Genomic DNA, 110,288 nt, shown 5'->3' with positions numbered 1-110,288 from the left:
GAAGGCTTTAAATCATGATTTGCGGATTTCAGTAACTCAGACAGAGGCTGTGGGTCTATTACAGGAGTGGATGGGTGAGGTTCTGTGCCCTGCAATGTGCAGGAGGTCAGCCTAGACGATCACAATGGTCCATTCTGACCTTAAAGTCTATGAGTCTGAGAACTCCATGCAATATTCATGATGTGGGCATACCATGGATTTATATAAAGGCATTATGATATTTTCTGTCTTATCCATCCCTTTCCTAATGATTCCTAACATTCTGTTAGCTGTTTTGACTGCTGCTGTACATTGAGTGGATGTTTTCAGAGAACTATCCATAATGACTTCAAGATCTCTTTCTTGGGTGATAACAGCTAATTTCAACCCCATCATTTTGTAGGTATAGTTGGGATTATGTTTTCCAGTGTACACTACTTTGCATTTATCTACATTGAATTTCATCTGCCATTTTGGTGCCCAGTCTCCCAATTTTGTGGGATCCCTTTGCAATCCTTCTCAGTTTGCATCAGATTTAACTATCTTAAGGAATTTTGTATCATCTGCAACCTTTACCAACTCACTATTTATTCCCTTTTTCCAGATCATTTATGAACATGTTGAATAGGATGTTTCAGTACAGATCCTTGGGGAACACCACTATTTACCTCTCTCCATTCCGAAAACCGACCATTTATTCCTACCCTTTGTTTCCTGTCTTTTAACCAGACATTGATCCATGAGAGGACCTTCCTTCTTATCTCATGACTTCTTACTTTGCTTAAGAGCCTTTGGTGAGGGACCTTGTCAAAAGCTTTCTGAAAATCTAAGTACATTATATCCGCTGGATCACCCTTGTCCACATGTTTGTTGACCCCCTCAAAGAATTCTAACAGATTGGTGAGGCATGATTTCCCTTTACAAAAGCCACATTGACTCTTCTATAAATTGTGTTCATCTGTGTGTGGAGCACCAGCTGTGGTCCTGGTATACATGTCCCATTGGTAGATGACTCGCTGCACTCTCCATTCAGTTTCCAGAATAGCCCCTAGATAGAGCTCACTTGAATTGTCTACTTTTGTGGTGACAAAAGCCTGGGATTTTCAGCTGATTGATTTTAAGGATTAAATTTGTAGTGAGAGAGAGAGAGAAAGAGAAGATTCTGCCATCAGGTCTAAGAGCAAGGTGTGTGGTTAGAGGTGGGCAGCAAGAGGTTCTCTGATTGCACAGCTCACTTGGATCATGATCTCTATGATATTTGCTTGAATTATAAATGGGGCATGTGGCATATGATTGAGATAAGTGAGGTGGTGAACTCAACACTTACCAGAAGGGATTTGTTTTTTCTAACAACCTTGAAGCATACAGTAAACTTCTACCTTCTACTGTAAGGGGGAAAAATAGATTTGACAAATGGGAAACTAGACAACTCTGGTTCTGATTTATGTACTGCTTTCAAAGGCGGCAACAAGGACACCACCCTGGGAGTTGAAGATCTGAGTTCAGTTCCCTGCTCTGCCACTCACCAGATGTGTGACTGTGGGCAAGTTTAGTTTCACCGTGCCTCTGTTTCCTCTTTATCAGGCATTAAAGGTACACTTTCTATGGGAGATGCTTTGGAAATCTCTGGATAAAACAGATATTGAAAAATTAGTGAGCTCAGAAGAGAGCTATCTTACTTTACTAAAGGAGCTCAATCTGCTTATCTTATTAAAGAGAATATCTGGTGCTAGATGGCTCTTTCACCCATCAGACCAAAGTGTCACAAGATCCAGTTGCTGGGAGTTGAATGTGAAACAAGATGAAAATTTCTAAAGGAGAGTCTCCAACCAGCTTGCTAATAGGGGGTGATAAATTCTCCATTGCGTGGAGTTTTTAAATCAACACTAAAAGAAAAGGAGTACTTGTGGCACCTTAGAGACTAACAAATTTATTTGAGCATAAGCTTTCGTGAGCTACAGCTCACTTCATCGGATGCAGTCTCTAAGGTGCCACAAGTACTCCTTTTCTTTTTGCGAATACAGACTAACACAGCTGCTACTCTGAAATAAATCAACACTGTATGACTTTCTACTAGTACAACCACAGAGCTAGATACAGGCTATAGATTTCCTGTATTAGAAAAGACTAGATGATCAGAATGGACCTTTCTGGTCTTAAAGTATCTGAATCTAAAGTGCTTTTATCAGAGCTAAATAGTGCTTAGGCTTGTGATGGCTGAGAACATCCTGATGACTAACTTATGTCTGCTACAAACTTGTCCTTCCACCTGTTTCTTCACCGTGTCCTGTCTAAATCTTAGCTTGTGAACTCTCTGGGGCGGGGGCTGTCTCTGTGGCTTGTTTGTTGTCTGTTATAATGGGGTCCTGATCCCCCATGGGACCTTAGATGCTATTGCAATAGAAATAATTATCATTAAGTCTTCATTGCATAGATGGGGAATGGAGGTCCGGAGAGGCTAAGTGACTTCGCCAAAATCTCACAAGAAGTCTGTGGCAGGCTGAGTCCTGGTGTGCTCTAATCACTAGATTATCCTTTCTCTGTAGCTTTGCCATCTAAACTACATGCTATTTCTACTCCCTGACCAGACGATTGAGCCTCCTTAACCAGAAGAATAATGGATAACAAACTCCAGGTACAAATTTTCAGATCTGTACTTACGTTCATAAACCTTTTGGTGGATCACCAACAGCAGTCTGAATAATATTATCCCCCCAAATCACTGAGAAACATTACTAGATTCCTTCCCTCTCCCCCACTAATGTATGGCCACCTCTGATAATTATGAAATTACTCAAGAAAATGAACTAATCCATTGCCAATCCCCTGTGTTGTGGTGTAAAGCCTAGAAGATAAAGGCTTTGCATCATAAAAGGACAATAAAGTAATAAACATTGGCAGAGAGATATTTGCTAACACTGGCAACTTTCTGATAACCAGAAGATTGCAAAGCTTGAAGGTTCAGAATTCAAAAGTCGAAATCTCACTTTAAACCAGGGTCTGTGTATGTAAATGCCTTGGCGGGAGAGAAGCTGGGAAAGTGTTGGGTGCCTGTTAGAATGTGCAGGGCTGTCACAACGATTAAACGACTCCCTTGCACTGTGTGCAGTTCCCTGGGGGGAAGATCTCCTTGAATTGCTTGACTCTGTCAATTAGGCTATTAATGCAAATGATCAAATTCTAAAGGCAGCCAAATTCTTCTGGCCTCCCTGACTGTCCCTGCCCCCACCTAATCAAGACAGTCTGGCCCTCCATCTGCCTGATATGAATGGTCTGGAGCTGGTTAGGAATCTCCTGACTGAACAATCTTTCAGCGGAAAATAACAATTTGTTGAAACCGAAATGTTTTGTGGAAGCACATTGGTTTTGATGAACTTCCAAGACTGTCCTAGGGCTTCCAGTGATTGCAGCTCTGGGGAACTCCTGCTGGATGGACTGCCTCAGAGACAGGACTCCAGAGCTCTTAAGCTCCCTGTCCATGCACCAAGAGTGATGTGGAGTTGGGGACCCTTGGAGTTTGGGTTCCCAGACTCAACTTCTTTAAGCAAAACATTATTTGGAAACAAAGTGTTTGGGGCTGGCCGGGGTTTAGTGGGAAACTGAGAAATTTCTGTTTCGTTTCAAAAAGGAGCAATCTTTTTTCAGAATTTTGGAATTTCCCACAGAATGGAAATTCCGACTTTCAGTCAGCTCTAGGCTGGTCCTTCCCTCTGTGCACAAGAGGTAGGAACATTTCTTCTCACCTCATCCCATACGCCCCGAGGCTGGGCCCAACTGCAGTTGCAGTCGCTGCATTTCCCCTGTATGGAAGTGTCGTTCCTGCTGCTGGGGAATGTGGGCGGGATGGAGGTGAGGCCATGAGACACACCTTGCACTTGGCGCCCTGCGCGGAGTAGCATAGGGTGAACTGTGCTATCCTGAGGCACAGTGCAACCCGGAGCTCCTACTATGGGCTTTATAGGCTTATGTTATGGGCTTGACGTCATAGACGCCGACTCCGTGGGTGCTCTGGGGCTGGAGCACCCACGGGGAAAAATTAGTGAGTGGTCTGCACCCACTGGCAGCCAAGCTCCCCTCCCTGTACCCCCCACCCCACCTCCTCCTCATCTGCCTCCTCCCCTGAGTGCGCCACGTCTCCTCTCCTCCACCTACCTCCCAGCGCTTGCCACTGCCAAACAGCTGTAGCATGCTCCGAGAGGGATGGGGGAGGAGTGGGAACTTGGCACACTCAGGGGAGGAGGCGGGGAAGAGGCAGGGCCGGGACGGGGATTTGGAGAAGGAGTTGGAATAGGGGCAGGGAGGGGGCAGAGTTGGGGCGGAGACTTTGGGGAAGGGGTTGGAATAGGGGCAGGGAGGGGGCAGAATTGGGGCGGGGACTTTGGGGAAGGGGTTGGAATGTGGGCTGGAGGGGGCGGGGCAGGGGTGGAGTTGGGGAGGGCCGGGGACAGAGAGGGGTTGAGCACTCACCAACGCCAGTAGAAGTTGGCACCTATGCTTGACGTGGGTGAAATTCTATGGCCTTAGTTCTGCAGATCAGATTAGATGAACATAATGGTTCCTTCTGGCCTTAAAATCTATGCCTGAGGCAGCTCTGCACCGCTTCCAATGAAAGGCAGTAACGAAGCTTTTGGTGAGTATGATACAGTAAAAGTTGTGTTATCTGGCACTTTACCAACTGGGAAGCTCTAGAAACTGGCATTTAGGGAGGGGGTGCAGCACATGGGCTCTGGGAGAGAGTTTGGGTGCGGGAGGGGGCTTAGGACAGGGGGTTGAGGTGCAGGAGAGGTTTCAGGATGCTGGATCTGGGCGGCGCTCACCTCAGGTGGCTGCCCGCAAGAGGTAACATGTCCCTGTTGCTCCTAGACGGAGGCATGGCCAGGCCGCTCTGCGCGCTGCCTCTGCCTGCAGGTGTCGCCCCTGCAGCTCCCATTGGCTGCGGTCCCCAGCCAATGGAAGCTGTGGGGGCAGTGCTTGGGGCAGGGTGGGGGCAGCGCATGGAGCCCCCATGGCCATTCCTCCACCTAGGAGCAGTGGGGACATGTTGCCACTTGTAGGGAGCCGCCTGAGGTGAGTGCCACGCAGATCCAGCACCCAAAACCCCTCCCACGCCACAACCCCCTGCCCCAAGCCCCCTCCCCATCCAAACTCCCTCTCTCTTAGTTAACCGGAATTTTTGACTTACTGGCACGCCCCATTCCCCCAACATGCCAGATAACAAAGCTGTTACTGTATATGGAGTCCACTGTCATGGCTTGAAGATCTGCAGTACTGGGGAGAGGAGGGCAGAAGGCTACGGTGTGAGTCATGCAGGGTTAGTGGCCCAGAACTTGGCCTCAGTGTGCCATTAGTTCCTCATCGATTTCAATGGTGAGTTCATGATAAAAACTAATGTCATGATACAGCCCTTGGAAAGCAGGAATTATGACCATGCTCAATGCATGGCCTTATGGAGGGGTCTGTCTGTCTGCACTGTGCCCAGAAGAGTGATGATTAAATAGCCTGAGATCAAATAGCTCTTTAAAGTGCATAGCTGAAATGCTGCGTGGTAAGTTAAAAGGTAACCCAGGGGTCATTTCTGCCAGGCAAATGAAAATGTCCTGTCATGAGAGCAGAAGCAAATCCCACGTTATTTATGGCTACTTGAAAACTTCAAATTAATTCCCTTGTAATGGACAAGAATGAAATTAGAAAGCTACTCACCGGATACATGCCATGTAGTCACAGAGTAATTACACGAATACTTGAATGCTGCTATAGCTCCTTAAATATGTTGCCAAACAGCAGTGACAGTGTTCCCATTAAAACAGTCCTAAAGATCGCAGAACACATTCATTTTAACTGGGATGCAGTTAAACTGCTACATTTATTTGCATTACAGTAGGGCCTGAGGCCCCAGGTGAGACAGAGGGATTATGTGTGTGGGTGCTGTACTAATGCATAATAACAGGTGCTACAGGTAACACTTTGCAGAGAACAGTTTGTTCCATTAATTTTGCCCCTTTCTTTGTTTGCAAATTATCAGCACTTTTAATTTGTACATCAGTAAAACCTGTTCAGTGACTGGTTTATGTTGGCTTATTTCAGCCTAGCTTTTTGCTTGCAAGTTAGTTGCTGCAGAAGTTGCACTGGGTATTCCTTAGAGGCCTGATTCGGAGAGGTGAGGAGCACCTCCCCAGAGCTGTCGAGAGCTCTCTTTTGGGCTAAACTCTTGACCTTAATTATATCTTGTGAGTTCCACTGGTTAGCAAAGTGCTATGTGGCTTTAAATCTCTATCAGTTTTAACCTTTTTGCCTTTCATTATCATTGACCATTCGCTGCAGTGGAGTGTACTAGCATATTACGGCTGCAGAGGGGAGTCTCTGGGGCCATGCCTGGGTTTTGCTGCAAAGACCCAGGCAGGCAGCCACTGCATGAGAGGAAGGTGGTTGGTGTTCTGAGAAGACCCTGGGCTGCTCCTTCTTTCTATAGCTCTAGACTGGAGTTTTGCAATGTGGGTGGGGCTTCCCCCTCCCATAGCCAATCAGAAAGAGTTCTGAGAAAGGGGACAGGATGCGAACCACCTTCCTTCTCTCAGAACATGGCAGAGGCGGGGCTAGGGAGGGAGGGGCCAGTGCTGGTCCCTCCCCGACAGAGGGAAGGTTCAACCTGCTCCTCTTGCCTTAGCCCAACAGGAACACCTGGGGAAAAGAAACCCCGCAAAGGGAGTGTTTTGAAATCTGTTATCTCAGGGCTTTGCTCTCTGGGAGAGGCTGCCTCTCTGTGGGGAAAAAACCTCTACAGGATTATGGAGCGCCAAAAGTTCTTTTAATGAGACTTTGCTGAGCAAAGCTATTGGAGAATGGCAGCCTACCCCATCCCTTCCTCACCGTAAATAGCTGTGCCCCTCTGTATTGCTTTCCACTGGTGCAGAGCAATTGCACTGAGCAGCGATAGTCATAAGGAATTCAAAGGGTGACCTTCCTTCTATCATTGATCTGTCACTTCCTGCACAGAAAGAAAAGGAGTACCCGTGGCACCTTAGAGACTAACAAATTTATTAGAGCATAAGCTTTCGTGAGCTACAGCTCACTTCATCGGATGCATTACACAGAGACACCTTGTATAAATCTCTGCCTGCTGCAGCTCATGAAAGGATGCTGTCAAGCGGCCGCTTCTGCAGCTCCCACAGCGCTTCTGCCTCACACAAGGGCGCCGTTAGAAACTAGGTGCAAACATTCATCTCTAGCAGTCATCAGATTGTTTTTAAAGACTAGAGAGAAATAAAAAGGCTGCCATCGCAACTGAGGGGGATGGTTTTTGTTTTGTTTTAAACCAGATTAGGTTTAAAACACAGGCAAAACTCTGGCCTTGGAAACACACGGGGAGCAAAAGATATTGGAGTCATGCTCTCTGGTTGGAGGCACAGCACATCCCACAGTGTCCTTAATGTTATTCGAAAAAGGAGCAGTAATGAAAAATTGAAATACTCTGTTGCAATAGGGTTGAAAGAGAAACGGAGTCCTTTAACCTCATTGAAACAGCCGTATGTAACCACACTCTGAATGTGTAACTAAAGCTAAGTGTAATGTGGTGTGCATTAATTAAACAGTTCTTTTTTAAATAGAAAATGCCTTAAACTGGGACTAATTAGTTTCTTACAGGGTGATAAAAAACATTATTTTACTCGATAAAAACCATTTCTGGTGAATAGAAGACATCTCTGCTTTCCAGAGTACCAACTGTATTCATCAAGTTCTTGGCAGTTGCAGCAGTAATTTGGAGGAGACAAGGGATCATGGTATTGGCTCATCTGAGGAAGATCAACCACAGCAGATGAACAATTCAATGCGCATGTTCCTAGAGATTTTTGACACGTTGGAACTCAAAATTAACAGAGGAAAAAGACCCCATACTGTTACTGATCCAAAGCCTAGCAGGGTGATCCTAAGCCTAGCAGAGATCAGTAAGAGCTTATTTATCATAGACTGGAAATAAGGCATTCGTACCAGAAATAAGGTGTACATTTTTGACAGTGAGAGTAATTAACTATTAGAACAGTTTATCAAGGTTCATGGTGGATTCTCCATCACTGACCATTTTAAAATCAAGATGGGATGTTTTTCTAAAAGCTCTTGTCTCGGAATTATTTTGGGGAAGTTCTATGGCTTATGCTATACAGGAGGTTAGACTAGATGATCACAACGGTCCCTTCTGGCCTTGGAATCTATGAAATGGGTGCAGTATAATATCAGAGCATCTTTACCAATGTGCAATAAATTAATAGGCAAAGGTGGAAGGATGGGCTTGTTTGGGAGTCAGAAGATTTGGGTTCAATTTCTGGCTTCAACACTGGTTTCCTATGTGACATTGGGCAAGTCGCTTATAATATCTGTGCTTCCATTTCCCTACCTGTAAAAGGGATGGCAATACATTTCCTCAGAGAGGTGGTGGGAGGCTAAATCACTAATGTCTGAGGCTCCAAGATACCACGGTGACGAAAGTCAAAAAAAGCTCTATAAAAAAAGACTCCAACTGACTTTCAAAAGAGCCTCAGGGAAACTCCTACTGAAATTCCAGCTCAGTCCAATTTCTTTCCTGCGCCCCCAGGACAGTTCTGGTTGCAATATCTATCCTCTGTGTTTTCCTTCTCTTCTCTGCTAGGTTGAGAAAGCTTCTCCTTCGAGGAGGAGATGGTTTGATGGGATAACATGATTTTGGCAATTAATTGATTTTTAACTATTCATGGTAAATAGGCCCAATGGCCTGTGATGGGATGTTAGATGGGGTGGGATCCGAGTTACTACAGAAAATCCTTTCCTGGATATCTGGCTGGTGAATCTTGCCCACATGCTCAGTGTTCAGCTGATCACCATATTTGGGGTCGGGAAGGAATTTTCCTCCAGGGCAGACTGGAAGAGGCCCTGGGGGTTTTTCACCTTCCTCTGCAGCATGGGGCATGGGTCACTGGCTGGAGGATTCTTTGCACCTTGAAGTCTTTAAACCGTGATTTGAGGTCTTCAATAGCTCAGACATAGGTGAGAGGTTTATTGCAGGAGTGGGTGGGTGAGATTCGGTGGCCTGCATTGTGCAGGAGGTCAGACTAGATGATCATAATGGTCCCTTCTGACCTTAATGTCTATGAGAGCACAAAGGAGGGATCTGAGAAGTAAACTTCCCAGAATAATGATTCTGGGCATGGGGAGGACACCCTGGATCAGCTCGCGCTGGATTGCCCACTGTACTGATCTCTCAGTGTTTTATTTAGTGTATTGTCAACACCCCAGGGCTGGTGCCTCAGTAACAGCTCCTGGCAAATTGCTGCAAATACACCCTGGTATTTAAATTCCTCCTATTCTAGGGAGATCCCACCTATTTGACATGCATGGCCACACACCCCACTCACCTTTAAATAAGGCTGCGAGTTTGTCATGAAGGTCGCAGAAGTCACGGATTCCGTCACTTTCTGCGACCTCTGTGAAATTCCGCAGCTGCAGCAGCCAGTGTGGCTGGCCCCGGGGACTATCTGTACAGTAGCTGGTGTGGCTGGCCCCAGGGACTGCCTGAGCAGCAGTCCCAGGGTGGCTGGACTAACAGCTGGAGCGTGTTCCCAGGGCAGCTGCTGCTTGGCAGCCCCGGGCAGCTGGTCCCAGGAACCACCTGAGCAGTGGCCGGTGCAGCTGGACTTGGGGGGCCCCCGGGAAGCTAAGATTTAGTCAGGGGTGTTTATAGTAAAAGTCATGGGCCATGAGTTTTGGTTTATTGCCCGTGACCTGTCCATGAGTTTTACTAAAAATACCCATGACTAAATCTTAGCCTTACTGTGACACTGCACCCCGTATTCGTCACAGTGATATTATTATGATATCAGAATGGCATAATTATGATGTATTTTATGCAAGATAGGTCATGTGAGATATCATTGGAAAGGTTATAATGTACTGAATATGATTATCCTATTTGTATGCATGTATCATTTTTATATGTTGAATAAGACTGGTCTCCTTCCCCTCCCTTGCCAGCTAGGCATGAGCAGCTCTGTGACATGAAGACTTGGCTTTGGTAGTGAGGAATGGTCAGCATTGAGCTATGCAACATTTAGCTGTTCCTGGGATTTCTTGAGAATTAATGCACAGTACATCAACCAATCAGATGTCACCAGTCCTCCTTCAGTCTTCCATTCAGTGACTACATTCATCTGTTTGCTATTAAATAATACATTCATGGATATGCTTTCTTTCATCTGAAGAGCTCCAAGTGCATGACAAGTCAGCATACATTTATTATGTCCATTTTAAGGATGGGGAAACTGAGGCACAGGCGAAGTCACCTTGATATTATGACAGTGGGTGTATCCTAGAAATGCCCTAGAAAAACAGGGAAGTACCTGAGGTCACACAAAAAATCAGTGACAGTCTTGAATAAAACTCAGGTCCTCCCAGTCCTCTGCTTTATCCACTAGACCATGCTGTGTTCTACATGTGTTGTAAAAACCTAACCCTATCTATCTTGGGACTTATATTGCCTCTATTACCATAATATCTGAGCAGCTCATGATTTGTTAATGTATTTATCACAGAACCCACGTGAGGTAGGAAAATGCTATTATATCCCTATTTTACAGATGGGGAACTGGGGACACAGAGACTAAATGACTAAAGTCATACAAAAAGTCTGTATCAGAGCCAGGAATTAAACCAAAGTCTCCCTAGTCTAGGACTTGGGTTCAAGTCTCTGCTTCACAAACCACTGGACCATCGTTCCTCTCTTCACCATCCAAATCCATAGCAACCTTCCCATTGGCTTCAGTCGGTGCAGCACTAGGTCCTAATAGGTAGGAGACAGAGCTAAAGGTAAAGAGTGAAATCCTGGCCTCTTTGAAGTCAGTTGGAATCAGATGATTTACATAGCACAATTGTTTCCGCTGTTGGTATTTTCCCATCATTACACAACCATCTGCATGAGATAAAAGCTCTTCCTGTATACTGTCACTACTGCTGCTATTTAAACATATGGCATTTTATTTATTTAACCCTCTGTCCTTTATGAGTGAGGTTTAGAGCCAGCAAATCAATTCAACTGATTGGTGCTAATGTGCTTTACTTGCAGAAAAAGATTACATTATTTTCTGTAGCTTATTTCTGAAAATGAATCAGCAGCTACGTTTCGGGGGGGGGGGGGGTTAACTGCAAAAACAAACAGCCTTTACCAAAGGAATTATGATATTGTCTCATTATGGAGCTTATTACAGCCTCTTGCTCTAACTGGTGTCTGCAAAGCAGGGAATTTATACCATCCTCTGTCTGCAAATACTGTACTGTATGTGGTGGTGCCACATCTCATGTAGAATAAGGCTAGCTGTATATGACAAAGCATTTTATTTCTCCTTTTTTTTAAAAAAAGACCTATTAAGAAGTAGAGTGAAATGATGCTAGCTGTACACATGTAAGATGTAAGTATCTACAGATATTTTAAAGCTTCTTTCAAATATTGTAGCAAAATTATTTGTATTAAAGTAACGTCTGGTGTCTCCAAATGAGGTCAAAGCCCCATTGTGTGAGGTGCTGGACAAATACATAGTGAGACACAGTCCCTGACCCGAAGACTTTGCAGTCTAAATAGATGAAGGATGGGAGGGGTGAAAAGATATATGATTTGATCAAGATCAGTGTCAGGAGTGGAGGTAGAACAAAGGGTTCTTAACTCCCAGTCTAGTAACCTATCTCTGTTATACTTAAAGCAATTAATCACACCAATAGCTTTTAAGGCAACAAATATGAAACAACAGAGCAATAATACCAGTGCACAATACAAGAGCAGTCGAGGATCATCTAGCCCTCTGACTACTATCCAATGCTACTCCTCCAGATGGGCATTAAAGATACTGTGAGGTATGACTCTGAGCAGATCAGAAGTGACTACCAGGATCTGGGAGTAAGGAGGAAAGAGTTGGGAGTGCAAGTCGTGTTCTCTTTGATCCTTCCAGTCAAGGTAGGGGCCCAGCCAGAGACAGATGCATCCTGGAGGCGAATGGCTGGCTGCGGAGATGGTGTCACCAGGAGGGCTTTGGCTTCCTTGACCATGGGATGCTGTTCTGGGAAGAAAGAATGCTGAGCAGAGATGGGTCCACCTCATGAAGAAGGCTTTAAATTAGGTTCAGTGGAGGCAGGAAACAAAAGCCCACAGGTAAATCAAAAACATGGAGACTTAGGAGAAGTGTTGGACTCTGTGGAGAGCATGGGCTGTGATAGCAGGGATAAAGGAGAGACAAGAGAAACATGGGGTGGGGGGGAAATCAAATCAGTATCTTAGATGCATATTAATGCAAGAAGTATGGGGAATAAATAGGAAGAACTAGAAATACTAGTGAATAATTACAAGTATGACACAGCTGGCATCACAGAGACTTGGTGGGTTAATACCCATGACTAGAATATTGGTATAGAAGGGTACAGCTTGCTCAGGAAGGACAGGCTCGGAAAAAAGAGAGCATGTGTTGCCTTGTATATGAAAGATGTATATACTTGGATTGAATCTGAGATGGAAATTAGAAACAGGCTTGTTGAAAGTCTCTGAGTAAGTATAAAAGGGTTAAAAAAAACAAGGGCGATGTCATGGTAGGGATTTACTACAGACCTGCCTAACCAGGAAGAAGGGGTGGATGTGGCTCTTAAAAAAAAAAAACTAACAAAATCATCCAAAGCACAGGACTTCAACTCCTCAGACATCTGCTGGGAAAATACAACACGGCCCAGATTATCCAACAAGTTCTTGGAATGCATTGGAGGCAATTTTTTATTTCAGAAGGTGGAGAAAGCTACTAGGGGAGAGGCTGTTCTAGATTTGATTTTGACAAATAGGGAGGAACTGGTTGAGAATTTGAAAGTGGAAGGCAGCTTGTGTGAAAGTGATCATGAAATGATAGAGTTCATTATTCTAAGGAATGTTGGGAGGGAAAACAGCAGAATAAAGACAGTAGATTTCAAGAAGGCAGACTTTAGCAAACTCAGGGAATTGGTAGGTAAGATCCCATGGGAAGCAAGTCTAAGGGGAAAAACAGTTTGAGACAGTTGGCAGTTTTTCAAAGAGACATTATTAAGGGCCCAAGAGCAAACAACCCCACTGTGTAGGAAAGATAGGAAGTATGACAAGGGACCACCCTGGCTTAACCAGGAGATCTTCAATAATCTGCAAATCAAAAAATATGTTTCCTACATAATGTGGAAACTAGGTCAAATTACAAAGGATGAATATAAACAAACAACACAAGCATGCTAGGAGAAAATTAGACAGGCCAAGGTACAAAATGAGATTAAAGTAGTTAGAGACATGCAGGGTAACAAGACAACATTCTATAAATGCATTAGAAGAAAGAAGAAACCAAGGACAGGGTGGGCCCATTATTCAGTGAGGGGTGGGAAACAATAACAGAAAATGTGGAAATGGCAGAAATGTGAAATGACTTTTTTGTTTCAGTTTTCACCAAAAAGGTTAGTAGTGCTTGGACATCTAACATAGTGAATGCCAGTGAAAATGAGGTAAGATCAGAGGCTAAAATAGGGAAAGAACAAGTTAAAAATTACTTAGAGAAGTTAGGTGTCTTCACGTCACCAGGGCCTGATGAAATACATCCTATTAGTTTGTGATCCATTATGACCCCCAGATCCCTTTCCACAGTACTCCTTCCTAGGCAGTCATTTCCCATTTTGTATGTATGCAAAGTATTAAGGGAGACTATGCTAGGCTGGGGAAGACACTTAAGGAAATCGAGGCTCAGGTGATCTTTAGTGGGATTCTGCCTGTTCCTAGAGAAGGGCAACAAAGGTGTGACAAGATTATGACTGTCAACAGATGGCTTAGGCAGTGGTGCTATAAAGAGGGCTTTGGGATGTATGGCCACTGGGAGGCATTCATGGACAGAGGACAGTTCTCTCGGGATGGACTTCATCTCAGTAGGGAAGGAAATAGACTTCTAGGATGGAGGCTGGCACAACTGATAAAGAGAGCTTTAAACTAGGAATTTGGGAGAGAGGGTTGGGGGATGTCCAGGTAATCTCCACACCAGATTTTAGCATTGAGAGGGAAGAAGATGAAGTAAGAAAGGATACAGCCGTGGGTAGGAGAATGTATATAAGGAGCGAGGGCAGTGTGGATACCAGTCTAATAGGTTATACTGGCTGTAGAATGACTGTGCCTAATAGGGTACAAAATGTGAGCGAGGCCAAACAGCAAAAATTAAGATGTTTGTACACCAATGCGAGGAGCCTAGGTAACAAAATGGAGGAACTAGAGCTACTGGTGCAGGAAGTGAAACCAGATATTATAGGGATAACAGAAACATGGTGGAATAGCAGTCATGACTGGACTACAGGTATTGAAGGGTATGTGCTGTTTAGGAAAGACAGAAATAAAGGTAAAGGTGGTGGAGTAGCATTGTATATCAATGATGAGGTAGAATGTAAAGAAATAAGAAGCGATGCAATGGATAAGACAGAGTCTGTCTGGGCAAAAATTACACTGGGGAAGATAACTCGTAAAGCCTCTCCTACAATAGTGCTTGGGGTGTGCTATAGACCGCCAGGATCTAATTTGGATATGGACAGAGCCCTTTTTAATGTTTTTAATAAAGTAAATACTAATGGAAACTGCGTGATCATGGGAGACTTTAACTTCCCAGATATAGACTGGAGGACCAGTGCTAGTAATAATAATAGAGCTCAGATTTTCCTAGATGCGATAGCTGATGGATTCCTTCATCAAGTAGTTGCTGAACCGACTAGAGGGGGTGCCATTTTAGATTTGCTTTTGGTGAGTAGTGAGGACCTCATAGAAGAAATGGTTGTAGGGGATAATCTTGGTTCAAGTGATCATGAGCTAATTCAGTTCAAACTGAACGGAAGGATTAACAAAAATAAATCTGCAACTAGGGTTTTTGATTTCAAAAGGGCTGACTTTCAAAAATTAAGGAAATTAGTTAAGGAAGTGGATTGGAATGAAGAACTTATGGATCTAAAGGTAGAGGAGGCCTGGGATTACTTTAAATCAAAGCTGCAGAAGCTATCGGAAGCCTGTATCCCAAGAAAGGGGAAAAAATTCGTAGGCAGGAGTTGTAGACCAAGCTGGATGAGCAAGAATTTGTTAGTCTCTAAGGTGCCACAAGTACTCTTTTTCTTTTTGCGAATACAGACTAACATGGCTGCTACTCTGAAACCTGTCATCTTAGAGAGGTGATTAAGAAGAAGCAGAAAGCATACAGGGAGTGGAAGATGGGAGGGATCAGCAAGGAAAGCCACCTTATTGAGGTCAGAACATGTAGGGATAAAGTGAGACAGGCTAAAAGTCGAGTCGAGTTGGACCTTGCAAAGGGAATTAAAACCAATAGTAAAAGGTTCTATAGCCATATAAATAAGAAGAAAACAAAGAAAGAAGAAGTGGGACCGCTAAACACTGAGGATGCAGTGAAAGTTAAGGATAATCTAGGCATGGCCCAATATCTAACCAAATACTTTGCCTCAGTCTTTAATAAGGCTAAAGAGGATCTTAGGGATAATGGTAGTATGACAAATGGGAATGAGGATATGGAGGTAGATATTACCATATCTGAGGTAGAAGCGAAACTCAAACAGCTTAATGGGACTAAATTGGGGGGCCCAGATAATCTTCATCCAAGAATATTATAGGAATTGGCACCTGAAATTGCAAGCCCATTAGCAAGAATTTTTAACGAATCTGTAAACTCAGGAGTTGTACCGAATGATTGGAGAATTGCTAATATAGTTCCTATTTTTAAGAAAGGGAAAAAAAAGTGATCTGGGTAACTACAGGCCAGTTAGTTTGACATCTGTAGTATGCAAGGCCCTGGAAAAAATTTTGAAGGAGAAATTAATTAAGGACATTGAAGTCAATGGTAAATGGGACAAAATACAACATGGTTTTACAAAAGGTAGATCGTGCCAAACCAACCTGATCTCCTTCTTTGAGAAAGTAACAGATTTTTTAGACAAAGAAAACGCAGTGGATCTAATTTACCTAGATTTCAGTAAGGCGTTTGATACCATGCCACATGGGGAATTATTAGTTAAATTGGAAAAGATGGGGATCAATATGAACATCAAAAGGTGGATAAGGAACTGGTTAAAGGGGAGACTACAATGGGTCCTATTGAAAGGCGAACTGTCAGGCTGGAGGGAGGTTACCAGTGGAGTTCCTCAGGGATCAATTTTGGGACCAATCTTATTTAATCTTTTTATTACTGACCTCGTCACAAAAAGTGGGAGTGTGCTAATAAAGTTTGCAGATGATACAAAGCTGGGAGGTATTGCCAATTCAGAGAAGGATTGGGATATTATACAGGAGGATCTGGATGACCTTGTAAACTGGAGTAATAGTAATAGGATGAAATTTAATAGTGAGAAGTGTAAGGTTATGCATTTAGGGATTAATAACAAGAATTTTAGTTATAAGCTGGGGACGCATCAATTAGAAGTAACGGAAGAGGATAAGGACCTTGGAGTATTGGTTGATCATAGGATGACTATGAGCTGCCAATGTGATATGGCTGTGAAAAAAGCTAATGCGGTTGTGGGATGCATCAGGAGAGGCATTTCCAGTAGGGATAAGGAGGTTTTAGTACCATTATACAAGGCACTAGTGAGACCTCACCTAGAATACTGTGTGCAGTTCTGGTCTCCCATGTTTAAAAAGGATGAATTCAAACTGGAGCAGGTACAGAGAAGGGCTACTAGGATGATCCGAGGAATGGAAAACTTGTCTTATGAAAGGAGACTTAAGGAGCTTGGCTTGTTTAGCCTAACTAAAAGAAGGTTGAGGGGAGATATGATTGCTCTCTATAAATATATCAGAGGGATAAATACAGGAGAGAGAGAGGAATTATTTAATCTCAGCACCAATGTGGACACAAGAACAAATGGGTATAAACTGGCCACCAGGAAGTTTAGACTTGAAATTAGACGAAGGTTTCTAACCATCAGAGGAGTGAAGTTTTGGAATAGCCTTCCAAGGGAAGCAGTAGGGACAAAAGATCTATCTGGCTTTAAGATTCTACTTGATAAGTTTATGGAGGAGATGGTATGATGGGATAATGGGATTTTGGTAAGTAATTGATCTTTAAATATTCAGGGTAAACAGGCCTAATCCCCTGAGATGGGATATTAGATGGATAGGATCTGAGTTACCCAGGATAGAATTTTCTGTAGTATCTGGCTGGTGAATCTTGCCCATATGCTCAGGGTTTAGCTAATCGCCATATTTGGGGTCGGGAAGGAATTTTCCTCCAGGGCAGATTGGAAGAGGCCTTGGAGGTTTGTCGTAGGAGTGGGTGGGTGAGATTCTGTGGCCTGCGTTGTGCAGGAGGTCGGACTAGATGATCAGAATGGTCCCTTCTGACCGTAGTATCTATGAATCCTAGAACACTCAAGGAGCTGGCTGAGGAGATATCCGAGCCAATAGTGATTATTTTCAAAAAGTCATGGAAGATGGGAGAGATTCCAAAGGACTGGAAAAGGGGAAATATAGTGCCAAACAATAAAAAGGGAAATAAGGACAACCCAGGGCAATTACAGACCAGTCATCTTAACTTCAGTACCTGGAAAGATAATGGAGCCAATAATCAAGCAATCATTTTACAAACATCTACAAGAGTGATAAGTAACAGTCAGCATGGATTTGTCAAGAACAAATTGCATCAAACTGACCCAATAGCTTTCTCTGACAGGGTAACAAGCCTTGTGGATGGGGGGAAGCAGTAGATGTGGTTTTGATATTGTCTCGCATGACCTTCTCATAAACAATCTAGGAAAATACAGCCTAGATAGAGCTATTATAAGGTGGGTGGATAACTGGTTGGAAAACGATTCCCAGAGAGTTGTTGCCAGTGGTTCACATTCAAGCTGGAAGGGAATATCAAGTGGGGTCCTGCAGGGATCAGTTCTGGGTCTGGTTCTGTTCAATATCTTCATCAATGATTTAGATAATGGCATAGAGAGTACATTTATAAAGTTTGTAGACAATACCGAACTGGGAGGGGTTGGAAGTTCTTTGGAGGATAGGATTAAAATTAAAAATGGTCTGGACAAACTAAAGAAATGGTCTGAAGTAAATAGGACAAAATTCAATCAGGACAAATGTAAAGTATTCCACTTAGGAAGGAACAATCAGTTGTACACATACAAAATGGGAAATGACTGCCTAGGAAGGAGTACTGCAGAAAGAATCTGGGGGTCATAATGGATCACAAGCTAAATATGAGTCAACAATGTAACACTGTTGCAAAAAAAGCAAACATCCTTCTGGGATGTATTAGCAGGAGTGTTGTAAAGAAAATATGAGAAGAAATTCTTCCACTCTACTCCAAGCTGATTAGGCCTCAACTGGAGTATTGTGTCCAGTTCTGGGCACCACATTTCAGGAAAGATATGAACAAATTGGAGAAAGTCCAGAGAAGAGCAACAAAAATTATTAAAGGTCTAGAAAACATGACCTCTGAGGGAAGATTGAAAAAAATTAGTATGTTTAGTCTGGACAAGAGAAGACTGAGGGGGCACACAACAGTTTTCAAGTACATAGAAAGTTTTTATAAGGAGGAGAATGAAAATTTGTTCTGAGGATAGGACAAGTAGCAATGGGCTTAAATTGCAGCAAGGGCGGTTTAGGTAGGACAGTTGGAAAAACTTCCTAAGTGTCAGGGTAGTTAAGCACTGGAATAAATTGCCTAAGGAGGTTGTAGAATCTCTGTCACTGGAAGTTTTTAAGAGCAGATTAGACAAATACATGTCAGGGATGGCCTAGCCATTATTTAGTCCTGCCATGAGTGCAGGGGACTGGACTAGATGACCTCTCAAGGTCCCTTCCATTCCTACACTTCTATGATTTTATGTGTGCGCATATGTATGTGGGATTTCCAAGAATAGCAGTTCTCAGACCACTATTGGTTTTATGTTGGAATACTTGATTGTAGCAGGGCTCAGATAAATTGAATTATTTGTCTGCCTATAAGTATTTTTTTAAAAAACATCCTAGAAGTTCAAACAGCAGGATTTTTTTTCCAGAGACCCTTGTGACTTTACTGTTTGCTCTGAGATATTAAGTGGCATTTTCTTGACTTGTGATCATTGGTGGTACCATCAGAACTAATATTATCTGGTACCTACTATTGTACCTTTGCAGAAAGCAAAGCACGCTAGAGATTAGAGTGGGAGATTGGGTAGCAGGGGCTTTGGGTTCTGGTTCTCGCTCTGCCACTATGTTTACTGTGTGGTCTCACACACATCAACTTTTGTCTCTGTGCCTGTTTCTACATCTATAAAACAGGAGTAACACAGCCACCTCTATAAAATGTGGTGGGAGCTGGGTACAAAGCGCTATGCTTGTGCAGAGTATATCCAAATATCAGGATTTACCTCCTGCTCTCTCCATGAATACTCTTCCCTGACGACCTCACCTTCCCTGGTCTGTTGTCTTTCTGATGTGTTTCCCATCTAATTTCAAATTAAAAGGTACTGTCTGCCCTGGGGCTCTTGTCTTGACAATCCCTGCTTCAAGTACAAAACTTAGCTCAGCCTTAACTACAGCACTGCTTTTATCTGGCTGTAATGGGCCAGGCAATATGTCTCTAGCTATTATTTTTAAAAGCCATAATAAAAGAGATACACGTATCAGACCCAGGTAGTGGAGACCTGTGGCTTGTTTGCAATTATCTTGATTGCAGTATGAGAGAGGGTGAAAAACCTCCTATTTCATTCATAGCAAAGAGGAAACTCCTTTCTCGCCCCCTTTTAAATAGTGCTTTATATAAAAGCAGAAACAGGGCAGTCACTGTAGATAAAGGGACAGCTGTTGGATTTATAAACACACATCTGTTTAAACCAGTCATGTAAATTTACATAAGGGGAGGATTAAGGCCCAGATCTTTAAAGGTATTTATGTGCCTATCCCCCTTTGAAATAAATGGTAGTTAGGTATCTAAGTACCTTGGAGTATCTGGGGCTATATTGCAAATGTCTGTAAATTACTTTGAGATTGTAGGATTGAAAGTACTATAGTAGCGCAAAGTATTGTTAGCATTACTATTAATAATACAAACAAATAGCAGCTGAAGCTACTTTTTGCTGCAGCCCCACAAATTTCAGACACTTATCTGGGAACAGAGTAGCAGCCGTGTTAGTCTGTATTCACAAAAAGAAAAGGAGGACTTGTGGCACCTTAGAGACTAACAAATTTATTAGAGCATAAGCTTTCGTGAGCTACAGCTCACTTCATCGGATGCATTTGGTGGAAAAAACAGAGGAGAGATTTATATACACACACACAGAGAACATGAAACAATAGGTTTATCATACACACTGTAAGGAGAAAAGGAGTACTTGTGGCACCTTAGAGACTAACAAATTTATTAGAGCATAAGCTTTCGTGAGCTACAGCTCACTTCATCGGATGCATTTGGTGGAAAAAACAGAGGAGAGATTTATATACACACACACAGAGAACATGAAACAATGGGTTTATCATACACACTGTAAGGAGAGTGATCACTTAAGATAAGCCATCACCAACAGCAGGGGGGGGAAGGAGGAAAACCTTTCATGGTGACAAGCAAGGTAGGCTAATTCCAGCAGTTAACAAGAATATCAGAGGAATAGTGGGGGGTGGGGTGGGGGAGGGAGAAATACCATGGGGAAATAGTTTTACTTTGTGTAATGACTCATCCATTCCCAGTCTCTATTCAAGCCTAAGTTAATTGTATCCAGTTTGCAAATTAATTCCAATTCAGCAGTCTCTCGTTGGAGTCTGTTTTTGAAGCTTTTTTGTTGAAGTATAGCCACTCTTAGGTCTGTGATCGAGTGACCAGAGAGATTGAAGTGTTCTCCAACTGGTTTTTGAATGTTATAATTCTTGACGTCTGATTTGTGTCCATTCATTCTTTTACGTAGAGACTGTCCAGTTTGGCCAATGTACATGGCAGAGGGGCATTGCTGGCACATGATGGCATATATCACATTGGTAGATGCGCAGGTGAACGAGCCTCTGATAGTGTGGCTGATGTGATTAGGCCCTATGATGGTGTCCCCTGAATACATATGTGGACAGAGTTGGCAACGGGCTTTGTTGCAAGGATAGGTTCCTGGGTTAGTGGTTCTGTTGTGTGGTGTGTGGTTGCTGGTGAGTATTTGCTTCAGATTGGGGGGCTGTCTGTAAGCAAGGACTGGTCTGTCTCCCAAGATCTGTGAGAGTGATGGGTCGTCCTTCAGGATAGGTTGTAGACCCTTGATGATGCGTTGGAGAGGTTTTAGTTGGGGGCTGAAGGTGATGGCTAGTGGCGTTCTGTTGTTTTCTTTGTTGGGCCTGTCCTGTAGTAGGTGACTTCTGGGTACTCTTCTGGCTCTGTCAATCTGTTTCTTCACTTCAGCAGGTGGGTATTGTAGTTGTAGGAATGCATGATAGAGATCTTGTAGGTGTTTGTCTCTGTCTGAGGGGTTGGAGCAAATGCGGTTATATCGTAGCGCTTGGCTGTAGACAATGGATCGAGTGGTATGATCTGGATGAAAGCTAGAGGCATGTAGGTAGGAATAGCGGTCAGTAGGTTTCCGATATAGGGTGGTGTTTATGTGACCATCGCTTATTAGCACCGTAGTGTCCAGGAAGTGGATCTCTTGTGTGGACTGGTCCAGGCTGAGGTTGATGGTGGGATGGAAATTGTTGAAATTATGGTGGAATTCCTCAAGAGCTTCTTTTCCATGGACTTTACAAAAACTAGACAAGCCATTTACAAAACACACTTTGCTTCTCTACAAAAGAAAAAGGACACTAAGCTATCTAAACTACTATATGCCACAAGGGGCCACAACAATGGTTCCCGTAACCCACCCAGCAATATTGTTAATCTATCCAACTATACTCTTAGCCCAGCAGAAGAATCTGTCCTATCTCGGGGCCTCTCCTTTTGGCCCTCCACCCCCACGAACATGATACAGTTCTGTGGTGACCTAGAATCCTATTTTCGACGTCTCAGACTCAAGGAATATTTCCAACACACCTCTGACCAACATATTAACCCACAGAGACCTTCCTGCCAACACTACAAAAAGAAGGATTCTGGGTGGACTCCTCCTGAAGGTCGAAACAGCAGCCTGGATTTCTACATAGACTGCTTCCGCCGACGTGCACGAGCTGAAATTGTGGAAAAGCAGCATCGCTTACCCCATAACCTCAGCCATGCAGAACACAGTGCCATCCACAGCCTCAGAAACAACTCTGACATCATAATCAAAAAGGCTGACAAAGGAGGTGCTGTCATCATCATGAATAGGTCGGAGTATGAACAAGAGGCTACTAGGCAGCTCTCCAACACCACTTTCTACAAGCCATTACCCTCTGATCCCACTGAGAGTTACCAAAAGAAACTACAGCATTTGCTCAAGAAACTCCCTGAAAAAGCACAAGAACAAATCCGCACAGACACACTCCTGGAGTCCCGACCTGGGGTATTCTATCTGCTACCCAAGATCCATAAACCTGGAAATCCTGGACGCCCCATCATCTCAGGCATTGGCACCCTGACAGCAGGATTGTCTGGCTATGTAGACTCCCTCCTCAGGCCCTTCGTTACCAGCACTCCCAGCTATCTTCGAGACACCACTGACTTCCTGAGGAAACTACAGTCCATTGGTGATCTTCCTAAAAACACCATCCTAGCCACTATGGATGTAGAAGCCTCTACACCAACATTCCACACAAAGATGGACTACAAGCCGTCAGGAACAGTATCCCCGATACTGTCACGGCTAACCTGGTGGCTGAACTTTGTGACTTTGTCCTGACCCATAACTATTTCACATTTGGTGACAATGTATACCTTCAAATCAGCGGCACTGCGATGGGTACCCGCATGGCCCCACAGTATGCCAACATTTTTATGGCTGACTTAGAACAACGCTTCCTCAGCTCTCGTCCCCTAATGCCCCTACTTTACTTGAGCTACATTTATGACATCTTCATCATCTGGACCCATGGAAAAGAAGCCCTTGAGGAATTCCACCATGATTTCAACAATTTCCATCCCACCATCAACCTCAGCCTGGACCAGTCCACACAAGAGATCCACTTCCTGGACACTACGGTGCTAATAAGCGATGGTCACATAAACACCACCCTATATCGGAAACCTACTGACCGCTATTCCTACCTACATGCCTCTAGCTTTCATCCAGATCATACCACTCGATCCATTGTCTACAGTCAAGCGCTACGATATAACCGCATTTGCTCCAACCCCTCAGACAGAGACAAACACCTACAAGATCTCTATCATGCATTCCTACAACTACAATACCCACCTGCTGAAGTGAAGAAACAGATTGACAGAGCCAGAAGAGTACCCAGAAGTCACCTACTACAGGACAGGCCCAACAAAGAAAACAACAGAACGCCACTAGCCATCACCTTCAGCCCCCAACTAAAACCTCTCCAACGCATCATCAAGGGTCTACAACCTATCCTGAAGGACGACCCATCACTCTCACAGATCTTGGGAGACAGACCAGTCCTTGCTTACAGACAGCCCCCCAATCTGAAGCAAATACTCACCAGCAACCACACACCACACAACAGAACCACTAACCCAGGAACCTATCCTTGCAACAAAGCCCGTTGCCAACTCTGTCCACATATGTATTCAGGGGACACCATCATAGGGCCTAATCACATCAGCCACACTATCAGAGGCTCGTTCACCTGCGCATCTACCAATGTGATATATGCCATCATGTGCCAGCAATGCCCCTCTGCCATGTACATTGGCCAAACTGGACAGTCTCTACGTAAAAGAATGAATGGACACAAATCAGACGTCAAGAATTATAACATTCAAAAACCAGTTGGAGAACACTTCAATCTCTCTGGTCACTCGATCACAGACCTAAGAGTGGCTATACTTCAACAAAAAAGCTTCAAAAACAGACTCCAACGAGAGACTGCTGAATTGGAATTAATTTGCAAACTGGATACAATTAACTTAGGCTTGAATAGAGACTGGGAATGGATGAGTCATTACACAAAGTAAAACTATTTCCCCGTGGTATTTCTCCCCCCCCCACCCCCCACTATTCCTCTGATATTCTTGTTAACTGCTGGAATTAGCCTACCTTGCTTGTCACCATGAAAGGTTTTCCTCCTTTCCCCCCCCTGCTGCTGGTGATGGCTTATCTTAAGTGATCACTCTCCTTACACTCGAATGCATCCGATGAAGTGAGCTGTAGCTCACGAAAGCTTATGCTCTAATAAATTTGTTAGTCTCTAAGGTGCCACAAGTACTCCTTTTCTTCTTATCTGGGAAGAATCATTTTCTTATCATATTTTGCTCATTACTTGCAAGAAACTCGGATGAACCCAGCTCTTTTTCTCCCCCATTGTATATTTCTTGGAATTATTTACCCAGCAGGGACTATTAAAACGATAGAGGGGACAGTATTACAGACCAAGGCCCCCAAGCTGCCAAGGTTTACCCCACTTGTGTGTATGCTTATTTGTGTGTTTAGCTCAGGGGTTAAATACCCACCGGCTCAAAACTGTGGCATAACAAGATTTGGTGTGATAGAAGTAGCCCAAAGTGAGAGGTGCCTGTAAAAGCAGGGAGGAGACTGAATGAGGGTGAGGTGAAGGAAGAGGCAGCAGAGAAGCAGACTCCCTAAGGGCAACAGAACTTGAGCCATCAAGGGAAGGAGCAATGAGTCAGCACCAATTGAAGGGGAGGGGGGAACCTTTTCCCTCTTGATTAATCTCCCATTCTCGTCCCCTACAAAGGATCTGTTTCAGAGCAGCAGCCGTGTTAGTCTGTATTCGCAAAAAGCAAAGCAGTACTTGTGGCACCTTAGAGACTAACCGATGAAGTGAGCTGTAGCTCACGAAAGCTTATGCTCTAATAAATTTGTTAGTCTCTAAGGTGCCACAAGTCCTGGTTTTCTTTTTACAAAGGATCTGAGTTGGGTGTGGTGGGGCTTTGGGCGTTGTTGGTTTGTTTGTTTTTTTACTCTTGTCTAGACAGTGTTTGCTTTAAGGTGGCGCTGTGATCAGGGTAGGTTTGTTGTGATTTTTTTTCCCCCCTCCCCATGAGGGGAACCATTTTGATCGCTGAAATCCACACCTAGAAATAGGCCACTGGAACAATCTCCCCAGCAGGCAGGTGGCTCTAGCCATTTGGACGGCCTGAAAAGACCCGAGGCTTTAATAGCTGGTGATCCTCCTTCTCTCTCCCCCTCCCCGCCCCGCAGCCTGGTTCTTGAACGGGGCCTGCCGGGGTGGATTAAAGCGGATTAATTCATTGTTTGCGGCTTCATTCTCTGCGCGGCTCTGCTGCATGGAGGCGGGCCTCTGTCCAAAGCTTTTTAGTACTGAAAATGGGTGGGACCAGCACGTCTCCCTGCCGCTGTCCAGCCACACAACACGCTCTTCCGAGCAGGGCTCCCCTCCCTTCCGCCCCAGGGGTCAGGGAGGGGAGAGTTAACAGGGCTCCCAGCCCACTCCGCAGGCGCTGACGGAGGCAGGTGATCTCTCGGCATCCCCCCCTTCTTCAGCATCCTTCGCTGCGCGGCGCTGCTGACAGCGGGGCTGGGTGGGGCCTTTTTCTCTGCAGCCGCAGCGGCGGCGATGCTCCGGTCTCCGCTCAGATGATGGCTCTGGGGCGGCTGCTCCTCCAGCCGCGGCCGTGAGAGCCGCAGCGGCGCCAGCCTGGGAGAGACGCGGTGCGGGGGGGAGGCAGGAGCCTGCAGCCGGGCTCTTCTCCGCGATGCACCGGGGCTGAACCCCGACCGGGCTGCCGCGCGCCTGCGGGGCGGGGGGGGGGGCGGGGGAAGGGGGGGTTGCACTTGCCTGAAGTCGCCAAGGACTCGGGGGGAATCCGCGGCTTTGACCGACCATTGCTTGCGGGGCAGCATTGCCTTTGCCTTGCGTTTGGGCTGGGCTCTGCCAGAGTCCTCGCCCTTTGCAATTGGTGCAGAGCCTTCCGCTTGCAGCTAGGGACTGTGACTCTCCGGCTTGGCACCGGTTTCCCCTCCTCCCGCCGAGGTGCTGCGTGCCCCGCCGCAGCTCGAATTGCCCCCCGCCCCGCCCTTTGCAATTCGTAGAGATCCCCCCTCGGTCTCGAACTGGCACCGAATTCCCTTTTCCTGCCCCTCGGCCGGGGGCTGTTGCTGGAGGGGGAGTGACGGAGCGAGTGGATTACTTTGCTGTGTTCTTTGCAGGGTGTGCGGGGAGAGGCCAGGCTGTCTGGGAGGGGGAGAGGTCGCCATGGCTTGGCCCTGCATCACCCGGGCGTGCTGCATCGCCCGCTTCTGGAACCAGCTGGACAAGGCGGACATCGCGGTCCCTTTGGTCTTCACCAAATACTCCGAGGCCACCGAGAACCCCACGGCCCAGGTGGGTTTGCAGCAGCAGCAGCCACGCCCTTCCTCTGCCATCGAGACCCAGCCCTCCATCCTTGGCGGCGACCTGGATGCAGTTGCCAGGGCGACTGCGGCAGGGGGGGACCACAAGGCAGGGCCGGGGCAGCAGCCGCTGGCCGACTCGGTGATGCGCCAGGACTACAAGCACTGGAAGGCGCAGCGGCCGGAGCCCAGCTGCAAACCCAAGAGCGAGTACCAGCCCTCGGAAACCCCCTTTGAGAAGGAGAGCCAGTACCAGAAGGATTTCCGAGCCTGGCCCATCCCCAAGAGAGGGGACCACCCCTGGATCCCCAAGCCAGCCCCGTCCCTTGGGCCAGCCCTGGACAAGGGCCCCCAGGAGAAACCTCCCGGCCAGGAGAAGAGGAGGACGCTGCAGCCAGGGCAGGAGAAGAAGGGGGAGGAGGCAGAGCAAAGGGCAAAGGAGGAGCAGCCCAAGGCGGCCAGGGCTGAGGAAGGGCAGAAGAAGAGGGTCCAGGTGGTCGAGGATGGGGGGCAGCAGCAGCCCGGGCTCTCAGCGTCCCAGGAGCCGGCCAAAGGGCGAGCAGCGGTGGATGCCCTCAACAGGCAGATCAGGGAGGAATCGGCAGCCGGGGTGAGCAGCTCCTACAGGTGAGAGGCGGATACATCACCCCCCTACCCAGCACCCCCATCTTCTGTGCACCTCTGCCCAGTAGCTAGTGTCTCTGGGCTACCCCCAACCCACATCCACCTGCCCAAAACCCCTCCGCCAAGCTTTCTGTGTCTGCCCAGTGCCCTGCCCCAACCCCACCCACCTGCCCAACACCCCTCCTCCATCCTCTGTGTCCTCTCTGTTGAGGGGAAGCCAGGAAAATCTCCTGCCGTTCTCCCCTAACCTCACCCCAGATATACTGTATCTCCCTGTGGTGTGCGTGACCATTTCCTACTAGCTAAACACAATAAAAATCACTGGGTCTGCAGCTTCAAGAACTTTCTAGGGGCTCCTCCCACCAGTGCAGTCTCAACAATAAATCACCCTTTCATTTCCACCTCCCCTTTGTTTGTAACTGTATGTGTTCACATGCTGGGCTAATAAGCCTGCTGGCCACTTTTGCACTACATCTGCAAGCCGTTATGAACGAGTGAGGCTTTGGGCTGGAGGCTTCATAGGAGCCCAGGATAAAATCAACTGGGCTAAAGCATGGACTGTGAGCTGAAGGCAACTTGTGGAGTTTAAAGCCTGCACTGTGCCTTTAATCCAAAGGTGCCTCTTGCAGAGGCTACAGGTGGGAGCATGCATTGGTCCAGATTTATAAGAGCAGGAGGTGGCTGGGATGAAAACAGACCTCCACAATGGGATTCATTTATGCAGATTAGGTGTGTCCTCCAGGATCCTGCGGTTGGTGGGTGGGGCAAAGTTTTGTCACTGTCCTGTTAAATGCATTTGATTGAAGTAGCTTGCTGGCTGCTGGGGGAATCACACGTTCCAGTATGTATAAGCCGCAGATTTTCCCCAGCACTTATGAAGTAACCTCTCTCCTTGGTTTTATCTCTCTTTTGATTCTCAGAAGGCAATTGATACCTGATTTCACATGAAAATGGCCTCCCTGTGGTTCAGAATGAAATGTAGCTGCTATAAGGTGTTTGTTTCTGGTTGAAGAAGTATGTATTATAAATGAAAAACAAACTGTAACAAAGAGGTGGCAGGCTGGAAGTATACACACATTGTCTAGGCCCAACTGGAGTTTTGATTTCCTTTTGAAATCAGAGCTTTTCCTTGATGCTGCTTTCTAGATCTTTCCATGCCAGAGGAAACTAGGGTTCTATAGTCCTGAGAGCAGAACTGTTGGTTTTTTGGTGACAAAATAAATTTTGCAATTCCTTTGTCTCCTCAACCCCCATTAGGGGGTGTTTCCAGCAAAGCGAATGTGACTAATTAGCCCATCTCATGGATTCTGCAGATGACATATGTCACATAGCAACATGAGAAACAATTCATATGAATCTAAAATGTATACATAATTTAGCTCCTCCATTTTTCTGCTTGCAGTGGGGGGGAAAGGCACAGTTGGCATTCAGCTTGAAAATCATGGACGTGGTAGATTTTTCCTTCTTCTGAACTAAGGCTAAAAATTATGGGCCTGATTCTTCATTGCCCTGCATCTTGGCAGCCATCTATCCATGTGCAAAGTGTACTCCTGTGGGAATTCTGCGCCAAAAAAAAAAATTCTGCATATTTTATTTGTCAAAATAACACCTTATAATCACACCCATTTCAATTATTTTGGTAATTTATTTCAAAGTACCTGTCAGCAAGTATACCTGTAACAATACAGACAATTAAAAAAGATTCAGGAAATGTTTTTGATAAATAGATTCTTTACTAGGCATATTAATACAGAACTTTAAATTATAATTAATTTAAACTACAAAACGGAACCCTATTTCCAGCACCCCATATAAGCAGTGCAAAAGCTTGGGGAAGTCAGGGATAATGGAGGAGGTGAGGGAGAGGGAAGTAATTGCTGGGAAGGAGACTGGGAGTGAACTTGAACAGTTGTTGGGTGTGGGTGGAAGAAGAATGCAACAGTTTTTTTTGGAAGAGGAGGGATTGTTAGAGAATTGGGGAGCCTCCCCCATGCAGACCCTGGCTGACCCCTAGTCTCTCCCATTCAGTCAGGCACATCTGCTCCTGTCCCCATGTGTCCCTGCACTCCCACTCAACCACCCATCTCCCCCCATCCCCAGGTGTCCTTGCACCCCCACTCAGCTGCCCCTCCCATCCCCATGTGGTCCTGCACTCCCACTCCCATTCAGCCCTCACCCCAGTCTGTCCCCCCATAGCCATTCTGAACCCCAGTCTGTGTCATGCCCCAGCATTCCCATATGCCCTGCTCTGTCTGTCCCCTCCCCCCCCAAAAAAACAACCCAGGCCTCTTCACCTGGCCCCGAGGGTAGGGCACTGTGAGGAAAGCAGGCTCTCCTCCTCCCTCTCCGCATCTGGCTGCTCTGGCCTGTGAGCCAGCTGCACTCTGTTCTGACACCACAACAGTATCTGGGGGTGAAAGGCGTATCTGCAGCGCCTCTCCATCAGCATATATTTTCTGCAGAGAAAAATAATCTGCCCGGGACATGAACTCTGCACATGCGAAGTGGCACAGAATTCCCCCAGGAGTAAAAGTGGTGTCAAACAGTGCCACTCTTAGCTGACAGTGTTTTCACCCTCACTTTGCACTAGTGTAAATGATACACCGCAATGAAGAACCCTGGTGTGTATATACGAGCCTCATTCTGATTTAACATTCGTATAAAGCAGCAGTGACACCTTTCAAAGTCAATGGAGCTGTACTAGTGTGAGAGCAGAATGGGCCCTAAGATTCTGATATGAACATGCCACTTGCAAATTAGCTCACCCTTGTGAACAAAATTTTAACCTAAAAAGTTTAAATAGAAAAAATGATATTTGAAATGTCTGTTTATGGCTAGTATTTGCAAAAGTCAGAAATTAATGTGTATCTGTCACATCTCTGTAGGAAATGTCTGAGAATTAAACAGGTTTTTTTGGTGGGGGGGGTTAGTAAGAGCCCTCTGATTTGTTTTTGATTTGAGACGGATATTGGATTGAATCAGGGCTCCAGTTGTTATTGGCTGTTGTCAAAGCTCTGCATGTGACACTAGGGACCTTTATATTGTGAAATATCTAGTAGGAAGCTTGAAGGACAAAGGAACTACGGTATTTGGCCAAGATTTGCCAAAATGACTAGTGGTTTGGGGTGGCTCAATATTTAAGGGGGCTCATCTGGAGGTGCCCTAAAGGGGTTTGATTTTTCAGAAAGTGCTGAGCACCTGCCATCTAAAAACCAGGCTTCTTTAAGATGCTCCCAACAATCACTAGTCCCTTTTAATTATGGATTTTCTTGACACTATTTTTTAGTTTGAGTCAAACAGAAATAGCTTTTGTTCCTTGCTTGTTTTTTAATGGCAGGAATAAAAGGTAAACGGTGCCGTTGAATCATGTGAGAACTGACATGATAAAGTGCCGTACTCTATTCTACCACATCGAGTAAGTGGATATTTAGATTATTTACATACACAGAATCACAGTCCTGGTGCACTGGTAATGCAACTGATTGTAGCATCTTTAAATTGGATCAGTCAGTATTTTGATGCCATGACTAATTCTGAGGATGCAGTGGATATAATGTAATAGGTCTGATCAGGTCAATTCTGTTTGGTATGCTTAATAAAGGGCAGGTTTATGTCTATTCTCTGAGGCTACTGAAAGGGTAGGATGGATGACCTCCTTCGCCCCCCTCTCTCCATGCACCCATACAGGGAGCAGACGTAATTTAGTTGATTGCACTCCCTTTGGCAGGAGGGGTTGCCCAGTGCTAACACAAGTGATCACCACTGCAAATGGAGCTAGTCATGGCCCCATCTTCACACTAGCTAGCGCCAGGAGGCATCACTGGGATAGCACGAACTATACCTTTCCTACAGGTGAAGTAACTTCTGAAAGTGATTGTACTTCCCCCTCGTTCTTCTAAAGGCATCATGCCTGCTCCTGCTTTGTGCAGGGATAATGCCTCTCGCTGCTACCCTGCAGTTGGTGCATCCTCTTGAACACAGGTCCAGATCCTTGAGCCATAGTAGAGTCCTACCTTTGGAAATAAAAAATGCTAAAAGCTTCTTCTGAGCTTGTTTGTTGTCATCTGTCATATGAGCCTGTAGCGGGGCACTCACCCTGCTCCTGGCGGAAAAGGTAGGCTGATTGGGGAAATGGCCACAGCTGTGGCCAAACCCAGCCAGGCCACAGCTGGCCCTGATGTAAGGGCTAAGGGAGGAGCTGGGTTAGTCTCACTCCAGCCTTGGAATGGGAAGGACTTAGCTGCCTGGGAGCACAGGGTACCTGAAGTAGAGCAGTGCTGGGGAAGGGCAAGAGGAGCTGGGGTGCTCTAGCCTGGCAACTCCCCAGCCTGAGGCCTTGGTAAAGGCCTATGGAGGTACTGGGGCTGCAGAGGTGCAGCCTGGGGATAGGCAGAGACAGCTGGTCCAACCCCCCTTGCCAGTGATGAGTGGCCATTACAGACTGCAGTTTGCCCAGAGAAAGGGGGTTAGATGATGATGATTGGCAGTTGCCACTGAGGGAAGGTGGGCTTAGAGGGTTGGGGGTTCCCCTGAGAGCAGAGACCCAGAGTGTGGGGGTATTGCTGTGGGCAGAACCCCAAGGGAAAGGGGCACCGGCATCCAGGAGGGACACAGGGCCTGAGGCAAGAGAGACACCAGTCGGCAGGAGGTGCTCTGAGTGCTGGAATCAAGCTAATTCCTGGATGACGGGCAGGAGGTGCTGCAGCTGTGAGTCTACAATCTGCTACAAAGCCTATTGTTTGGTGTTTTGCAAAGTGAATCTTTAGCAGTAGACTCCTAATTCCTTTGTCAGTCTGGGTGTCCAGCACATGATATATAGGCTCTATCTTTAGCCCTGGAGGTGTTGGAATCAATGCTGACTGAAGGGCCTCAGCGCCTGGCAGGATTGAGCCTTAAATCTGCAGTGTATTATCCCTTTTTTGGTATCTCTTCTTCCCCCCAGTATTCCTTTTCTTTGTGCTCTCATTTTAATCCTGTTAGTCCTTGGAGTGTGTCACAGGAGGGGAATGGGCTATAAAATGGTATCTCTCTTTTATAACGAAGTGATGCTTGCGCTAGTTGCCAGATCATTTCTAGTTCTATGTTTAATATGGAGATATTTAAGAGTTATTCATTGGTTAGAAAATGCCAAATTCTAGAAATCCTTTTAATTATTGAAAAGCGTTCTGCACATAAGCAGCACTCTGCGTGTAGTCTCTCGGACGCTTACGTTTCCTCCTCCCCGCCAAGACCTCAAATAAAAGAGAGAGTGTGCCAGAGACTAAGGGCATAGTTTGCAAACTTGAATGCCAGAAGTTTAGGCAGCTCATATATGGTAAGGCACATACTGTAAATATCTGTTTTGGGCACCAAACTGCTCATTTAGGCACTTAGGACTTAATGGCATATGAATTTCCCTACACAGGTGTGTGAATTTCACCCGTCCATGATGCAACCAGCTGGATAAGTACATAAAATCTGGCTTTAGGTGCCTGCCCTCTGGTGCTTACATTTGAAAATTTGACTCCGTGTGCTCTTTAAACATCATGTTGTGTCTGATGCAAAAGCCACTTTTCACTTGCACAAGTGTAGAAATTAATGGAATTTCTGAGCTACTATGTTTCATGTTTATTAAAAAAAATCAGGTAAATCACTGTGTCTGAAAAGCATTTTTAAAATGAGCTGCTGGGCCTTAAGGCATTAAGGAAATATTGCTGGCTGAATTCCAATCACCTGAATTTAAGGAGTTAGTCTCTAATCCTGCCGGTGCAAGGCTCTCTTGGCCCCCAGTGACATCAGCACAGAACTTTGCTCAGCATCTTTCAGTATTAGGCCCAAAAAAGCAAACTGTAGGCAGAGAAGGGAGGGGCTGGGTGGACACAGATCTGTAACAGCTGAGCAGAGGTGCTTGGGGGCATTGTGCTTGCTAGGGCAGATAAAGATGAAATGGCACCTTCCTTGTACCACTGGATAGCCAATGGCACAAGGACTGACCACACCTTCAATCCAGTTGACTATGCCTCCTTTGGACCAAGTAGCAGCAACAGCCCCTTCTCCATCAATGCCTAAAGAGTGCTAGGGGCACTGTTTATGCCTGGAGTCTGCATGGGTGTAATGGGGAGGGAAGTGGCTTCCTGTTTTTTCTTTCCATCCTCCTCCAGCAAAGCCAAGTAGGGGCAGCCAGAGGCCAGACCCTCAGCTCAACGTAATATTATTAACCTATTGCTTCAGGGCAGCAAGGACGTTTCATATTGGTGCCTGTCCCCCTTGCCCTTAGCTGCACTGATGCACAAGTGGAGGCTGGCAGCCAATATTCAGAGAACAGATGACCTGGGAGATTTCCTTACAGTCCTTGGTGCCGCTGAAGATCAGCGTAATGTGATGCTTTAAGGCCATAAAACCGGTCTCCAGCCGAAAGCAAATGATATTCTGGTTGCAGGGATGCAGTGGGAATAGGGCCTGATTCTGCACTGCTTTCTCAAACAAAACTCCCCCAGCTCTCAGTGGGGATTTCACCAGGATCAACCCTATGAAGATGACTCGCTATTCAGGGGTCTGCTAGAGGGGGTTCATGAGAGCTGGTCATGAAAATTCTGACACCTAATTAAAGCGAGGTTTGGGGCCTGAATTCCCAGCCCATGTTGGAGTCACTCCCCGCTCCCTCCCCCCACGATATGGCTAGATAATCATTTCTGCCAGCTTTGACTTACTCACAAAAATAGCTCCGAACTTGCAAATGGACAAGACTGAATCAACAGGTAGATATACAAGACAAATCAATGTAGAGGATGCTCCCCATTAGCCCTACAACATCTTCATTCAGGGGCATGTGCAGTAATTTAACTTTGACCCCTTTTGGGGGGGCATGTTCTGTGCCCCCCTCTCCTGGCTCCAGCCGGAGCTCGCTCTCCCCTCCCTCCCTCTCTCTCCACCCCCACTCTGGCTGGAGCTCGCTCTCTTCCCTGCAGCTCTGGGGAGGACTGGAGAGTTCTGTGCCCCCCGATGAAACTGGGTGGCCTATGCCCCTGCTTGCCCTTCTGTGCACATCCCTTCACCCCATCCTTCCCTTACAGGGCTCATCTACATAGGCGGAAAGGGGGCTCTCTACATTGTGTTAGCTGAGTTGATGTAGCTCACCATTGAAAAGCTCTCTTAATACCCCATTCTCTTTTGCTGTGTAGACAAGCTCATAATTACTCATGCAAACACTGAGATTGAGAGCTCTTTGGAGCCAGGACTGGCTTTTTGTTCTGTGTTTGTACAGCACCTCGCACAATGGACTGAGCCTCCCAGAGGCTATGGAAATACAGGCAATAAATAATATTCCTCTGTATTAGGGTAGCACCTAGGACCCCTAGCTCTGGACCAGGGCCCTGTTGTGCTGGGTGCTGTACAAACCACACATGCCAGCTGTACAAACCTCACAAAAGGGGAAATTTTGCTTATCTCACTCCCATGTGCTGCTCCACTGGCTTCAAGGGGACTGCACACATTGGCAGAGGGAGCGTGATTTGACTCAGACATTGTCTGCACTAAATGGATACCAGTAATCTGTTGTACATGTGCATATCTGAGATTGTCTCTTCTGTCTACGGGCTCCTCTGTAGTGTCGGAGCATCTCACCCTCATGCTTAGATTTTATTCTCACAATGCCCCTGTGAAGCAGGAAAGTACTTTTTTTTTTTTTTTTTTTAATACATATGGGGAAGTGAGGCACAGTGTAGGATAAGACGCATGTCCAAAGGAGTCTGCCCACACAGGGAGTCTATGGCTTGGCAAGGAGTTCCCCATCCCAGCCCCTTTGTACCCTCAGACAGCCCTAATGGGGCAGCTGGGGATTTCAGAGGCATAGAGAATATTCAGGCAGTGTAACACTCCCAGCTCCCCACTACACATAAGGACCATCTTGCACTCTGATCTCCAGCTCTATAATGGCCAGAAAGGCCACTGATTCATTAGGATAACTGCAATCACATCATCTGAGTACTGGCCACCAAAAATCCATCCAAACTCAATAGCCTGGTGGAGAACATACAAGGACCACTTGATAAACACACAAGAAGAGAAGTGTATCAACAACTCTACTGAATACTTGCATCAATCCCCCGAGGAGAACCTTCCACTGTCAGCATTGAGGAAGTAAAAGAAAGACTTGCTGCGATTTTAAAAAAAAAAAAAAAAAAAAAAAAAAAAAAAAAGGGGACGGCTGCAGGGCCTGATGGTATTCCACCAGAATTCCTCCACCATCTGGTCCCAAAAGGACTCCAATGGCTAGCAACATTGTACTCCGCTACCTTAAGGACAGCATGGATCTCTGAAATATGGCATGAGGCAATGGAAATTGCCATTCCAAAGCCTGGAAAGCCCCCTGATGAAGCAGGAAGCTATAGGCCATTTTCTATACTATATATGACCTATAAACTTTTTGAACGTATCATCCTCAGAAGAATATGCCCTTTTACTGAGCCAATTATCCCTGTCAAATAGGCAGGCTTCTGGCCAAAACAAGTTGTTGTGACCAAGTTCTGGTGCTCACAACTTGCATTGAGGCTGGCTATCAAAAAAACCTAAAGATTGGCACAGTATTTGTTGACCTGTCATCGGCACATGATACTGTCTGGATTAAGGGCCTGATGCTGAAACTTGCTATAATTATACCTTGCTACCAAACACTTCACCTGCTGTGGACCATGCTGAGTAACAGACGCCTATGGGTGTACCTGGCTAATAAGACCAGCTCATCCCGTATCAGAAACAACAGGTTACCACAAGGCTCTGTATTTGTAAAAACCCTTTTTAATATTTACATAAGTGACATGTCTCCAACTAAATCATGAAAATTTGGGTATGCAGATGATCTTGCCAAGCTTCAAACCTCTCTAACACTGAGAGAGCGTTATCTGAGGACCTCCAAAATACGGAACAATATTTCTGGAAATGGAGGCTCAAACCAAACCCTGGAAAACAATAGTAAGTGCATTTCATCTTGATGATGAGTGCCAAAAACACACTGAATGTAATATTCACTGATTCAAAATGTGCAACACGATTACATTCCAACATATCTCAGAGTGAAACTTGCACGCACCCTCTCCTTCCATGATCATGTTGAGAAGGTAGCTGCAAAGATTAAAAACAAGAGCCAGCATAATCTAGAAACTAGCAGGTACAACCTGGGGTGCACCAGCATCAGTGCTGTGAATATCTGCAATAGCACTTGTATATTCAAGTATCAGAGGGGTAGCTGTGTTAGTTTGTATCCACAAAAACAACGAGGAGCCCGGTGGCACCTTAAAGACTAACAGATTTATTTGGGCATAAACTTTTGTGAGTAAAAAACCCACTTTGATCTGAAAAAATGGGCTTTTTACCCATGAAAGTTTATGCCCAAATAAATCTGTTAGTCTCTAAGGTGCCACCGGGCTCCTCGTTGTTACTTGTATATTCAGTAGCTGACTGTTGTGCACTTGTATGGAGCCAATGCAGCCACATGCGACTGGTGGATACACCGCATCATTGTATTCAGCTGGGTATCACAGGAATCCTTAAATCGACTCCAACCCCGTGGCTGCCTGTCCTGTCTAACAGCAAGCGAATAGGGCATTTGACTAACTGAACAAAGAAAGACGCCCCGCAGTGGCAAAAGGTAGCCAAACAAAAGCAACCGAGCTGGGTTGACCAGCAAAGGACAGGTACGTGACTGACAGTGTCAGGATCCTACCCTAGTGATCCAGTTTAAAGGGGGATTAGCTTTGTTTTAAAACCAATTGTGATCATCAGCCATGGTTGAATGGAGGGGGAAGTACTCATGTATGATACTCAGTGATTGAACCCATTTTGGGCTTTCTGCTCTGCAGCCTGACAGGGAAAAAACAGGGCTACGTGACTCGTCCAATTATCGGGTGAATGGTCTGGGTGGAAGAAACCAAATTTGTGGTTTTCAGCTGTGTGGAAAGCTCTTGCTGGTGAATGGAGCCCTTTTTTATTCAGTTATCTGGTGTCCTGCAAGAGGATCCAGTAACATTCATACTCTGCTTAATCTCTCTATTGTACATACCTGTATAGCCCCTGTTACCCTAGAAGTTGAGCGTCTCTCAATGCATTTATCCTCACAGCACCCCTGTGAGGTAGGGCAGTGCAGTTATCCGCATTGTACAGATGGGCAACTGAGCCCAGAGAGACCAAGTGACTTACCCAAGGAGGGTTTCAGAGTAGCAGCCGTGTTAGTCTGTATTCGCAAAAAGAAAAAGGAGTACTTGTGGCACCTTAGAGACTAACAAATTTATTAGAGCATAAGCTTTCGTGAGCTACAGCTCACTTCATCGGATGCATTTGGTGGGGAAAAAAATGCATTTCCACCAAATGCATCCGATGAAGTGAGCTGTAGCTCACGAAAGCTTATGCTCTAATAAATTTGTTAGTCTCTAAGGTGCCACAAGTACTCCTTTTTCTTTTTGCCAAGGAGGGTTGTGACAGAGTAGTCAATGTAATGTGCATACAGTTTGGCAGTGGCATCGAGTCATGGAATCATAGCGTTTAAGGCCAGAAGGGACCATCTGATCATCTAGTAAGACCTCCTGTGTATCAACCAAGAGCTGAAATGACACCAAAGTATTACAGCCCACAAGACCTATTGATTAAAGCAGGTGAGAAAGTGGGGAATGTGTTGGGTGAAAAATTTCAAGAAAGAGAGAACATTTTGATTTTATTAATGAAAAATGTTGAAGCAATTTTTTTTAATTTTAATGAAAAAATTCCCTATATTTTGGTGGGCAAAAGCTTGCACTCACTTCATCCCTGTGGGGGAAAAAAGAGTGGGAATTTTCCATCTTTTTTTCAGTAAGGAAAAAATAAGTGATTTGTCCCCCCTCAGCCCAATGAAATTAACATTTTGGAAAAAATTAACTCACTTCAAAAATTTTCACTGAAAAATGAAAAATTTTGAGCAAAATGAAAGGGTGGTGTGTGTGTGAGTGAAAAGTCTCATTTTGGTTGACATGGCCTTTTCCCTCAGAAAAAGTTTTTGTTGGAAAACTTTGGACCAGCATTGTCATGATGTTGATCTCAAACAGTAGATATATTTTGCTAGCATAAAAAAAAACCTGTTGTTTGTTTTTTCGGGGGTGGGGGGTTGGGTTGGAAATCATTGTTAAAAACAGGCTAAACAAGTGGAAGTTCATAAAAGCCACAGAGTAGATGTCAGTGCCTGGCCTCCTCCAGTATACAAGCAACAAATAGAGGGACCTCTTAGGAAATGCTGGGTTAGGCCCTGATAGAGTAGCAAATTCATATTCAGAACTACACTTTATGTTCAGAATTGGGTCTAGAATTCTGTCTCTGACTCTGGAGATAAGATTGAGTTAGTAATACATGCCCTGATAGATCTTACTGTGACTGGATTATGGGTACTTATTGAAACCATTGGACAGTAGGAGTGTCACCTGTTCTGTAAATTAACATTTATGGGACCTATTTCTTTCTACTCTGTTACTGTTGGGTGAATCCAGAGTAATGAAGTCAGCAGTTACTCCTGATATCCACCAATGGTGTCAGGCCTGTTAAACTTAATGGGAATTTCTCCATGGACTTTTATAAGCTTTGGATCAGACCCATAAGGAGCCAGACTGGGCCCATGATATTATTAAAGCAGGGTATATCACAGTATGGGCCAAATTCTGCTCTTGGTTACATTTGTGAAATCCCCTGAAAGCTCTGTGTCACTGAGAGTAGGATTTGGCAGTATTTAAGGAAAGACCAAGCAAAGTTTCCTTCAAGCCATTATGGGCCATGTTGAAAAAACATGTCTGATAGCTTTGGTACTCAGTGGTTATTTTATATGTAAATGAGTGGTAGCATGGATATTATGGCTTTGCTGAAGCCATGGAGAACAGCCAGGTTAAATGGATGAATAATTGTGCATAACCTTCCAGAGACGAACAAAGTGAAAACTGATGCTGAGCCACTGCAGAGAGAGGCTGAAAATGTGGTTGTTGGGGAGGTGAATTCTGCACCCTGGAGTCCAGTTCACTCCTGCCTGTTCTCCTTGTTCTCCCCCTGTTCAGGTAATAGGCAGCACTGTAGTCTGGCTAGTACAGTCTGTGGTGGGGGCTCCCGTCTCAGCTAGGTTCACTTACACCTATCACTGCAGTGACTAGATCTGCATGGGCTGAACGCCAGTGCCATGGCAGAGAACAGTCAATGGGCATGTGGTATAATCCTAGATGCTGAACAGGAACTCTGTCTCCATCAGTCGTGCACAGTCTCAATGGTCCCTCCAGCCTGGGCTCCATAGAGCTGGATTTCCGGCCAGCTCTCTAACCAACCAGGGCTCTGGGGGATGGAGAGGCCAGCTTCTCATCTGCCCATCTCCAGCCAATCAGGGTTCTGTGGATTGGGGGCACCCAACGTATATAACGGGGACAGAATGATTTGGTGCTCCAGTGTTTGCATAGCCCCTTATTCACCGTGGGACCTTGGACTTGTGAGGTGTATGTCCATCTTTTCTTAAACCCATCTATTCCACCTGTTCCAATCACCTCTCTGTCTAGTCCGTTACCCGTACTGATCAACTTCACACAGAAGAACCTCCCACCCCCCTTAATATCAGCAGTGATTTGTTTGTGAAGATTCCCAGACGTGATGGTCTTTGATCCTGTGAGCCTCTGCATGTTTGAATATTTCTTTGTTATTTGTTCAGGGCCTTGGTGCTTTGCAGAACAAAAGTCACAAGGGGCTTACAATCTATTTTAGATCTAATGCAATAAGAGAGCAATAAACAAAGAAGAGGAACAGAGGAAAGGGAGGACGAGTAATAATCGGACATGATGGCTCAGGTCTGTGTGTGTGTGTTTGTATTTTAATGGATTTATTTATTTAAAATTGGTGTTTATAGACTGGGGCCCTGATTCTGGCACAAATTTCAGGTTATCTTTTCCCTCTCTACTCCTTCTCCCTGACTACTTTGCTTTCCTCCCTCTTCTATTCCTGGGATAAAGAAGGCAGCTGTCTGAGGTGAGTTCATGGCTGTAGGACTTGCAGAAGATGTCATTTCATTAATAACCTTGGCACAAAAAGTGGGAGTGTGCTAATAAAATTTGCAGATGACACAAAGGTGGGAGATTTTGCCAATACAGAGGAGGATCAGAATATCATACAAGATCTGGATGACCTTGAAAACTGGCATAAGAGAAATGGGATGAAATTTAATAGTGCAAAGTGCAAGGTTATGCACTTAGGGACTAACAATAGGTCCTGAGCTTATAGCAAAAATTCTTATCTGTTGGAAGCGACAGAGGAGGAGAGAGACCGTGTACTGGATGACTATGAGCCAACAGTGTGACGTGGCCGTGAAAAAGGCTAATGCAGTCCCAGGGTGCATCAGGTGAGGTATTTCCAGTACAGATAAGGTAGTGTTAGTACCATTATACAAAGCACTGGCGAGACTTCATCTGGACTGCTGTGTGCAGTTCTTGTCTCTCATGTTTAAGGAAGATGAATTCAAACTGGAACAGGCGCAGGGTACGGCTACTAGGATGATCCGGGGAATGGAAAACCTACCTAATGAGAGGAGACTCAAAGAGCTTGGTTTGTTTAGCATAACCACACGAAGGCTGAGGGGAGATATCATTGCTGTTCATAAATACATCAGAGTGATAAATATCAGGAAGAGGAATTATTTAAGTTAAGCACCAATGTGGACACAAGAACAAATGGATATAAACTGTCCATCAGCAGGTTTAGGCTTGAAATTAGACGAAGGTTTCTAACCATCATAGGAGTGAAGTTCTGGAACAGCCTTCCAAGGGGGGGAGTAGTGGCAAAAAACCTAACTGGCTTCAAGTCTAAGCTTGATAAGTTTATAGAGGGGATGTTATGATGGGACTGCCTATAATGACATGTAGCCAATCTGCAACTACTATCAGCAAAAATCCCCAACAGCCAGAGATGGGACACTAGATGAGGAGGGCTCTGAGTTACTAGAGAAAAATCTTTCTCAGGTGTCTGCCTAGTGGGTCTTTCCCACATGCTCATGGTCTAACTGATCACCATATTTAGGGTCAGGAAGGAGTTTTCCTCTGGGTCAGATTGGCAGAGACCCTGGGTTTTCTTTTTTGCCTTCCTCTGCAGCATGGGGCACTGGTCTCTTGCAGGTTTAAACTAGGGTAAATGGTGGATTCTCTGTAACTTGAAGTCTTTAAATCATGATTTGAGGACTTCAGTAACTCGGCCAGAGGTTATGGGTCTATTGCAGCAGTGGGTAAGTGGAGTTCTGTGGCCTGCAATGTGCAGGAGGTCAGCCTAGATGATCACAATGGTCCCTTATGGCCTTAAAGTCTATGAGTCTTCCATCTGTGTAGGTGCTTGTGTGACAGCTGCCATTTTGGCTAACACACCAAAGATGCACTGATAGGGTCCCCATGTCTGTAGGATCCAAGGCCTCACAAACACTAGAGAATTTAGTCTCACCATGCCCCTCTGAAGCAGGGAAGGGACGTGAGCTCCATTTTTAAGAGCGATTAAGCGACTTGTCCAGGGTCACACAGTGAGTCTGTAAGAGAAATGGAAACTGAACCCAGATGCCGTGAGTCCCTGTCCAGTGCATTAACCCCAAGACTGGCCACCCTCTTCTTGGGAAGGATTTGAATGAGGGCCTGTGTGATAGCATGGAGAAGTGCATAGGGCCACCATGGCACAAGGCATGAAAACAGAAGTGGGAGAAGGACACAAGATTCATGATGTTCATCTAGTCTGCCCTCTTGCACACGACAGACCAAAGGTTTTAACCACACATTCCTGTACTGAGCCCAACAGCTTGTGTTTGAACTTTTAGAGGGCTCTTTGGAAGGCATGAAGTGGACTACTGGACTGGGCCTCAGGAGATCTGGGTTCTAGTCTCAGCTCTAATGCGTTGTCGAGTCACTTCACTTCTGTTTCCCCTTCTACCCTTTGTCTGTCTTGTCTAGTTAGACTGTAAGATTTCTCTGTGTAGATGCCTAAGACAATGGGGCTCTAATCCTGAGTTGGGTCCTCAAAGTGCTGCTGTAATAACAAAAATAAAGAATGATAATAGTGGCAAGGAGCAGCTAATTTAGAGAGCTGGACTTTCCCTCGCCTTACGCTTACATTTTAGAATGGGTGTTCTATGATTTGTTTATATCATCTAACATCTTCAGATCATGACTTCTGGTTTTCCTATCTCCCTGCCATCAGAACAGGTCTTTGTCTATAAATACTTATACTCTAATCAAGTGCAATGTCTTGCTTTTATTTTCTCCCTAGCTGAAGGTATTCATTATGCTGACTGTCTAATCTCCAGATACACCTGTTAGCCCTCTTTATACCATTTCAGGAATTCAAATACCCCTCCTTGAGCCTGACAACCTAAATGGGAGACAGTGAGTGTGGTTTTAGGAGAGATTTATCTAATGGAACAATTATCTTTCGATTTATAACTTCCTGCGCTTAGTTCACCTTTTATTCACTTCACTATAGTGGGCTCCTAATTTCAGTCCCCAAGCGTTTCTCGTGTCCTCAAGTAGAACATTATCTGAGGTATATTGCTTTCTAATGATACCTACATATATTTATATGGGGCCATTCACCCAGCAGAGTCCCAAAACACTTTGCAAACAGTATATACAGTAGGAATAACTTGGTTGCCAGTTTTCAGAGTAGCAGCCGTGTTAGTCTGTATTCGCAAAAAGAAAAGGAGTACTTGTGGCACCTTAGAGACTAACAAATTTATTAGAGCATAAGCTTTCGTGAGCTACAGCTCACTTCATCGGATGCATCCGATGAAGTGAGCTGTAGCTCACGAAAGCTTATGCTCTAATAAATTTGTTAGTCTCTAAGGTGCCACAAGTACTCCTTTTCTTTTTGGTTGCCAGTGGAAAGCTGCTACCTCCGTGGTGAAACATAGCACACAGCTTGTGCCTGTGAGATGACATAGCCAGGGTGTTTTCTAGTGGGGAAGGGTGGGGAGACATGTTCCAGGGGAAGTGTCCCAGTCCTGAGGAGGATTTTAGGTGGCACGTGTAATTACTGGGGTTGCCATTTGAACAGGACACTGTAGTTTGCATCCCTACCTCTTGCCAAAAATGCCATCTGATCATTTAGGACTATAGATGGTCAGAGCATCTCCAACTACTAAGTGCCTGCTGACATCATGGTGGGCCATAAGGGCCCAATTCTACAACCATTCACTCACAGGAGTGGCTGTCCTACCGAACACAAGGAGCCAGATCCTCAGCTGGCATAAATCAGTGTCACTCCATTGGCTTTGGTGGGGCTACACTGATTTACATTTGTGAAGGATCTGGCCTAAGGACTGCAGCCCCATAGGACTGGGTGTCCTAGCCACCCCATAAAGGGCAATAAGAGGAGGCAGTGGCCCCAAGATCCTCAGCGTTGGCTAGAAGAATTGAATGATCCTAGAGCGGAGCACATAATGTATCCCTGAGTGTGGCAGGGTTTATAGGAGCTGTTCACCAGGCCTCCTGGACCTTCCTTGGGGACAGAACAGATGTGTTCCACACCAGCGAGGGCCAGAGCCTAACACTCAGGACCAAGCCCTGAGCTTGGCAAAGCACTGAGTCAGCACAATAAACTGTCTTTGCATCAGTTGTTCTGAGATGATAAAATGTGGCAAGTTTCAGACAACACCTAATTAGCCCTCACAACGCTGCTGTGAAGCAGAGTCACTAGTGTCCCCATGTCTAGGGTGCTTTGAGAGTCTCAGATGGAAGGTGCTGTGGTGAGGCAAAATGTAATTATTGCTATAGGTGGGGAAACTGAGGCAGGGCTTTCAAATAACTTACCTCAGGTCGTGCATGGGAGTTGGTGATAGAGATTAGCACTTAGATGTTCCAGGCTACCAGTTTTTAAATTCAGACCCTTTGAGCCCACTACTCCTCTTTATTGTATTATAAGAATAAAAGCTTGTCATTGCCGTTTAACACTGCATAGAACTACCTGTCTGTTCGTTGCTGCCAGAAAACTTGTGATTTCTTGTGCTAAACGATTGCCAATCAATCAAATCACAAGCCTGTATCATTTTATCTCTTAACTCTAAAAATATCAGCACAGAGACATGGTGGAGCTGCAAGTTAGATGATCCATTTCAGCATCTGTTACTATGCTACTATCGAGAGCACGGAAAGCTGTGTTGTCTCTTCTGTGTGGACTGTACAAATATAGGGCTGAACTGCAGTGGGACGTCGCATGCATGGCACGGCACGCGCATGCATGGCACTGCAGGATCACCCCTCTAGAATGTTGTTTATCCAGCCAGTCTTGCGGGTGTGTTTGCTGTGAGAATGGCTGGGTATTCTGTTATCAATGACCTTGCAAAGTATTTTGGTTTGCAAATATATATAGAGAGTGAAGAACATTCTTTCCTCACCAGAGGCACTTTTTGGGGAGCAGAGCCATCCTGACTGCAGAGGGCGAGAGACGCTGTGGTGCAACTTCCTGCTGCTCCAGGAGACAGTAGCATGAATGCCCCTCCTGCCAATCACAGCATCTACACAAAAGAGCTAGATCCTCAGCTGGTGTAATTTGACAGAGCTAAATAAATGGAGCTATTCTGATTCACACCAGCTGGGGATCTGGCCAAGAGAGGCAGTCTCCATGGGGCTGTGGAGTGCTAGCAGGTCCATTGAGCCCTGCTCTCATGCTGGTGCAGTGGGTCGCAGCAGGGGAGGAAGATTATTTAGAAATAAAAACATGGTTGATTATCATTTGCTTCTAATGCCATGGAAAGCAGCTTTGTGTCTGAAGAGAGTCTGCTCCCAGTCTGACACCTAAGGAGGGGTGCTGTGCAGAAAAATCACAATATCATTAGTATACACCAGTTTCCTTGTTCTGCCTTCTCCCTGCTTGTAGAGGGAGTCACCCATGCTGGCCCTTATCCTGTAACTCAGGGGTGGCCAATCTTCAGATGTTAATATGCGGCTCCTTACATAGGCACCAACTCCGGGGCTGGAGCTACAGGCGCCAACTTTCCAATGTGCCGGGGGGGTGCTCACTGCTCAACCCCTGGTTCTGCTACAGGTCCTGCCCCCTCCCCTGAGCCTGCAGGGCCCTCGCTTCTCCGCCTCCCCCACAGAGCCTCCTGCACACCACAAAACTACTGATTTGGTGGGGCTGCAGGTGGGTGGGGCTGCGAGCGGGGTGGGGGCTGATGGGGGCGCTGCTGATGTATTACTGTGGCTCTTTGGCAATGTACATTGGTAAATTCTGGCTCCTTCTCAGGCTCAAGTTGGCCACCCCTGCTGTAACCTCTTGCAGATGGGGTAGGTAGTTAAGCCCATTATGGGAATGCTGGTCATGGTGGTTAATAGAGAAAGAGAGTGTGTGGTTGAATATGAGGAATTCTCTGTGATTAATTATTCAGGGAGTGAGTTAGTGCTTTCTTCTGCCCTGTCCATTTTCTTCTCATTCCTTCCCATTAACCAGGCCACAGAGCCTACTGCAATCAGAGGCATGGAGGGGGAAATGGACTGTGAGTTAATCACTTTGGGTGAAGGGCGCACGTTATTTCTAAGCAGATGAGCAGCCTTCCATTATGGTACAGGGAGCAGGGATAGCTAAGCACCTGCAAACATTCTTAAGGCAGGATGCCAAAATGTAGCAGGTGCCACTGTGCATAGATGCTGGCCAGAAAACCTGCACTCAGAAACTCACAGGCCTCAGCAGGTCCTTCAAATACAATCTGCAAGGGGGGAAGACAATGCCCCAGACTCCTTGGTCCCTGACACCAGAAATCCCTTGCCCCAGCCCTGGCTCCTATGCATATTCTTAACATATGAAACCCCTAATGTTGATGCACATAAACCAGTTTATGCTTCATTTAAATTGGTTTAACTTAATTAGGAAATTTGGTCTGAACTCTCCTTTGTTCAGAAATCCAGGGTTTTTTTCCTAGCTTGCTGAAGGTCTCTTGGATATGGCAAACACCACAAATTGCATGGACAGAATGAGTGCTTGTAGATGTGATGTCACATTTCAGTGAACCAGGAATTCTTCACAGGACAGAGAACAGAATGTACAAATTCAGACTATTATGGTTCTTTTACCATGCCCCTCACCATGCTATCTAAACCATACTAAAATCCCTGTGGACCCATTCTGAACTAGTGCCTGCAAACTGCTTAGTGAAGGGACTGAATTCAGAAACCTGGTCTTAAATCCATATCCACTTTTGATATGCATCCCCTGCCCTTGGATACAGTAATACGATAGTCAAGTGCACGTGGGACTTTTCAAAGAAATCTGTGTAGCAGCTCTCTTTGGAAGCATAGGGAGAACTGAAAACACAGCTAGCCCTTCCTTGGTCAGACTTGGGTAGCTCAGGGAAAATAGATGGGGCCGGTGATTTATTTGTGAAAGCCCTGGAATGGGGAGCCACCCAACCTTAAAACTCATACACTGTCCTGTAGATAATGACCCCTCTTCTCATGCCAGCTGTGAGCGTGGTGCCCCACTAATCTAATTCGCCCTGGTGTCAAACCAGAATTGGGTCCAGCGTGTCCTAAACTCTCCTGCAGGCCTGATTCCCCTCTCACTGATGCTGGTGTAAATCAGGAGTGACTCTCTTGTAATCAGTGCAGTTACACTGGGGTAAAACTAGTATAAAAGAAGAATCGGGCCCCAGAGATTGAGGGGCTGATTTCCTGCTGCCTTGAGGACTCATTTGCACCTGGTTAACACCTGACCATTCTGCTCTCAGCACTTCACCCGCCCTTTGTCCAGGTGCAAATGGCTTCCTAAGGGATGTAAGATAATGAGTGAGCAGGGTCATCTGAACTCCCATTCATGTAGTCTGGGAACCTTTGTCCATCCTAGAGAGACTGACAAGTCAGCTGGTGTATTGGGGGTGCCGGGAAGCTTAGAGACTTTTGAATCAGGATTCATAGATACTAAGGTCTGAAGGGACCATTCTGATCATCTAGTCCGACCTCCTGCACAGCGCAGGCCACAGAATCTCACCCACCCACTCCTATGAAAAACCTCACCCATGTCTGAGCTATTGAAGTCCTTAAATCATGGTTTAAAGACTTCAAGGAGCAGAGAAGCCTCCCTCAAGTCAACCATGCCCCATGCTACAGAGGAAGGCGAAAAACCTCCAGGGCCTCTCCAATCTGCCCTGGAGGAAAATTCCTTCCCAACCCCAAATATGGCAATCGGCTAAACCCTGAGCATATGGGGAAGATTCACCAGCCAGATACTACAGAAAATTCTTGATAAAGCACCTGCCACAATTGCCAAGGAAATATCCCTGAAATCCCTATGGACCAATCCTTACGCCTCAAGAGATCTGAGCAGGTCGCATGCAGGGGGGAGCACCCCTGTCATTATAAAGGACTTGGCTATGGTTGCATGAGGCTGCATAGTCAATTGCTGGGAGGCAGCGTAGCAAGCCAGGGATGCCATGTGTCCAGTGGATAAATGAACCCATCTGAGCGAAGCAGCGGAGCTTGTCACAGAGTCTGCAAGTATCTGTGGTAACCGGCCCTGAAGTTTCTGAGTGGGTTTGCTGGCAGGCAGGCAAGCAGCCAAAGGGGCGAGGTGGAACAGTGGAGTGGCCGGAAGGGGAACCACATGCACCGTTTGTGCGGCGTGGCTGCAGGGTGGTAATGTGGAGAGCTGATCATCCATACCGAAAAACCTGCCTGGCCAGCTGCCCAGCTCCCAGCTGTGGACGAGGTCAGAGAGATCAGTGGAACGGTTTGTTACACTAAGGACAGGCAGTGCCCTCTCCCCAACCACTGGCATAAATATACAGAGCACTGAGTAATAAAATACAAGCCACTCCTAATGCACTGTACTGAAGGCAGCGTCAAAACATGTCTACTGCGAACCATGCTCACACGCAGCACCTCTGCAGCGCTTTTCATGGAACTGGGCTTGTCTTTTCTAAAAGTCGCTTTCATTCTCCACGAGTTGCGGGGGTTGGGGGGCTTGTTTTATTTGGAGGCTGCTTTCTTTTGGTCATTAAGGCAGGCTGGGCTTCCCTTCCTCGAACAAATGCCTGAAGCTTTGCTTATGCGCTATGCAGGGCCCCAGGCGGCTCGGGAGGAGGTGGTAGCTGCTGCTACTCGGTAATCTCCATGTGTGGCTCTGTGGCAATCACACGAAAGAGCTGGTGTGGCTGGTCGGTCTGTGACTGGAGCAGGCATGGAGGTGTGGGTTGCAGTCCCAGCCCAGGGATTTGATATTTAATGGGAGGAAACATGAGGCACAGAGGGGGGTGGGACTTCTGGGGGACTTCTTAAGATTTAAGGGGACTGTGTTTCCTGGATAGGAGGGGTTGGGGAAGTTTCCCTACGACACTTCATATGTTTTAAGGTGAGAGGGACCATTAGGTTGGCCAACCTGACCTCTTGTATAGCACAGGCAATAGAATTTCACCCAGTTACCCCTGTTCTGAGCCCAAAATCTTGTGTCTGACTAAAGCATCTCTTCCAGAAAGTCATCCCGTCTTAATTTGAAGACCTCAAGAGATGGAGAATACACCACTTCCCTTGGTAGTCTGTTCCAATGGTTAATCACCCTCACTTGGGGGTAAGAAAGGAGGTTGTCATCTGCAGTGTTGCCAGTTCTCACGATATTTGGTGTTTTTCTTAAAGCCCCAGCTCCGGGACTCAGGTGAGGGCCTCAGTTTTCATTTAAAACAAAAGTCAGTTTACAGCCTCCTGATTGTAGAGAAATGCTTGAAAAGGGGACATGAGGCTCAGAAACTAGAATGCAAAGAAAAAGAACCCCAGATCTATTATTTCTTTAAAAAACAAAAACAAAAAAAAGCATCTAGGCTTTTAAGTCAACCTCAGGATGTGTAGCAGGCTGACTTCTGATTTTTGAACACTTGGGATGGGCAATGCTACATGTGTGGTGATGTGCTCATTAATGCATGGGGAGTTTTGTATTTAACAACTCAATGATTTTCATTTAAATGTGACACAACACAGTGATCAGAACTGTGAGCTGCAGCCAGGCCGTTTGTTTTGTTCCTTCCAGGCCAGAGCTCTGTCTTCAAATCTGGAGGATGGCTCTGCAGCCACACCCCCAAATCCTCACATAACAAATGCATCCTCTTCACACCCACACAGGTGAGGGAGGCTGCTCTCGTGGTTTAACGACGGACATGGAAATCAGGAGACTTGGGTTCTAACCACAGCTCTGTCACTGATTTCTCCGTGGCCTTAGGCAAGTTACCTAGTGCCACATTTACTCTGTGATGCAGGAGGTCAGACCAGACAATTGTCAGCATCCCAACTGGCTGTAAAATCTCTGAATCCTCTTTTATGTCTATGGGCGGAGTTGGTGATGTCCTCTAGGAGTCTCCCAGTGTGAAAGTGACCCATGGAGGAGAAAGGAGTGAGTAGGTGCCTCCAGCAACACAGGATCGGGAGAGCTAATGTATTGGGGGGGGGGGGAATGAGGGATCCCACATGCTGCACAGAAGGAGCACTAGGCAGGGGTTGTCTGCTCTCATAGCCTGACTCTTTGCATAGGCTCAATAGTATGCTGTTAGCAGCAAAGGAGAGCTGTCAGCAGCAGGTTACTGTGATTTTAGATGCAGACTAGCTTACTTTGTTCAAAGCCCCCAAATGCAGCCAAACACATTGCATCCATTCGTGCCTCACCTTCAGTTAATTTCACTGCAGCCCTGGCTGTGATTTGCAGAAGTCGCTATGTTCTGGCCCAGTTCTTGCCCATATAAGTGCTGACTAGTTAGATTCTCTCTCTCTCTCTGTAATCTGGAAATTGCTTGGCACATAGAATCAGTCCCAGTTTGGTGATGTATCCTTGGTCCTCATTGCTGGTAATGAGACAAGGGGAATGTGAAAAGTCCCATTGCCAAAAATGCTGTCGTGGGTATATTTTCAGAGCCCTTACAGCTATAAGTGTATAGATCCAGAGGTATGGGAGAGCAGAAGAAGAGCCACAATGCTGTATTTGCAAGTCTTCAAATATGCCAGGATAGCCAACCTGCCTATGGCTATCGAGTGATGACGGTTAGCCTACCACTAGGGTCAGTTCTAGGTGCTAAAGCCAAGTGCCCAGGGCTTGATCCATTGTCCAATGAAAAGATTGTAATTGACTTGGAGCCTTGCATCTGTCACTAAGCGAGAACAGTTGCTGCTGCCCAGTTAGCGTACTCATTGAGAAAATCCCCCCACTGTCTAGCCTTCACGCACATGGCAAGGACATTTCTCTGTATGCGAAGAGGTCAACACAGCTTCTCATTCTCACAACTCTCTGGAGAAGGAAAAGTGGTTCCTTCCCTTCTATACAGGAAATAATCTACTCAGGAGCCCCCAAAAGGGGCTGACTTCACAGCACTATGTCTGGTGAAGGTTCTGTGCTACTATCCCGACCTGGAACCTATTGCAATTCATAGATTTGAAGGCCAGAATGAACCATCAGATGATCTAGTCTGACTGCCTGCATAGTACAGGATTTCAGGGTTACTCCTGTACGGAGCCCAGTAACTTGTGTTCAGCTAAAGCATATCCTCCAGAAAGGCACCCAGTCTTGGTCTGAAGACTTCAAGGGAGGGAGAATCCATCACTTCCCCTAGTAATTTGTGACATTGCTTAATCTCCTCCCCCCCGCCCCACAGTTAATAATTTGTGTTTGTCTAATTTGGATTAGAAATGTCAGATCTCAATATTTGACTCATTGAGCTACTGCTCGCAAATTACTTTGCAAACCCAGATTTAAAGTCTCTCTAGGCCCTTGATCCAGCGAAACACTTAAGTGCATGTTATCGTTAAACACGTGAATAATGCTATTGACGACACCCTCGGGAGGTCAGTGGGGTCACTCACATACACAAAGTGAAGCAAGTGCTTATGGGTTTTGCTGCATCAGGGCATAGGTCCAAGGTACGTTGTGCGCCAGCTGGAGGCTATAACTTCCCCCACTATATCCCCATTGTTTTGGTCACCTCCTCCATGGCCCAACACGCACACAATCATTCTCTCCATTGATTTCCAGTCGGCGATACTCTTGGTGTTCCTTACCTTCCACCATGCTCCACAAGGAGAGTGTGGATCAAGCAATGGCAGTTGTAATAAAAAGTACTTTGATATAAGTAAGGTCGCTTGTGAGTCAAATGACCTTTATGGCTTTGTTGATCCTTAATCGTTACTCCTCCCCTGACACACACTACCTGTCCCCCCACATTCCTCCAGCCCAGCAGGTGGTCTGAGGTAGTTGTCATCTGACTGGACATCTAGATGCACTCCATAGCGCTTGTTTAACATACATGTTAATTTTTCGGAGCCTTCATGTCTACCACCCCTATGCTCATGGGAGATTTATTGGCCGTAAGTGATGAGGGCCTTGACTGGTGGCCCAAATTTTCAGACGTGACGAGTGATTTGTAATCCCTCTATTTTGGGGTGCCCAGCTTTAAAAAGGCTTGCTTTTCATCAGGCAGGTGCTCAGCTGTTTCTAAGAATCGGGGGGGCTTTAAGCAGTCTTAAGTTGAGCACCCAGAAAAGGAGGCACCCAAAGTCACTGGACGCTTTCAAGCATTTAGGCCAGCCCCTCCAGCAACACAGTGCCTCCCACCCCCAGGCTGGGATATTAGTTCAGTCTGGGGCCACCTACTGAACCTCAGACACCAAAGTGCACAAACAAGCTGCACTTGTTGGGTGTGCAAATGCCAGGTAAGGGCTGCACATAACCAGGTGCACATAAACTTGCAGACCATGCCCCAGCACCCTGCACAACATCCTTGTTGCCCTCTACAGCTAGCAGCAGGGGGCCTATTGAGAGGCCTCAGTGGGATTTTGAGCTGTCAGAAACTTCTGCCCTGCCCCTCTGTCAGTGAGTGCTATAGGCCCAGACCTGTCAGTATGGGCTAGTGAATGTGACACTAAGCTCTAGTACAACATGCAGCTGGAAATACATGCGAATGTGCATTGAAAAACACAAAGGGAAGAGCGCGCACAGCAGATGCATGGAGTTGCTGTATGCAGGAACGTCCACCTTCCCACCTAGAAAGCACAGATGAGACTATGCTGCACCCCAGAAAAGGAAGCAAGCTTACAAAACCCCCAGGTCCATGAGGATCTCTGGGAATCCACTGGAGTCATCCATGTGGCAAGGGCCAGGGGCAGTTGCATTAGCAGTGTGGCCTTGGCCTGCCTTTGTAGCAGCTGCTGCCTCTGGATCTACCCTAAGGGGCAGTCCATATTTTGGGGGGGTTGGGGGGAAGCTGGATGAGTTAACATTAATGAAAAGGCGCTCAATACAAATGCCAAGGAGATCAGTGGAAAAACTCCCACTGGTGTAGAGAGGAGAAGGATGTGAGCCTATGCAGTAGAGGGAAGGACTAGCTCTCTGATTCCTGCTGAGCAAAATAGTCTCTCTTTCGACTGCTTTTGCTGTGGATTGGGGTGTGCCAGTGACTAAGGAAAGACCCAACACTGTCATTTAAGGACCTTCACTTTCACCACCCTCAGTGCTGTTGATTTCTCTCTGATTTGATTGCATTCTTTTAAGTTACATTTTTTTTTTAATATAAACATTTACAAAATGTTACAAACTGTAAATTATTTATGGGAGAGGAAGGCTCGGCTTTCTCCAAGCTTTCTGCTCCATCAGTTGCAATAATTATCAATTTAGGAATGTGTTTAAACCATGCACGGTTTGCTGGAAAGGAATTGTCTTCCTTGCTGTGGTCTCTCAATTAAGTACCCATATAATACACTTGTTCCTAGCAGGTTTTAGTTTGTCAATTAAACTTGGAACAGCTCTAAAGAAATAAGTATTTACTGACCTTGTTTCCAAATGCAGATTATTTACCCCGTGGACCCTGGTGGCTCGGAGGGAGTGTAAATGTATGCAGTATTTACTCACAATAAAAATATATTTATGAAATATCTTTGCAAATAAGTTATAGGTGTTTAATATCTTGGCCATTTTATTATTTTTTAATTCAGTTGTCTAAAAGTTAAGAGCACTGCCATCCAAGCCACATCTCAAAGCCTTTGTGGGTAGCTGTATGATTGCAAAACATCTTTGCAGAACCTGCAATGAGTAGAGTTTACAGAGGTAGGTGAAATGCTGACAAATGCAGGGTGGTGCACATTGCAAGGAGTAAGTGGAAGTATTTTTACACAGTGCTAAATTAACTGTAACCCCTCAGGAACAGGAGAGGAACCTCGTTTGTAGATTTTAAGGCCATATGGAACAGCTGTGATCATCTCAGGAAACATTTTCAGAAGTGATTTAGGCAATTAAGAGCCTAAATGTCATTGAAAGTCAATGGGACTTAGGTGTGTACAACCCAGATTGTCCAATGTACTTAAGTGCCTGCCTTCACTTGATTTCAATGGGACTTAGGCACCTAGTGGTATTTTCAAATGCGCCATAGCAAGACAGGTACCTACATGCATCTTTAGGTGCCCAAATACTTTTGAAAATCTGGCCCTTAGGCACTTACTGACTTTCAGTGAGACATAGGTGCCTCAGTCACTTCTGAACATGGGACTTAGGCTCCTAAAACACATGGGTGTTTCTGAAATTTTTACCCCTAATCTGTGCAACTATTATGTCTTTGTTTTCTGTGTACGGCACTTTTAAATCTCTGGTAATGTGGTTTACAGAGACCAGTGGCCATTTTATGTTTAGTTTAGTGCAGGCAGTTGCAGAGGAGACACACACACACTATACTCTCTCATGGAGACTTTACTTTTGTTTGAAATGAAAGCCATTCTTATTCACCATATACAATTTGCTCTGTTTGGCTGGAAAAACACATATCACCTCTGAATTTACTTGTTTGCCAAGTGTCAGATGAAAGAGGAAGGATGGTCTTGTGGTTAAGGCACTAGAAAATCAGGATATCTGGATCCAATTTCTGGGTCTAGTGCAGATTCTCTGTGGCATCTTGCAGAATTCACTTAATCTCTGTGCCTCAGTTCCCTCTCTGTAAAATGAGGACAATAATTCTTCCTTTGTTTGTCTTGTATATTTAGGCTGTAAACTCTTCAGGGCAAGGATTGTCTCTTACTATGTGCAAGGTGCTGTACAAATACAAGAGATCTCAGTCTTGCTGCTGTAATGCAAATAATAATAACACTATTTTTGTGGTCATTGTGATATACATATTCCTAGATCAGGTGTTTAGAACGAAACCTTCAGGGGAATGTAGAAAGTCGCCCATGTTACTGTAAACTCCTTTGGTGTCCAAAGGTGCAACCAGTTTTGCCCGTTGTTCAACATAAAGGCTTTGAATCCGTGTAAACTTTGGAGAAAACCTCCAAAGCAAATTCATTATAAAATAACATTCTTCTGAAGCCTGGCTTCATATAACCTACCAAGCAAGACTTTTCAGCATTTCTGGTTTTCAACGGCAGTCGTCATATAAACAGTGTCTGTGGCATCAGTACCAGCTCTGACCAATAATTGCTTCATCCACTTCTATCATTCTTTGTTTCACCTAATTAGCAAGAGGTCTTAAAATGTGGCCATCTGCTGCAGTGTCTTGAGCTGTCTCTTCCCCAGACTCCCCTGAGATGCCGCTAATGGCCCTGGCGCTTGCTGATCCAATAGCGTGGGGCTAAGACTATTGTTTGGGAGCCAGATTCAATTGTTCTTCCCTGTAAAATAACGATTGACATGCAAATGGTGTTTACATTTCCAAAAGCTTTCAGCCTGTTTTTCGGGGAGGGAGGGGGAAGAGAAAGGGGTGTCTTACTATGTCGCCTTCTACCATTGATCCAATCTCTTGTGCCTTCCACAGGCCTGAATAACTACAAACGAAGGAAGAGTCAGCTGAAAAAGGAGTGGGCCGAGTATTACTCTATTGTGTTGTGTGCTATGCACTCCTAACTCTGCCCTCAGTGAACCCCGTGCAGCCCCACTAACTTGTACTTTTGTGGGGTCTTTTGTGGCTTCCTAGAGAACTATAGAGATTATAGGTTTCATAGTAGCAGCCGTGTTAGTCTGTATTCCCAAAAAGAAAAGGAGTACTTGTGGCACCTAAAAGACTAACAAATTTATTAGAGCATAAGCTTTCGTGAGCTACAGCTCACTTCATCGGATGCATTTGGTGGAAAAAACAGAGGGGAGATTTATATACACACACAGAGAACATGAAACAATGGGTTTATCATACACACTGTAAGGAGAGTGATCACTTAAGATAAGCCATCACCAACAGCAGGGGGGGGAAGGAGGAAAACCTTTCATGGTGACAAGCAGGTAGGCTAATTCCAGCAGTTAACAAGAATATCAGAGGAACAGTGGGGGGTGGGGTGGGGGGGAGAAATAACATGGGGAAATAGTTTTACTTTGTGTAATGACTCATCCATTCCCAGTCTCTATTCAAGCCTAAGTTAATTGTATCCAGTTTGCAAATTAATTCCAATTCAGCAGTCTCTCGTTGGAGTCTGTTTTTGAAGCTTTTTTGTTGAAGGATAGCCACTCTAAGATCTGTGATCGAGTGACCAGAGAGATTGAAGTGTTCTCCAACTGGTTTTTGAATGTTATAATTCTTGACGTCTGATTTATGTCCATTCATTCTTTTACGTAGAGACTGTCCAGTTTGGCCAATGTACATGGCAGAGGGGCATTGCTGGCACATGATGGCATATATCACATTGGTAGATGCGCAGGTGAACGAGCCTCTGATAGTGTGGCTGATGTGATTAGGCCCTATGATGGTATCCCCTGAATAGATATGTGGACAGAGTTGGCAACGGGCTTTGTTGCAAGGGTAGGTTCCTGGGTTAGTGGTTCTGTTGTGTGGTGTGTGGTTGCTGGTGAGTATTTGCTTCAGATTGGGGGGCTGTCTGTAAGCAAGGACTGGCCTGTCTCCCAAGATCTGTGAGAATGATGGGTCGTCCTTCAGGATAGGTTGTAGATCCTTGATGATGCGTTGGAGAGGTTTTAGTTGGGGGCTGAATGTGATGGCTAGTGGCGTTCTGTTATTTTCTTTGTTGGGCCTGTCCTGTAGTAGGGGACTTCTGGGTACTCTTCTGGCTCTGTCAATCTGTTTCTTCACTTCAGCAGGTGGGTATTGTAGTTGTAGGAATGCATGATAGAGATCTTGTAGGTGTTTGTCTCTGTCTGAGGGGTTGGAGCAAATGCGGTTATATCGTAGAGCTTGGCTGTAGACAATGGATCGAGTGGTATGATCTGGATGAAAGCTAGAGGCATGTAGGTAGGAATAGCGGTCAGTAGGTTTCCGATATAGGGTGGTGTTTATGTGACCATCGCTTATTAGCACCGTAGTGTCCAGGAAGTGGATCTCTTGTGTGGACTGGTCCAGGCTGAGGTTGATGGTGGGATGGAAATTGTTGAAATCCTGGTGGAATTCCTCAAGGGCTTCTTTTCCATGGGTCCAGATGATGAAGATGTCATCAATGTAGCGCAAGTAGAGTAGGGGCATTAGGGGACGACAGCTGAGGAAGCGTTGTTCTAAGTCAGCCATAAAAATGTTGGCATACTGTGGGGCCATGCGGGTACCCATCGCAGTGCCGCTGATTTGAAGGTATACATTTTCCCCAAATGTGAAATAGTTATGGGTGAGGACAAAGTCACAAAGTTCAGCCACCAGGTTAGCCGTGACAGTATCGGGGATAGTGTTCCTGACGGCTTGTAGTCCACCTTTGTGTGGAATGTTGGTGTAGAGGGCTTCTACATCCATAGTGGCTAGGATGGTGTTTTTAGGAAGATCACCAATGGACTGTAGTTTCGCAAGTAGAGTAGGGGAATTAGGGGACGAGAGCTGAAATAGTTATGGGTTAGGACAAAGTCACAAAGTTCAGCCACCAGGTTAGCCGTGACATTGTCGGAGATACTGTTCCTGACGGCTTGTAGTCCATCTTTGTGTGGAATGTTGGTGTAGAGGGCTTCTACATCCATAGTGACTAGGATGGTGTTTTTAGGAAGATCAGCAATGGACTGTAGTTTCCTCAGGAAGTCAGTGGTGTCTCGAAGATAGCTGGGAGTGCTGGTAATGTAGGGCCTGAGGAGGGAGTCTACATAGCCAGACAATCCTGCTGTCAGGGTGCCAATGCCTGAGATGATGGGGCGTCCAGGATTTCCAGGTTTATGGATCTTGGGTAGCAGATAGAATACCCCAGGTCGGGGTTCTAGGGGTGTGTCTGTGCAGATTTGTTCTTGTGCTTTTTCAGGGAGTTTCTTGAGCAAATGCTGTAGTTTCTTTTGGTAACTCTCAGTGGGATCAGAGGGTAATGGCTTGTAGAAAGTGGTGTTGGAGAGCTGCCTAGTAGCCTCTTGTTCATACTCCGACCTATTCATGATGACGACAGCACTTCCTTTGTCAGCCTTTTTGATTATGATGTCAGAGTTGTTTCTGAGGCTGTGGATGGCATTGTGTTCTGCATGGCTGAGGTTATGGGGCAAGCGATACTGCTTTTCCACAATTTCAGCTTGTGCATGTCGGCGGAAGCACTCTATGTAGAAGTCCAGGCTGCTGTTTCGACCTTCAGGAGGAGTCCACCCAGAATCCTTCTTTTTGAAGTGTTGGTAGGAAGGTCTCTGTGGGTTAATATGTTGGTCAGAGGTGTGTTGGAAATATTTCTTGAGTCGGAGACGTCGAAAATAGGATTCTAGGTCACCACAGAACTGTATCATGTTCGTGGGGGTGGAGGGGCAAAAGGAGAGGCCCCGAGATAGGACAGATTCTTCTGCTGGGCTAAGAGTATAGTTGGATAGATTAACAATATTGCTGGGTGGGTTACGGGAACCATTGTTATGGCCCCTTGTGGCATGTAGTAGTTGTAGAAGCCCTCTACACCAACATTCCACACAAAGATGGACTACAAGCCGTCAGGAACAGTATCCCCGATAATGTCACGGCTAACCTGGTGGCTGAACTTTGTGACTTTGTCCTCACCCATAACTATTTCACATTTGGGGAAAATGTATACCTTCAAATCAGCGGCACTGCGATGGGTACCCGCATGGCCCCACAGTATGCCAACATTTTTATGGCTGACTTAGAACAACGCTTCCTCAGCTGTCGTCCCCTAATGCCCCTACTCTACTTGCGCTACATTGATGACATCTTCATCATCTGGACCCATGGAAAAGAAGCCCTTGAGGAATTCCACCAGGATTTCAACAATTTCCATCCCACCATCAACCTCAGCCTGGACCAGTCCACACAAGAGATCCACTTCCTGGACACTACGGTGCTAATAAGCGATGGTCACATAAACACCACCCTATATCGGAAACCTACTGACCGCTATTCCTACCTACATGCCTCTAGCTTTCATCCAGATCATACCACTCGATCCATTGTCTACAGCCAAGCTCTACGATATAACCGCATTTGCTCCAACCCCTCAGACAGAGACAAACACCTACAAGATCTCTATCATGCATTCCTACAACTACAATACCCACCTGCTGAAGTGAAGAAACAGATTGACAGAGCCAGAAGAGTACCCAGAAGTCCCCTACTACAGGACAGGCCCAACAAAGAAAATAACAGAACGCCACTAGCCATCACATTCAGCCCCCAACTAAAACCTCTCCAACGCATCATCAAGGATCTACAACCTATCCTGAAGGACGACCCATCATTCTCACAGATCTTGGGAGACAGGCCAGTCCTTGCTTACAGACAGCCCCCCAATCTGAAGCAAATACTCACCAGCAACCACACACCACACAACAGAACCACTAACCCAGGAACCTATCCTTGCAACAAAGCCCGTTGCCAACTCTGTCCACATATCTATTCAGGGGATACCATCATAGGGCCTAATCACATCAGCCACACTATCAGAGGCTCGTTCACCTGCGCATCTACCAATGTGATATATGCCATCATGTGCCAGCAATGCCCCTCTGCCATGTACATTGGCCAAACTGGACGATTTCTACGTAAAAGATTGAATGGACACAAATCAGACGTCAAGAATTATAACATTCAAAAACCAGTTGGAGAACACTTCAATCTCTCTGGTCACTCGATTACAGACCTAAGAATGGCTATCCTTCAACAAAAAAGCTTCAAAAACAGACTCCAACGAGAGACTGCTGAATTGGAATTAATTTGCAAACTGGATACAATTAACTTAGGCTTGAATAGAGACTGGGAATGGATGAGTCATTACACAAAGTAAAACTATTTCCCCATGTTATTTCTCCCCCCCACCCTACCCCCCACTGTTCCTCAGATATTCTTGTTAACTGCTGGAATTAGTCTACCTTGCTTGTCACCATGAAAGGTTTTCCTTCTTTCCCCGCCCCCCACTGCTGCTGGTGATGGCTCATCTTAAGTGATCACTCTCCTTACAGTGTGTATGATAAACCCATTGTTTCATGTTCTCTGTGTGTGTATATAAATCTCCCCTCTGTTTTTTCCACCAAATGCATCCGATGAAGTGAGCTGTAGCTCACGAAAGCTTATGCTCTAATAAATGTGTTAGTCTCTAAGGTGCCACAAGTACTCCTTTTCTTTTTGCGTATACAGATTATAGACACAGTGTGAGACTTTGTACCATAGTCACATGCTGACTGTCCCTAGTTACAAGGGACATCTCCATTTTTCCACTCTGTCCCTCCAAAATACCTGTCTGTTAGACTACACTGGGCTGGACAGACAATTTGTCTGTTTTACTTTTAATGCCCCCAATACACTGGGCTAGTGCCTAGACCATATGGTATTTCCATGGACTTAAAATCTATGTCCCTACATTTCTTCCCAAAGCCCCTACTTAAAATTTGAGGTATGGGCTCCGGGATCATGCAGAAAGTCACCTCACTTTCAGCTTGATGCACTATGCTGTGAAGAGTGACATGCTAGAGATGCCTTGTTCAAATTTGGAGGCAGGTTTTGCTCACCCAAAAGTTAAGATTTGGGGCAAAGGTTGGTCCGTTTATAGAGATAATGAACTGTGAACATTTAAGATTAGGATCCTGGTTCAGACTCCCACCCACCCACCAAAAGTTCAGTGGTATTTGAATCTAGGATTTTGGTTCTGATCCATCTTTATTACTGACTTTAATTATTCCCAGTTAAAAATAAATACAACCTTCATTTATTTCAGTATAAGAAACCTTCATGAATACATTGTATGGGAGTCATGGAGGGCAGAATTCAGCCTACTACATCAAAGCCAGCAGCTATGCAGTAATTTTTGCTAGCTAAAAATTACCTTAATTTCACTATAAATAGCCTTGTAAAAAGACACAGACCTACACCAATTCCAGCAGTGGAATCGGCTTTGCTCTGGGTTAATCTTGGCTGCCTACATGTTCCGTGTTACATTATTCATATTTCTGTTGTCGTAATGCATGCATGACGGAGTTCTAATGAAGATACACATGTTGCATATTGCATGTCTCTATGCCTGATTTCACTCACTGGCATTACATTCTCAGGGAACAGTGGAAATATGGCTCGTTGAATTGCAGAAATGTGTCCCATGAAATATTCATAGTGGGTCAATACAGAATTCTTTGCTGCCAGCTGGTGAGCACATTATAGTAAGTCTCAAGAAAATGTTGTCATAGGACATCAGGAAACCCAAACAAGGCTGCAGAACCACATGCAGTAGTACTGCAAACAGCACCGGAGCTAGCCAGCACTTTTTGGTTCATAGTAGTGTAGACTGCATTCAGTTGTGCTGTTGAAGTTTAAGTAACATGGCCAGCATGTTGGTCATACTCAGGACTCTCGTGTCTGAAGCCCCATATGGTCAATGAGTCTTCATCAAATTTTGTTAAGGGTACAGGTCTGGATTCTGATCTCATACAAGTGGAATAAGCCCTGCTAAGAACTGCATCTGGCCTTGTAGGAGTGGCACTTGGTGGTCCCTCCACCATATTAAAACATGGACATATTCTATGGTACGATGAAGTGTTTGTTTTAAAAGTGAATGTCATTGTTTTAAATCATCTGTACAATTCTGAACATATCACATAATACAAAGCATTTGAGGAATGATACAGAAAATAATGCATATGTATTATATTTATTATTATAGTATATACATATAAATAATAATACAGGGTAAAATTCTCAAAAGTGTCTAGGTGATTAACTAGCTCAAGTCCACTGAAAATCAACAAGCTTCTCTAAGAGCAGAAGTTTCACTAGTTTAACTAAAGGTGCCATGTTGCTCTTGGATTAATGTCTGCTTCTTAGAGCAGCTAGTCCAAGAACCCATAAGAGGAGAGGCAATTCTTCATTTAATACTCAGTGGTGCACAGTGCCTGGTCCAAGAGGTGAATATAGCTGGACCACTTGGTAAGCAGCCATAATGTAATTAAATTTAACACCCTTGTAGGAGGGAAAATACCAAAGAAACCCACAACAGTAGCGTTTAACTTCAAAAATGGAAACTACATAAAATATTAAAGGGAAGTTAAAAAGGATAGTCACAAGAGTAAAATGCCTGCAAGTTTTATTTGGGGTGTGTGTGTGTGTGTGTGTGTGTGTGTGTGTGTGTGTGTGTGAGATATATATATATATATATAATTATTCTAATATATACCCCAAATAAAAAAAACAGTAAGAGGACAACAAAAAATCGCACCATAGCTGAACAACACAGTAAAAGAGGCTGTTAAAATCAAAAAGACATCTTTTAAAAAATTGGAAGTCAAATCCTACTGAGGAAAATAGAAAGGAGCCTAAATTCTGGCAAGTCAAGTGTAAAAGTATAATTAGACAGGCCATAAAAAAGAATTCAAAGAGTAACTATCAAGAGACACAAAAGCTAATAGCAATTTTTTAAAAGTACATCAGGAGCAGGACGCCTGCCAAACAGTCAGTGGGTCCCTGGATGATCAAGGTGCTGAAGAAGCACTCAAGGAAGACAAAGCCATTACGAAGAAGTTAAATGAACTGTTTGTATCGATCTTCACTGCAGAGAATGTGAGGGAGATTCCCACACCTGAGTCATTCTTTGTTGGTGACAAATCTGGTTGCCTCATCTCAAAAAAGATATATTAGAATTGGAAAAAGTACAGAGATGAGCAAAAAAATAATGATGAGGGGTTTGGAACAGCTTCCATATGATAAAAGATTAATAAGGCAGGGACTGTTCAGTTTGGAATAGAGATGACCAAGGGGGGATATGATAGAGGTCTATGAAATCATGACGGATGGGGAGACAGTGAAATAAGGAAGTGTTCTATACCCCTTCACATAACACAAGAAGCAGGGGTCACCCAATGAAATTAATGGGCAGCAGGTTTACAAATTTAAAACAACCATAAGGAAGTAGGTTTCAGAGGGGTAGCTGTGTTAGTCTGTAACAACCAAAACAACAAGGAGTCCTTAGAGACTAACAAATGCAACCTGATGATGTGGGTTATAGCCCAGGAAAGCTTATGCCCAAATAAATGTGTTAGTCTCCAAGGTGCCACAAGGACTCCTCATTGTTTTTTCATAAGGAAGTACTTCTTCACAAAAGAAAAGGAGTACTTGTGGCACATTTATTTGAGCATAAGCTTTCATGAGCTACAGCTCACTTGCATCCGATGAAGTGAGCTGTAGCTCATGAAAGCTTATGCTCAAATAAATTTGTTAGTCTCTAAGGTGCCACAAGTACTCCTTTTCTTTTTTGCGAATACAGACTAACACGGCTGCTACTCTGAAACAAAATGCACAGTCAACCTGTGGAACTCGTTGCCAGGGGACATTGTGAAGGCCAAAAGTATAACTGGGTTCACAAAAGTATTAGATAAGTTCATGGAGGATAGCCTATGGTGGACCTATTAGCCAAGATGGTCGAGGACACAAACCCATGCTTTATGTGTCCCTAAACATTAGACTGCTAGATGCTGGGTCTGGACGACGGGGTGGATCACTCAATAAAGTACCTTGTTCTTTTCACTCCCCCTGAAGCATCTGACATCGGCCACTGTCAGAAGACAGGATATTGGGCTAGATGGACCATTTGTTTTACCCATTATGGCCATTCTTATGTTTTTATGTTCTCTAATTTAGTTAAACCAGTGCAATATTGTGTATAGATCTAGCCAGTGTTGTCTAATGTATAAGTGCATTGGACAAGGAACCAGGAGACCTGGGTTCTAGTCTCTGCTGGATGACCTTGGGCGAGTCACTGTGCCTCAGTTTCCTTCTCTATAAAATGGGGATAATGATACTGATCTCCTTGCATGGTGCTTTGATGAAAAGTGCTATATCTGGAATCTGCTGATGAAAAGTGCTATGTAAGAGCTAGGTATTGTAGGCTATTTAGGCACTTCTGAAAATGTTATCCATAGACATTGGTGGCAGTTTAGGGCATAATCTTGCATCAATGCTCCCAATGAATTTGATGGGCCCTTGAAGTCGAAGAAAGCATTGTCTATTTAAGGATTTCTGGATCAGACCCTCTACCTTTGGTAGTAATTAGCAATATGTGCTGAAGGCATGTTCAGTGCTCCGTGGACTGCCAGAGCTGGGTTTTCTTTGCACTGGACTGTTAATAGCAGAAAATGTTTGGTGTTAATTAGAATTTGAAAATGCTGAAATGGCTGCAGTGCTACCCAAGGGAAGGCTGCCTGGATATCCCTGCAGATGCAGAATACTAAGTGGATTGATCTGACCAAATATAGGCCTGAAATGCCTATCTCATCAATAATTAAGGACATGATCCAGCTCCTACTGAGATCAATGGGAGTTTTTTCATTGATTTCAGTAGGTGTTGGAACAGGCCCTAGTTGCATTTGCAAAGCATCATGGTCCTAGTTCTCCCCTCAGATGATTGTAAGCCAAGAGTGACTTTGCTGAAGTCACCTGTGTTACACCAGTGTAAGGAAGGGGAGGATCATGCTCCAGGACTCTGAACTGCAAGTAGAAAAGGAGTACTTGTGGCACCTTAGAGACTAACAAATTTATTAGAGCATAAGCTTTCGTGAGCTACAGCTCACTTCATCGGATGCAAGTAGTATCCAGTGCAGAGCTCAGTTGAACGTTGTTATAAAATGTACTTCAGTTGTATAGGTCTTTATTTTTGTAAATGTCTTGGGATGACGTTTGCTGCTCTTGGAGGGGCTCCCAGATAGATTCCAGACAAACTTTTACAAAGTGGATTTGGGGGGGACCCTGATTCCACCTGCTTGTGTCAAGCAGGCTGGCACAGAGGTGTAAAATTTGAGTTCTCCCAAACAGTAGCAGCCTCTCCCCTCCTCCAGCACCCCTTGCTAAAAGCCGCATCTGAACAGAAGGCTGGGGAGCATGGGCACACCCTCCTAGTGCTACACAACACCATTCAGCTTGTTAGTGCACAGGTGGGGTCCCTGTTCTTTGACTGCTCCTGCATGAGTGTACAAGGAGACTTAGGGTATGTCTACGCTACCCGCCGCATCGGCAGGCAACGATCAATCCAGCGGGGATCGATTTATCGCACGTAGTCTAGACACGATAAATCAACCCCTGAGCACTCTCCCGTCAACTCCTGTGCTCCAGCTCTGCGAGAGGCACAGGCGGAGTCAACGGGGGAGCAGCAGCAGTCAACTTACCGCAATGAAGACACCACGGTAAGTCGATCTAAGTACATCGACTTCAGCTGCGTTATTCACGTAGCTGAAGTTGCATAACTTAGGTCGATCCCCCCCACTAGAGTCGACCAGGGCTCAGATCCTTGTGTTTTCTTTTCCAATAGTGGAAGCTTGGGTCATTACTTTTGCCTTGTTAGTGTCTTGAACTTGAAAAGCTCTAGAAGCTGGGTACCTGTGTCTCACAGTAACGCCTGCATCATTATCACATCCTCATATTAACGTGACAAGGGCTGTGTTTTCCGACTTGAATAACCAGTAACTTTCCATGTCTGAGAACGGTCTTTTATTTAAGTCTTGCAGTACATTGTGTCTTGTGTCCCTTTTAAGTGATACTCCAGATATATTTGTATAAATGATGCTGTGGTGATGAGCGCAGTATAAATACCTAGCTGGATCGACAGAACAGCAAAACAATAGCTGCTATTTAAGTAGGACCTAGACAGCAACAGTGTTTCTCATCCTGTGTCTCCTTTGTTGCCTGGTCAAAGGCAGTCGGTTCAGTTCTATTCCCAAAGCTGAATTGACATGGTTGATGATGCTGATGCACAGATAAGAAAGGATATCAGAAAGCCATACTGATTTCAAGCTCCATTAGAAACACTGTGGGGGGGGGGAGCGGAAGGTGGACCAGAGATTGCCAAATGGGACTGGAAAGAATATTTTGGCCAATAATATTAAATGGGGGGAAAACAGAGATATCTATCCCTTGCCAAAGACCATTCTGACCTTCCCTAGGTCAGAGCAGGTTGGTCAGCTCCAACACTGCCCTCCACATGAATGGAGAAAAGAGAGCCATGAGAGAGAGTCGACTGTTGTGGTTTTGATGATTCATCTAGGCCATCATTTAGAAAGATTTTGGTAAAATTAAGTACAGACCTTAGGGCAAAACCTAGCCCTGGTCTACACCTAAAAATTAGCTGCATCACTCAGAGCTGTATCAAGTTTGATGCCCTGTGCAACATAATTAGGTTGACCTAACGCCCGCTATCAACCCAGCTAGACCGACAGAAGAAGTCTTCCGTTGACCTAACTACTGCCTCTCGGGGTGGTGGATTAACTGCATAGATGGAAAAACCCCTTCCGTCAATGTAGGACGTGTTTACACTATGGCGCTACAGTGGCACAGCAGCTGCACCATAGCTGTGCTGCTGTAGCCCCTGCAGCGAAGACATACTCTTAGATTCATAGATTTTTTTTTTAAGGCCATGGTGATTGTCTTGTCTGACCTCCTGTTTAAGATGGGTGAGAGAATTTCACTCCGTAATTCCTGCATCCAGCCCAATAACCTCCTGCGAAGATCTGAGCAACAGCTGCCCTGCTCCATCAGCGCCACCCCCACAGGTGTCCAGACTTCGCTCTGAGCTCTTGGATCTGCACCTCAGTTGGAATCGAGTCCTCTTGCTGGAGCAGGGGCAGAGTCTAGATAACAGGAGCAGGCAGTGTGTTGAAATTGCTTCACACCCTAGCTTCCACGAAGACAGTAGGGCTTCTTCCACAGTGGAACTCCTCCCCTGCAAGGGCAAATACCTGTTCCATGGTGACATGAATCACTCCCTCCAAAGAGTTCAGAACAAAAGACCCTTCCTCTCCCCAACTCCTGCCAGGGCCAGCTCTAGGATTTTTGCCACCCCAAGAAAAAAATTTTTGGCTGCCCCCACTTTTTTTTCCCGTGCCCGCCCCCAGCTCTGCCTCAACTCCACCCCTTCCCAACCCCTTCCCCAAATTCCCAGCCCCACCGCCTCCTCCCCTGGGTGTGCCACATTTCCCCCCCCCATGACTCCCCCCACAACCCCTGCCCTAGCTCACCTCCTCTCCGCCTGGGGAGCAGGCTGGGGTGGCAGGGGCACAGTTCCAGGGAGGGCATGGCCGGCGCCGGAATGCTGTCCCTAGAAATGTGCCGCCCAAGCACCTGCTTGTTTTGCTGCTTGTTTTGCTGGTGCCTAGAGCCCACCCTGACTCCTGCTACAGTAGGTTAGATCAGAGGGCTGCGTTATTACCAGTCCAATTGGGCAATTTTCATGCTATAGTTTTTGAAAGTTCAGACCATTCTTTCTTGAAAAGCATTGCATCCAGTTCCTTTCCATGTTCTACAAAGGACCTGGTTTAAGAGCTATTAGTGGTCCAACAGAACCCTGATTCTACCACACCTGAATTTATACATTTGTTCCAAAACACCTTTGTCTTTCCCAGCCTCCACCAAATCACCCAGCTGTGCCAGATTTCCATTTTAAATTAAAATGTAGATTGAATTTAGGTCCTTAACTGCAGTAACATGGGTTCTGATTCAGCAAAGCATGTAAGTACATTTAAATACATGTGCTTATGTACTGTTAAGCATGTGCTAAGTGCTTTGGTGAATAGGGATGGATGTAAGCACATACTTAAAATTAAGCATGTGCTTAAGTACCTCACTGAGTTCTGGGGAGTAATATTTTAAATATCTATCTACAGGCACTTAAGACCAAATTCTGATAACTTTAGTCCAGGGAATAGTATCTCACTCCACAATTAGTCCCACTGAAGTCATAGAATCATAGAACCATAGAATCATAGGACTGGAAGGGACCTCAAGAAGTCATCTAGTCCAGTCCCCTGCACTCAAGGCAGGACTATGTAATAACTAGAGCATTCCTGACAGGAGTTTGTAAAACCTGTTCTTAAAAACCTCCCATGACAGATCCACAACCTCCCTACGCAATTTCTTCCAGTGCTCAACTACCTGGATAGGAAGTTTTCCTTAATGCCCCGCTTAAACTTCCTTTGCTGCAAGTTAAGCCCATTGAGGATAGGACAAGAAGCAGAGTTTAAGGAGAATAATTGTTCTCCCTCCTGCTTGTAACAACCTTTTATGTACTTGAAAACTGTTATGATGTTCCCTCTGTCTTCTCTTCTCCAGACTAAACAAACCCAGTTTTTTCAAAATTTGTTAGTCTCTAAGGTGCCACAAGTACTCCTTTTCATTTTGCGAATACAGACTAACACGGCTGCTACTCTGAAACCAGTTTTTTCAATCTTCCTTCATAGGTCATGTTTCCTAGACCTTTAATCATTTTTATTGCTTTTCTCTGGACTTTCTCCAATTTGTCCACATCCTTCTTGAAATGTGGCACCCAGAACTGGACATAGTCCTCCAGTTGAGGCCTAATCAGCATGGAGTAGAGCAGAAGTATTACTGGTTGTGTCCTGCTTACAACACTCCTGCTAATACATCCCAGAAGGATGTTTGCTTTTTTTGCAACACTGTTACACTTTTGACTCATATTTAACTTGTGATCCACTACGCCCCCAGATCCCTTTCCGCAGTGTATGTGTGCATACTTCCCATTTTGTATGTGTGCAACTGATTGTTCCCTCCTAAGTGGAGTATTTTGCATTTGTCCTGATTAAATTTCATCCTATTTACTTCAGACCATTTCTCCAGTTTGTCCAGATGATTTTGAATTTTAATCCTGTCCTCCAAAGAAGTTGCAGCCTCTCCCAGCTTGGTATTATCAATAGAATTACTTGTGGGGAAAGGTACCATCCAACATATATAAATCTGGCTCACAAATACATAAGGTGATGGGCACTGTCAAGGTTCCTTCCCCACTCTGAACTCTAGGGTACAGATGTGGGGACCTGCATGAAAAACCCCCTCAGCTTATTTTTACCAGTTTAGGTTAAAACTTCCCCAAGGTACAAACTATTTTACCTTTTGTCCCTGGACTTTATTGCTGCCACCACCAAGTGTCTAACAAAATATAACCAGGAGAGAGCCCACTTGGAAACGTCTTTTTCCCCAAATTCCCCCAAGCCCTACACCCGTTTTCCTGGGGAAGGCTTGATAAAAATCCTCACCAATTTGCAAAGGTGAACACAGACCCAAACCCTTGGATCTTAAGAACAAGGAAAAAGCAATCAGGTTCTTAAAAGAAGAATTTTAATTGAAGAAAAAGTAAATGAATCACATCTGTAAAATCAGGATGGTAAATACCTTACAGGGTAATCAAATTCAAAACATAGAGAATCCCTCTAGGCAAACCTTAAGTTACAAAAAGACACAAAAACAGGAATATACATTCCATTCAGTACAGCTTATTTTATCAGCCATTTAAACAAAACAGAATCTAACGCATATCTAACTAGATTGCTTATTAACTCTTTACAGGAGTTCTGACCTGCATTCCTGCTCTGGTCCTGGCAAAAGACATACACAGACAGAGAGAACCCTTTGTTCCCTCCCCCTGCCCTCCAGCTTTGAAAGTATCTTGTCTCCTCATTGGACATTTTGGTGCCAGCGAGGTTATCTTTTTTTTTTCTTCTTAACCCTTTACAGGTGAAAGGGTTTTTCCTCTGTCCAGGAGGGATTTAAAGGTGGTTAGCCTTCCTTTATATTTATGACACACACCCCAAATCACAGATAAGGTGAAACGCTGGCTGTGATTTCTTCCTGGAGCTCTAGGAGAAAACAGAGTTAATAAGACACATGTACCTCTAAATATACTACCAAGTATATAAAGACTAACAATATTTTCCACATCTCAAAGATGATTTTAACCAGTTGATTCTGGGAAACTTTCACGGGAGACTGCATCAGCCACTTTGTTAGAAGCTCCTGAGATGTGTTGTATGTCGAAATCAAAATCTTGGAGAGCTATACTCCACCGAATAAGTTTTTTGTTATTTCCCGTGGTGGAAGCCACTGTAGCCTAGCATGGTCGGTTTGCAAGTGGAAACGCCGTCCCCAAACGTATGGGCGTAGCTTTTCCAGAGTGTAGACAATGGCATAATATTCTTTTTCACTGACTGACCAGTTGCTTTCCCTCTCAGACAGCTTCTTGCTGAGAAACACTACAGGGTGGAATTCTTGATCCGGTCCTTCCTGCATTAAAACTGCTCCCAGTTACTGTTCCTAGTAACCGCTCAGACGCATCTGTGGTTACTAGGAACAGTTTGTCAAAGTCTGGGGCCCTTAGCACAGGGTCAGACATGAGTGTCACTTTAAGCTGGTTAAAGGCCTTCTGACACTCTTCGGTCCACTGAACAGCATTTGGCTGTTTCTTTTCAGTTCGGTCTGTCAGTGGGGCGGCGATTTGGCTGTATTGTGGTACAAATCGCCTGTAATATCCGGCTAAGCCTAAGAAGGATTGGACCTGTTTCTTTGACTTTGGGCCACTTTTGTATAGCATCCACTTTGGCCTGTAGGGGGTTGATAGTTCCTTGACCCACCTGGTGTCCAAGGTAAGTCATTCTGTTTAGGCCTATTTGACACTTCTTAGCCTTAACAGTTAGTCCTGCCTCCCTTATGCGCTCAAAGACTTTTTGTAGATGTTCCAGGTGTTCTGCCCAGGAATCTGAAAATATGGCCACATCATCAAGGTAGGCAACTATATATTCTTCTAATCCCATTAGGAGACCATCTACAAGTCTTTGAAAGATGGCGGGTGCATTCTGCAGCCCGAAAGGGAGTACATTAAATTCATACAGCCCGACGGGTGGTGAAGGCTGACCTTTCCTTGGCGGATTCATCTAGCGGTACCTGCCAGTACCCCTTGGTTAAGTCCAAGGTAGAGATGAACTGGGCCCATCCCTGTTTCTCTAATAGTGCATCTGTTCGTGGCATTGGATAGTTGTCTGGGCGAGTTACAGCGTTTAGTTTACGGTAGTCCACGCAGAAACGAATGTCCCCATCTGGTTTGGGAACTAGAACCACTGGAGATGCCCATGCACTGCCAGAGGGGCGGATTACCCCCATCTGTAGCATATCCTGGATCTCCCGTTCTATAGCAGTTTTAGAGGAGACACCCGGTAAGGTTGGACTTTAATTGGGTGAGCATTACCTGTGTCAGTGGAGTGGTATGCCCGTTCAGTCAGTCCTGGGGTGGCTGAGAACATCGGCGTGTAGCTAGTGCACAGCTCCTTGATCTGCTGTCACTGCATATGCCCAAGGGTCATGGAGAGGTTCACCTCTTCCACGCAGCCAGCACTTTTCCCTTCGTAGTAGACACCTTCGGGCCACTCAGCTTCATCTCCTCCCTGGGCTGTAAACTGACAAACCTTTAATTCTCTGGAATAAAAGGGCATTAGAGAATTAATATGGTACACCTTAGGCTTTCGGTTGGAGGTGGGGACTGCATTGAGACAATTAACAGCTCCCAGGTGCTCCTGGACCATGAATGGCCCTTCCCACGACGCTTCCATTTTATGGGCCTGGAGTGCCTTTAAGACCATGACCTGGTCTCCTACTTTGCAGGAACACTCTCTGGCATGTTTATCATACCAGGCTTTTTGCTCTTTTTGAGGATCCTGTAGGTTTTCTTTAGCAAGGGCTAAAGAGGTTTGGAGGGTGTTTTGTAGGTTGGTTACAAAGTCCAGAATGTTAGTTCCTGGAGAAAGTGTAAACCCCTCCCATTGCTGCTTCACCAACTGTGATGGCCCCTTAACCTTGCAGCCATATACAACTTCAAATGGTGAAAACCCTAAACTGGGATGTGGTACAGCTCTGTAGGCAAAGAGCAACTGCTGCAACACTAGGTCCCAATCATTGGAGTGCTCATTTACAAATTTATGTATCATGGCCCCCAAAAGTCCCATTACATTTCTCCACCAGGCCATTTGTTTGATGATGGTAAGGGGTGGCAACCAAGTGATTCACCCCATGAGCTTCCCAAAGGCTTTCCATAGTTCCTGCCAGGAAATTAGTTCCTGCATCTGTGAGGATGTCGGAGGGCCAACCTACCCTGGCAAAAATGTCTGCTAGTGCCTGGCACACACTTTTAGCCATGGTGTTGCTTAGAGCTACTGCTTCCGGCCATCGAGTGGCAAAATCCATGAAAGTCAGTATGTACTGCTTTCCTCTGGGTGTCTTTTTTGGAAAAGGACCCAGAATATCCACAGCTACTCGCTGAAATGGAACTTCAATGATGGGGAGTGGCTGGAGAGGGGCTTTGACCTGGTCTTGGGGTTTTCCCACTCTTTGGCATACCTCACAAGGCCGGACATAGATAGAAACATCCTTGCCCATTCCTTCCCAGTGGAATGACCTCCCCAAATGATCTTTGGTCCTGTTCATCCTAGCATGGCCACTAGGATGTTCGTGGGCTAAGCTCAAGAGCTTTACCCGGTACTTAGTTGGAACTACCAACTGTCTCTGAGGATGCCAGTCTTCCTGGTGTCCACCAGAAAGAGTTTCCTTGTATAAAAGTCCTCTTTCTACAACAAACCTGGATTGATTAGAAGAGCTGAGAGGCGGTGTGTTGCTCTGTGCCACCGTCCAAGCTCTCTGGAGGTGTTCATCTGCTTCCTGTTTGGTCTGGAACTGTTCTCTTGATGCTGGAGACATCAGTTCCTCATTGGATTGTGAACCTAGACTTGGTCCCTCTGGAAGTGATGTAGGGGATGGGGCTGTTTCTGTTGACTGTGAACCGCTCTCCGCTGGTGCACTATGTTGGGTTTCAGGCTCCGGCTGAGCCTTTTGTGTAGGGTTATCAGCTGCTGCTGGTTCCAGTTCTGGGACTGGCTCTGTCTGGGTCTCTGGGACTGGATCCACTACTGCTGTTGCAGATGTTAGCATGGGGTCCGGATCCATCACCTCTGACTGGGCCCTGGTAGAAGTTTTCGGAACAGAGCTAGGCATGATGGCTTGCTTAGCCTGGCTGCGGGTGACCATTCCCACCCTCTTGGCTAGTTTCACATGACTGGCCAAGTCTTCCCCCAACAGCATAGGGATGGGATAATCATCATATACTGCAAAAGTCCACATTCCTGACCAGCCCTTGTACTGGACAGGCAACTTGGCTATAGGCAAATTGAAAGAGTTGGACTTGAGGGGATGAATTGTCACTTGGATCTCTGGGTCAATTAAATTGGGGTCCACTAAGGAAGCATGGATAGCCGACACTTGTGCTCCGGTGTCCCTCCACGCGGTGACCTTCTTCCCGTCCACAGTCACAGTTTCCCTCCACCCGAAGGGTATCTGGGCCTGAGGACTTCTGGTGTGATTCCGGTGCAATGAACTGTAATCTGTTGGGGGTTCTTGGGGCAGTTGGCCTTCACATGCCCTGGCTCATTACATTTAAAACATCATCCAGCTGACGGGTCACTGGGACGAGGTGGGTTGCTGGAGAACAGTGTGGCAGGACGATAAGGTGTCTGGAGTATTCCTTGGTGTGTAGTTGGGGCCTTGGGCTGCCCCCAGTAGTAGGGTGTGGTCTGAGGGTGTCCCTTCTGCTATCTGCTACAATGCGAACAGGGTTGTTCCTCTCTCCTCCCTCCACCCGTTTTGTTCTGGCTTGCCCCGCCTCTCTGGCAGGCTGGGACGGCTCATATCGATCAGCATAAGAAGCAAGACTTTCTGCTGAGTCCATTTCCTTATCCTATAAACACTGTTTTATTTCCTCCTTGGATATATTCAGGAATTGCTCCTGAATATCAAATCACACATTCCGTCAAAGCTAGTGACACCCCTTCCTTGGACCCATTTATCTAACAGATCCTTCATCTGGTTTAGATAAGACACATTACTTAGTCCAGGCCCTCTCTTAAGGGTTCAAAATTTTACTCTGTACATTTCAGGTGTAATTTGAAATTGCTTTAAAACCAAATCCTTGAACTTATTATAGTTAGAAGCCTGATCAATAGGCATCTTATTGAATATGTCCAGAGCTCTTCCAGTCAATTTTGCAACCAATGTGGTCATCTTGTGAGCTTCAGGAATTTTATGGAGAGTGCGTAGTCTCTCAAAGGTGAAAAAATATTCAGCAATATCACTGGATTCATCGTACTGTGGACATAGTCGCTCCCATTTGTGGATTGTTGGGGAAGGATTGTTAGGGATAACCAGTAGATTCCGCTCAGCCCTTACTTTCTCCATCTCCAGTGCATGCTTCCTCTCTTTTTCCTTCTCCTCCAGTTCTTTTTCCCTTGCCTCCATAGCTCTCCTGTGGGCAGCCTCTAGGGCTTTTTCTGCCTCTTTTGCTGCCTCCAGTCTGGTTAACTCCAATTTGTGTTGTGCCTTGGTTTCTGTCATGTTAGCCTCTCTGTTTTTAACTAACTTTACACTCGAGAGTTAGAAATAAAACAAACAAAAAACTTGGCTTGTCAAAAAAATATATATATAGGTTGTGCTGTAACCGGATACCTATGTTCTCTGATAGTGATTGTCAGCCTACAGAAAAATCCTTAAAAAAACAAAGCAAAACTAACACCTTTGTCTCCAGGCAAATAGACAGAAAACCCCTCCAGTTGCTCTTAGAGAAAAAAAACAACAACCCACCTCTTCTTCAGATCTGTGAAAACTTGTGAATTTCCCTGCAAGAGGTTAACTACCCTGCCTTTAGGTAGAGAAAACTCCAGCTCACAAAAGACAATTCCCTTTTGTCTCTGCTCTAGCCCCCAAGCAGAGACAAAAAAACCCTCTAACTGCTTTCAGCTTAAAACCTGCTTTCCAGCTGCCCAAAGGAAAAAAAAATTCCTTTTTAAAATCTGTGCTTCTGGTTCAAAAAATCTCAAATTGATCTCAAAATGATTTCAAGTTAATCCCACCGCTCTGCCACCATGTCAAGGTTCCTTCCCCACTCTGAACTCTAGGGTACAGATGTGGGGACCTGCATGAAAAACCCCCTAAGCTTATTTTTACTAGCTTAGGTTAAAAATTCCCCAAGGTACAAACTATTTTACCTTTTGTCCCTGGACTTTATTGCTGCCACCACCAAGCGTCTAACAAAATATAACCGGGAAGGAGCCCACTTGGAAACGTCTTTCCCCCCCAAATCCTCCCAAACCCTACACCCCCTTTCCTGGGGAAGGCTTGATAAAAATCCTCATCAATTTGCAAAGATGAACAGAGACCCAAACCCTTGGATCTTAAGAACAAGGAAAAAGCAATCAGGTTCTTAAAAGAAGAATTTTAATTGAAGAAAAAGTAAAAGAATCACCTCTGTAAAATCAAGATGGTAAATACCTTACAGGGTAATCAGATTCAAAACATAGAAAATCCCTCTAGGCAAAACCTTAAGTTACAAAAAGAGACAAAAACAGGAATATACATTCCATTCAGTACAACTTATTTTATCAGCCATTTAAACAAAACAGAATCTAACACATATCTAACTAGATTGCTTATTAACCCATTACAGGAGTTCTGACCTGCATTCCTGCTCTGGTCCCAGCAAAAGCATCACACAGACAGAGAGAACCCTTTGTTCCCTCCCCCCGCCCTCCAGCTTTGAAAGTATCTTGTCTCCTCATTGGACATTTTGGTCAGGTGCCAGCAAGGTTATCTTTTTTCTTCTTAACCCTTTACAGGTGAAAGGGTTTTTCCTCTGTCCAGGAGGGATTTAAAGGTGGTTAGCCTTACCTTTATATTTATGACAGGCACCACAGAAGAACTTAGGCTGGAGAAGGAGAGATCGCACAGAGTCACCATGGTATCCTGGTGCCAATCTACCAGTACTCTGATATGTGAATGAATTGCACTTGATATTAATTGCACAAAAGTATATTTGCATCTTCAAAGAAAAGCAGAATTTACAGGACTGTGCTAAGTTCTGTTGTCTTTGCAGGTTATGTCACTTCTCCTCTTCCCTGAACTTTCCTCCCTGAATTTAGGAAGATATAGAGCGTATTGCTTTGTTAGTCTCAGTATTTTGTATATCTGTATCCTCCCAGTGCAAAAGTGTGATAGCACTGTACGTGTTCTTGGGATAAATCAGACCTACAGAACTCTGTGGTCCAAGAAATGTTTACAATATCACTTTCACTCTTCTAGCTCTTTTTAAATACCAAGGCTTGCCCAAATCTGCCTCTGACAACTTCTGAACTGGATTCTAATCCTACTGTACTCAGCTGTCAACAATAAAGATTTTCACATCTCAGAACATATGTGTAATTAGTTGTTTTGTTTATTTGATCTTTTAACACATTGCAGGGTGATCAGCTCACCCGCATTTGGAGAGAGATGTTTGCAAATTCTCCCACTCGCCCTCTGCAGCCCCTCCCCACCGCTTTTGGAGGGCGTGGAGAAGAGAATCCGTGCTGTGGCTTCCATTCTGACTCCACTGGGAGGGAATTGGGGGGCTTGCAGGTCACCTAAATGTTGTCTAAGCCTCTTACTGGCCCTCTGCGCAGCGCTGACCAGTACTGTTGTTTTAGCATTTACAACAAGCTGCATTTACGCTAGGAAGTTTGACTGTGTCAGGGGCTTTGGGTCAGACCTATAAACAGTTCCATGGGGATGGGTGGCGCGTATCATAGGCTGGGGGAAGCTGTGCCCCCCAAACAGCCCCGCAGGGCCCCACCCATGCTCCTTCCAGATACCTGCCTCCTGCTTGCCCTTCCCCCTTGCCCCAGCCCAGGCAGGCTGGCTGCTCCTCTTTAGGGAAGCGTGCTGGGGCTAGTCCTTGCGGCTAGGTTTAAGGCTAGGGCTGTCGCGGTCAGTCTGCAGCTGGGACTTGAGGGTGGCTGGGGCCGCCCAGTGCTGGGGAGAGGCTGTTGGCACTGGGGCTGCCCCCTCTGTGCTCGGGGGGGCTGGAGGCTCTGGGCTTAGGGGCTGCACGTTGCCTTCCTGCCTGTCTGGTGCTTGGGTTGGGAGGGCTGCGCGCTGCCTGCCTGGCGCACTGGGCTCCAGCGCAGGAAGGAGGGCAGAAGGGGTGGGGCTGGCCAGGGGCTAGCTTCCTCGAGCCAGAAGGTCACCTGCCACGCATGTCCATGAGGGTTTCAGTCACCTAACTTCAGAAGCCCAAGATATAAAACTGGTCTGTGTTGCTTTAATAGAGTCTGGACAATGATAGATGGGTCCAGACTGGACTACTGCAGCATGCTTCATGGTCCATGGAGCTACTTCTGAAGACCGCTCTGAGCCTACAACCAGTGCAGAAGGGCTCAGCCCACTTGTTCACTGGGGATGGTCGTAGGGAGCATATTACACCCATGGGCTAAAGACTGCATTGCTTTCCTACTTGCTTTCAGCATCACTCAGTGTGTTCGTATCAACATTTAAAGCCCCACATTGTTTGGGTTCTGCGTACCTTGTAGACCAACTCTCCTCCCAAGGCACCATTGCAGCAATTGAGATCAACTAGGTCTGAACATGATGTGTGGCCGTTCTCAGTGGAAGGCCCTCAGTTTTGGAACTACTCCCCATGTTGGTCCTGCAGATCCTGAAGCATGGGCACATGTCAAATCTGTTAATCAAGCAGGGCTAGATTGTGGTTGTGCCCTCAAGGGTGCATTGTTATCTTATCTTGCTGGTTTTCTGAGGTTCTCTAGAGTATTTGTGATGTCACTCTTCTTCACCGTGTTGTTTGCAGTGGAGCAGGGATAAGGGTGGGTGCAACTTCTGTGTTGCGCTGTATGGGGGCCATGATGCATGGCTGGCACATTAACTTGGAGTCCTCATTCTAGTGCTGTCTTGAGCTACTGACTCTAGCATCCTTCATAACCAGGTGGAAGGATGGACTCCAGCTAGCTGAATTGACCACATCCTGTGGAGGATATGGTACATGGACAGCATGTTAGCCTGGTCTCTCTTACAGCCTTTTTGAACTCATGCCTCTTGCACAGTGAGAGAGGATCCCTACAGACTCTTTCCCCCTCTTGTGTTCGAGTTCAGCGCAGGGTAAGACCTAGCGAGGCATATCCATAGGTTTTATTTCCCCTTGATGCTTGCTCCTCTGTTTGATTGTTGTTTCCCACTCACACATTAATACATCAAACTGATTCAGGATATTTGTACATAACTGATACATTCATACCACGATATTGCAGATATTTTGTGCAGTTCAAATTCTGCTCTCAGCCCTGCTGGCATATGGACCTGAGCCAAATCTCAGTGAAGCCAAGGGAAGACTCCCATTCACTTCCGCTGTCGTTGGAGCAGGCCTTAAGTGTGCAGTTTCTCCATTAACTTCAACAGAGCTACTGAACTTTTTACATAGGTGTAACTGTAAGCAGGGGTTGCACCAGTGACTGTGGCAAAGTTGATAACAGTGTCCCTTTCCCTTGACTGATCAGCTGTTACTGGGTATTTCAGCTTCCCTCTCACGCTCATATGGGATCTTCCCAGTCTCTGGAAATCCTGAAAGAAGCCAAGCTCCTGAAATTCCTTTAGTGCAAGAGTTTCAGGAGCTCAGCACCTCCTCTTGGGGTTTAATCCATTGTTATGCTTGGAGGGCTAAGTGTGTTGAACCATAGGCCCCAATATCTTTATGCCATTGGTCCTTAAGGCCATTGATACAAGTGGATAGATAGTTGGAACGCCATTTTCCATTTGCAACTAGGCCTTTCTGCTGAGCTGGCCAACATTGTTGTCAATTAGTACTGGCTCTGCTGGTGGTTTTGTGATCTGGGCTCTTGTCCATTAGGAGCTGGATTGAGATAAAGCACTTTAGAAAATGCCCGGTAGGGATCAGTTCTGCCTGGGGCAGGGATATGAACTGGCTTAGCTAATGATCCCGTACTATCTAACTTCTGTCTAGGCCGCCAGCCCCATTTCACACAGATGACCAAGGATTTACTACATGGGAACCATTTTGGGTCAAAAAAAAAGGAGTACTTGTGGCACCTTAGAGACTAACAAATTTATTTGAGTATAAGCTTTTGTGAGCTACAGCTCACTTCATCGGATGATCCGCTGAAGTGAGGTGTAGCTCACGAAAGCTTATGCTTAAATAAATGTGTTAGTCTCTAAGGTGCCACAAGTCCTCCTTTTCTTTTTGTGGATACAGACTAACACAGCTGCTACTCTGAAACTTGTCATTTTGGGTCAGTAAATTTATAGATCTGAGCAAATAACTCATTTTTCGGTTCATTGGCTGAACCGCAACATCTGAAAAATAATTGAGCTTCATTCGAACCAAAACTGAAATTTTTTGTTTTTTTCTCACCAAAATGAAAAAAAAAAAAAAGGAAAAAAAAATCATTACAGGTCAAACAAAACATTTTGTTCAACCCAAAACTAATTTGGGGGGTATCTTCATTTTGTTTTGGGTCATTTTGGGGTGTTTTTCCACTTTTTAAATTAGCTAATTTTTTTTAATGAAATGCCATTCTGAAATGAAAAATCAAAACATTTTATTTCTAAGTGGCTGAAAGGAACAGTGTCAACTTTTCTGAAATTTTTTCCAATTTTTGGGGAGCCAAAACTTGTCCCAAATTCACAAATAGTGATTTTTGGTGAATGCACTATTCACTGAAAACAATTGCCCAACTCTAGTCAGTACTGACCTGGACTGCATTCCCATCAATGACTGAAGGGCAAAAGGCTCCATAATTCATTACCAACTCCCTGAGCCAACTGCTTCTCCAAGTAATACAAATAACAACAGTACAATTTTTAAAAGTATCTGTGACGTTTGTATGGCAGCATGTAGAAATTTGGTCTTGACCGACAGTCCAGGGGGTCTTTATTTTTAACATAAACAGATCACGTACTGGCTTGCAGGCATGCGCAGGGGCCTGTTTTTTGCCATTAATGTCCATGGGATATTTGCCATTAGAGTTGAACTTAACCACATTTTGGTCCTAAAGCTCTTATCTGACCCACCTGAGCAGTCCTACTGGATTTGTGTGAGTAGGATCACCCGATTGGATCAGACCCATGGTCCATCCTATCCAGTCTCTGACAGTGGCGGCCACCAGATGACCAGAGGAAGGTGCAAGAACCCAACAGTGGGGAGTTGTGGGGTAATCTGCCTCCTACATATAGCTCTCATCCTGGTCTCTAGTTAGAGATTAGCTAAGACCCAAAGCACACAATGCAGCATGAAGTTTATTATCCCTTCCAAAATTATTGTTGTCTTTAATTGATGTCCATACAAATGTTCAATCCCTTTCTGAATCCTGTTAAGTTCTTGGCCTCGGTGACTTCTTGTGGCAGAAAGTTCCACAGGTTCAATCACATGTTGTGTGAAAACGTATTTCTTATCATGGGTTTTGAATTTTCCATCATTGAATGTAATTGAATGTCTGCTTGCCATGTGTTATGGGAGAACAGAAGTTCCCAATCTACCTTCTTTACATTCATTATTTTAAATGCTTTCATTATGTCCCCTTGTTTTAAGATGAGTGTGGTATTGTCCTCTGTAATTTATCTGATGTGTAAAATCAGGAGTCTAGGGCCAGATTCTGCCACCCTTACTCACATAGAGTAGTACGTTGCTTCTCAACTAGTTGCACTGAGCTGAATGGGGCTACTCAAATAGTAAGGAGCTACTCCCCATGAGTACGAGCAGCAGGACTTAGCCCTTAATTTGTGTCGGCCAGACTTTTCTGAAGAAACATTTATCGCGTCTAGTTCGTGCTAAGTGGATTTTGCAAATGGTTCTTAAATTTGCACTAATAGAGTTGCCAAACATGCTGCACTAGTGCAGTCTGCAGCCATCAGAGTTTGTCTCTGACTGACAGGAAATGTACTTCAGTTTCTGTGTTTAAAGGAGATAATTGAAGGTGCTTTCTTTTTAACCTGGAGCCAAGGCAAAAGTGGATGTGATGGAAGCAAGGGACTGCACATTTTATCAGCGCATGCTCATATTTGGGTTTAATTTCTGCTTTGATTTATTATGTCCCCCGCTGCACACCTTTCCTCTAATTTTATCAGTAGCATTTAACCTATGAGAAGCAGTTTCTTTTTAAAAAGAAAAGGAGTACTTGTGGCACCTTAGAGACTAACAAATTTATTTGAGCATAAGCTTTTGTGAGCTACAGCTCACTTCATCACGAAAGCTTATGCTCAGATAAATTTGTTAGTCTCTATGGTGCCACAAGCACTCCTTTTCTTTTTGCGAATACAGACTAACACGGCTGCTACTCTGAAACAGTTTATTTTTAGTAACAGACTAGTGCCACTTAATATTATCCTAACCAAAATGTTTTTCTTAATAAGTGATTTATCAATCTATCTCTTTATCATCTTATTTGAGCAGCTGGGCTCCTAAATCTGTTCCACCACTTTGGTACCTTAGCAGCCCAAACACCACTGTCCAAGTAAATTCAGTGTTAGAATCTGGTTGCCCTACAGTGTCTGATCACAATAAGGAAGGAGTCTGGACGATGTATTTTTGGGTAGATAGAATAGGAGACTGGGATTCTATCCTGTTCACTAAAAGAAAAGGAGTACTTGTGGCACCTTAGAGACTAACAAATTTTCCACTCTATACGGCTAAATTCAGTGCCTTGCATAAAGTACTCCTTTTCTTTTTGCGAATACAGACTAACACGGCTGCTACTCTGAAACCTGTCATTATGCAAGGCACTGAATTTAGCCGTTTAGAGTGGAAAATTTGTTAGTCTCTAAGGTGCCACAAGTACTCCTTTTCTTTTTGCGAATACAGACTAACACGGTTGCTACTCTGAAACCTGTCATTATGCAAGGCACTGAATTTAGCCGTATAGAGTGGAAAATTTGTTAGTCTCTAAGGTGCCACAAGTACTCCTTTTCTTTTTGCGAATACAGACTAACACGGCTGCTACTCTGAAACCTATCCTGTTCACTGTTTTCTAAGCCGAGGTGATAAGTAATAGTGCTGCATTGTGTCATAGCCTTCCTTCATCAGTCTGGAACTTAAAAACACAGTAACAGTTTACTGGTAGGTAGAACACAGGAGTGGGTAGCAAATGCAACCAACGTAATCCAGGTTCTAAATCTTTGCTAAAAATAATTTTGTGCATTGTTGTGTAGTCATGAAAATATTTTTCTAACTCGCCAACACAAAATGGATCACATTACATCCAGTTTCTATTGCTCAAACTCTGGTGGAGTGAGTATACTTACAGATTGGCTGGGTCTGCTCAAAGCTGACATTTTTGGGGCAAAGGTTTGTAACAGGGTCACAGTTTCTAAGCCCCTGCATATGAATTCAGGGCTCCTCTCTTAAGCCAGGCTAAGATCAAGGGTGGAACCCTGTATAAAGACCTTTTTACAACCCTGCATAAAGATGCAGAATAAACACTGTTGATTCATGCTGGCAGATGGATCTTGTTAGCATCAACCGGAGTATAAGGGAAATTGAAGTGTGTCTCTAGAGCAGAGAGAACCATGGGCTGGCATAGAGGAGATGCTGCTGGGAAGCCCTAGAAAGTGGATAGATTGGAACCGTGCACAGGGTATACAATGACAGTAATCACCAGGGACTGAAAATGGGATGTACTAAGAGCAGGGGCATTTAGCACTTAGCCTGAAGGGGTATGTCTCCCCAGCGACTGGGAGGTGTGAGCCCCAGCTTGGGCAGAAATACATATCTTAGACGGCAGCTCGGGCTAGGCCTCCCGAGGACGCACTCAGCGATTTGGATGGACTTGTACTTGAGCGGCGCACCCAAGCCATCACCCAACACACCAGGGCTATGCTACTACTTTTAGGTGCTAGCTCAAGCAGAGCTAGCACATGTGTGTCTGCTCAAGCTGGGAATCCCACTCCCAACTGCTCTTTAGACGTACCCAAGGAGTAACTCCTTTCACTGGTAGCTGTAGCAGACTCCTGTCTCCTGTGGACCAGCTACTAGGAGGGGACCCGTAACGTTCAATGAACGATGGGTTACATGTGCATGCTCCTTTTGTAGCATCTGCTTCTGGGTACGTTTGAAGTGATCAAAGCCAAGGAGCACTAGGTTCTCATCTCAGCAACGCTGATATAAATCTGGGAGATGCTGACTCCATACATGTCAGTAGAGTCACTCCAGATTAACACTAGCGTAACTGATAGTAAGATCTCTCCCTTTGGGTGCAGAATTAATTGGACATCCTAAGCTCATTGTGAGCAAACATAAACCTGTCTGAAAGCTCTGTGGGTTGTCTGCTTGAAATGGTATCACTCTGAACGAGTTAAACCTGACCCCTGTGGGTGCTGGCTTCAAAACCTGACGGAAATGGAAGAAATCACTTTCAGTGAGCATCTCCTCAGGTGGCTGCCAGCCACAGAGCTAAGCTCAGGTTCAGCCAGTATCTCACAGGTATGTGCATGTGGGTTATTTGGTTCATCTTCACCTGCAGTCTCCATTAACCCTCCTGGACCATGGGGAAGTCAAATTGACATACGAATGAAAAGAACCACTATGAATCCAGCTGGCCAACAGTAGAGTCTCCCTGCAGAATAGGGGCTTCACCCAAAGCTCATAGAAGACAGTAAAAAAAGACTGCCATTGGCTCTCAGGGATGTTGACTCAGGCCGGGTATATTCTATAGTCAAGTCAGATCGCTCACTAACCACTCTGTGGAATATTACCTAGGGTCACAGGTTTCAGAGTAGCAGCCGTGTTAGTCTGTATTCGCAAAAAGAAAAGGAGTACTTGTGGCACCTTTAGTCTCTAAGGTGCCACAAGTACTCCTTTTCTTTTTACCTAGGGTCAGAGGTACTGTATGATTTCATTCAATGACATGCTGGTTGTTGTCCTCAGTTGCGTATTTTGAGTCAGTCCTTACTTGGTTAAATGCTCGTTAACGGCAGTGGGAGTTTTGCTGGAGGCTGGATTGTGGGATTTGACCCGTTAGTGGTCACCGAATTCCACGGGCACAGCTTTTATACTGGGGAGTTCAATGATTTTCAGTTAGTTCTTTTCAGATCTTCCTCACCTGTGCCCGGGGCTGGATGGCGAATCAGGAGCTAGCTCCTTGGCAGCCTCCTGCCTCCCTTTCACCGAAAGAAATACCTCCTTAAAAACAAACTCAGAAAAATTAAAGGAGTGAAAAAGTCTGAAACAAAACCTGGTGGGTGAACCAAGGCTGTGCATACCATGCCCATTCTCTCTTGCACATGCTCACTGCTGCAGTCCACCCCCAGCTTTTCTTTCATATTGCCTGTTTGGGGCTAGGAGGTGGCTTTGCCACAAGCCCTGTATTGAAGGCCATGTGTAATGATTAGCCTGCTTCCTCTCTCCCACATGGTCCAAGGGGCAAGTCCTCTGCTCCAGCACTTTACCATACTGCCGGTTCATCTGTGCTGGTTGTGGGAGAGGGGGTGGAGTTAAGGATCCGACAACTTGCCCCATTTCCAGCCCCCTGTACTGGGGGTGGAGTAGCAGCTTTGTGGAGGCCGTTGTTTCACTCCAGCGATACATGCAGCCGGTGCTGGTAAGCGAGGAGGCATCTTATGTCTTTGTCTCCTCTGTGTGGAAGCATAACATAGGTTCCATCATGCTGTTGGACTGTCAGTGCCTAAGGACAGGAATCTTGTGCTCCTATCTGTTTGCAAGGTGCCTCACAGCCTTCTGTGGGCAATGCAAATATTAAATAGTAATGGATGAGCATTCAGCGTCACAACCACTTGCTACCAGGCTGAATCTGGCGTTTCATTGTTCCAGGATCAGCTGATACAACACAACAAAGATGCCATGCATCCAGAGTATACCACAAGGAGGCGTGTTGTTCTGAACAAAGCCTCCATTTTTGTTTGAAAGCAGCATCTCTTGGCCATACAAACGCTGTTGAATAAGAGCTTCATTTTAATTTGTTCAGTGCTGGCCACAAACAGGCTTTCACCTTTTTTCAGAGTAGCAGCCGTGTTAGTCTGTATTCGCAAAAAGAAAAGGAGTACTTGTGGCACCTTAGAGACTAAAAAATTTATTAGAGCATAAGCTTTCGTGAGCTACAGCTCACTTCATCGGATGCATTTGGTGGAAAAAACAGAGGAGAGATTTATATACACACACAGAGAACATGAAACAATGGGTTTATCATACACACTGTAAGGAGAGTGATCACTTAAGATAAGCCATCACCAACAGCAGGGGGGGAAAGGAGGAAAACCTTTCATGGTGACAAGCAGGTAGGCTAATTCCAGCAGTTAACAAGAATATCAGAGGAACAGTGGGGGGTGGGGTGGGAGGGAGAAATACCATGGGGAAATAGTTTTACTTTGTGTAATGACTCATCCATTCCCAGTCTCTATTCAAGCCTAAGTTAATTGTATCCAGTTTGCAAATTAATTCCAATTCAGCAGTCTCTCGTTGGAGTCTGTTTTTGAAGCTTTTTTGTTGAAGTATAGCCACTCTTAGGTCTGTGATCAAGTGACCAGAGAGATTGAAGTGTTCTCCAACTGGTTTTTGAATGTTATAATTCTTGACGTCTGATTTGTGTCCATTCATTCAAGGCTTTCACCTTGTTACACTTTATGTTTTGACACCGCTAGCTAGTTTGCAGTGTTGTTAGAGCCATGTTGGTCCCAGGAGACAAAGTAGGTGAGATCACATCTTTTGGTGGGAGGGACAAGCTTTTGAGCTACACAGAGCACTGCATCCGGTGTGGGGAAGGTAAATATAAAGTAGGACAGGTTTCAGAGTAGCAGCCGTGTTAGTCTGTATTCGCAAAAAGAAAAGGAGTACTTGTGGCACCTTAGAGACTAACAAATTTATTAGAGCATAAGCTTTCGTGAGCTACAGCTCACTTCATCGGATGCATTTGGTGGAAAAAACAGAGGAGAGATTTATATACACACACACAGAGAACATGAAACAATGGGTTTATCATACACACTGTAAGGAGAGTGATCACTTAAGATAAGCCATCACCAGCAGCAGGGGGGAGAAAGGAGGAAAACCTTCCATGGTGACAAGCAGGTAGGCTAATTCCAGCAGTTAACAAGAATATCAGAGGAACAGTGGGGGGTGGGGTGGGAGGGAGAAATACCATGGGGAAATAGTTTTACTTTGTGTAATGACTCATCCATTTCCCAGTCTCTATTCAAGCCTAAGTTAATTGTATCCAGTTTGCAAATTAATTCCAATTCAGCAGTCTCTCGTTGGAGTCTGTTTTTGAAGCTTTTTGTTGAAGTATAGCCACTCTTAGGTCTGTGATTGAGTGACCAGAGAGATTGAAGTGTTCTCCAACTGGTTTTTGAATGTTATAATTCTTGACGTCTGATTTGTGTCCATTCATTCTTTTACGTAGAGACTGTCCAGTTTGGCCAATGTACATGGCAGAGGGGCATTGCTGGCACATGATGGCATATATCACATTGGTAGATGCGCAGGTGAACGAGCCTCTGATAGTGTGGCTGATGTGATTAGGCCCTATGATGGTATCCCCTGAATAGATATGTGGACAGAGTTGGCAACGGGCTTTGTTGCAAGGATAGGTTCCTGGGTTAGTGGTTCTGTTGTGTGGTGTGTGGTTGCTGGTGAGTATTTGCTTCAGATTGGGGGGCTGTCTGTAAGCAAGGACTGGTCTGTCTCCCAAGATCTGAGAGAGCGATGGCTCGTCCTTCAGGATAGGTTGTAGATCCTTGATGATGCGTTGGAGGGGTTTTAGTTGGGGGCTGAAGGTGATGGCTAGTGGCGTTCTGTTGTTTTCTTTGTTGGGCCTGTCCTGTAGTAGGTGACTTCTGGGTACTCTTCTGGCTCTGTCAATCTGTTTCTTCACTTCAGCAGGTGGGTACTGTAGTTGTAGGAATGCATGATAGAGATCTTGTAGGTGTTTGTCTCTGTCTGAGGGGTTGGAGCAAATGCGGTTATATCGTAGCGCTTGGCTGTAGACAATGGATCGAGTGGTATGATCTGGATGAAAGCTAGAGGCATGTAGGTAGGAATAGCGGTCAGTAGGTTTCCGATATAGGGTGGTGTTTATGTGACCATCGCTTATTAGCACCGTAGTGTCCAGGAAGTGGATCTCTTGTGTGGACTGGTCCAGGCTGAGGTTGATGGTGGGATGGAAATTGTTGAAATCATGGTGGAATTCCTCAAGAGCTTCTTTTCCATGGGTCCAGATGATGAAGATGTCATCAATGTAGCGCAAGTAGAGTAGGGGCATTAGGGAACGAGAGCTGAGGAAGCGTTGTTCTAAGTCAGCCATAAAAATGTTGGCATACTGTGGGGCCATGCGGGTACCCATCGCAGTGCCGCTGATTTGAAGGTATACATTGTCACCAAATGTGAAATAGTTATGGGTCAGGACAAAGTCACAAAGTTCTGCCACCAGGTTAGCCGTGACAGTATCGGGGATACTGTTCCTGACGGCTTGTAGTCCATCTTTGTGTGGAATGTTGGTGTAGAGGGCTTCTACATCCATAGTGGCTAGGATGGTGTTTTTAGGAAGATCACCAATGGACTGTAGTTTCCTCAGGAAATCGGTGGTGTCTCGAAGATAGCTGGGAGTGCTGGTAACGAAGGGCCTGAGGAGGGAGTCTACATAGCCAGACAATCCTGCTGTCAGGGTGCCAATGCCTGAGATGATGGGGCGTCCAGGATTTCCAGGTTTATGGATCTTGGGTAGCAGATAGAATACCCCAGGTCCTGGCTCCAGGGGTGTGTCTGTGCGGATTTGTTCTTGTGCTTTTTCAGGGAGTTTCTTGAGCAAATGCTGTAGTTTCTTTTGGTAACTCTCAGTGGGATCAGAGGGTAATGGCTTGTAGAAAGTGGTGTTGGAGAGCTGCCTAGTAGCCTCTTGTTCATACTCCGACCTATTCATGATGACGACAGCACCTCCTTTGTCAGCCTTTTTGATTATGATGTCAGAGTTGTTTCTGAGGCTGTGGATGGCACTGTGTTCTGCATGGCTGAGGTTATGGGGTAAGCGATGCTGCTTTTCCACAATTTCAGCTCGTGCACGTCGGCGGAAGCAGTCTATGTAGAAATCCAGGCTGCTGTTTCGACCTTCAGGAGGAGTCCACCTAGAATCCTTCTTTTTGTAGTGTTGGCAGGAAGGTCTCTGTGGGTTAATATGTTGGTCAGAGGTGTGTTGGAAATATTCCTTGAGTCTGAGACGTCGAAAATAGGATTCTAGGTCAGCACAGAACTGTATCATGTTCGTGGGGGTGGAGGGGCAAAAGGAGAGGCCCCGAGATAGGACAGATTCTTCCGCTGGGCTAAGAGTATAGTTGGATAGATTAACAATATTGCTGGGTGGGTTACGGGAACCATTGTTGTGGCCCCTTGTGGCATATAGTAGTTTAGATAGCTTAGTGTCCTTTTTCTTTTGTAGAGAATCAAAGTGTGTTTTGTAAATGGCTTGTCTAGTTTTTGTAAAGTCCAGCCACGAGGAAGTTTGTGTGGAAGGTTGGTTCTTTATGAGAGTATCCAGTTTTGAGAGCTCATTCTTAATCTTTCCCTGTTTGCTGTAGAGGATGTTGATCAGGTGGTTCCGCAGTTTCCTTGAGAGAGTGTGGCACAAGCTAACCTGGTGGCAGAACTTTGTGACTTTGTCCTGACCCATAACTATTTCACATTTGGTGACAATGTATACCTTCAAATCAGCGGCACTGCGATGGGTACCCGCATGGCCCCACAGTATGCCAACATTTTTATGGCTGACTTAGAACAACGCTTCCTCAGCTCTCGTTCCCTAATGCCCCTACTCTACTTGCGCTACATTGATGACATCTTCATCATCTGGACCCATGGAAAAGAAGCTCTTGAGGAATTCCACCATGATTTCAACAATTTCCATCCCACCATCAACCTCAGCCTGGACCAGTCCACACAAGAGATCCACTTCCTGGACACTACGGTGCTAATAAGCGATGGTCACATAAACACCACCCTATATCGGAAACCTACTGACCGCTATTCCTACCTACATGCCTCTAGCTTTCATCCAGATCATACCACTCGATCCATTGTCTACAGCCAAGCGCTACGATATAACCGCATTTGCTCCAACCCCTCAGACAGAGACAAACACCTACAAGATCTCTATCATGCATTCCTACAACTACAGTACCCACCTGCTGAAGTGAAGAAACAGATTGACAGAGCCAGAAGAGTACCCAGAAGTCACCTACTACAGGACAGGCCCAACAAAGAAAACAACAGAACGCCACTAGCCATCACCTTCAGCCCCCAACTAAAACCCCTCCAACGCATCATCAAGGATCTACAACCTATCCTGAAGGACGAGCCATCGCTCTCTCAGATCTTGGGAGACAGACCAGTCCTTGCTTACAGACAGCCCCCCAATCTGAAGCAAATACTCACCAGCAACCACACACCACACAACAGAACCACTAACCCAGGAACCTATCCTTGCAACAAAGCCCGTTGCCAACTCTGTCCACATATCTATTCAGGGGATACCATCATAGGGCCTAATCACATCAGCCACACTATCAGAGGCTCGTTCACCTGCGCATCTACCAATGTGATATATGCCATCATGTGCCAGCAATGCCCCTCTGCCATGTACATTGGCCAAACTGGACAGTCTCTACGTAAAAGAATGAATGGACACAAATCAGACGTCAAGAATTATAACATTCAAAAACCAGTTGGAGAACACTTCAATCTCTCTGGTCACTCAATCACAGACCTAAGAGTGGCTATACTTCAACAAAAAAGCTTCAAAAACAGACTCCAACGAGAGACTGCTGAATTGAATTAATTTGCAAACTGGATACAATTAACTTAGGCTTGAATAGAGACTGGGAATGGATGAGTCATTACACAAAGTAAAACTATTTCCCCATGGTATTTCTCCCTCCCACCCCACCCCCCACTGTTCCTCTGATATTCTTGTTAACTGCTGGAATTAGCCTACCTGCTTGTCACCATGGAAGGTTTTCCTCCTTTCTCCCCCCTGCTGCTGGTGATGGCTTATCTTAAGTGATCACTCTCCTTACAGTGTGTATGATAAACCCATTGTTTCATGTTCTCTGTGTGTGTGTATATAAATCTCTCCTCTGTTTTTTCCACCAAATGCATCCGATGAAGTGAGCTGTAGCTCACGAAAGCTTATGCTCTAATAAATTTGTTAGTCTCTAAGGTGCCACAAGTACTCCTTTTCTTTTTATAAAGTAGGACAGATTGTTAAGCATAAGGGATTCACACATGCTGTAGGAGACCACTTAAAATAAAGTGGGTAATTAACACCTCTGCAGAGAGTTATCAGGAAGACACTCTGACAGGAGAGAGCTTCTCCCTTCAGCATAGTTAATCCACCAGACAATGAAAGGATTAAATCATTACAGAGTGGGAGAGAAATGAAGAAGTAGAGGCAAAGGAAAGACATGTTTTTAGCTGAGATCTGCCATAAAATAGGGAGTTGAGGTGGTGTAGAGATACAAGGAGGCTGTTCCAACTGGTAGGAGTTGCAGAGGAGAAGGCTCTTTCACCAATAGTGACTAAGTAAAGATAAAAAGTTCTAAGGCTAGATGGGCAGAGAGAAGAGGTGAGAAAGCAGAGAGAGGAACATTCTGTGAGGAAGCAGAAGCAAGAGGCTTGTAAATACAAGACCAAATGGATCCTCAAGTGAAAGGTATTGTTAAAATTTAAATGACTAATAACTGGGAGCTTTTACCAGAGTCAAAGATGGGTCATAGCACCCACAGAGACGTCGCACCCACAGCAGGAGGGATAGAAGTGCATGCATGCAGGGCTTAATTTCCTTCAAGCGTCGTAAAAACAGACAAGTGCTGTGCTATATGGATGAAATTCTCCCCTGTTCATAGGGTTATGGCATCACCTACTTGAACCCTTAGGACATAACTGATGCACAGATCTTGTGCTGGCTCCCTGAGCACAGGTGAATTTCACCCGTAGGTAAGGAAATTTCATAGCCTGGGATTCTGATTTTGTGTTTCATGCAGCTGTTCAGGAAATGCTTCTCCTTTTCCCCTGAATACAATTTTGATGAAAAAAAAAATTTTGTCAACAGTTTGAAATTTTTCCAGGTTGTGGATTTTTTTTTTAGTGGAAAAAGTTGGGTTTACAACTGAAAATGTTGGGTTGTTTTGGTTGGTGAAAACAAAACAATTTTTGTTTGCTTTTTTTCTCCCCAAATCCCTGAAAATTTTAAACAGAAATGGAACCTTTAAAAATTTTTTGATTGATCAAAAAGCCATTTCCCCACCAGTAAAAGTTTTGATGGGAAATTTTCCACTAGCTCTAGTGTTTGCCTTCAGAGGCTAATGAAGAGGAGAAGCAGAGATGTAGCTACCAGTGCTTGGTACACATTGCAATCTGGGAGTACTTGTGGCACCTTAGAGACTAACAAATGATGAAGTGAGCTGTAGCTCACAAAAGCTTATGCTCAAATAAATTTGTTAGTCTCTAAGGTGCCACAAGTACTCCTTTTCTTATTGCCATCTGGATGAATCCTAAAAAACCCTTACCTAACTGATGTGCAGTCAAAGGGATGTGCTAAACCAGGGCTTAAATGTATACATTGTGGTACAAAATAGTACAAATGGCACAATATAATCCCGAGATGAGTGGTGATTGTAGAAAACACTCGATTCTTTACATTTGACACTCACCTAGCTGGTTCTCTTACAGATAAGCTCACTGATAACAAAGCTCGTGTGCTGAGATGGGAAATCAAACGTTTACTGTGACATCCAGTAACCCTGCACGTTCCTCTCTCTTTACAAATAAATTTTCATTATAAGAATAAATGCATACAAGAGTCAGGAATCTCTCCTTGGGCTTTCCAGAGCATATGTGAAGCAATATAGATTTAAGAGGCACTGAGGCCAGGCCAGATTTTCAAAAGGGCTCAGCACCCACATCTGGGGCCAGATTTTTAAAGGCCCAGCTATTTACACATCTAAATTAAGTGGTCAGATTTTCAGCCTCCCAGCAATGGCTTTTGTTTCAATAGGCCAGATCCGAGTAGGAGTTTTGGCAATGGGCAATGGATCAAGCCCAATGGGAGCTGTTGGATGCTGAGTTCTGTCAAATCTGGCCCCATATGTCTAAGGCATAGGGTTTTCAGAATGCAAAATATACAGAAGGGGAAGGGCCACCTAATGAGATGTCCGCTAAGAAAGGGGGTTGGTTTAGTTTTCACAAGCCACCCATGTTCCCGTTGTTTTAATTTCTGCCTCCTGTTTGTTTGTTTTTTTGAACCCTAGAAATGAATTCAGACCTTGGGTAGACGTCAACAGAGTCAAGCTTATAAAAGCTAAGCCCCAGTACAAGCCCCCGGATGAGAAAGTGAGCCACGAAACCAGTTACAGCTCTCAATTCAAGGGGGAGCCCAGCAAGCCTGTACAAGCTGATAACAAATTCATTGATCGCAGGAGGATACGCAGTCTGTACAGTGAGCCCTTCCAAGAATCTTCAAAGGTGAGAAATACAGTGTAAGGGGACAAGGGCCAGCACATGTCTGCAGCAGGGCATGGCTATGAAGACTTCACAGCACTGCTTAGTTTCATTCCACTTCCCATGGCTTATTCATTTCTGGCCGGGGACCCTATTAGGAATCATTCTCTGACACCCCAGTAAGAGGTTTGGGGTGAATCCTTAGCTGGTGTAGATCAGTATAACTGCACTGAAGTCAGAGGTGGGATGCTGGATTACAACAGGTGCAAGATCTGGCCGCAGGGCAATCTCTTTGTGTTCGCATTTCCCTGATCGCTAATGAAGACTATTATTACTTGGTAAACACAAAGCTACAAATGCGTTACCTTCTTTTCTTTCACCCCAGTAACATGCTAAGGGCCAGATCCTCCGTTGGTGTAAATGGAGGTAGCTCCATTGACTTCAGTGGAGTTGCACTGATTTACAGTAGCCACGGATGGGTCTTTAAATGGATCCGATCTGTACAATTTTGGGTCTGGATTTTTTCCTTCATCCCAGAGTTTGGGGTAGTGCAGTTCTTCAAGGTGTTGTTTGGTCCTGATATAAAGAGAGACGGAGTCGGATGGGAAATTCTGCTTCCAGTGGGATTCTGAGTCTGGGAGAGAGAATGGGCTGGATCCAGGGTTTTGCTTCACACCTTCCCCTATATCATTCCAAGTCCACGCTTGGTGCTGCTGTTTCTTTTGGCAGTAGATGAGCCCCAGGCATCCCAGAAAGGAGCAGAATAAGGAGCACGCCCTCCCCGCCACCCCCAGCCGGCAGCCCCCCAAATAATGGAGCTTATAAAGCCTCAGAGGATCCTGAGACTCTTCCCCTCCCCTTTGTTCTGGGCCATCGTTTCCCTTGTCTGATCCCAAAGAAAGGCCACGCCTAATGAGATTGCAAAGCCACTCCCCAAGTCAGCCAGTCAAGGGGGTGACAAAATGTGCCCCCTGCCTCCAGCAACTGATCAGTATCCCTGCATCCTTCCGTCTTTACTCAAAACCTGGGGAGTCCAACATATCACATCAAAAAGCCCCTTTTGCTAGGCTGGCCCTAGCAGCCATTGTTCACAAGGTTGCTGAACGCTGACAGCTGTTTTCCTCAGTGGTGTCCTGACAGCCACATGCATTACAGAGACATTAGAATGAGACCTTGGACGGCATCCTTAAACAAATACAATAAGGCCCTGAATGACGTCTCCTAATGAGTAGAGAGCTCAGAGTTAGGCCACTTATTCAGCTGGCGTTAATCAGCGTAGCTCCATTGACTTCAGTGCCATTATGTCAATATACCTTGTGCAGGAGGGTCTGGCCCTTTGTACTTAGATAGCATTAGCGCCAACACTTGACTTAGGGCTTGTCTACATTACCCGCTGGATCGACGGGCAGCAATCAATCCAGCGGAAGGGTCAATTTATCGCATCTAGTCTAAACGCAATAAATTGACCGCTGAGCACTCTCCCATCAACTCCGGTACTCCACCGAGGCAAGAGACACAGGCGGAGTTGACAGGAGAGTGTCAGCAGTCAACTGACCACAGTGAAGACACCACGGTAAGTAGATCTAAGTACATTGACTTCAGCTACGTTATTCACGTAGCTGAAGTTGTGTAACTTAGATCGATTCTTCCCACCCCCTCCCCTCCAGTGTAGACTAGGCTTAATGCGTGGCAAACTGGGGTGTAAATCAAAGTCTCCGTGTAGACAAACTCTTAAATGCGGAACATAAATAAACACATATTGCCATCTCTTTGATGATGTCTCTCTCTAAATCCTGTTTTTCTACCTTTTCCTGTGTGTTTCTGTGTTGGCGGTTTGTATGTTACGTCCATCCAGGTGGAGAAGCGTAGTGTTCAGCCTTCCAAACCAAAAAAGACAACGACGAGCCATAAACCACTGAAAAAGGCCAAAGACAAGCAGATTGCATCTGGCCGGGCTGCCAAGAAAAAGAGTGCTGAGAGCTCCAGTGGGACAAAGCCAGAGGACAAGGAGAAAAGTAAAGAGATGAACAATAAATTGGCTGAGGCTAAAGAGTAAATTTCACTGCACTTTTCTCTCTTTTTTTTTTCTTTTATTAAATAAAGGCCACAAAATTAATTAGAGGCTTCTAATCTGCTTTTGTTCTGATTGTATTAGAAGCTTTTATGTTTTATTTCCAAGGAGGATTAGGAATCCTCATTTCAGAGGTCAGGTTTTTGGCTTTGCTTGTACAACACAGATCTACACAGAATGATGGGGAGAGGATGAGGAGGGTACACAGAGGATTGTAGGATTACAAAGCTTTTCAATTAATTGTGCGCTGCGAATGTATTAAAAGGCTTGTCTCTTTCCTGGGCCTGATCCTCCAGTGCTTTGATGGCATAAAGCTGCCATTTGTTCACTGGTGCAGGGAATGGGCTCAGTTCTGTTCCCAGGAGCTGATCCCATGAGGCTGAGTGTCCTTTGGAGGTGCTGAGCTTTGTCTTCTCCCATTGGCATCAACAGTATAGGAGAGGTGCTCAATATCTTGCAGGATCAGGCCCTGCAAACCTGGCATAACTCAGTGGAGTCACTCCAAGTCCACGCTTGGTGCTGCTGTTTCCCAGTACTGGGACTAAGAGCAGAATTATTCTCAGAGACATCAATGGTCATTTGGCCCAAGGAAGTGATAAAGGCTCAGATCCCTGGTAAGGAAAAATTTTGGGCTCGATCTTCAGCTGGTATAGATGGGCCATGCCCATTTACACCAGCTCAGATATGGCCCTGTGTTGCAGCAGAATGGAAAGTGAAGTAAGGCACAGAGAGAGTCCAGCTGGTTGCAAAGATTTCCTGAATGGGCTTCAGGTCAGATTCTGCAGGTTGTTCCTCCCTGTCATTTTCCAGGATCCGCATCTTTTTTATGATTTCCGATTTGTTTTGGATCTTGGTCTGATTCCTTTGTTTTTCAGATGCAGATGATATTGTATGCAACAGGAGTAGGAGGAGGTTTCAGGAATGGATTCAATTTGCAGACATGGCTTCTTTATAGGTAGCATGTAGCAAGACACCATTGTTAGCTCTGATTGCATTTTCATACACATTGCTAGGAAATTGTCACAAACACAATAGTTTTAAATATACCTGCACGTTAAGTCATGGTTGCTCATAATTGTGCGAATGGAGCCATAACTCAGTTATTGGGAGCCCTAACCTCCAATTTGGCCAAATCCTCAAGCTCTCAACTCAGTGTTTATTTTGTCCTTACTCTGGTAAATTCCCACCAATGTCAGTCTGACTCAGTAAACACAGAAGGCCTGTTTCCCAGCTGGCATCAATTGCATTGCTCTGTTGAAATCGATGGAACTATATTGATTTACCCCAGCTGTGAGTCTGGCCCAGAGTGCTGATCTCAGCATTTGGTTCACAGATTCAGCAGGAGGTAAGAGAGCTAAGTACCTTCCAGGACTGGTTTAGCTCAACAAAACTGAGACGTTGAACCACCTGGGTAATAAACCCCCAGAGCAGCTGTAGGAATCACGCCTGTTTGGCCTTGGTTAATCCTTTTTGTTATAGCTCAATCCAAGTTGCAAATTTCACTAGGCAAAAGCAACTGGGGACGACGTTAGGAGAGAGCTCCATGATCATATTGCTGTAGTGTTATTGGAAAAAGGACTATCTTGCTTCTAGAATATATTAGATTTCAGTTAAATACTTGCAAGGGTTTGTTTGTTTTTCTGGAGGTGGCGATTTCAGTTTTCAGAATCTAAATGTTTGTTATTTGGTATGTCTGAAAAATTAAAAGGGGTGCCACACTGGAAGGGTAAGAGAAGGTTTCTAAAGATTAAGGAAGTTCTATGCTATGGGAATAGCAAACTTTGTTGGCCCGAGTAATGAATACATGCAAAGTTTAGTGTGTTGTGTAATGTGTCCTGTTTGCCTTGTGCTAACAGCCTAAAGCTTTTGAGTATAAATAAGTGTAATGTTCTGAATTCAGTGGTGTATTTCCAAGTTTAGCTGTGTTAGAACTGTGTAGTATGAACTAACCAGGATGTTTTTGTGGAAAAATATATACCTCCAATATTTAGGAGGAAACCAGGGAAATCCTCCAGGAAGTAAAACTGTGGAACTGTTTGCGAATGTAATGCATTTTTGACATGCATGCTTCATGGAGAACCTCACTGAACTGTCTATAATGGTCATCACTATTCCGAGTGCTCAGAAATTGAATGGATGTTGCGCAACTGCAAACCTCAGTTCTGTCTGTAAGTGCAGAGTAGCTCAGCAAAGGGTTTAATTGAACTCATGAAAGATAACGCAGCTTGCTGTTCCTTGCATCAAAACGGATGTTTGTTAACTTTTCAGAAAGAGCTGAGCCTCAAAGACGCTGTGATTCTTGACCTGTTGACGGATGCCTCCATTCACCTTTACACTTCTCTGGCCATGTCTACACTGACAAGCTTACAGTGCCACAGCTGTACCCATACAACTGTGCTGCTGTCACAGCACTCGTGTAGCTGCATGATGCCAATAGGAAAGAGCTCTCCTGTCGCCACAATAAAACCAGCTCAACGAGTGGCAGTAGTTATGTTGGTGGGAGAATGTCTTGCCACTTATGCCGGCAAAACTTATGTCACTCCAGGAAGTGTTTTTTTCACACCCCTGAGCAACAAGACTTTGCCGATGTAAGTGCTAGTGTAGACATGGCCTCCATAACATACCTTCTTATCTCAGGTAGAGGATAGCAACAGTTAAGATGATGAAGAGTTAGAGCAGTTAAAGCATGAAAGTAGTTTACAATAGCCAGAAACACTGGCTCCCTCACACATGAGAGAGATTGTATCCATTCATTGCAGAGGATCGCACATTTTTGCCCATTAGCATCCATATTAATGCGTCACTAAGTGCCAAGTCCACTGGAAGTCAATGGGACTAAAATGGGACCCTAAGAGATTTAGCAGTAAGTCCCTTGGATAGGCCCAATTTTGTCTCTATATGTGCACACTATTGAGGGCCCCAGGCATGCATTGAAGTGCATAGTTTGGCCTGGGGATTAGTATTAGGAGATATAATAAAATCAGGTCTTAAGGTCAAACTCTTTGTTGAGTTGCACTCCATGCTAGCCCACTAACGTCAGCTGGGTTACGTGCGGCGTAACTCAGCACAGAATTTGGTCCTAGGGGCCTCATCTTGCCTTAGTTTGTGATAGAACTCCTACCAATGTCAGCTGTGTGCCTGGATCCAGGACAGTGTATAGCCCTCTGCCTGCTTTCTCGTTGCTCCCACATAATACCCACATAGTGAATTTAACATTGATCAGAAAGGAGATGAAATCTTTGCTCATTCAAGTCCACTTTGGATGTTAAGCTTGTGGCTTTAATTTGGCAAGAATTTATTCTCTGATTTTGGGTTTCCAACTGCCACAAAGGCAGTTATACTTCATTACCAACTTATCATATGTTTTGCTCTCCTGGTTAAAAAGTGTTTGCTTTATCCTTGTGAGAATTGCTATGGTTTTGACCACCTGCCTTCTTATTTTCACTGTGTCTTCTTATTGTGCTGTCACTCCCTTTTGCAAGATGGTGCTAAATGCCAACGGGCTTCTTTTTCTGGCTGCTTTGCAAATCCATCATCCACTTTCTCATCTGCAATGTTTCTGTTGTAAATACATGACTCCCATGTACTCTTGCCTTTTCGAGGCAGATAGGAAGTGTCTAATTACTATTTTGTGGCCTGGCTTTGGTTGCATATCACAAATTGTCTCTGTAATGTGTTGAGCACACCACCTCTTGGTGCTATTTCATTCTTGCTGTTAGTATGAGAATGACGAAACAAAAAGATTAATGTATAGCCAATTGATTGTGACGTGCTTGTGATCTTTGCTTGCTCAAAGGGTTTTTTTTTCCCAATGATAAATAAATGCTGAAGATGAATACCACCTTCTTGATCTTGTTTTCTCACTAAGAATCACAACTGAGTAAGTGAAGGAAGCACCCTTTCCAATGTTTTACATTGGGAGAGCCATGCTGAGTTTCATACTGCAGAGATAACAGTGAGAGGCTGCAATCTGGCTCTCTTCAGATGGCTGCTAAAGTCACATAAGCATGAACTGAGGGCTAAACATTGGCAGAGATGAAGATGGACAGCGAAGTCATGTGAATGAAGTAGGTAGTTTGGATTTTGTTTCTAATCAGTGCCGTGTTGAACGGAGGTCTCCTACTCTGTGCCCCTGTGTACAGGAGATTACTGGGCAAGATCCTCTGCTCCTTTTCTGCTGTTCGGATCACAGTCAGCCAGGCTGCAGAAACATGGCCCAATGCGGAGGAGGAGAGGCGCTCCTGCCAAGAGCATGATGGCTGAGTTATTAGCACTTGTTCCTGACATTCAGATAAAGCCACTTAAAGCCCATTGACGTCAATTGGGAGTCTTTCCATTGCCCTCAATGGATTTTGGATCAGGTCTTGAGCACAGAAACTTGCGCTCAGGGTTCTCTGACATGATCATATAAAATGAAAGCTACCCAGCGATGAACTAGCAATGGCACATCCTCAACGACAAGCCTGGAAACTCAGAATCCTACTTTCAACACCAGCGCTTGCATCCTATTGTGCCAACAGTCATATCCATGTGTTAGGAAGGGTTGGTGCCCATTCACAAGCTGGTCCATATGCATAGATGACTAGCAACAGGGGGTTTACACAGGCAGTCTATATGAAGCCAAACAATTTTTTGACCAGGGTCCATAAAATCCTTGCTAGGAAAATAGTGCATTTGTTTTGCCTGACTTTTTTTTCAGTGGTAATTACGCGACAAAGGGTTAAAAATGCATGTTGGAACATGTACTATATTGGATACATGAGGGAGGAAGAATGGTCTTATTTTGAGCAGTGGATTGGAATCCAGGACTCCTGAGTTCTGTTTCTGTGTGCCACTGATTGGGGTAAGTCACAGATTAATTTATTTGTGCCTCAGTTTACCCATCTAAAGCTAGTAATACCCACCACCAAGATGTTCTTCAGGGGCTTAATTAACTGAGTATGAAGCACTTTGAGCACCTTGGATGAAAGTTTCTGTGCAAGTGTAAAGTATTGGTATAGATAGTAATGTAAATGTAATTACTAGCTGGGAAAAAAGATGAAGGGTAGAGGGGGAAGGGGTGATATTTTGGCTTCAAGTTATGAACAGCCAGATAATTTAATTCAGCTTTTTTCATCCAGATCTGCAAGCTTCTGACTTGAATATTACCTCTATTCTCATTTAATGAATGCTACGTTAACACACCGGACCAGATCCTCAACTGGAGAAAATCATCTGTCCTTGGGCCAGATTTGTGGCTGTTGTCTGTTGGCATAGCACCATTGACTTCAGTGGCACTATGCCCATTCAGACTAGCTGAGAAACTGACCCATGTAAAAAAAAAAAGGGGTGTCCTATGTCCTACCAGATTTCACACCTATGTCTAGTCTATAAACAATCTGCTAAATATATTCCATTTCCATCAAGTGCTGAAAACAACACCGTATTCTAGCCTCAGCAACTTCTCACAGACACACACATACCAACCTGTGGTCAAGCATGACAACCATACAGCCGTAAAACATTTCAATTGCTCTAAGGGTGTCACAGCCACAGCTCTAATTTCCAGAGGTGTGTTTGCACTCAGCTAGATTGGGTAGATAGGGAAAATGTGTGTCATTAAGAGTACGCAATTTGGATGTGTTTGTAACTGTGGGAACTCATCAGAATTGTTTTCATACATCCAGCATTTATGCACCCGGATCTGACCTACCATACAATCACTGAGCACCTCTGCTTAGCATTCCAACAAGAACCTGGAGGAAACCACCATGCGCAGTGCTGGAAAACATGATTTAGAATTAGCTGTGAATTTCAAATGCTACATATATGTGAATGATACATTTTGAAGAGACTGTGTGGCCTAATCAATCAAAGACAGGCTTAAACACCAGGAACTCTTGGGGGACTAATCACAGGTCTGCCTCTGACTCACGTGTAGCATGGAGCAAGTCACTTACTGACACAATTCGTCTATCTCACAGAGGTGTTGTGGGACTGTCGGTACAAAGCTTTGAGAAGAAGCGTTATTTAAAAAGGGATGTTATGCTTTGTAGATCACTTAAAATGTGGAAAGAAAAGGAGTACTTGTGGCACCTTAGAGACTAACAAATTTATTAGAGCATAAGCTTTCGTGAGCTACAATTTTCCACCAAATGCATCCGATGAAGTGAGCTGTAGCTCACAAAAGCTTATGCTCTAATAAATTTGTTAGTTTCTAAGGTGCCACAAGTACTCCTTTTCTTTTTGCGAATACAGACTAACACGGCTGCTACTCTGAAACCTGTTAAAATGTGGAGACACACACCAGAATGAGCACAGTGTTGGATATGAACTTAGGGGAGAAAAGATTAAAAAGAATTGAAATGTATAAATTAAAACAATCAATGGTCAACTTTACTTCACTACACCCTCAGAAACTGAATGTTTGAGGTTGGCTTGAGCTACCAGTAGCTGGCCAGTCAGAAAATGGTTAAATCTGACAAAATACACTAGATTTCCCTTCACAATTGGCTATTTTTAGATTGCCTGGTTGGCTAAGACGTGGTTTTGGATTGAGATATTCCAAGTTGTGTGTCTAAATCTCCAGATCATCTTTGAAAATCTCAAATTTTTAAACTAATCAGTCCCAATTCCTGACTGTTAAAGTCAAAGTAATTCAAGAATATATCTCACTGGTTGATGTGCTACCCGCAGAGATGAGTCCTGTCTTTTGTGTCTCAATATTGTAGGCATTAGGATATATTGGGTCATCTGCCACTGCCAAAGAGAACAGGAATGTCAAGGCAGAAGTCTCTGACATTGCTGGTGTTTCCCAGTGTCCTAGAAATAATTGTGTTCTTCTTTCAACAACTGCAGCATCAGAAACTAAAGAACTATACTGGAACAAGAAATTTTCTCTAAGTGTGGACTTGAATATATTCTAGCATTGAGTGCTAAGAATATTATCCCCAGTGCTGTAGCAAAATACCCTGGTGCTTCCATCTTCCAAACGTCAGACCTCAGGTGGCCAAGATCTGGCTATCTGCAGTAGCTACTTGGTAAGTCTGATTTAACTGTGGGTTTAAGGGCCCAATCATATAGATCCTTACTCATGTGAGTAAATCTATTGAAATTACTAGGATTACTCACGAGTAAAGGTTTGCAAGAAGGGGTAATAAACCTCTGATATTTGATGACTGGTGGCTCATGGTGAAGTGTGGAGATTCCTTGTAAACAACATGGATTTCTGTTTCAGGCTGCCTTTTGAAAAGCTACCTACCCAATGAATGTCAGAATGGAGGACATGTGAGACTCATGACAAATCTGTGCATGGATTGAAAGGATCTTTGGGTGTTTCAAATGCCAGCTCGCTCTACGGAGAGGCTGCTGCATAAAGCGAGCTACAGGATGGAGATGTCTATACTCTCTCAGAAGACAGTGGCTAAGAAGGCAAAGTAAACATAAGCAACAGCTGGAAGGAATGTTTGCCAGCCAAGAGAAAATTCATTTCCAATAAACATTTGTTGAGATTTGAAACTACTTTGTTGTCATCATGATACCCCATGATCTCCCACCCACATCAGCTTTTAAAGCAAATTGTCTGGTGTAGTAGTGGCCTTTCTTCACATCTTCCTTGGCCAGCAAGACACTGTTGCATGGGATGTGTGGGTTGCCTTGCTCCATTCTATTAGAGTAGGCCCCTTGCCCATACACTGAAACTCACTGGGTTCCTTACTGAGCTGAAAGGGCCAAGTAAATCCTGGGAGCTGGCGTCATCCCAAAAGGCCCGGCTTTGCACTGTGCTTTTCCATCTCAGCAGCAGGTGTTGCGGGTAGGGCAGGGAGAGGCGGCTGCAGATCAGAACAGGGCTGTGCATGTGCAGTTTTGAATCTGCTTTCAGTGCTGCGGTCTACTGTGCGGCGAGATGCTGCTCACACTGCACCTGAATCCCCCGTCCTGCTAGCTGACTGTCTGTGGCGATCTCCTCTCACTGGGGCAGCCTAGGTACCCCAGGACCCTCTCAGGACAGACTGTGGCTCAACCACCCTTCAGAGAGAAGAAGGGTCACCTCTACCTTTGTCATTGCACGCTGCTTCCCCTTTTGCTCTCCGTGCTCCTCTCTCATTCCCCTCCACATTCTTCACTCTCCGTCGTTTTGGGAGGGTGTTGTCGTGCAGCCCCTCCCACACCCTTAAACCTCTCCCACTTCCCATTAAGTGCCTCCTCCTTCAAAGCCCTCCTGAAAACCTGCCTCTGACAGGAATCCCTCCACCGTCCCCACGCCCTCCCCGAGCGCCTGTCTTGTGCCTTGCCTTGTCTCTTGTGCAGTGTAAGCTCGTCGGGGCTTCCTTGAGCTTATATGTCTGTCGCTACGCAACTGGTGAGAATAAATAATGATCCCTCACCTCTCAAGGGCCCCACTTCCCTCTCTGTCTGTCGTACGGCTTCGGCACCCCCGTCTCCAGTCTGCCAGAGCACCGACTGTCTGGCCTGGTTACCTGGGCAGCAGTTGGCCTCATTGCTATGTCTATCGTAGCAGCCTTTTGGGATTGCTATGCTTGTGTTTCCGCTCCCTCCCACACCTCTCTCTTACAGCAGCGGGGAACCCCACTCGGCCCGGTCCTTTCTGCACAGGCGTGGCCCCCTTCAGCGCTGTAGTGTGACCCTCTGCCTTTGCAGGGCTGGTGCTGCTGGCAGAACCTGGGGCTCCGTGCAGAGGAATTCGTTGGGGCGCCTGAATTTTCATAGGACTGTGCAGCCCTGGGAGCTGTGGAGGCTGGGAAAGAGCTCGCATAGCCCAGAAGGGCAGAGAAAGCTGCAGAAGCCGCAACAGCAGCAGATGTCAACGCAACGGCCTTTCCTAGCAGAACGGAGAAAGCAGCAGGAGCCACGTCAAAAGCGGCATCAGTGGGCATCAAAGCAGACGTCTTTTCCAGAGGAAGCTGCAGAGGCTGGATCAGCAGCAGGAGACGTTTCAAGGGTGGATTTCTACAGGGCTGTTTGCAGCCTGAGTCTGGACGACAGCCTGATTGTTCTGGTTTGCACCGCTCATCTTTGGCCTGCCCTTGTGAGGGGCAGAGCAGGGACTGCATTGAGACGGACAGAGTCACAGCTCAAACCTTGCTTCTCAATTCCTACAGCATCCCACCACAAAATATTCTATGAGGAGGGTAGGGGTAGCAATGCATATATGCACTCACTGAACTGCTACCCATCACCACACTCTGCTCCTAATGACCTCCAGCTGGAGACCTGCCATTGCGTACAATGGGATCACTGGGTGCAGTTAGCAGTAAAAACAGAAAAAGAGCAGCATGTTAGTAAAAGACTGGAGGAGGAACAATGGGAGCCTGCCAGTCACCACTGAAAAGGTTTCCTTCAGGAAATGTACTAGTGTGTGACATCATAACATAGTGCCAGCTACAGCCACGCGAGCAAGGCAGAGACAATGTATGGCATGAGGCGCATGAGGTAGCTGGAAGGCTCGAAGGGGAGAGAAGGCAGAGATGTGTGGCGAGAGGCAGGCCACTATGAAGGACAGATCTGTTCCCCTTAGTTCTGATGATAGCGCTCATACAGGGCCAGTTTCTTGATGCCCTTCCTCTCACTCAGTACTAAATGACTCTGCATTGAAATCAATGGGATTGCTAGGAGGGTAATGGACTATCCACTGTGAGACAGGGTATCAGGATCTAACACCTCCCAACCCTCATGCTTTACCTGTCTGGTGCTGCGCTCAATCCACCAGTGCAATGCAAAGGCATGAGGCCCTGTATTTACAAAGCTCTTGAAATATTACCTAGTTAATGCTCACACTTCTCAGAAGAGGCAAGGGAAGCATGGTATTACTCTCCCCATTCTACGTATGAGCCACAGAGAGGCTAAGGCCTAGACCCTCCAACCTATTTGGGTGCCTAGCTCCCATTGAAATTAATGGGAGGTAGGTGTCTAAATATCTTGAGGATCTAGGCCTAAGTGATGCACTTGAGGCTTCACAGCAAGACATTTGGAGACCTGGGATTGCAATTTAACTTAATTAGAATTTAGCTCAACCAGAAGTTATGGGCTTGGGACAGAGTTTACTGAGTGAGGTTCTTTAGTCTGTGCCAGGCAGGAGCTCAGACGCGATGGCCATAATGGTCCCTTCTGGCTGAATCTAGGAACTTATGAGTGCCCATCTTCATGCTCAGTCCACTAGACCTCACTGCCTCTATCCGTCAGTGTCTTAGTCACTTCCCCGCATGTGTGTTCTCTTTTCTAACACGGCAGATGCCACAAAATTGGATCCTTCATTGAGGAGGAGGAAGGTGACCAAGGGCTAGATTCACAGAGACGTGGGCACCTAGCTGCCTCTTAAGGCACCTGAGGCCAACATTTAGGTGTCACTGACATTTACAAACCACCACTCAGCTGACACTGTAGGCCCTGGGTGCCTAAAGTTCTGCAGGTGGGCAAGCACAAAGCCGCCTAGGTCCTGCTGTCACCAAGCTACTGGGAGCCCTTGTTCACACCTAAGCCCTGGAAAAATGATCAAACTAGGCATTCCCCCACTTCTCTCGTCTGTGGGCCATGATCTGGTCGGGGTGCTCAGAACATACCTCACCTGCACACATAGCCAGGAGCAGGCACTTAGGGGGCTGGCTGCGGTATGTGTCTGTCCGAGTGAGGGCACTCATCTGGGGTGTGGGATATCCAGGTTTGAATCCCTGATTTAGTTCAGGGACTTAAACCCGAGTCTTCTGCCTCCCCAGTGAGTGACTAACCACAGGGCGGTGGCTATAATGGGCTTGCTTGCATGCGTGCTGCCTCCCAGCTCCTCTTCTGCATTTCCTACTGCCTAGCATAGGTGGCTCCCTACTCAGCATCCTGCCTTCTGTGAGACCCTTTCTTCGGCGCCCCACTGTGCCCAGGGGGAGCCTGGGCGCATAACGTGGGGCTGAGGGTTCCACTGGACAGCAGGATGCCTAGGTATTAATTGGCTAAGCCACTGTTATGAGTCTAGCCCCGGGTTCATGATGACATGAGCAGAGCAGGCATCTAGGCAAATGAATGATGTGCAATGCAGGGGCAGATCTTCAGCTGGTGTAAGTGGAGTGGAGCTATGCCCACTGACACCAGCTGAGCATCAGGCCCTTAGGATAAACCAATGTACAGGAGTGAAGAAGCTAGGAACAAAAACTCCAGGGCCCAAATGGAGCAAGAACATGCATGGGCCCTGGTTCTTCTTCTGGCAAGCGCTGGATACCAGCACTTCTCCTTAATACAAATTCTTAGCAGCTCAGTCCTTGTTTACCAAAGATGAACCTTAGTTACAAATCATAGCAGTTTGCATCCAGCTCTTTTTCATCCAAAGCTCTCAAAGTACTTCACAAAGGTGGCAAAATCTCATATCCCTAATATACTGAGGCACCAAATGGTTAAGTGACTTTCCCTAAGTGAGTCAGCATCAGAGCTAGGATGAGAAGCTAGGTCCTTTGCCTCCTAGGTTCATGCCCAACGCATAGCGCTGGATCTGGCCCACTGTTTTTAATGGAGCTATGCCCATTCTAAACACATTTACACCAGTGCAAACCAGGATGAGGTGTGCCACTGAGCTCACTAGTGTGACACCAGCATAGTGGTGATGTAAGGGAGAAGAATGAGGAGGAGGTGGGCTCCCATCTCTGGGTTCCATAACTTGGAAGGAGGGGAGCCCAACGCCTATGGACAAATGGAGTCAGTGGGCCTTTAGGCCCACAGCACCTCTCCATCGAGCCCAGTCAGTTTAGGGCACTCAACTGAGTGCCTTGGGGCATGTCTGCACTGCAGCTGGGAGCCAGCCTCTCTGCCTGGGGTCACAGCCTCCTGTTAGCACACGAGGGGTTCTGTCCATGACATACAGTATCTCAGTCTGTTGTTTAAATCTGTTAAATGCTGGCCAGTTGTTAAGACGCCTGACAATTCACTATTAAACCCCTGCATTTCTTGCCAGATCTCTTTCCCAAGCTGCCTGCAACCAGAGTTATGAGCTGCTGCCTAGCATCCATCCCGTCCTTAGGGCACCGATCTGTCACCTTGTCATAGCACATCATTAATTTCTGCTGCAAACTTGGTGAGACCCCAGTTTTGTTGGACGATACGTTGTCACAGACGGTCCGTGAGAGTGCAAAGAACTTCAGATAAGTGCCTCGCCTGGCTGAGAGAACAGGAATTTTTACACACAGTCTATAAATTAAGACAGTTTTACTTCAGGAGCTGGCTTTTCTTTCAAACCACCTCTTGTTCTGAGGATAGATAGTTCACCTTCTTGACTCACTTTGCCCAGGTCCACTGAACATGATCCAGTTGGTTGTTTTGCGTGTACTGGACAATGTAGGGGTTGTGGGGGATGTTTTGTTTCTTGTGTCCATCCTTGAGTAGGGATTTCGCAGGGAATTAATGCAGCCTCCCCCTCCCCCATTTTAGTGCCTGCTCTGAATGAGCTTTATTTGAAATGACTATCACACCATTATTTTTATTTCAGGTTTCTCATGAAGGATGCCAAAGAAGCGGGAGGCGGGAGCCTGGTGGACCTTTTCTCCTCTAGGAGGCTGGTGCATAGCCTGCTGGGACATTCCCATCTCATGGCCATTCAGTGGCTTACATGAAAGAAGCTGGTGGTCTCAGCTCAGCTCCTAGGGGAGAACTGTTCACAGCACAAGTGCTGCATGGGGGCATGGAGACTGAAAGGCCCTCTCAGCCCTAGTGTGGATTGCTAGGGTGTCCGCTGACACATTCCCAGAATACTGAGCATTCTGGTACTGCTGGGAATGGCAGAGGCCTGCCCCGCCGGCGCAACCTTGCCCCCGCTGGCCTGCCTTCACATGCACGGTGTGTACAAGGTCACGCCACACAGAGAGGACACCATTTTGAAGAGCACGCCCCTCCATCCACTGCCAGCGTGGCCTCTTCAAAATGGCATCCTCAACCGATACTGGACAAAACCAGGTCCGGTTTTGTCTCAGTACCGGTCAAGGGACAAACCACCCAAAAAGAGGACTGTCCAGATTAAATACAGATGAATAGCCTGCCCATGTGTTGCTGGATGAGGCATATTTGCTTAGGGTGATGCAGGGGAACTTGCATTGCTGTTCTTGTTCTATGCCAAGAGGACTTTGGCCTCCAAGGGTATGTTTACACTGCATCTTGGAGAAAGCCTTAGAGCCTGGGTTCACAGACTCATGCGAGCACCTTCAAAATCGCTGTGTAGACATTGCTTTGATGGTGCACCTTGGGCTGGAGCTCAGGCTCTGAACCCCACCTCTGGCTTCAGAGCCCCAGCACAAACCACTGTGTCTACACAGCTAACTTTAGCATGTTAATAGGAGTCTGTGGGCCCAGGCTGGGAGGCTGGCTCCTAGATGCAGCGTAAATATGCCCCAAGGCCCTCAGTGCAGCGCCTTAACCTGTCTGGTCCAGGCGGGGCACTGCTGTAGGCCTGACACTCCCACTGACTCCATTGTCCTTAAGTATTGGGCTCACCTCCTTCTTGGGGTCCCCTCCTCCCAAGTTATGGCCAGCTCTCAACTCTCTCACTGCGCACCCCTGGCCTCTGTAGAAAGCCAGTTGTGTTACCATCTTGCTCCCTGCTCCATGACTGCTCCGTGGAGTGGGGAAGTGCCCACAGGCCCCCTACCAATATGTTCTGGCAGAAAAATCCACCCTGCTGCAAGTGTGGAGATCAGGTAAACCCTGGACACATGAGTGAGATTGTCCCTAGCTGAGCAGCTCCCAGTCCAGGTTCTTGCCTGAACTGGCATATAGCCTCTTGCAGGGAAAGTTGCGCTCACAGGCTGCAAACAAGGATTGCACTGGATTCGATCAGATGGACAGACACTACTGTTCCTACACTCACATGGGCAGGGCGCTGGCCACAAAATCCACCCTGCTTTTTAATCCCCAACTGTCATCTGTCTGTACATATGGCCAGAGCCTGTATATGAGTCTCATTGAAAAAGGCAACGCAGTTCCCAGATATTTCAAATGGCTGCCAGCAGCCATTTCAAATGGCTGCCAGCAGCCATTTCAAATCTGGCCAGGATTCCACCCGCATCTCCGTTCTGCCTCTGTGACCTCAGAGAGCCCTTTCCACCCACTGCATCTCTCCCTTCCCATACTCCTCCCCAGCCCCAGAAATCCCCCTTCCATTTCCTTACTGACCAACATGGATCCCATCCATTACCTTTCCTGACCCCATAGATCCTTCCTTCCAGCTCTCACCTGCTGTACGCCAACCCTGCAGACCTTCTCCTTTCCCCTCCAGGGGCCAATCTGCCTCCTGCCCTGATCTCCCTTAGCTTGTTCCCCCACCATCCTCCCTGATTCCAGGATCCTCTCCCCTCCTGCTTCCACTTGCTACCTGCGCTGACCCCAGGCATGTAGCATCTCCTACTATGGTCCCCATGGACTGTCCCCCTTAGCACATGGGCTCAGCACCTCAGCTGCTTACATCAGCATCGACTCCTATGGAATCAGCTGGCCCCGTGGAGCACTAATCAATACCGATGCCCAACATCTGGGTCCCCCCCCCCCAAAAAAACAGGATCTGTCATCATGGGCGGTGGGTATAATAGGTCAGGGGAGACTAAGCCTCCTCTGGCACAGCCACCTCTGACCCGCTGCCAGATGCTTGGCCCATTGTGGCCCAGCCTGCGCTCCGCCTCTTCCCCTCCCTGCTCCAGCCTTCCCCACCGCCCACCACTGCTTTGTGAGTCTGTCCCTCCTCTCCTTCACTCCACCGACCCCTCTCCAGAGGTTGCTGCTGCTCGCCACATCCCTCCTCTCCTTCACCCCGTCCCCTGTGGGGACTGGGGGTGAGGAGGTACACAGCAAGCGGCGGGACTGTCTTGTGGGATAGAGGGTGAGGAGGGAAGAAGACAAGTGGTGGATGGTGGGGGTCTTGTGGGGTTGGAAGGGTGAGGAGGGACGTGGTGGGCAGGGGAGTCTTGCAGGGGTAGGGGGGTAAGGAGGGAACACGATGACCGGTGGATGGTGGGGGTCTCACGGGGGAGGTGAGGAGGGACGTGGTTGGGGGGGTCATGCAGGGGTGGGGAGGTGAGAAGCTATGCAGCGAGTGGTGGGTAGGGGGGGTCTTGAGAGGGGTGGGGAGGTGAGGAGGGACGCAGCGAGTGGCAGGCAGGGGGGGTCTTGCAAGGAGGCGGGGTGGAGGAGAGGAGGGACACGGTAAGCAGCAGTGGGGGGGAGGCTGAGTGGGGATGGGGAGGGGTCTGGGGCAGAGTGGGGGACAGAGAGCTAGCCCCCAGGAGAAGCTTCACCCACCAACCATGTCTGTCATTTCCCTTGGATTGCTGAATTTACATATGAAAGATGTTGGCAGAGTGGAATCCTCGTAGGGTGAGCAGAAGTCCCGATATTATTGGGACCGTTCCAATATTAGGGCCTTTGTCTTACATATGCAACTATACCCCCATTTCCCCACGCCCAAAAGAAAGTGTCCCGATTTTTCACATTTGCTATCTTCTTACCCTAAACCATGGGCTGTATTGTTCAGGCAGCTGCTGTTTGGTAAAGCCAATCATTTTAATGGCACGGCAGGATCCAAGCACTTCAGGAGTCCTTAAGAAGCTCAGGGCAGACAAGTCACCCCTTAATTTATAGCACACAGCTCCCTTATGTTACAGGGCATTCACGGCTCGCTTTGAGGGAAAGACACTGCTTATTTGTTGTAGAATTTTACAGTGAGACACCCTTTGACTGCCTATGCAGGTTATAATCAATTGGCAAACATTTTTCATAGCCGATTTGTGGCTTCCCATTGGGCCTGATACTGTTTGTGCCCAAACCCAGAGTAAGTCTGCTGAAGTCAATGAATTTTCAGGTGCAGTAAAACCAGTGCACGGGCCTGACCCAAAGCCCAGTGAAGTATATGGAAAGACATCCATCGACTTCAATGAGCTTTAGATCAGTCCCTAAATGAGAGCAGAATCAGGCCCATCATCAGTACGGTGAACGTATGAACTATTTATTGGGTTTATAATAAATGAATGTACTCCATGCAGTGATTCACTGCTAGGTCAATACAAATTGGCGAGGGGCGGGGGGCATGTTCTGTGGTCTTTGATCACCGGTTCAGTCTAGCAGCTGTGGAATGACTCTCTTTTTCTGCTTGCAGGACCCTCGATAAAGCCACCAGTGCTACAGACCAGGAACCAAGTACCTTAGCCCAGGACCCACCTACATGAAGTGAAGCACTTCATTCTGAGTGGCGGATGGGACAAACACGTAGCCTGCATGAAACGTGTATCGTCCTATGGCATACAATAAAAATGGTGAACTGCTTGGAATGGGATCTTCTGTTGCCCATCAGTCACTGAAACGTTACTTCTATCAGCATCATTTATTTTACTTGGTCGTGATAGGATTGATATTTGGTTGAGCAGGGAAAGCCAATGGGTCTGATGCTCCCTTCGCTTACACTAGTGAAATGCCACTGATTTCAGCTGAGGTACTTTGGCTGATATTGGCTGATGGGAGACAGACTCGTGCAGGTATCATATTGGATTTTAAGGCTTATCCTAGGAGCCTAATTGCCAGTGTCAGCAGTTCTTTTTGTAATCCTTAAAGGATTAATGCCATATAATTTCTTAACTGATGTTTAAAAACCAGCATTTGGATGCCATTTGATTAAGAAGGTTGTATACAATATTTAACAGGAAGATAGAATTCTTTGCCTTTATTTTGAAGTTAAGAGCATCTTATACTTTTTAAGGCCAACACAAGTCCTAAACACTAGAGCAGGGTGAACTTTTTTGGTGGAAAAGTGA

At 45.6% G+C, this 110,288-nt stretch overlaps 1 protein-coding gene across 5 annotated transcripts; it reads left to right on the top strand.

The window, feature by feature from the left end:
* Positions 1–25,370: 25,370 nt before the first annotated feature.
* Positions 25,371–109,827, top strand: MAP6 (microtubule associated protein 6). Of its 5 annotated transcripts, none has more exons than XM_038402421.2 (5): positions 25,371–25,508; positions 26,209–27,018; positions 91,265–91,478; positions 93,310–93,506; positions 109,637–109,827. In XM_038402421.2, the coding sequence occupies exons 2-5, from the start codon at positions 26,255–26,257 to the stop codon at positions 109,704–109,706; spliced, it is 1,245 nt and encodes a 414-aa protein (XP_038258349.1). In that variant the 5' UTR covers positions 25,371–25,508; positions 26,209–26,254; the 3' UTR covers positions 109,707–109,827. The 5 variants fall into 5 exon arrangements, with proteins under 5 accessions (XP_038258349.1, XP_043359988.1, XP_038258385.1 ...); XM_038402457.2 differs by lacking the exon at positions 25,371–25,508 and adding an exon at positions 25,546–25,710 and having other exon boundaries at positions 93,310–93,469; positions 109,637–109,826; XM_038402447.2 differs by lacking the exons at positions 25,371–25,508; positions 109,637–109,827 and adding exons at positions 25,555–25,710; positions 105,458–105,705 and having other exon boundaries at positions 93,310–93,469.
* Positions 109,828–110,288: the final 461 nt, after the last annotated feature.

Source organism: Dermochelys coriacea, chromosome 1, assembly GCF_009764565.3.
Source record: "Dermochelys coriacea isolate rDerCor1 chromosome 1, rDerCor1.pri.v4, whole genome shotgun sequence".
NCBI classification, from domain to species: domain Eukaryota; kingdom Metazoa; phylum Chordata; order Testudines; family Dermochelyidae; genus Dermochelys; species Dermochelys coriacea.
Note: the sequence above shows the minus strand (reverse complement) of the source record. Positions and strands in the feature narration are given on the sequence as shown.

What these genes read in the sequence shown, in the direction of transcription:
- MAP6 (XM_038402421.2), top strand. Translation starts at nt 26,255, where the DNA reads ATGGCTTGGCCCTGCATCACCCGGGCGTGCTGCATCGCCCGCTTCTGG. An exon ending in GGGGTGAGCAGCTCCTACAG is followed by an intron (nt 27,019 to 91,264) that starts GTGAGAGGCGGA and finishes TTTGAACCCTAG; the next exon opens with AAATGAATTCAGACCTTGGG. An exon ending in AAATTGGCTGAGGCTAAAGA is followed by an intron (nt 93,507 to 109,636) that starts GTAAATTTCACT and finishes TTCTGCTTGCAG; the next exon opens with GACCCTCGATAAAGCCACCA.